General features: G+C 43.2%; 2 protein-coding genes and 2 long non-coding RNA genes across 7 annotated transcripts in view; all 4 read right to left on the reverse strand.

Moving 5' to 3' along the window:
• Nucleotides 1-42,616: 42,616 nt before the first annotated feature.
• Nucleotides 42,617-59,983, reverse strand: LOC126505996 (uncharacterized). Its single transcript, XR_007593062.1, has 3 exons — nt 59,853-59,983; nt 57,316-57,500; nt 42,617-42,779 (listed from the first exon to the last, which is right to left on the reverse strand). It is a non-coding gene; the product is annotated as an uncharacterized lncRNA (long non-coding RNA).
• A 16,067-nt stretch (nt 59,984-76,050) lies between these two features.
• Nucleotides 76,051-83,436, reverse strand: LOC126505953 (uncharacterized). The gene is made up of 3 exons (XR_007593043.1): nt 83,225-83,436; nt 76,481-76,594; nt 76,051-76,381 (listed from the first exon to the last, which is right to left on the reverse strand). It is a non-coding gene; the product is annotated as an uncharacterized lncRNA (long non-coding RNA).
• A 1,260-nt stretch (nt 83,437-84,696) lies between these two features.
• Nucleotides 84,697-88,520, reverse strand: Gpr88 (G protein-coupled receptor 88). The gene is made up of 2 exons (XM_050148455.1): nt 88,064-88,520; nt 84,697-87,665 (listed from the first exon to the last, which is right to left on the reverse strand). Exon 2 carries the CDS (start codon nt 87,591-87,593, stop codon nt 86,439-86,441), a length of 1,155 nt encoding a protein of 384 aa, XP_050004412.1. The 5' UTR covers nt 87,594-87,665; nt 88,064-88,520; the 3' UTR covers nt 84,697-86,438.
• A 17,673-nt stretch (nt 88,521-106,193) lies between these two features.
• Cdc14a (cell division cycle 14A) overlaps nt 106,194-144,179 on the reverse strand; it is a 142,686-nt gene continuing 104,700 nt past the window's right edge. For 2 of the 4 annotated variants that reach the window (XM_050148033.1, XM_050148113.1), the window contains exons 5-9: nt 139,234-139,393; nt 131,102-131,214; nt 129,830-129,877; nt 127,469-127,591; nt 125,727-126,816 (exon numbers count right to left, since the gene is read on the reverse strand). In XM_050148033.1, the coding sequence (XP_050003990.1) occupies nt 126,351-126,816; nt 127,469-127,591; nt 129,830-129,877; nt 131,102-131,214; nt 139,234-139,393 (910 nt within the window). In that variant the 3' untranslated portion in view covers nt 125,727-126,350. Of the gene's footprint in view, nt 108,372-125,726; nt 126,817-127,468; nt 127,592-129,829; nt 129,878-131,101; nt 131,215-139,233; nt 139,394-144,179 lie in introns of those variants that run through there. The other 2 variants (XM_050147976.1, XM_050147898.1) reach the window with 2 other exon arrangements.

Below are 144,179 nucleotides of genomic sequence, written 5' to 3' on the forward strand. Positions count from 1 at the left end.
AGGCAGAAAAAAATGCAAAGCTGTTCTAGAAAAAAAAAAATGCATCAAAAGGATGGCCCTAGAGCTGAAACTTGCAAAATGGGGCTTACTTCCACTGGACTGTTGGAGAACAGCAGCCAAGTGGGCTGGAGTGGCATCTGCAGGTCACCTGCGTTCTCGGGTCTGGGTTCATGGCTCTGGGGGCTGCACTGTCTATAACCCTTCCTCTCCTGCTCCCTTCCCAACACCTAGGGAGAGACAGCCTGCCTGAAAAGACCTACCCCAAGCCATGAGCAACCTCAGAACTGCTTTTAAATTTTATTACTCTTTTTTTTTTAATTTTTGAATGTGTGTACAATGCACATGTGTGCATGGATGTAAGCATGGTGGATATGTGTCCCGGCACACATAGAGGCCGCAGGAGGATGCCAGGTGTCCTCCTCTGCCTTTCTCTTCTCATTCCTTTGAGACACGGCCTTTCACTCTACCTTCAGCTAGCCCAGCCAGCCAGCAAGCCCCTGTGATCCCCTTGTCTCCTTCCCCACAGCCCTGGGATTTCAGGGGCATGCATGGCTATTCCCACTTTTATGGGAGTGTTAGGATTGTCAGTTAGGACTCTATAACTAGACAGCAAGGACCCTCACTTGCTGAACCATCTCCCCAGGGCACCAACCTCACAATTTTAAAGGAAGGTCAGCATAACCAGAGCTCAGCTTCAGAAAGGTCACCCAGAAGCAGTAAGGTAGATGAATGGGAACAGGATGTTTGGGGATGGAATGAAATAACCAGAATTAACAAGAAAAAGTTGCCAGCTTTAGTTTGGTGTGTGGCTAAGATTTTGTAGTTGTGTGGGCTGACCCCTCTCCCTCCCCCACAAATTCCTATTTTCTCTAGATTATCTAAACATTTGTCTGAAGGAGGAACTATGTGCTGGTCCCCACTCAGCAAAAACAGAGCTGCGCAGTGTCCCCAAGGGGTGTGCGTTCTAAACCTGGTGAAAGATCACTGTTAACTGGAACAGGCCCCACGCAGAGTTCAGTCCTCAGCCAAAGCTTTGTCAGCCCCTCCAGGAGCCTCCTAGGAGGAATATTGGTGTACACAGCATTCCCAAGCTCTCAGACTGCTTGACCTTATACTGGCTAGTCTGTGCCTGAACTAAATCACAGAAGATATTGTGTGCCATGTGTTCTCAGGGACAGTGCACACATGTGCTCTCACATGCTCATGTCTGTGTGATGATATCTATTGTCTAATATATATTGGTCATACATGTTTCTAAGATAGCATTGTATACCTGATTTGTTCATTTGTACATCTATTTAATTTCTTTTTATTCTGTACATTTATGTAGTGTGTGTGTGTGTGTGGTGTGTATGTGTATGTATGTGTGTGTGGTGTGTGTGTATGTACAGACATACACATGTGAGTACATGTAGATGACAAGGAACAAATATCAGGAGTCTCGTTCTTCCAATATGTAAATCCCAAGATTTGAACCCAAGTCCTCAGACTTGGTGGCAAGTGCCCTAACCCACTGGATCATCTCTCTGGCCTTTTTATCTGCTCTAATTGAGTGACACTCCTATGAATTTTAATTTGAATGAGCAGTCTCTGAGACGAGTTTCCACACCGGTGAAGACTAAATCCCATAGGTTTGCAGATCTATGTGAAAAAAAGCAACCCATTATTTTTGATGCTTTGTCTTTCTCCTTCAGGCCTGGACTGATCCCTCCTTTTCTTGGCAGCCTAACCCAGCATGGAGAAAGATGACTCTCATCGGAAGGAAAGCACAAAGGCAAACTATCTGTGCACACACACGACACCTTCCCACATATGTGGCATGTTCACGTGCACACACATGTATATATACAAGGACCACTAAAAACTTAACAGTAACAGGTAGTTTCAAATGTGTGATCACTAAAGATTGCTCCTTAAATCCAGCTGTGAGCTTACCTGTCAGCTCAAAGGCAGCTCTCCGAAGAGCAGAAAATGTGCCTCTTGCCAAGAAACATGCCACATAAACAACTTCTTAGTGATTTTAACCTTCCTCACAAATATTTCTGTCACAGAGGGTACAGAGGAAGTGACAGGATGTCCAAGCAAAATATGCAACAATGGCAAGAAAGCCATTTGAGAAACTGCCCCCAGGGTCCTAGCACACACAACATTTGCAGCGCTGTTGTCCTTCTCTGTGGCCTCCATGTCTCTGGCCCTTTTGTTTTCATTTCCTTATTTTTCTGTCCTTCTTTGGCTGGCTCCACGGTATCCTCTTAGATAGTCATTGGGCAAAAGGGAACAGGAACCTAGGTTGCTTTTATAAGAATAATAGTATCTAGTACAAAGCAAATAGTCACTTTTATAAGAACAAGACTAGGGTCTAAGCCAAGTCTAAGACACATTGGTCCTTCAATATAATCCTGCTCTTGGGGGCTTTCATGAGGTCAAACTAGTAAAGCCATAGGAAGGTGCTCAACCAGCAACTCACTGCCAATGCCCTTTGAGTCTCAATTATAAATTCAGTAGGGTGCTTATTACACATTTTCTTTAAAAGTTAGGGTTCTTATAGTTTGAATTCAAATGTGAGTTTCTTCCTGAACTGGGGTTGTCACCCCTTACATCCTCCCAAGGGACATGCTCTTGGAGTGTCAGACTCTGTTTATCGCTTCTGATCTGTGATAGAGAGTTGAACTCTTTGCCAGACTTCTGGTAGGTGCTTCAAATGTACAATACATGCTGAGTTAGTTTCACAAATCAAAGAAATCCGTTATCTGTAAAGCAGTTACAAAGGTGCTCTGACTTTGAAAACTCTAAGACCCTGGTCTTTGAGTAGATCTCCTGAGTCCCAGCCAAGCACCCTGGTCTGAGACAATGGCTGTGAATTATTCCAGCCTTGCCTTAGGCTACTTTCATCTCACTTCCCAGTGTGTGCATTAGCTCTTGATTGATCAAGCATACATTGTCCTCGATGTCTTTCTGCATGGATGGGAAATGAACACCCTTGTACTACCATTGCTCAAACATCCTGTCCCAATCAAGTCATATCTTAGTTTATGGTGAAATAAATAGCTAATGGCTAAACCCCAATAATGATGTAAGTATCATTTGCTGATCGAACTGCACAGCACGCAAGAATTATACTAGCAATTCATTTGGCTTTCCCTTTGTACGGGATTGATTAATCTATCGTGCCTGTCAAATAGTCACCTAGAGTGTCTTTCGAACGGACTCCCTTCCTTTCCTCTGGAGATTTCTTCTGGGTCTCTACAGCCTGCAGAGTTGTCCTTACAGGACTTCCTTCCCTTGGCTACTGTATCCTAGCAGCTGTTCCACACGCCTTGCCATTTTCCTTCTTTTTTTTTTTCTCCAGTGCTCCAAGGCTTTCTAGGACAGACTGTGTGGGAGTTCCATTTTCTGGGCTCTCGTACGTGTAAAGTTTGACTGTTTCTCTAAATGTGATAACTGCGTGTGAACGAGTGAAAGGACCAGGGAGAAAGAACATATGCAATCGCCTGGAGCAAAAGAGTGGATATTTTAGATCTGAGAAGGGAGAATTGCAGATTTGTATCAACTAAGCAATAACAAATCCGACCACAGCATTGTTTTCTCAAGAAGACAAGTTACAAAGAAAGCAAAAGAAACTCTTTGAGGGGAACATTAACTCTGCAATTTACAAAAGACACTGGGCATCTTAGAGACGTCTCCCCTGTGTCATCTGCATTAGAGATGGTGCCAATAATGACATCCGTAGTCTCAACCAAAGTTGTGAACAGCGGGAAAGTGCTGAGGTGTAGCGAGGGAAAAAAACGGAACCCACAAAGATTCACCTGATGCTGTCCTGCACCTTCCATGCGAGAGTTTTATGGCTATGACATCATGGGGGAGCGCCAGACTCACCAAGGAGAACCCCATGCCTGTTGGAGGAGAGGTTCCTTTGGCTGGTTTGAGAGTAGGAATGTGGGAGTTGTGAGGAGAGTCCTAGCACTGTGAGATTACCGGTGAGTGGAAGCCCATCTCTTTCCACTCTCTTCCAAAGCAGAGCTGACATTAAAGCCTGTGTGTCGTCACCTCCTTTCTTCCAGAAATCTCTCTGGCTAATGCTGTACCCTCAGTACTTGTTTTGACTAAAGGGAAAGTTGAATTTTCCTCTTATATCACATGCAGGCTATCTACCCACGTGTCCTACCAGCTCACTAGTTTATGAGATACTAGAGGTTCCTAAATGCTATCCTTATGTCAGCATGATATCCTTATAGCCTTTGGTATTTTATCTAAGTAAAATACCAAAGTCAAATATGTTAAATAATATATAGAACAAGAAAGAAGTTATTAAAATAGAGGAGAAATATAATGCATAGATATAGGATCCACTTAATTGTTTGATTTTCTTTTTCCTAATATCAAAGACATAAGCAAAGGACTCTTGGGATTTGGGGTATATATACAAGAATAAGATTGCAAGCTGAAGTAGAGAGGTAGGGAGACTACAAATCAGCTAGGACAGCTGGTGGCTCCTGGAGGAAAGAGAGTCAGTGCTCTTCAATGCTGTGGCCCTTATGGGTTGCCTAAGCTCAATGGGTGGGCCCACACCCATGCTGAATATGGCAGCAGCTCAGCGAGTTATAAAGGAGAAAAAAAGAAAAGAGAACCTGAAACTGGGAGGGGAGATAGTGGGGTCTGGGAGAAGTCGAGCAGGGAGGGGATGATCAAAATACATTGTATACATGAATGACAGTCTCAAAATTTAGACAGCATTAAAATTTAAGAACTCAGCCAAGCTCTCCAGGAGGCTGCTCTGTGAGATGCAGTATTAATTAAATACTGGCATCCTATTAAAAAGGGAATTTCGCAATATTCTTATTATATAACGATTCATTAGCAGCTTAAAGTCTCGGTTGGCTTTTGGATAGAAGTTTATATGATAAGAATGGCATCCGACTATTATTTGCAGGAGATAATAAAAAGCTGACTAATCCCATATTCAGTGAGGACACCAAACACTTCCTCATCCAGGAAAGCAAAGCTCGTGGGGTGAATTTAACCAGTGAGCTGCCAGTGTGCCAAAGGAACGGAAGTGTTCATAAAACTTAACTTCAGAGCAACTCGCTCCCATATTTTAAATGCAAAGACCAGTACTGCTAAGTCTACAAAATTCAAGAAAACTTGAAATATTTTGCCTAGGATATACTTCAAAAATATGTATAAAATCTACATGCATAATTCCTGGCATATAAATATACTTTATGAGCAGACTTTGTAATGAGAACTTCCTTTCTCTTCGATAAGGTAGAAATGGGAATTTTGACAAAATATTGGATAGTCATTTTCTCTGTATTTTAAATTTTTATCCGATTATTAAAATAATGTTGAAGGGGCGTGATCAATCGGCAGTTAGAATTAACTAGACTAGCTCTAATATAAAATATTCAGCTTTAATAAAGGGAAGAAGGGGAACTTACAAAACCAGGGTTCCAGCGATTCAGGAGCGCAGGAAAACAAAGAGGAAGCGGGGAGCGCACCCGCAAGATTTATCTGTATTTCTTGGCCTTAGGTGGACACACCCCCAAAACAGAATGTGATTGACTGAGCTTCCCCATCATAATGTATGTTGGTTTACCTAGTAATCACAAATGGACACTAACAATAATAAAATCTTATTAATGTATTTATATATTTATTATAATTTTTCTTGATTCACTGTATAACTGAAATTGTGTAAACTCTGTGCTTCTATTTTCATAGTTCTTAGTTGGAGAATGTATTTAGACCACTTTCTGATTGTCCTCTCATAATGTCTTCCTAAGAGAATAAAGAAAATGTGAACATTTACGAGATTTTGATCTATACTGCCAAATTGCTATCCAGAAATTTTGCAGCAATTTCCATAACAGCCTCTGATGGCACACTCTTTGTATTTCACACTAATTAGCAGAGGATTTTAAAGAAACAATCATTGCAAATTCGGAAGACACAAAGGTGGCTTTTTTTTTCATCTGCATTCATCTGAGTCCTAGCAACGTTACTTACATTGCTGCCTCATTATATTTTCCTATGTGAACTGAAGTTTCATGATCTTTGCCTTCATGCTTCAAGATCTTCGTGTTTCCTTATCATTTTTGCAAGTTTTAATATGCTCAGATTATAAAGCTGTCTATCACTTATAAATACTACTCTTTCTTGATCTTCGGTTGCCACGGATGGAAAGATAGCGTGACTTTAATAACATCCTGTAAGGAAATAAAAGGAGATACTGTTTTCCTAAAATATTGATTAGAAGACATCTTGATTTCAGAGACTGTTAAAATGCAGGTGAGTGGTAAAACACTAAGATGTAGAGAATGTCAAAATGAAGAGTTGGCTTTCCTGCAGATTTCCATAATCATCTTATCATGTGATGAGTGTTGTTGCTAGATAAATATTACCCGTCATCTAAAGATAAATCCAGTTTGGGGAAAGTTCATGGATTTTAAGAAAGCTTATTGAAATTATGGATCAGGGGCCATTGCCCTAATTTGGATCATGAGTTACTCTGTATCAGTTTTTTAGGTGTCTCTTGATGTGGAAAGATGGATGAGAATTGGAGTGAGTGATCCTGCCATCAGTCGAGATAATACGCAATTGTTCTAGGTACCATCTTAAACCTTACACATGTCTATTTTCCTGTATCTATGCTAACAGATCTATATGTATGCTTCTTTTATTTAGCTATCTCTAAAGGGCATGGGGGAATGGAGGTGGGGGGTTAGGGGTTACTGAGTGCTTAAGATCTATAAATGCTGTCGTCACAGATGGTTCAGTGTTAAAGTGTTTACCACACAAACATGAGGGCTTGAGATCAAATCCCCAGAACCTACACGTTAAAACAACAGGGTAGCTCCTGTCTGTAACCCCAGCACGCCTACAGCTCAAGAGGAGGAGAGATCAGAGAATCCCTGAACTCAGTGGCCAGTTAATCTGTATGCACGGTGCGTGCATGACAAGAGACCCTGCTTCAAAACAAGGTTGACGGTGAAGACTGACACCCATGGCTGTCTTCCCGCCTCTACGTGCACGGGTGACACATGCACACTGTGACACACGGTGACTTCTACAGCGCACTGTGACACATGCACACACTGACATATGACTCATGCGCACCACCATTCACACATGCATATACAAGACATTTTTAAGTTGACTTCATGGTTCTTTGCATGTCTGTGATCCATCGAGAATAATAAAATATTGTATAAAATATGATAGCTTTGAAATATAAGGCTTACTCACACACACACACACACACTCACACACACACTTGCATGCAGTCATATAATCTAACTCAGGTTTTTCTTATTGAAAAATAGTATTTCTTTTTTTCTTTCGCAATATCCTGGCTATGTGAGAAAAATAGTATTTCTTTCATCAAAAACATGAATGTAGTATTTGCATTATTCTGGATTATTATTCACTAATTCAGAGACATTTTTTTGTGTAATCACCTCAATAATAATTATAGCTACCAGTAACTAAGGGCATTAATGTCTCAATCACTTTGGAGAAATTTTGTGAAGGAAGACTAGTTTAGATAAACCCAAATTTTGATTTCAACTATTTAGAGCACCTTTTAAATTAATTCTTTTATTCATTGAGATTAATATAAGTAGATTATGCCCCCTTCCCTTTTCTCCATTTATATCCACCCACATTTTTCTCCTTGTTCTTTTTCAAATTCATGGCCTCATTTTTCATTAATTTTCACTAAAAACATATTTGTATACATATATATTCCTAAACATAGTCCCTATAATGTTACTTTTATGTATGTGTTCAGGGCGGACCATTTAGCGTCGGACAGCCAATGGACGGGATCTTCAATGGAGAAGTCTTTCTCCCAATCTCAGCATTGCTTAGTTGCCTGTAGTTCTCTGTGCAGGGCTGACACCTAATGGGCTCTCTTTCCCCAGTTCATTTTAGCATGTATATTGTTGTTCTTGTTCAGCTCATGATGAGATAGTCACGTTGGTGAGACTTTGTAGCTGTATCTCCTGACATTACCAGGAGACAATCTCACTGCAAAGCTTCTCCTCCTGACTCTTACAAAGTCTTTCTGCCCCCTCTTCAGCAATGTTCCCTGAGCCTTAGGTGCAGGAGTTGTGTTGTAGTCATTCACAGCATCTTGTGAACACTGTCTATAGCCAGGCACTTTTGCAAGTCTTAGAAGGAAACAGGAAAGATAATGCAATCTAGTTGCATATCTGTTTTTGTGATAAAACACCCCAAGAAAATGACAGCTTAAGAAAGGGTTTAGCTCAAAATTCCAGGTCACCATATTAACAGTAACAGAAGTCCATTACTGCTGGCAAATCACGGTGACAGAATATTACAAATGGTAATATCCCAACCTTCACAATGAAAGAGCAGGGAGAAATGAAGGCATACATACTCTTGATTGACAGTTAACACTGGCACATGCTACCTCTATTGATTTAGTGGAATATGTTGTTTTTGACTGCATGCTAGCCTCTCTAAAAGTCTAACCTATCATCTATACAGAAGGGCATATAAGAACACCCACCCTGAGGTGTGATGTAAGGCATGAATGATGTCATCCTTGGTATACCATGTACATGGATAACATGGGTAATAGTTTAGATTCTTTGACATAGAAGACACTTTTTCCCTCTCCCCTTCTCTCTGGTATTTGAGGCAAATTGGAACTGGCAGGCTGATGTTTCAATCAGTGAGGCCTGTTGCCTATTAGCAGAATCATTAACGCTAAGGAGAATTTAAGCTTTGTTATGAACAAACTACACTACGAAGAAGCTCTGCGGCCGATCTGTTGTTGGGGGAGGCAGCAGCATGGAGTCCTCACTCAGGAAGGCTTACAGGAACCTTTCGGACTCCTACATCCAGAAAGCTCAGATGCCAAGGCTGGCTCCAGAAATCCTGGGCTCCCACCCATGGTGGGGGCTGTCAGCAGGAGCTATAAATAAAGACGGAATCTCCTTTCCTATTGGAGTAAACTCAAACTATGCAACGACAGCCAGAATTTGGAGCCCTTGCCAAAAAGAAATCAAGAAAAACAATGGGTGTTGGAATTTTCTCTGAAGTCAATTTCCCAAGGGGACTTTTTTTTCTTGCTTGTTACCTGTAAGTGTCTCAATTCGCAGAAAGACTAACAGTGAAGATAATAATACATCATAATGCCTACTCAGAGGAAAAGTCTCCTTTGTTGATGAACAGCAAGAAGACAAGAAATAAGCCTGCATAAAAACATGTTGCTTCTTGCTTTAATTTACTGAAAATATTTGCTTCCTGAATTCTGCTCTTTGGAGCCAGGGGACTACAGCAATCACTCAGACATCGGCTTCTGGCTCCCAAGCCCGCCTTTGGGAAAGAAAGTGATCAAATTTCTAAAAGACGGCAGAAGCCAGGTCCTCTGACACTTCTTCGGCTGCTGATTCATTGTGATTTTTTCACTAGCACATATCTATTAAGGTTTAGTAAGAGCATCCGAGACCGGCAAGGTGGCTGGATGGCTTGAAAAGGCACTTGCTGCGGGGACCTGAGTTTGATCCTCAGAACCCACATAAAGGTAGAGGGAAAGAACCATCTCTACAAAGTTATCCTCTCCACACCCTGGCACATAGCTCTCCCTACCTTCACCCTCCCCTCACACACACACACATAGTAATAATAATAATAATAATAATAATAATAATAATGTTTCACTGTAATCTCCAAAGAGATATAAACAGGGAGGAATCTGTGATATGCACAAGACCTGCTCTGGTCTTGGGAAGCCAGTATACAGTGATGACCGGTGCCCTGAGAATTGCAGGTGGACAGGTAGACATGATCAGGGAATTCTTAGCAGAGGCCGCAGTAAATTCTAACTGTTGTCTATCAATGACAATGAATTGTGAGCCAAGTCTGAAACATGAGGTAAAGAGCAGATAGATAGCATAGAAAAGGATGGCCTGGCAGACAGAGCAGGGCAAACTGGACACTTCATTCTAGATTTCAGGAGGTTCAGAAGGCCAATTACTAGACACGTTTATCACCTGACTCTATCACAGAGTCTGGCCAAGATGTCTACTGTTAGTGAGGGCTGGAAAGGGAACGTACTCCTGTTGGGGTGAGCATCCCCACTTTCAGTCCTCGGAATCTGGTGCTTCACTCTAAGTAGGAGCCGAATATCTACATATTTTTTTTCCGAACAACTTTGAATTTCTAACAAGATGCATCCCGATGGGACCAGGCTAACATCTTGTGACAAGAATTTGGCTATCCAATGGACACCCAATCGAAAAAGAGGAAGGCTGTGTTTTCTCAGCTTTGGGCTCTCTTGAGAACTGGAGCAAGGGCTGAATTAAGAGATGAAAGTTAAGCTCCAAGTAAATCAAGTTGTTGCTTCCAAAACACAGGCTGGGCGTGGGTGGTAAGGATGCTACACTGCCCTACAGAGCAGGTGGTCTTCCTTTGACGTCACTTTTCTAATCAAGAATTATTCTGTGGTGTCCAGACAGGGTGTTCTGTCCCTCTAGCTATGCAGCTGACAGTTTAGAGACGCCTGTGCTCAAGTAGCTCCCAAAGCCTCTTCCTACTTCAAAGGTTAGACTAATGACCCCCAGCTGCAGGTCACTTTTGTTGAGTTGGGTTGATTTTGGATATTAAATAAAAATACACTTAGATGGTTATTTTTCTCTGAATGAAAGCTGATAGTATCATCAAATAATGCTAAGCGTTGCTAAGTTTGGTTGATGGGTAAATTGAAATAGAGCCATAACATTATCCTTTGTACTTTGTGTGCTCAAATATTTCTGCAAGAAAATAGCCCAAGGTTCATTTTATATTTATCTATGCGTATGTGTGTATTTGCTTGTGGATATGTGCACATGAGTGTATGTGCTCCCAGAACCCAGAAGATGGTGTCAGATCCCCTAGAGCTGGAGTTACAGATGGCTGTTATCCTCTCAACATGTGTGCAAGGAACTGAACTTAGGTGTTCTACAAGAGCAGCAAGCACTCTTAAGCACTGAGTCGTCATTCCAGCACTAATATTCTTAAGTTTTGTTTATATTTATATTTGTGTGCTTGCATGTTTTGCCTGAAGCAGGTGTGTGTGTGCCTGGTGGCTCCAGGACCCAGAAGAGAGCATTGGATCTTCTAGAACTGGAGTTACAGATATTGTGAGCTGCCATGGAGGTGCAGAGAATTGATCCAGGGTCCTACTCTTTTGAGCCATCCTTCCGGCCCTTCATTACAAAATCCTTCCATGGTCTATCTCTTCACCAGAGTTAGACTTTTTGTAGCAATTTCCTTCGTGTCTCCCAAACATGCTCCTACATGAGGCATATATGATTCTGAATAGTCTTTATAACTGGAAATATCACACTGAAGCTTGACTTTTTTTATTATCAATATATTGAGGAAATAGATTTCATTCTTCTAATAACTACCTAGTGCTTCATTAAAATAAATTTGAATACTGGTTTAGTACTTTTGGTTCAAATCTTTCCAAATAAAATAGAAAAAAATTTATCATATACTGTTAGTGAAATTCAGCATTTGGCCACATGTCTCTTGGTCCATTCCTTTTGTCTTTCAATTGCTTATTCAGATATTTTGTCCAGTTCCCTTAGAGTGTTTTATCTTTTTAAAATTTGTTTGTACTATCTCCTTAATAATAGGAACTTTCCTTGTATATGTATAATGTGCTATAGATATTTGGAAACACTCCAAATGTGTGGTGATGTAATTGGAAGTGGTCTTTGAGAGTCAGATGTGTGAACCTGTTACCACTGATAGACAAGATGCCTAGATTAGCTCAAATATCCATCATAGTGTTATGGTTTGAATGAAGATTGATCCCTATGGGTTCATGTGTTTGAACACTTGGTTCCCCAGTGGTGAGAGTATTTGGGAAGCTTGTGGAACCTTTAGAAGGTAGAGCCTAGCCAGAGGAAGTGGGTTACTGGCAAACAGCCCTTGAGGTTTTTAGCTTAGCTCAATTTTTCACTCTGTCTCAACTTCTCATCGGCAGAAATGCGAGCAAGCAGCCTCATGGTCCTACTGCCGCAGCCAGGAGTTCCTCCCTCCACCAGCCTTCTCCTACCCCTATAGACCCTATCTCCAACAGTGGGCCAAAAGAAAGCTTTTTTCCCATAAGTTCTTTCTTGTCGGGTAACTTCATCCCTGGGACATGGCTGGTTAGTGTTTGGGACTTCTATAGATGAGGTTGACTATGTGGTACTTGTCTTTCTGGGTCTGACTTACATCACTTAGCATACCATTCCCTGGTTTCAGTCACATTGCAGCAAATGACAAGTGTTGGCAGTGCCACCACAATCCCGGGCACGTAGTTATCTCTTCCACATGCAGAGGCCACTTCCTGGGGGACTATACCCAGAGCTGGTGCGCAAGTTCCTTTCCTTCCGCTCCTTGCCAGCATTGTTCAACTGTGCTGTTGTGACTAACCATATGAGTTGAGGTGCTGTCTCTGTGTGGTCTTGATTGATACACCTCGGATGACTAATGGTGTCTAACACTTTCTCATGCTCCTTACCCATCCTTTTGGAGAGTCTTCTCTAGAGACTGTCGCACTTCCCTCCAGTGGCTACAGTTCACATTTCGCTACCTCTGCTCTTACCAAAGGAGTGTTCAAGGCCACTGAGTGTTGCCTCCTTTAGAAGCTCACTCCTATCTCCTTCCTGCTTATCCCCATAACAGCACAGCTGCGCCTCTTCTTCGCATCTTTTCCTTGGCCCAGTCCTTTATAGGATGGGGTCAGTCGTAGGTTCTCCCCATAAGCCGAGATGCTAACTAAGCTTCGGTTACCATCTATGTGCAGATCATTTTCAAATCCTTATATCTCTTCCACATCTGTCTCTGGCCAGAGACACACAGAGCTTGCAGCAGCCTTTTGGAAGTATAATGTAGGTAAAGAGGTAAATCTCGTGAACTCAAAATTATACGTTAGTGTGTGTCTTGAGTTGCCCTATGGGAGAATGGTGCTTATATCATCCATGTTGACCAAGCCCTGCACTCAGACTGACGTCTGCAGACGCTTTTTACCTAAAATGCCACATCAAGTTAGTAACATTATTATCTAAATCCACCTGCCCCCAACTCCCTTATGGCCATGACTACCATTAACTTTCATTTTTGATCTGGATCGCCGCCACCAACTGGCTCTCTCTCCTCTCTGAAGCCGGGTTATCTTCTCAAGAGTCTCATCTAATCCTCCGTCTACCTGGCTAGAAGCACACCAATGGCTTGTGACTTACCATCAGCACAATTCCTTAACCCGGAAACTGTGGTATTACGGATGTCATGTAAACTGGTCAGAGAGATGTTTCGTTTTCTTTTGTCTTGTTTTAATACAGGAATCTGGTGAGCCAATTCTTTAATAGCTGGTAGTTACAATGAGGCATAGTGAAAATGCTCACACCATGAAAACAGTAGATTCCCCTACAGTTATTCACTAGTATTTTTTTTCTGATCTAGCCTCAATTTCCCATCTAGAACTGTGCTCTCCAGCCAATTGTCTCTGCACCCATCATTGGTGGTCATGTCCACTCCTGACTGACTTTCCTATTCATCCTCTAGGTCTTTAAATGTCTCCTGAAAGAGACATATGGTGTCCGTCCCTTACATTGACTAATATACTCTTTCTGTGTGCACCCACATCCAGTCTTCAATAAGTATGCGCACCCGTGTGACCACATTAAACGCTGAGAGCTTGGTATTTACCAACAGTGTTAAAAGAGTCAAACCACATGGCCTCAGTTAATCCCCATTGCCATCTTATCAGATAGTTACTATCTTAAATGAAGACATTTGAGTTTGGGCCAGCCTCAATGTGTACAGTCACTAACACAGCTTCTACCAAATGTCTGTTACCCTAGTACGTGATGCTCCCCTGTTTGTCTGAATGACGGGTCTACAAGCTCCATGAAACTCAGTGCTGCCTCCGACACCTACTACCTGCTCGTGGCAGGTGTTCAACATAGACAGGTGTGGACTCGTTTCATTTTAAGCCTGTAATATAACCTCTTGCCAATTCTAAGTGAGAACATTCACTGCTCTGCCCGTCATATTAGCATCCATAGATTCTCCAGAGTCGCAAATACTGCTGACTAGACGTTCACCCACTCATCTTTATAAACAGCTGGTACAAGAATCCTTTGTTTCGGGAAGCAGAGATTAGGAAAGCACCGTCCATTGTCAGTCAGGTCTGCCTCCACCCTCCAACATCCAGGGGCTAGGACTCCTGCACCAAAGCCCTGGCTTGCTGCGGTTCTATGAAAAGTCCAAAGGTTTTGTTTTTAAGTTGTGATTTCTCCATAGCCACCACGAGACCCACTTGACCTTTTCTTATGATTCCAAAGCAGCAGCCAAGAAACAGGGTTTTGAAACTGAATCCAGACCAAAGGTTATGAACCTGGAGCCCCACAGTGTTATTCTTGCCATTTGGATATACTGAGGATTATGAGCTTAGTGAAATAAATGAAATGTATCATGCAAAGAATGTGCCCACATTGAACTTACGTTCATTTAGAAGTTAAACTACTACTAACTGACCTTATCTCCTGGGATAAGGGGAGACTAATGTCTACAACACCCTAGGGAGATACTGCCCATCAGTGGCTTCCATGGTGACCCCCCCTCAGCTACTTTAATGATGCTGAACACCCCAAATTACAGGAATGGGACTGCATGTTTCTGTGACCTAGAAGTGGTTTACTTCCACCAAGAACAATAGGCCAAAAAAAAGTTTCAGTAAAGAATTTTTTCTTCCGATTTGATCAGGTAGAGTTTGCTTCTTTTAAAATGATATTTAATTTAAAACATATAAAGCCGTCACTAATAAAATTACTTTACCAGAAGAAGGAAAGCAATAATGGAAAACTATTTTAAGAGAAGTAAATATAGCTCAGCTGGCAGAGTATTTGTCTAGCACACACAAAGCTCTGGATTCAGTCCACACTACTGGATGAACATGGCTAGATGACATGGGCCTGTAATCCCAGCATTTGGGAGGGAGAGGGAGGAGGACCACAGACCAAGTTGAAAGCTAACCTGGGCTCTATGAGATTCTGACTCAAGGAAGAAGAAGAAGAAGAAGAAGAAGAAGAAGAAGAAGAAGAAGAAGAAGAAGAAGAAGAAGAAGAAGAAGAAGAAGAAGAAGAAGAAGAAGAAGAAGAAGAAGAAGAAGAAGAAGAAGAAGAAGAAGAAGAAGAAGAAGAAGAAGAAGAAGAAGAGAAAGTTAAACCATTGTAGAAGTTTACTCTCCAAGTGTTTTCAATCTCCCTTCACAATACACTCGTAATGCTAGACAACCAATCTGAATTAAACTTTGTACAACACCCTCAAAAAGGGGACTGTTTGCCTAGCTCAGATTCCTATACTTAACCATTCTTGAAGAAAATTTTTTAAAATTCAGAATAATTAAGAATTAACAAAAAGTACCATGGGACATAAGTTAGCTGATTTTGTCTTGTATCATGTAACATGGTTAAGGATAGTTTATATTATTTTTCTGATACCAGCACATATGTTAATTGCTGTGTTCTATTTTGCTTCTTTCTGTAAGATTCTGGACACCGTGTTTGCAGATAATTATTAAATACTGCCATCATCACATCCGCAACATACATCCATGCAGAACGAACACATAGAGTACATGCTTGAAATCTGTATCCTCAAATACAAAATTCTGGAAAGTATATATCTTCTTCTCCAAGTTAATACACAACAAGCATTAAGTCAATTGTAATTTTCTCAACTCTTAAATGTATGTTATGTCTCAATCACATTTTACATGCATAACTATTAACTGTCTTGGAGACAAGATGGAGCATCTCAAGACTCTCAGCCATCTTTCTTGTGTTTATACCAGCTAATATCCTCCAGAGGCAAAAATTGTTTTCTCACCCTAGTTTTTCCCATCCTTGAACTTCATCTGATGCTGTCTCCTTTTGTGTCTAGATTATTTCATTGAGTACTGTGTCTGTGGTGCCCACCCACATTGCTGTAGGTCATCATAGCTTGCCCCTCTGAACAGTTAGTATTATCTGCTTTTGGTGACTATTTGTGCTGATTTCCTCTTTGTTTATTAGGAATAAAGGTTCTGTGACCATTCCTGTATATGTCTGAGATGGAAATTTCGTTTAGAAGTGGAGCTTATTATAGGAGAGGCTATGCTTAAATTGTGTATTGTGATTATTTTCTCAGAACGGGTTTAGAGGGGATGACCTTCTATTGGAATCTGTCTGATCACTTGGCTTTTCCTTACAATACTTGTAAGTGCAATTCACCAAGTTGAACAGGAATCCTTCCAGGTCAGGAGGAAGCGTAGAAGACACATGAACTGTATCATTGAGCTTTTGTGCATGAATTTATGCAATGTACTTATGAAATTTATTTAAGACTCTCAGGAAATGTCAAAGGCCTAACAATCTGGGCATTAAAGATTCTTGAAACGGTGCAAGTGCTCTAGCTGGATGGATGCGATTGTGATACCTTTGGCCCAACCTGTAACTATCTATGCACTCCAGGCCATTAGTACACCGATGTTTTCACAGGCAAGTAAACAGCGCTCCAAAGTGCTTTTCCCAGCAGCTACTCTGGGATGTAAAATAATTTCCACTTGAGCGTCACTGGTGAGTAAAAAGAGATTTTCACTTATCATTATCTCTGAATTAAAAAGCCTCCTACCACCCTCAGGGTTTTTCCTGGGTTTGAATTGGAGTCTTTATACAGAGAACAAATCTGGTGCCAAGTCCAAGTTAATAATTCAAAAAAAAAGGGGGGGGGAGTTGCTTATCCTCTGGGGAAGCTGAAGTCTGATCAACTTCCTCCACATGGCAGAACTGTTTCTTCATCCCTTGAATGCTTCCCTGCCCTCTCCCACCACCCCCATCACCCCCCACAAGTGATTTCTGCAGGTTTTTCTGGCTTTTTCTCCTTTGCAAAGCACTTCTTTTCTATGAAATCCCTTTGGTAACATAGATCTCTGTCTTTTTTACACCCCGTTGGCACTAGATCAGTGGTACAAGGGTTATCTTGAGGCTTTGTCTAGACTTCAAAAAAAAAAAAACTGCCGGGAATAGTTCCAGGCTTTTTGATTAGCTGGGCAGTTCTGAAAACCCAGGGTGATTTTTGCTATTTTTTTTACTTGAGTTACGGTATTTGTCATTGGTCCCTTATATCAGGGTGTGCAGCTAAGAGCTTCTGTTGATACAGGATGCGACGGTTTGGATTCTCATGGTGTTCTTGCTGAGGTCATTTCACCTTCCTTTTGGAGCCATCTTAGATTTCTTATAAATGAGCCAATGACTGTCAGAGCCTTTCCACAAAATTCCACCAAGTCCTTATTGTAACACTAACATCGCTCTCAAACTTCTCCTTTTTGGGTGGCTTTAACTTGTGAAAATCCTGTGCAGATCTTGGATCAGTTTTTCAAGATCAAAAAAAACTACAAATATCGTATTTTCTAACTGCAGAATGAGCATGGTACCAGGAAACAGATATTTCAGTTTCATTTCTCTGGTTGTGATAAAAATTCCCAGATGAAACATAATTTTGGAAAGAAGTGGTTTATTTTAGCTCCTGATTTCAGGTTATATATAGTCCATCATAGCAAAAAAAAAAAAAAAAAAAAAAAAAAGGCATCAAGAACTTGAGGTAGCTGGTCACCACATATCTATGTTCAGGGATGGAGAAAAAGGAGTGTGTGCATGCTTGTTGTTCAGCAAACTTTCTGTTCTCTTCTACAGTGCAAGGCCCCAAACCAGGAAATGGTGCAATCCACTTTGAGACTGAATCTTCTTCTGTCAACCAAAGCAATCAAGACTTGATCTAGATAATCCTTCAGAGAGACTTTTCTCAGGTAATCTGAGGCTGTGTCAAGCTGACAATTAAACCTAACCATATACTGGATAATCAGGGCTCTTTTGTTTGTTTTCTCTACTGCACAAATTAGCCACTTAAGTTTCTTTTCAATTTTCTTATTTTTACTAAAGTGATGACATAGAGGTAACAACATAATGTCCTAACTTTTAATTATATGTTTCAAACGTATAAAATTGCATATTTCAATTATATAAAATACACTCATAATGTACACCTACTACCACCATACATATGTAGAATTCTTTTTCCTGTCCCAGACTCCATATGAACTAAACTCTCCTCTTTCTTCCTATTCAGATTCACTGCCATACGTTTTGTCCCTGGAAAGTTATTTCTGGCACAATTGAGTGTGAGCGTACCATATTTGCCTTTTTGTGACAGCCTTATTTCATTTATCATAATGCCCTCAAGGTGTATCCGTGTTCCATGTGCCAGTGTGTCCTTCCTTGTCATTGCTGAGTAATATCTAATTATGAATACCATTTTGCATATCCCTCCACCCATCAATGGGCACAAAGTTACCTCTGTGATTGATCTATTTTGACTAGTACTTCTGTGAACACAGGTGTGTGAAAACACCTCCTTAAGACCCAAATTTCAATTCTTTGTGATAAATGTTATATAGTAGAATTGCCAAATAATGGGGTATTTTTTATTTTATTTTGCACCTGCCACACTCTTTTACACAGTGAATATGCTACTCGCATTTCCAACAATAGCATAAAAGTTTCCAATTACCTCATCAATACTTAAGATTTCCTATCCATCTAATAATTGCCATTCTAATGAATAATCATAGAATTAGCTTTACAATAATCTTCCAATGTGAGTTGAGAATGGTTTCCTGCTCACTAAGTGTAGCTCACTTATCAAATGGTCATCATCAGCTTCTTCCATTCTACCCAGTTCTACAGCCTTGTGCAGAAGAACCTGAGCTAACTATTTCAAACAAAAGAAAGCAGTCATGGTGAGACTGTGTCAGCCCCAGACTGTACTTCTGTGAGAATTTGGACTTCCTACTTCCTGGAGCCTTGGACTTCCATGTAAGAAAATGTGAGTCACTGTGTTAGAAAGTACAAGGAAACCAAGTGTCAGATACGGATAACGATGCTTCGTAGAGTCCTTATTTAGCTATGTGATTAAAAAGTCATGAAGACCCTGGGTAAAGACCACCCAGATGAGCTCAGTCAACTCTCAACACGAAAAGAAGCTACAGTAAAGAGTTGTAAGCCATAAAGCATTATTATGATTGGCTAAACGTCAGTGTATAACTGAGACAAGTGGGTCCCCAAATAAGGCAAAAATCTAGACTCCCAATTTCCCACTAATCAATGTTTCCATTTCTATGTTCAACCCAGTTGTCTTTTCTTCCTGCTTATCCAGGGTTTAGTAATGAATATGGATCACTAGTGTTAAGCTTGGGTCTTCTAGTTATGTTGACGTATACATCTTCAAGTCTGTTTGTAAATTTATGTTACATAAACACGCGATTTACTGGTGCAACTGGCACATCTCTTCAGGGTTGCAGAATTAATGCTGGGGAATCCCAATGGAGATCACCCAATTTCACATATCAGTGATTTACTGGGCAATGGGGATACATCATCTGATTCGGTGATTGTTCTTGTTCTGTGAGAGGATGGTAACAGAGGTTATTTTGTAGCCTATCAAAAATAGCACCAAAATTTGCTTCTTGGTTTTTCAGAGAAGATCTAATGCATGGTGATATGATACTTGGCTTCCAGAAGAAATTTATCTTCTGTCGTGGGTGAGAGAGCAATCCCACCCCAGGTAATAAAAATAGAAAGCTCCCAAAACACACAGCTTGGTTAATGACTATCAAGTCAGTCCCCAGGGTTAATCTCTTTGACTGTATATCCATATTTGAATAACTACACCTTTGATCTACTTATTGTGTAGGGAAAAGAATAGGCAAATATATATTATGAATCAGAATGTGATTTTTCTGTGTGCTTATAGATCGTCTTCCATCCAGTGTTATATGTATGTTGCTCTCTACTGCTCTAAAACTCAGCAAATGCCCCCAGAATTTATGTAGCTCTTTAACCTCTTGGTTGTCCTGTCCGGTCCTGTAGCCGTTAAGCAAAAGAATCACACAGAGGTCTACATTAGTTATAAACTGATTGATCTGTTATCTCAGGCTTTTTATTTATTAATTTTTATAATTTACATTATCCCATAGTTTTTGTCTGAGTTAGCCACATGGCTTGGTACCTTTTTCAGCAAGGCAATCACATCTTGTTTCTTTCCTCTGAGGATGGGTCACAACATGTAGACTGAAACTTCCCTCTTCCCAGAATTCTTGTTGCCCCGCCTCTACTTCCTGCCTGGCTACTGGCCAATCATCATTTTATTAAAAAAATAATACAAGTAAAAGGATAAAAGACCATTGTCCCACAGCATTAACCCACAACCCAAATAACATCATTATCACCACACTTCTCTTTATTATGTGTTGTAATCCCAAAATGTCTCTAAAGCCATTTAACTGTGCACTTTACAGGGGTCAATGAAATAAAAAGTTATGTACATGAAATATAGCTGCTGGCAAAAATACTAGAATCATATCTAGGATGTTTTCCTTTCTCCCAATGACTACTACTGTTGTTCTCATTGAAACCCTATCTTCTTTTGCCCCCTAAGCGGTCACTGCTCAGGTGATCTATAGATCCCTTCTATGCCCCTTTTCTACAGAGCAGCCAAGAAGAGCAGTCAATTCTCTAAACACAAATCCTTCTCAAAACTCACCCAAGACAGCAAGAGAGATATCTCGGTAGCTATGTGTATGCTGTTTTTTACAGAGAACCAGAGAGAGGTTCCTGGCACCTACATCAGGAAGCCTCTGCGAGGCACCTTCACACACGTGACAGACACACACCAGTACACAGAAATAGAAATAAAGATTTTTTTTAAAAGGCTTCCCTCACTGTGGGATAAAATCATTCCAGATTCCACACAATCTGGCCTGTCTTTCCAGCTTAATGTCTACTCTTCTTCACGCCTCTTACTCCCACCACAATGACCTTCCTGTACGTCTTAAGACATGCCAACTTCATAGTCTCAGTACTTGCCATTTTCTCTAGGGTGGGCTTCCTGCAGACCATCTGGATCTACTTAGTGTCTGTCATTATAAACTTCTGAGGCCATTCTCTATAATGAAGCCGTCCCAGGCCCCCTCTACACTTTACTGCTTTCACCCACCGTATTTTATCTTTGCTAAGTATTCTCCACTGCGTGACGCCACCGTTCTCTGCTCATTTTCTGTTTCTAACTTTCTCCACAGTGACTCCCCACACCAGCCTGTTCGCAGCTTACGCTGATTGCTTTTGCAGCTTGGCACGTGTGTTCTGTCTTGGTTCACGCTTGCCACCTCCCTGGTTCTACTGGTTTTACTACCTCCCTCTTCAGCTCTTTAAGAAGCCTCATAAATGTCTTCAACATCTCTCCAACCCGTTCTTCAGCAAGCTTTCAAAACCTCCAGTTGTCTGCCTGCTGGATAGATGCTAAACTCCTCAGTTCAGAGGTAAGGGATGATAGCGTCCCTTTCTGTGGAGTCTTTTCCTCCACCAAAATGGACTTTTCACACTACCTTCCCGATCGTCTTAAATGCTTTTATTCATACTTTCCCCTGTTGATTCACACAGAATATGATTTTTAAATTCACAATATAAAGAACACATTCTGTCTCAAGCCAGGCATAAAAAAAAAACCCCAGATGAATGAGGCCTCTTCTTTCTCTTACCTTTACAACATTTTACTTGCACCTCATGATATAGATAGATAGATAGATAGATAGATAGATAGATAGATAGATAGATAGATAATATATAATAGATAGAGATAGATAGATAACACTATTTTAGCTGCTTAAAATGAAATGATCTTTTAAAGATATTATATTCTTATTTCCAAATATTTACTGCCTTCCTTGTGGGAAGTTAGACCTATCTCCCCATTATAACAGGTTTGGCTTCATAACTGGCTTTGACCAATAGATTTGAACAGAAGTGATATCTGCTATTTTTGATCCAGCATACATTTCTGCCATCTTTTTATTGTCCCCTACCAAAGACTGCTGCTGCTTAGAAGCTGCTCCTCCTGCCCAGATCCTAGAATGAAAAAGAGGAGAAGTAAGGTTATTTGCTGCCCAATGTGGACATTGACATGGATGAGAAATAAACCACATGATGTAGGCTTCAAATATCTGGCCTTCTTTGTCCCAGCAGCATAACTTAGTATGAGATGGATCAGTCAGTTATCCAGTTCAACAAATATTCAGTCCACCACAGTCTTCATAATACTGAGAACACACTCTAGGCCAATGCTATTTTAAATGACCCAGAACAGGAGCTGGAGATGTGGTTCAGCAATTAAGAGCACACAGTGCTCTTATAGAAGACCGAGATTTAGTTTCCAGGATCCACAATGGGTGGTTCACAACCAAGTATAACTCTAGCTCCCAGGGTCTGACGCTCTCTGAGCCTCTGCATGTACCTGCTCTCACATAAACATACCTCCATATAGACACATACTAAAAATAAGACAAATTTCTTTTAAAATACTATGGAATATATTTTACCATGGAAAATATAAGAAAAAAAGTCGCAAAACAGTTGTTTTGATTTTGAAGAATAACACAAAACGTGATTGCAAGTTGCTATAATCCAAAGCCATATGTCCTGAAGCTACCGTGGAAATTTTAACCAAAGGGCTAGTGGGTACCAGGAAAGAGAAGCAAACACTAGAAGGATCAGAAGTCGTGAGAAAACAATGTTGCTGTTCTTTTTGCCACGCTTCTCACAGAGAAGGTCTTAGCAATGTATTGAATAGAGAACCAGGTGAGTCACTAAAAAGCAAATAGCAATGAGCTGTGAGTTGCACTAGGTGTTGCCTGACATGTCAGTTTTAATACATCATCTGATGGAGCCCGCCAGGAAAAGGGCGATGGCACAGACTGAAATACAGTAGGGCTCACGAGCTGGCGAGTGGACCCATCCACTTTATTTAATTCATTGACCCTGGCACCTCCCGAGCTCCTATCGTTTCTGGTTAGTCATGTGGCTTTTCATATGACCAGCTGCTCTGGGCAAACAATTTAAGCAAGTATCTCCCAGTCAGCAGCCAAGGGCTTCCTATTTTCAGTTTTACTCTTGATGGGAACCAGTCATCCCGTTGAGCATCTGAGACCCGTACTTTGGGTTTCACTGGGACCAAGAGAACTCAGTGCGTGGATCCGTGGAGAGCACACAAGTTTTCTCAAAACAACCGCTTTAAATTGCCTGAGGCAGAGTTTACAGAGGACAAATTTCCCTCTTTAATTCTGACACATGTTTCTGGGTGATTCGAGTGATAAATGCCCTTTTCCTGGGTTTGTAAGTCATAAATTCAGGACTTACTTAAGTAGCTTAGTCATGCGCTCAGTATTAGGGACAGGAAGGCGCTGAGCGACAGAATCTGGGAAGACCAGAGTGAACTCTTGCTCTGCCTTTCCCCTAATACACTGAGCACCGGTGCTAAGTCCATCTACACCTAAGGTCTACATCTACATTATAAGGTCTACATCTCTGAAATTCGGAGAAAATATTAATAAAAAAAAATCAACAGACTCCGAAAGGTTTTGCCGTGGAAAACACATAGCCTGTTCTCACTTGGGCATTTTTCCTGAGGGCAACAGAACTGAGGATCTTAACTCCAACACACACTTGCAGGGTTTTCTTAAGCCCCATTAGCGACTTTGGGTGACAACAGAAACTCCTGTACTTATAACTGAGTCCAAGCGCCTTACAGCCTAGTGACACGTTCCCATGACACCTTCAGTATCAGCTCATCTACGTGCCTCCCCTTTCTAAGTAGAGATTTTTTAAAAAATAAAAAAAAAAGTGAACATTGCCAAGCCTGCTGAGTCTGGGTGGAATCCAAGATGAGAATAATTTCATGCAGTCCACAGTTTAAATATGGTTGCTGCCTGACTTACAAACTGCCGGCCGCGGTTTTAGAAATATAGAAGAGCCACCTCTCAGGGCTGTCCCAAGCTACTTCACTCATGAGACAGTCACCCTGGGGAATGCGGCACCTATTCTCGCCCTCGGGACTCCCCGGGAGTTCATCTCAGCTCTTGCTTCAAATACGGCTTCATTAACTGTCTTTTACTTGATTTACTTTAACATACTATATTTTCTATGTTTATTGAATCTCACAGTAAGCCGAGGCCAAGTGTATGGGGGAAATTACGGACAATGGGACGGAGAAACTTGCCGACTCACCCGGCTTACCAGTCATTCCACGTTTAGGCATGTTGACCAAATGGGAGATCTCCATCAGCCTGAAAACATTGCTTTAGCCCATGACGAAGTTGTGAAATTCTCTAATTAACTGACCGAGACTGTTTTCCTGGCTCAGCCCCGTAACTGCCCCCAGAAGCTCCCACACTGGAAAGCAGCTGGCTTATGTTGCCCAGGCTCCCGTTCCCTCACTCACTTGTTGGAGGGAAAGAACGAGCTAAGCCAGAAACCCACTCAGGTTCCACACCCACCCGGGGCTCTTCTCACTGCACACCCTCAGAACTCCGAGGAATGGCCATCACTGCTCCTCTGACAATGGGGGGGGGGAGAGGCTTTTATAGCCTTCTTCTTCCCACTTTGTGTCTCAATATTTAAAGACGTAAGACTGCTCTTATGTTTTATAGTTAACCAACTTTGGGGGTTTGGAGGAGGGAAGGACAGAGATGATTGATATATCAGTGCTAAGAAGTTATCAGCCAAGGGAAGCAGTGGGGACTGGGTGCCCTATCCTTCGCCATTTCCCCGTGACATCAAGACCTCAGGTGCAAAGGAGACTTCTCATAAACTGTTGTTGAAAAGATATTCAATGATGAAAACTCAGTCAGCCCCACTGTCAAATGAGGATACCGGAATACTCTTTTCTGGAACGGAGTCAGCCTTTAAGGATGTCTTCCTTCCTCTGACAACGTTATCTTCAGGATGAGGTGCTGGATTCCTCATACTGAGGAGCCCGAATGTCTGTTGGGCTCCATTTCTTTGGTATAATGAGATTACACCATGCAATAGACTCACAACATAGAAATTTCAGATATTTCCTAAACTCAAACAGAAAGGCGAAAAGCTTATGAGTCTCACTCCATGGTGAGAAAGAGAGAGGAAATTGGCCACACTGAGGATTAATGCAGGGGTGTTAGAATTTATTCCACGCTTCCATAAATCATACCATATTTGAATCCTACATTAACCTGGTGGAAATGGTGGGCAGAGAACACAGTCTCTATTTTATATGTGAAAAGTTGAAAGCTTGAAGAATTGAAGTCCTCAAGCTACAATATTAACAAGAGACGGAGTCCAAACCAGAGCCCAGCTCTGCTCTTTCTAGCTAAGAATTAGTATTTCTTTAGCTGTCAGTCATCAGTTGGTTCTCAGCTCTTGAAATCTCTATTAATGACTTTTTCTTTAAGGGGTGTGGTCTATCTTCCACCTAAAACCCCAAAGGACAGGACGATGTCATATTCATTTGATCCCTTATATTTAAACAAAGTTTCTGTTGAGATGTAAAACCTTAATGACATTTAATAACAATCATATTAATTTAATAAATATAAATGGCTCTTCCAATATATTAACTGGCTCTCAATTTTACGCCCAAACAAAAATGAACTTTATTTCTTAATGAATGTTACCTCCATTTAGTCCGAGTAAACTTTTTTTTTTATTCCTTTGAAAGGGTCTTGCTATGTAACCCAGGCTATAAAGCACAGCGAACTCATGTTCAATACTAATCAAGCTCTAGTTTTAAGATCATAGTTTAAATGGCCACATCAGTCCCTAACACTTTTTAACTTCAATATTTTCTATCCATCATTTACAATGTCAAAGTTGAACAATTGTCAATGTAAGGTCAATGTGAACAATTAATCCAAATGTATTAAATTAAAAGCAGAGTCACTGTGAAATGAGAAATCAGACAGGCAACATCAGACAATCCATTTCAGAGAGAATAGCAATTGAAACAGACAGCGAGAGTTGTGGTTGAAAGGGAACACAGGCGCACAAGACCTCTGATAGGATGGTTGCTGTGTGATGAGGCAGAAGGAGGGGTGGCCATCCAGTGACTCACTGTTTGCAGGGCAGCAGTGGAGCGCATCCCCTTTGGAATGTATAACAGGGTTGAAGAGCTCTCTTGATGGTTCCATCTAGACTTCTGTGGGCTAGACGTCTGTGCTCTCTGCCTAGAGCTGGTACACCTATCATGATTCATCCTCATCCTTAAGATTCTGGGGGAGTATATGCTATGTTAGACATGAATAGGTGGTATGAATAAGAATGATCGTATAGCCTCATATATTTGAATGCTTGGTCACCAGGGAGTGGAACTATTTGAAAGGATTATAAGGATTAGGAGGGGTGGCCTTGTCAGAGTAATTATGGCCTTGTTAGAGTAAGTTTGGCCTTTTTGGAGGAAGTAAGTCACTAAGGGTAGGTGTTGAGGTTTTAAAAGCCCACACCAGCCCCAGAGTCTCTATCTCTGCCTGTGGATCAGGATGTAGCTCTCAACCACTTCTCCAGCATACCAAAGCAGCCACATATGCCACCATGTTCCCTGATACAATGACAATGAACTAACCCCCTGAAACTATAAGCCAGTTCCCAGTTAAACATTTTCCTTTTTAAGAGTTGACATGGTTATGATGTCTTTTCACGGCAATAGAACAGCGACTAAGACCAAGATAGCACATTGCAGAGTCCAAAACTCTGCTTGGATGGTTTGGCTTGGCTTTAAATTTAATCTACCAGAGCAAAAGTGGGTTTAGAAAGCAAAACTGAAATCTCTTTTGATGACCTTCAGGATGGAGACTTCAAAGCTAAGATTTAATTGGAAATTGTAGCTCTTCTGGAATACAATACATTCACCTGGGATTAAATATTGCTGGTGATTTGGCTCTTGTTTCTAATGCTGTATCTCTACACTTCCTAATCTTTCCACAGACATTGTTCTGATCTTTGGTAGGGAAGGAATTTAATGATCCTGTGTCTCAGGGATTCTATTGGCCGCTTACTGTAAATTACTTACATCCCATCTCTGCGTCCAGTGCTTCCTAAACTTTTCACACTCAAAACTCTTCCCGCCCCCCAAGAAAATGTCACATGAACCTGGCTAAATAAGTAGATAAAATAGATATTCAAATAATTTGCAGATAATAAGTCATAAACAAATCAATCTTCAGTCAATTTTGTTACACATTTATTGACTATTTATTAAATATGGAAACAAATTGCACATATATGCATATGTATGCAACACATTGCAACCAAAAGATACAGTACTTTGATGCATGCTGAGGAATCATGGTAGGAAATACTGAAAGTTTTGCTTTCTATAACTAAGCCGCTGTGTTTCTGTACGGGCAGAGAACTGTAAGTACAGGGAAAAGCCTGCAGCTCAGAGCATTCAACAGCTGAGGAGTTTCAGGCATTATTTGCTGCTGCTACAGGGAGTGATGGCATGCCCAGTGCAAAGTTCATGTGCTGTGTGTTTGGAACTAAGAATTTAATAAAATTTCGCAATGCAATATGGCAAGGTCTACCAGGAACCCGCAGAGTTCATCGCACGTTTGGTTTGTAATTGTTTTAGGTCGTTACACAATCAGAAATATTTCATTGCTGCCAAAATTTTCATACCCCTCCTCATGCTCAGTTACTGGATCTTATATGAGTTCCCACGTGCTATTTAATGTTGTCTCAACATCTAAGATTGGACAGTCTAAGAAATCTGTCTGTTGGAACCATTTGTCCAGTATAGTGAATCATGTGTGTGTCTGTGTGTGTGTGTGCGTGTGTTTATATATGTGTGTTGTGTGTGTATGCATGGTGTGTGTGTCAATGTGTATCTGGTGTATGTGTAAGTTTGTGTGTTTTGTATTTGTATGTATGTGTGTAGCGGTGTGTGTATGGATGTGTGTTGAGGGGGGGAGACAGGAAGATATCTTGAGTACTCAAGGACAGACAGCTATGAGAGAAGCAGTACCAACACAGCCATGGCCCAAAATTGAAAAGAGAACACACCACGAATCCCATCATATTTTGACACCTTTTTGCCTTTTGCCTTCCTTCTCTGTGACAGAAGGTAGCGTCACAGTCAAGCACTTGGGCAAGATTGTACCTGTAGCTGCTAAAAGCTGTCTCATATAGAAGTTAATTGTTTTTCTCTGTTGAGTGGTTCAACTACTTAAATGTATCATTAAATGAGAGTTGTGGGCTCATGACAAAGCTGGGAAAATTAAAGGAATGACCAGCAAGCCTGATGACCTGAGTTTAATTCCCCAGGATCCACATGGAGAAAAAGAAAGCCAACCTCCAAATGTCACACACACACACACACACACACACACACACACACACACACACACCATGCACAGCATGCACACATACATGCAATAAACAACAACAGAAACAAATAATCAGGGTAATAAAAATAACAGCTAAAGTGACTCTCGAGCAGGGGACAGAGCTTGTGGTTTATCTCAGAATTCAGTGCAGCATCCTATACACACATTGGGGGCTTGCACTGAACAAAAAGACAAACTGAAGGAGAGGTCAACAGTCTCTTAAATTTTCAAATAATGCCAGCGATTTAGTCAACTGTCTAGTTGACTAACCATAGAGTCAACTAGAGCCAAAAGGTTTTAGTCACCATCCTCATTAAGTTTCAATTTTGATAACTTAGTTAACAAAGACCCTCGCTGAGTATATTTTGACAACCTAAATAATCACTAGAGTCTTGAAATATTGTTTCTGTTAAAGACAAACGCAGAAGCCTCAGGTGTTAGAAGCGTTTGGTACTGTCCAGAGGAGGAAAGAAGATCTGTGCCATGATCCACACGATTGTAGCATCTTGATCTTGATCAGGATAAGGGAAACAACATTTCGTATAGCCGGCAGCCTCTCATGTGAGTTAGGTATCTTCAGTAAAAAAATAAAAATAAAAATAAAAAAAGTTTTTGTCCCTAGGGTGAGCCTGGTAAATAGTAGTTACACAACAAACATCTGTTGAGAAACTGAGTGACCACATACCCACACATTTAACAATAAAACATTTAGTTTGGGTTTTAGATGGAGGACTCCTTCCAATGCAAATCTTTTGTATCCTACAATACCTTTGTAACATTGACCTAGGGCTAATTCCTCCTGTAAGTCAGCACCGGAGACCCTACTGTCATTTATAAGGACTCAGAACATAGCCCATGGGGGTTCAGTCCTATTGGCATGGAGCCTACAGTGTAAGCCGTGGCTCCAACATCAGCCAAGCCTGCTGGAACAAACGTGTCTCTAGCTGGTCACTCAAGATGCCTAGTCCTGAGTAAGTGGACTGTTGCCTTCTCATCTGAGTGACAGTACTACGCTTCTACCTGTCCCCAGATCCAGGCCACTAATGTCAGCGGGACGAGGCCAGTAACACTTTCTTGATGCAAGAGACGAGCATGCGCTTCCTCTGGAACCTGGAAAAGCATATTTACTCATGCCAAGTTTACTTGCATGCATACCGTCAAGAAGGACTGGGTAACAGCAGTCTCAAATCTCAGGGAGTTGAGTTTCTCTTCTTCCACCCCCACCCCAATACCATTAACATCAGCCAGCATTTCTGCTGCTGAGTTCCCTGAGTCATAAGTCAGACAATTCCAGGGTACACTCCCTAAGCCAATTTCTTTGGCATGAGCTGCAGCCAGACCGGAGCTATTTCCTGGATGGAGAAAGCGGTTTGTTTAGTTTATTTGCGCTTTGTTCTCTTGGGTTGATTTAGAGCCTTGAATTTTCCCAGGGAAATTCAGATGGCACTGTCGGCCCTAGGTGAGTGTCACCTCCTATAGCGACAGTCAACGTGACAGCAGGCTCAAGGCCCATTTTCATTACTATCTCTCCAAGTCACAATTATTTGAGAAGGAAAGAAAATATCAGTGATTGGCCTACTCCTCAAGCAAGTGTCTCTGACATAAGAGTTCCCGGGGTACCCCAGCCTCCTCAGCTCTTTTTACTCTCGTACATACAATCCCAGGCCATGTGGAAATGCTTCCTTCACTGTTATATTTCATTTCGAAAAGCAGTTTGTTCTATTTAAGAACACACTTGGATGTCCCTGCTTCTGTTACCCATTGATGTACAACAAACCGCTCCAAAATCGTAACAAGTCAAAAAGCAACAAGCTATGATTATTTCTTAGGGTTCTTGAGTTGACCAGGGCCAGAATTATAAGTCTTCATTAGAGTCTCTTCTACAGTTTCTGGCAAATGTCCTCCCAGGGCTCTTAACCCTGGACATCCAGGATGGCTTACCCATGCCATTGGTGCTGCTGGGTAGGAGCTCAGCTTGCCTTCTTCCAGGTGCCTCTTTCTATGGCTTGAGCTTCTCATAGCAAGGCAGGTGAGTTACAAGAAACAGTATCCACCAAACAAACACTTCCAGAGGCCCAGACTGAAACTGCAAGGGACTCACATAGTGTCCTATCTGCAGAACTCTACCCATGAAGCATGAGTGAGAGTCAGCACAGATTGCAGGGCAAATTCTTCCATACAGCAGGAAGATGGAGCAGAATAGCTCACTGTGACCCGTTTCTGAAGTCTGACCCAATGCAATAAAATTAGAGAGACTCAACCCATGTTCAGATTGAAAATCTAACTGAAGAGCAATCTCTATCTAAATAGTGGTTGACACTAAAAACACAGAAGAGATCCTCCAGAAATAGAGTATGGGGCACAACAGAAGTCAGACCAAAGAAGAGCGGTGCACCCAGCATAAAGGTAAAGGGATGATGGAGAGCAAGGATGCAGACGCAGATATAGAAAGATAGTAGCAGGTGCACCTAGACAAGGCAAATTTCAAGCAAGGAAACGGTCCACTGGTTCAGATGTTCTGGGGGGGAAAAAAAACAGTTCTGTGGAGCATGAAAAGGATTTCCACCAGATTGAACAATCAGGTGGTCACAGGTGACCTGGGTAGGGAGAGGCTTAAGGAGCAGGAAAAGCAACGTAGGGGAAAAAAGGACAGTGAAGAGTAAGTAAAAATGAAAAAGCAAAGAAACCATAAGACAAAGCCCTGAGAAAAGACTTATGTATTAAGGAAAGGTGTGTTATACTCAGATTGCTTGCCTGTGTGGATGGACAGTGTGAATCTATTCTCTGCTGACTCACTAAGCCTTGATGGTTTCTGCAGAGGCAGTGTGTTAGCTGGCACCGGAGAACGAGTCAGTGTGTGCAATGAGTCGAAAGGATCGTGTTGTTGGCCCAGGTAGCAGCAAGGGTGTGGGCAAGTGGGGAGCACATTTGATTCATTAAGGAGCAGATTGGAGAGAAGCAAGCTCGCTGGTGGGTGGAATAGGAGATGTGCTTAGTACAAGAGTGAGCTGAGAAGTCGGGGAAGTGAGTCTCTCTGGACCTGTGCTGTGTTAGAGTTTATATTTGCTACAGGAGAGTCACTGGAGAGCTGTGGACAAGAGAGTGATGTTATTTTTAAAGGCTCCTCTCTTTCAAAAACAAACATGCACCAACCCAGCGATTCTACTTGTAGGTATTTACCACAAACAAACGAAGAAGGCATGAGTTTCTGAAAAGACCCACACAGGAAAATGAGAAGATACTTGGTGGATAAGAGTGCTTGCAGCACTAGCGTGAGTGTACGAGTTCAGATCCCAACGTGGCATAGAAAGCCAGATGTAGCCACGTGTGCCAGCAACCCTGGCACTGCAGGGCAAACCGATACAGAAGGATCGTTGGAGCTTGCTGACTGCTAAACTAAGTGGGAAACGGTGCACTCCAGGTTTAGTGAGAGACTCTCTCTTAACTATATGAGTACACAAAGGCACGCACACTTACACACATACATGTACACATGCAGAGCCCACACACACACACACCAAATATGGTCATGTGAAGTGTTCATAGAAGATTTATTCATAGTAACCACAAACAGGAAAAAATTCTAATATCCATCAATAAAATGAATAAACAAAACAAGTGATAGACTGTGACTCTGCAGTAAAAAGGGATGACTGTATTGATTACAGGTGACAATAATTAATATTTTTGCATTTATGATATTTTATAACAGAAAAAAAACTAATTTACACTAGGAAAAACTAGAACTCCCTATGGTGGGAATAAAGGTGAAGCTTGTCTAGGGCAATGGTTTCTCAACCTGTGGGTCACGACCCCCATGGGGGTTGCTTATTGGATTTTATATTATGATCATAACAGTAGCAAAATCACAATTAGGAAGTAACAATGAAATAATTTTATGGTTGGGAGTCATCACAACGTGAGAAACCAATCAATGGTCACAGCATTAGGAAAGTTGAGAACCCCTGGTCTAGGGAGATGGGGCGGGGCAGGGATAATGTTTGGAGTGATAGCAACGTATTCTTATTAAGGGCTAGGATCACACCGATGCCAAAACTCAACAAATGTTAAGTTATACTCAATCTTAGCCAAAAAGACAAGAAGCAATCACAAATGGAAATTTGTGGTTAAAACGTTCATTAGGAGGAAACCTACATAAATATTGAGCTGCGATTAATAACACAGATGTGGTGGTGGCCAGAGGGAGAGCATGACGCCTGCAGCTTCTCTGAGATGTACTAAAACTGAGGACAGGGAGCCGATAAGGTGAACAGAAGCAGTAAAACATGAGTTGGGAGGCATGTAAACGCTTGCTACACAAGTGTTTTCACTTTGCTTTGGGCTTGACGATTTCATCCTGTTTAGCTTTTATTATCAACTTGACACTGCCTGGAGTTCTGAGGGGAGATCCTCAAGTGAACTGTGTCTGTGGGGATGGTCTCAACTACTAACTGATGCAGGAGGGCCCGGCCCATCGGGGCCAGCATCGCTACCTGGTAACAAAGAGTGTTCCTCCGTGATATCTGTTGCACTTCCTCGCCTGTGAGTGTGCTTCCTGGTTAGAGATAAGGCTGCAAGGAGTAGCAGTCAGACATGCCTTCAAGTTCCGGTCCGAGTTCCTGCCCTGATTTCCCTCAACAATGGACTATGACCGGGAAGAATAAACCAAGTAGATGATCTCCTTCCCTACAACTCTTTGTAACTAGATTTAGTGTATAGTAAGAATAATGTATGCTCAGAATTATTTCATAGCTTATAACATCATTGGTGTGTGGGTACATTCCATCTTGAAGATGAGGAAAGGTTAAAGCTGTCAAGATGGCTCACTGGGCAAGGGCACTTGTCACCAAACTTGATGACCTGAGTTCAGTCTCCAGAACACACTTGGTGAAAGAAAAGAGCCCACTCCCATACATTGTCCTCTCTGACTATTATATACAGGCCATGGTATGCACACGTGCTTGTGTGTGTACATGTGTGAACATAGAAAAAATAGATAATAAAAAGTTTAAAATTTTTAAAGGAAGCAGTGAGCTTCTCCCCTTCTTTCCCTTCCCTCTTGCAATACCATTTTCCAAATCACCTACAAGAAACTAAAATTTAAGGGGCAGGGGAGGCAGCTCTATGGTAGAGTGTTTGACTAGCATGTTAAGAAGCCCAGGGTTCGATCCCCAACAAGGCATAAAAAAAGAGCATTGTGGTACCTACTGGGAGACTGAGGCAGGGGGATTAGAAATTCAAGATCATCCTCAGCCACATAATGAGTTTGAGTCTAGCCTGTGCTACATGAGACCCTGACTCCAAGTAGAGAAAGAGAAGCGGGGGGGGGGGAGGATTCCTTTCCTATAAAAATAATTTGTTCAATGTTTAATAACTGCAGCAGATGATTGTTTTCTTGTCTGTTTGCTCTGTTATATGAGTTTGTCTAAATATAGTGAGTTCTCAGATAAAGAGACCTAGACTCTAACTCCTCAAAAGTCTTAATACACAGTATGATTTTATTTATGCTTTCTGACAAAGGGTAAGGATCCCTGGAGGTCTCGATAATACATTTTTTTGGATGCAAAATGTTAACACAAATTTCCAACACCCTGATAGACTCCTGGTGTCTTCATCAGGCACAGTGTACAGAGAAAAGGCCTCGATTAACCACGTAGGCAGGAAAATTGGGGGAGACATGAAACCCTGTCATCCGTGTCGTTATTTCAGCACTGAGCCTTAAGGAGGAGGAGAGGTGTCACTCACAGCATCCCCGTGGTTGCCTGTGCTGCATCCGTGTCTTCAGCTGCATGATACACTCATCCGAGCTCACTGAAATGCTCACCTCCTCTCTCCCACCCATGCACCCCCTTTCTCTCGGTGGAAACAAGGCCAATGTTTGTTCAAACTCAATGGAAAATAGTAGCGAGCGCAATCTCTGTTTGGTTTCTCTTTTTAAGGTAACAGCTAATCGCTTTCTTGAGTGCCTGACGAAGACTGAGGTACCATCCGGGAGCTCTGAGCATTTCATTCAACCTTCATAGCAACCGTCCTAGGAGGTGGCAGCTATTATTATCTGCATCTTCCAGGTGAAGTATCTGATGCTCCAGGGTTAAGTCATCTGCCCAACTAGCAAGAAAGAATTGGAGTTCAAAATGAAGTCAGACTGTCCTTGGCCTCCCTAATAGGCATGTCAGCCGCATCATGGAGCTTGAGGGAGGCTGATGGAGCCCTCGAATCTTCCCTGGCTGTGCAGCTCCAAGAGGCATCTACAGAAAATGTTGCTACCCAGTCCCCAAGGCCTCCTGACTCCAGTGGGTCAGAATCGCTCCCACCAGGGAAGAAAGTTTTACCTCGCCTTAGAGACGAAGCAGGCTACAAATACAGTTTTAAAAGAAAAGGCTTAAAATTCACAGTAAGTTATTCAAAGTAAGCTTGTGCAGAGCTCTGCCTGGGTTAACCCCAGCTGTAAGAAATTGGAGAGACAAGGCGAAAAAACAGCTAGGTTTAAAGAGGCACAGGCTGGACCAGGGAAAGGTTCATATGCAAGGATATAGCTGGACGTCCATCTGAACCTACTGAATTTCTGGTTGCCCATAGGTTCATACTCATAGGACCCCAGCCGCTCCTCACCTTTGGGAGACAAAGCCCAGATTTCACCTTGCCTCCTTTCCTCTTGCTGAAGTCAGTACCATTCACACTGAAATGCTTGTTACTTGAAGAAACACTGTGATGGATGCCAACCATTATTTCTCTGGTGTTCTTGCTAGCACCCTGTTCTGCTGGTCTCCAAAGAAAGAGCTATCCACCCACCTACTCATGAACATGAACACAGCCAAAGGTGCTCTGCCCCACATGTCCATTCAGATATTGTCCAAGGGCACATACGGGGCTAGGAGCTATTGATTCTCTGAGAGGCTTCAAAAGCTGATAGGGAAATCAAAAGTCTTGAGCTTTTCATAGGGATAGAAATTTATTTATTTTAAGTCATAAAATCAAGTGAACACCAATCAAATATCTGTAAAGGATTATTTCGTGTCTATCTTCCATATAAAACTAGAGCTCAATCTAAAGGCAACTCAGACAGAACACTGCTCCAAATTCCAATGTACAAGGGGAGCCAGAGCTTCCCAGTGCTGAAGATACTCTAAAGATGTAAAAAGACAAAGAAGGGTCACTGGAAGCATACTCTGGCCTCCTCGGCTCCTGAGACCTTGTGTTTCCAGTCATAAGAATTCAGGAAAGACAGAAAGAGCACAGAAGATAGTTTAATACAGAGTAAGGTAGGAGTTGGTGGAGTTAAAAGGGGGGGCACTGAGGAGAAAAAGGCTCTCATGTGTGAGAACTGACAATGATCAAAGAGATGATTGTGCTAGTCCACATTCTGAGGTAGACAGTATCCTGCCCCTTTCCTGAAGGGGCAGTCCTGTCCAGGTGATAGGACTTAGACTAACTCTATAAGGCAGAAAACAATGGTATGGCTCTGTTCTTTACCAGGGAACCAGCTAGAAGACAATTGTTGGATCTTTTGAGTGGGTAAGAATGCCATGTCTCAACATGGGCTCTGTGTGGATCTGAGCTAGGTTCTCTGCATATGCTTATGGTTGTGTAGCTGGGTGTTCTTGTGGAGCTCCCAACTATGGGAGTTGGGGATGTCTCTGAGTCTTTTGCCTGCACTTAGAACCCTTTTCCTGCTTCTGGGTTTCCATGTCCAGCTGTGGTATGAGGGTTTGTGTACAGTCTCGTATCGTTTTAGACCATGTTTGGTGGATATCCCTGAGAGGCCTGCTCGCTCTTGCTCTCTCTTTTGCTTTCTCTGTCTCTCTGTATCTCTCTCTCTTTCTCTCTCTCTCTCTCTCTCTGTCTGTCTGTCTCTCTCTCTCTCTGTCTACCACTCTCAACAAAGAAGGAATTAATCTGGAAGGGAGAGGAGGTGGGGGAAGAAAAGACTGGGAAGAGTGGAGGGATGAGAAACTATGGTCGGGATTAATGTATGAGAGATGAATAAAAGTTAAAAAGAGAAAACAATGTCATGTCTCCAGCCAGGGACAAAAATGCAACTTAGATCCCATTATTTGGCCCTAAATCATATAACAGGCCATATTAAAATAAATTTAAAAAAAGAAACAAACTTTACAGGTTATTTCCACTGTCCCTTAAAGGACTTCAGCAAAGCTTTGCTACCTCCACCATCCTCCCTTTCATGGAACATTTTACATTTCAAGGAGGAGCAACTGTTATGCTTCCTCCATCCTTTCACATGGCATTTCAGACTCTAAAGAGAGGCAGTCATGATATTTTCCTCTTCATTAAAATTACTGTGTTGCCAGGGAAACAGAAGTTGAGGTCCAAAGGAGATGTTGACAGAGGGGTCCATCCTCAATGACCTATAAGCTTGCCCTTTTCGAACTAGCTGCGTACCATGTTGACCCTCGTTTTTAAAGTAATAAGTATGAAGGGAGAGAAAATCCATCTCTGAATAAAGGATGAAACATCAGAGAACCTAGCTGAGCAATCTTCTGCGAGTAGCCCCAGATTGTCCAGCACAGGGTCATCTCTTGTGACCTCTACTTTGCTGCTCTGAGGCAGAGTCGTGTGGTCAGATTCCTGGTATCGTTTCTCCTGATGCAGATGCACACACATCGTTCCCACAGCCATAAATAATAGCCACGCATGTTGAGGATGCTCCTGCATGGAAATTTGTCTGGTGGTCTTTCATCATCACCACACTGTTTTCAATGGATTTACGTTGAGGATAAATTATATTACCATGTCTTATCACAATTAGTAGGGATCTGGCTGAAGCAGCATTTGCATGCTCTCAACCCTCCAGCCACTGTCTCTCGGCTCTGTCCTTCCTACCCTGATCTTTGGAAGGGCAGCCAATACGTGCAGTAGGATCAAAAACCCATTGCCATTGTTCTTGACTTCTCAGCAGCCTCACCACAGCCCCTACTCAATGGATGCTCCACCTCCTTGAGAGGGAAGATCTACCCAAGTTATTGAGACCAATGTCTAAAAATATTGTTTCCTCTTAAATGCCTTTTTCATTCACAGATTTCTGTGATCTACTTGGCTTCTCCACAGTAGATCTCTTTGATTGGGGGTAGTTGATAAAACTAGTGTTAAAAAGGAAAAGTGTTTAAAATTTTAATTAATTAAAGTATTTTTACATTTCTTTGGGAGGACTTATCTTCTAAATCTGAACTATTTGCTATATTTTGTTTTTATTATTTTTTTAATTAATTTATTTATTTATTAAAAATTTCTGCCTCCTCCCCGCCACACCCTCCCATTTCCCTCCCCCTCCCCTAGTCAAGTCCCCCTCCCTCATCAGCCCAAAGAGCAGTGAGGGTTCCCTGCCCTGTAGGAAGTCCAAGAACCTCCCACCTCCTTCCAGGTCTAGTAAGGTGAGCATCCAAACTGCCTAGGCTCCCACAAAGCCAGTAAGTGCAGAAGGATCAAAACCCATTGCCATTGTTCTTGACTTCTCAGCAGTCCTCATTGTCTGCTATGTTCAGCGAGTCCGGTTTTATCCCATGCTTATTCAGACCCAGTCCATCTGGCCTTGGTGAGTTTCCGATAGATCATCCTCATTGTCTCAGTATGTGGGTGCACCCCTCGCGGTCCTGAGTTCCTTGCTCGTGCTCTCTCTTCTTCTGCTCCTGATTTGGACCTTAGGATTTCGGTCCGGTGCTCCAATGTGGGTCTCTGTCTCTGTCTCCTTTCATTGCCTGATGAAGGTTAATATTCAGGAGGATGACGATATGTTTTTCTTTGGGTTCACCCTCTTATTTAGCTTCTCCAGGATCACGAATTATAGGCTCAATGTCCTTTATTAATGGCTAGAAGCCAATTATGAGTGAGTACATCCCATGTTTCTCTTTTTGGGTCTGGCTTACCTCACTCAGGATAGTGTTTTCTATTTCCATCCATTTGCATGCAAAATTCAAGAAGTCATTGTTTTTTACTGCTGAGTAGTACTCTAATATGTATATATTCCATACTTTCTTCATCCATTCTTCAATTGAAGGGCATCTAGGTTGTTTCCAGGTTCTGGCTATTACAAACAATGCTGCTATGAACATAGTTGAGCACATACTTTTGTTGTATGATAGGGCATTTCTTGGGTATATTCCCAAGAGTGGTGTTGCTGGGTCCAGGAATAGGTTGATCCCGAATTTTCTGAGAAACCGCCACACTGCTTTCCAAAGTAATTGCACAAGTTTGCATTCCCACCAGCAATGGATGAGTGTACCCCTTTCTCCACAACCTCTCCAGCAAAGGCTATCCTTGGTGTTTTTGATTTTAGCCATTCTGACAGGTGTAAGATGGTATCTTAAAGTTGTCTTGATTTGCATTTCCCTAATTGCTAAGGAAGTTGAGCATGACCTTAAGTGTCTTTTGGCCATTTGAACTTCTTCTATTGAGAATACTCTGTTCAGCTCAGTGCCCCATTTTATAATTGGATTGTTCTTTATATATTTTGGAGATCAGACCTTTGTCTGTTGCGGGGTTGGTGAAGATCTTCTCCCAGTCAGTGGGTTGCCTTTTTGTCTTAGTGACAGTGTCCTTTGCTTTACAGAAGCTTCTCAGTTTCAGGAGGTCCCATTTATTCAGTGCGGCCCTTAATGTCTGTGCTGCTGGGGTTATACGTAGGAAGTGGTCTCCTGTGCCCAAGTGTTGTAGAGTACTTCCCACTTTCTCTTCTATCAGGTTCAATGTGTTCGGACTGATATTGAGGTCTTTAATCCATTTGGACTTGAGTTTTGTGCATGGTGATAGATATGGATCTATTTTCATTCTTCTACAGATTGACATCCCAGTTATGCCAGCACAATTTGTGCTGTATTTTAAACATACAGTTTGTAATCTATTTACTATCTACAGAATATAAGGAGTATCTGTTCTTTATATAAAGAAAAAACATGGACTCAAATAAAGAATGAACACTATTGTGATCATGAATGACCATGTGTGTGTCATGTACCTATCTGCCCAGGACCATGTGTGTGCTATGTGTCTGTCTAGACCATGTGTGTGCTATGTATCTGCCCAGGACCGTGTGTGTGTGCTATGTATGTGTCTAGGACCATGTGTATGCTATATATCTGTCCAGGGAAGGTAGCAAAAAAGTTTGATTTGACGAAAGTCACTTTCAAGAATTTGTTCTTCGGCATGAGTTAATACTTAGCCGTCAAGTTCCAAGCAAGAAGAGTGACTTTCCTCCTCTCTGGTGCCTTCAAAGTCTGTTCTCTAGCTCATATAAACACAGACTTTGCCTTTGCCTAGCACCCTATTCTGATAGGTATTCTTATCCTGAATTGGCAAATATTTAGATCTGTCACCTTTTGATAAAAAATTACTGTGTTTACAAAGTCTATTTGTTTAAAAAAGAAAAAAACAGACAAGCCTACCACAAACGAAAGTGTCCACCCACTGAAATCAGCTGGGTAATAATGCAGCCAACTGCACTCAGCTGATAACAAGCTCATGACTGGTGGTTTCATTACACTCAAAGGTCTTTCTTCCCAGGTTTCTTTGAGTATAAATACAGCCTAGCCCGAGTTCCTTTCAAACTTAGAGCAAACTCTTTATCTTTAATCATTCTTAACAACTAAACAGTTAAATCATGGCTCAACGGCCTGAATTTGATCCTTGGAATTTCCCTTAAAATGTTTTTTTCTGTTGTTGTTGTTATTCTTCCTTGAACAGAATTTCCCTGAGAGAAATGAAGACTAAGCAAATAATCCACATGTTATTTTGGAATATCTAATTTGGTAAGAAAAATGACCGAGTGTATTAATAGTTAAACTTTTTCAAAATGGAACTATTTAATTCTTAGAAAGATAATGAGAGAAAAATAAAGACAAGATATGGCCAGCAGAATGAGTGACATCAGAACTTTACCCCGACATTTTATTTGATTTAGGAGTGACAACCCATGTGGCATTTCATATCTGATAATGATTTCCCATGTCTGCACAGGTGGCATCTCAGTGTGACACAGGACATCTGGCACGTGGAGCCAACAGCAACAGAAGCTCATGAGTGTCTGCAGGAACACAGGCAGACTTGAAGAGCCAAGATAATTGCACTGTGAAAAGGGGAGTATGAAGTAGGTTTTAGTTGTTGGTAAAATATTGGTCTAACGTATACTTAGCTATAAACACAAATTTATGTGTATACTATAGGTCCCTGGTTAGTGCTGAATACTGGGAGTGCAAATAATCTTTGTTTTTCTCTTGTATTTTCTGAATTTTCATAGCCAATCTTGATTTAATGGTGAGAGTCAGTTCTCTCTCCTGTTGAGATTTGCTGTCTCTTCTCACTCTATAAATGTAACATCGCCATTCTGTATTTGCAACCAAGTGGAAGGAATTCAGACTCATTTGATATGGTGTCTGGAGGGTGCTGGGATTGAGTGAAGGCCATGGGAAAAAAAAGAAAAGGTCCATTCTTTTCTAGAAGAATTTTTAATAGCCCCTGAAGGTTTATATAACAATCTGGCAAGCCCCCCAATTGCTTTATTTACAACATCTGTTATCGCTGGTGGTCATAAACATTGCTTTTTTTTTTTTTTTTCAAGAGAAAGAGAGAAGTATGCAGCGCTTGCTGGTTAATTCACATAACTAAAAGCCTTGAAAATCTCCTGGAACAGATAAAGCCTATCAAAGTCGCTTGAGTGGGAAGGAAGGGAAACGTGTGCTTTTCACAAGTAAATGTTCTTCATTTCCAAAAGCATTTTCAGTGGCTGGAGCAGTGTCTGAATTGTAGACACAGCAAATCTTCTAGTTGAGAAGATTTACAGGATCCTGTCCGATGGTGGTGGTGGGGGGCAGTGATTGACACTGGCAGTCACAGCAGTTTGTCCTAAGCACTCGGTTACCTTCAAGGCCATTGCTGGGGTCAAGGGCAGCTGGATGAGGTATGGGTATGAGCAGATCAGTAATGGTGCAAGGAAACAGCCACAGAACTGACTAGAAACTGTTGACAACTTTCCAGAGCCTGGAAGTGAAGGCCATGCTGAATGAGGACCCTGTTATCACGCTAGCTTGGATGTTGGCATTGCCAAGATGAGAGGGCTGGGTGACGTTAGTTAGACACATGTCCTGATTCTCAGAAACATGTGGAAGCTATGAGTACAATCAGTGCCCAAATTCCAACAGGACACTTGCAGTACCAGAAACACAGCAAGATAGTGCCTACATCTGACTGCTGAGACAGAGAAAGTGCTCTAATCCCAGAACTCGGGAAGTAGAGGCAGATGGGTCTTTGTGAGTTTGAGACCAGCCTGGTCTACAGAGCGAGTTCCAGACAGCCAGGGCTACACAGAATGCTGGCCCTTAATACTTTTAAGAATCACTCAAAGAGCTGGTTGAGTGAGGCAGATATCCCTAGACCCCCACATCCAAACATTTGGATTTAGTTAGTCTAGAGTATGAAAAGAATTTGCATTTTGAACAAGTTCCAGATATTAATAGTGCCAGTATGTGGATCACACTTTGAGGATGGCCCACTCCCTGTACGGTCTCTATCACTTGAGACAGTCGTATGGGTCCCTCAGCCAGTTTCTCTGTGAAATGAGTTCCTATCTTATATGCTTTGTGGAGGACTTAGAGGGAAGCCATGTAGGAAGAGAAGAAGCCTGGGGGCAAGCTCAATAGCAAAATACTATGTTTAAAAAATGTTTTATACAGTGCTCTGTCTTGCTCTCCAGATTAAAAACCAGAGCTCCAAGAGATTAAGTAAGGGTTTGATAATCCCAGAATGAATGAGCAGGGAAGCCAAGATGTTAACCCCTGGGTGCCAGGTTACCTCAGAGCATGAGGTTGAGATGTCCTGGGACATCTCGCAAACGTTGAACACTATCACTCAGTCTAAAACACCATGATCTTCATGTAGGAAACCAATGTTTTAAGCAAGTGTGAGAAGCACACATATCTGATGAAGTTTGTGCCCCACTTCTGCCCAAGGCAGAGAACATTATCAAAAGTCCTGAATTATCAAAAGTGAGAAGTCAAGGCCATGCTGAATGAGAAGATGTTGTAACCCTATCCGGGATGCTGGCATTGCCCTGGCCCTGGCCAAGATGAGAGGACTGGGTGACGTTAGACATATGGTCTTGCTTCTCAGAAGCATAGGGAGGCCATGAGTACGAACACAGTGCCCAGCTTCCAACAGGACACTTGGGGTAACAGAGATGCAGCAAGATAGCGCCTACCTCTGACTGCTGAGACAGAGAAAGTTCTTTAACTTTTGCTTTAATAAAACGCACAACTATGCATTTTTAAAAGAACAAAACAAACCCTCTTCCCCAGTAGTAGAATGTGATTTTTTTTCTGCAAAGTAGCCACAAGGGCAATGACACTTAACCCTGCTTTAGCTGTATTTCTACATCAGAAATCAAGGGAAAGGATTTCTTCTCACAGCCTCAGTAAGCATGTTCTTTGGGAAATTGAACACCAGGAGGAACCCAGATCCTTGAAACGGTCTCCTCGAAGCAGATCTGAAAGAAATAAAAGTCAGGAAGAAAAAAAAGGATGACATGCATAAAATTCCAATTAATACTTACATGATAGCAAAAGCCTGCTTTAAATTTTACCAAACTAACAGTTTCGTAGACTTACTATGCTTATTATCGTGCTATATATTATATATACTAAATATCATAATATATTATATTATCTATATTGTTATATACTTACTATTGTGCTTCATTTCCACAGAACCTACTTAAGACCCTAGAGTGTGATTGTTCTGCCCGGGTTTGCCGTTACTGTTATGAATCACTATGGTTACTCGGTCCATAGTGGCACTCACAGGCTGGTTCAGAACTAATATTTTCCTGACGAGGAAATAAGAAATATTCCTTCAGGTGTGTGTGTGTGTGTGTGTGTGTGTGTGTGTGTGTATTAGAAAAAGTACTTGAGGTTAAGAGAAATATCCTGGCGATAAAAGTTTCACTAAATATGAAAAATGGGCTATTTACAAAGAAGTCAATTTGGGTTTTCTGTTTGTTTGTTTATTTTCATTGTTTATAAATTGGCGTACATCTACTGGAAGAAACTTTGGAGATTTCAAAATCACAGCTGACTGATTTCAACCCAACATAGCCAAACTATAGACCCAAAGTTATAGTAGGAAATGACACGTGTCCTCTTTCAACCCTGTTTTCAACGCACTAACATCCGATTGGCGCACACATTGACTGGCACTGGAGGATGGAGCCAAGAAGACTGAGGTGAGTCTGGGCGGCAAGGTGAGGCTCTCTTAGAACAAAACAGAGGCGAAAGAAGATGGCTAAGCGTTTAGTTGTCTCAGGGAATAGTGCCTACCAAGTTTATTTCTAGCCGTACGTCTCTACTGTTTCCTGATAACTCCCTGAGTATTGAATAGCCTCTTTTCCCATTACATTTCCTCAGGACAGCTCTACCTTATTCGCAGTGATAAGACCCAAGCGAATGCTTTAATACAAGGCTGGCTGGTGAACCAAAGGCTGTGGAGATAACTTGGTGGATGTAGGTAAAGCATAAAATAGGACTTGGATTCCCAACCCTCGTGCAAAAGGGCTAGGTGCAGAGGAGCCAGAGACAAGTGGGTTCCTGAAGCTCATTGGTCAGCCAGCCTAGATGAATTGATGAGAACCAGGTTTGGATAGGCTTAGTGGGTAAGAACACTGGCTGAGCTAACGTAAGGACCTGAGTTTGGATCCCAAGAACTTACATACAAAACAGTGTAACTGTGCAATACTATAACCCCAGCACACAGAGAGCAGAGAGAAATGAGGATTTCTGATCTGGACTTTGGTGGCCACCAGCCTAGCTCTAAGTTCAGTGAAAAATCCTGTCTCAAAGATTAAGGCCAAGAGTGAGATCAGAGCCTCCGCATGCCCCCTCCAGCCACCAGACACATACAGGTGCGTGTAATACATACAGAGAAACATGCAGAAATGCAAAGGCAGAGAATGATTAAGGAAGACACCTGATGTGGACCTTCCATGTGCATGTATGTGTGAGTGTGTACACACAGGTAATACACACAATTCAGGGCATACCTAGAAGCATGTCAGGTACAACTATTCCCTCACTTCCATGAAGAAAAAGGAGCTGATAATTTCACTATATAAAAGCTTCATCAGTATCATTTGAGCCTGATGACACATGCTTGTAATCTTAGCATGAAGGAGACAGAGGCAGGAGGATTGTAAATTCCAGACCAGCCTGGGATGCACAGCAAAATCTAATCTCAACAAAATAAAGATAACACAAACAAATAAAAAATATATCAGCTAGTAGCCAGAAAAGTATATAGAAAACAACTGGTCCAATCTTTACTACCAGGTCAACCTATACCCAATCTCTCTCTTTCCCTCTCCCTCCTCACATTCTTCCTCTCTCTGGCCTCTGTATCTCTCTCTGTCCTGCTTGACTTCTGCCCATTGCCTGCCTTGGGCTCTGTGGATCTGACCTTCTCAAGAACATCTATTTTCTGTTGTGCTTCGAAGATTAGCACAGAGTCCCAATCCCAATTCTCCCCACATTACAGGGTCTTGGAAAATTTATATTTCACCTCAACTGTCTCCTATGACTCCTCCCTCTCTCCAAAATCTCATCCAGCTAACAAGTAGCAAGAAGCAACGCCCTCATGTGAGGGACAAGGGATGCTACAGCTGGTGACAAGATTGGGGTTGAATGTTTTGTAGAATCCTGTCATTACGCTAGTTGTTTGTGGTCCTGGGAATCGGGTTCAGAGCCTTGAACATACTAAGCAAGTGTTTTGTTGCTGAGCTACATTGAAAGTCTTTGTTCAAATCCATTAGTGCCATATTATAACTCCAAGTCAAGAGAAAAATGCCATGAAGGGACAATGTTTCAACCCAAACCACAGACTCTTCAGATAGTCTTTGCTATATAATCCCTGGCTCTTTGTTTTCCTCTGGACTTAGAGCATCTTCTTCTAGATCACATTGATATTCTAAAACAGCATATTTCGTCAGAAGAGAATGTCTAGGCCTCTTTCCAGGCTCACTTTGCTTTCGAGGCGAACCCTTTAATTCTGTTTGTTATTGTTTATTAGTGTGGTTTTGTTTGCTTGCTGAAGACAGTTCACTAGCAACAAAAGGTCATAATCAAATTAATTAGCACTTAAGGCTACACCCCCAGGAAGAAATGTTTTAAAGAAATCAAAACAGCAACAGTTTACCCAGGAAAACTCTTATTTAGGCCTCAGTGGGCTTCCCACCTCTACCACCAAGCCCCTTTGTGTCCCTCTTTTGAATTCTAGCTAAAGAACATGGGCATTTACTCTTTGTTGAAGCTTCAAGGGTGATATATCTGTAACCACGTCAACGCTTTCCTTACCCGGAATTCAACAAAGAATTTCTCAAATAGCAAAGTACAATGTGATCTTCATCTGCAGATAGGATTATGTCCTTGATAGCACAGCTCAGGCAGCTGTACTAGCTAAGCCAAATAAAAAACGATTGGTTGTATAAATTTGGCAGAAAGAACTCCACATTCCTTTCTCCAGACGTCTCCAGAGCGTCTAGCTCACGGCTTCGCCGGGTGGTTTCTAGCCACCAAATTTCATTTCAAATCAAAGATGCCCTGGGCAGTAATGCAGTGCCACCTAGCTTCCCTCCCGGGGTTGAGTTCATCCCCAGATGCTCTCGGTCCCTGAAGAAACTGGGTTTCCTTCCATACTATGCCAAGGCCCGCTGGGGCACAAATAGGCAAAGGCAGACACGTCTTCATATCCATCCCTCCAGGGAGAGCTGAGCATCGGGGATTTGCCCTGGCGTTAGGCCAGATGCTCTGCAGGAGAGGCACCTTATCGTGTGCTTGACTTCTCCCATCGTGCATTTCTCCCAAGCACCCACCAACTTATGAACAAATGTCTCTATTTCTGTAAAGTATGTTGTCCTGGCCTAAAATCTCATTGTCCTTCATTCTTCCATATCTTTCTAAACATTGAGGTTCTGTTTCTTTATAAATCTTTTGTAACTACACCAAGCCGTGACACTAAGCTCATGTCTGCATTATGTTTTATTTTCACTCCAATGTTGGATCTTCTGCTACTGTACCTGAGCCAGCCAGCCCCAGGCAAGCACCTGGACTCACCTTCTCATCCTTCAAGACTTTCACACTTTCTACCAGATAAACCATACAGCGGTCCCCATGGCGTTCCTTTAAACTGTGTATGTGTCTAGTCGATGTCCCTCTTGGGCTCCGAGCAGGAGACGCATTCTAGTCTTCTGATTCATAATAAGCATTGAAGTTGTTATTGAATGAATAAAAGATTGAATGAATAAAGCAAAGCTGTTTATTTGGCATTGTTTCTCTATTTAGAACTGGCTGTGTCTGTACACAATGGCAAATGCCCATTTAATCTTTTTTTAATATTTATTTATTTATTTATTTATTTATTTATTTATTTATTATGTATACAATATTCTGTGTGTATGCCTGCAGGCCAGAAGAGGGCACCAGACCCCATTACAGATGGTTGTGAGCCACCATGTGGTTGCTGGGAATTGAACTCAGGACCTTTGGAAGGCAATGCTCTTAACCTCTGAGCCATCTCTCCAGCCCCCTAATCTTTTTTTTTTTTTAATCCCGTAAAAATATGACAACAAAATCCCAGGGAATTTGCTCCCCCACTCAGCCTCTTCTAGCCTCCTGCTTTCGCTGCCACCTGAACTGGCTTCTTATTTCACGGAAAAGGGCAGCGGGGAGCCATGAGGATTTCTGGCAGCCTGGTAGGAAGAGGAAAATTAGGAGAGTTGGATGAGGTTAGCTCTGAAACCTGGAGGGTACTGAAGTGTCACCGCACACAAGGCAGTTGACAAGCATGCCTGTGGCGGCACTGTGGAGCCAGAGACACGGCCTTTAGTGGCCAAAGGCATCAGAGGCAGAGGGAAATATGCCCACATCAATCCCAGGTCCGGACTGTTCTCACGTTAGACAAAGTGTGCTATGGAGTAATCCTTCTGTATGCTGTGAAGATGTATTACTTTCATTGGTTAGTAATAAAGCTGATTTGGCCTATAGCAAGGCATAATAAGGCTAGGCTGGAAAGCCAAACTGAAAATACAAAGAGGAAGAGGGGCGGAGTCAGAGAAAAGAACCAGCCACCAGGGAAGAAAGATGCTAGAGGACAGGTAAAGCCACAGTCGTGCGGCAAAATATAGATTAATAGAAATGAGTCAATTTGACTTGTAAGAGCTAGTGAGTAATAAGTCTGAGCTATAGACTGAACATTCTGTAATTAATATAAGCTTTGGCATGATTATTTGGGACTGGCAGTCAGGACAAAAGAAAAACTTTACCTCCGTTTACAAGAGTGACTGCATAAAATGCCACTCAACTGTTGGCCATCCTCCAGTGACCTCCCCTCCACGTGGTCACAAGGAAAGAGCTGAGGCATGCTAAGATTCCTCTCCTAGCTTCCCCCCCACTCGCCTCACTCCTGACTGCTCTTCCTCACACTATGGATATTATTGATATAAACTCCCATGCTATTTCCTACACCCAGGCCCTGACTTTTCTGTACTCTGACTATTTCCCTGACTACACATGCCCATCTCTTGCTTTATCCAGATCTTCTATATTATAACATCTCTACCACAGCCTTCTCTGGCACAAACCTAGGCTACTCTGGTTCCATTCTGTTTTTTTTTATCTTGCAGCATAGCACTTATCAACCCTTGATATCATGTTTTATAGTTGCCTTAAACATGTATTCTCAGCTGGGTGGTGGTGGCGCACGCCTTTTATTCTAGTACTCAGGAGGCAGAGGCAGGCAGTTCTCTGAGTTTGAGGCCAGCCTAGTCTACAGAGTGAGCTCAGAACAGCCAGGGCTATACAAAGAAATCATGTCTTGGAAAAAAACCAAAATAATAAATAAGTAAGTAAGTAAATAAATAAGTAAAATTATTTACTAGCTTTGCCCACCAGAATATGAATTTTAAGAAGGCAAAAAACTTTCCCTTTTCATTTCTGTACACAAACAAACAAAAACTGTCTTAGACCTGGGTCGCAAAAGAAGAAAGTTTTGTGCACACATCTGCTCCTCTCTATGAACCAACTATTGTGATAAGCCTCATATTCTGGGTCACACGATAGAAGTTTCCTCCTTGTCCATGATCTTGTCTGCCATGAGTGTTTCTATTCAGGTGGCCCAAGGAGTGACCAGTCTTTTCATGTAGTCACTACACCATCCCCTCTAACCTTGGAGTGCTCCTCCAAGATTCGCTCCATCTAGCCAGAGATGGGGAAGCTAGAGAGAGCATCAGGCGCTACACAGGACAATTTTAGGAATTGCCTCTAGAGTTATACAAACAGCTCTATACCATGAACACAGAGCACACTAAGTCTGTAATGAAGCATAACCACTGGATGATACACACAATAACATATAAAGGAGTTAGAGGCACTCTGGGAAAGATGGACCAGGAGAAAACACTGCAGATACACAGAAGTATTTAGAAATCATAGCATGTCTCAGGAAGCTCAGCTTGTAAAAGGCCATAGGATATGAGCCCAGAAGGCAGAAGATTGGAGAGGTGGGCAGAATCTGGATCAGGAAGGACTCTGTACTACACCAAGATGTTCAGACTCATCCTACAAGAAATGGGAGGCTGTGGGAGTTACTATAGGATGGGACTAAAAAAACAACATGATTGTATGTGAGTTATTTTTGAAAAGTTTACCTGATAGCTGTAAGGAGGATGAAATTCGGGACACAGAAAATGTAGACAAGATACTTAGATAGGAATCTGTGGCCAAAATACAAGAAATGCTGACAGATGGGAACCCAAACCAAAGCAGCAAGGTAATGTTTGCTAAATGCTGGCTGATTTCTGGAAGTTTTCATGAGCACACTCACTGTTTCTGGAGAGCTAAGGACTCTACTTTCATTAGGGGACTTAAAAATCCATCAAAAAGAAGATAATAAAGTCACATTTTAATTAAGTTTCTAATTAGATTTCTAAAGCTTACCATTAAGCAAATACAAATCAAACAAAAGGACTAAAGCTGTTTTCCCATCAGAGCAAAGTGACTACTAGCGTGTGTGACAGGAAGAGCTGGGAGTGGGATGTACTGAATTCTCACACTGATAGTGAGGACAAGAGGGGAGAAAGTCAGAAACAGCCCCTAATGTCCACACTGAAGACCAAGTTCTACCTAAGCAGCAGATAAGAGAGGATTTATTGTCTGTCATAACATTATATTTCTCTCCATCAGATATATCAATATCATCCTTCCATTAAATTAAGCATTGGCTGTTCCCATGACCATGCTATCAATTTTTAAATGTCTTCTCTTTATAATTATATTTTTTCTTTCTCATTAGCTGTTCCTAATCCACACCTCTGACCTAAGATAATTAGTTTTATAATATAGGTATTTTAAAGCCATAGCAGAAAAGAAAAACACTTACACTCTGGAGAAAAAAGTCTCAGAAAGTAGAGAAGAGATGAAACAGCAGCATTTTGGAAGACAAATTTCGTGACTCCAAAATCTCTGGAATAATGATTTCTATTGTGTTGAAATGGTACTGTTATGAGTAACTGTTTTTCTCTATCAAATTCTCTGAGTTCATTGCTTGTAGAGTAAAAAAAAAGAAAAAAAATGAGCAATGTTGGAATCACTTTTTGAAAATTAATTTACTCATAAAACTACCAGGATTCCTGAATTCTGATTTGGCCCCCACGATTTACAGCATCCTGGTATAGTGCCTTATCGTGGTTTGCATTAAGACTGTGATATCAGCACTAACACATGCTAATGATGCTGTTAAATACCTTCTATTCATTATCTCACGTACTAAACCTTTCAAAGTACATCATTTTTCTTTCGTTTTGAAAGCATAGATGAAGCCTTGGGCTAAGTGCCACATAATCATGAATACATCCCCGCCAACTCCCCCCTTCTTTGGGGACAGAAGTGGAGGAAACTGATTTTCACATCAAACATTTCAGATTTCTGGAGACTTCCTGGGTGGCTACTTTTGTTCTAATCTCCAAGCAGGCCCAAGTTTGGGAATCTGTTTTAAACCTTCCTCAATTACCCTCTAATTCTTTTCACTGTGTGTAAGGCCTAAACTCAAATCCGGGCTTCGGCGTCTCTTACTTGATTAACTTAACTACTCACAGGACCAGAGCAAATCTCTTGTCTGTCCTCCCAACTCTAGGACCCCTTTTCTCACTTCATCCTCCTACTCTTTCCCTCCTCCCTTCCCCTGTAGACACCCACTCTAAGACGCTTTTCTGAGACCCCTTGCTGAGATTTTCAATACTAACATTTGTACGATTTTAACCCATTACTAAACCAAGATGTGTGCTCTTTCTAAGTTGTTACATTGACTCAAACCCAAACTGTTTTTATGACAGTAGTTGATAGTAAGCTCTGGCATGACAGGCTGTCATGGAGGACTTTGTTCTGGCAATGTGTGCCAGTGAACATCCACTAATAATGAAGTGCAGAAATTTAAGAACTGCACAGATAAATGCATTGTTCCTTGGTGATCTCTTACACTTTCAAGCCCTTAAATACCACCTACTTTAGCAAGTTAATAGGTGCTGTCCTTGTTCCGCTCATGTTTAAGCAGTTGTGTTGGTGAGACTTTATGAATGTAGCTTCTGGCATTACCAGGAGACACAATCTAAGAGCAAACTCCCTGATCCTCTGGTGCTTACAATCTTTCTGACCCCTCCCTTTTCCATAGTGTTTCTTGAGCCTTAGGGATGGAAGATGTTTTGTAGATGTATCTACTGGGTCTTTACTCTGCCAGTCTACACTTTGATTGTCATTTCCTGTAATGGTCTCCATCTGTTGCAGAGAGACGTTTCCTTTATGAGAGATAAGGGCTACATGTATCTGTGATTACAAGAACAAATATTGAGACTATAGTTAGGAATTGTGCTGGCTAGTAAGGTTGTATGACGTGGGATTCCCCTCTGTATGCTATGAATATGTTTTATTACCATTGGTTAATAAAGAAGCTACTTTGGTCTATGGCAGGGCAGAATATAGCTAGGTAGGAAAACTAAACTGAATGCAGGGAGAAAGAAGGTGGGCAAGACGTAAGGTAACAAACCACAAGCCTTGTGGTAAATTAAAAGGTAATTGAAATGGATAAATTTAATATATAAGAGCTAGCTAGAAATATGCCTGAACCGTTGGGCAAACAATGTTGTAATTAATATAGTTTCTGTGTGATTATTCGGGTGTGGGTGGCTGGGAAACGAAAGTGCAGTCTCTGTTTACATTTGTAGTTTTAGGTTCTCCTCCAAGGTCAACAACTTCACTATCCCTGGGGAGTTGGTTAGGTTTTGGGTACCAGACGTGATTTTCCTCTTCTTTCATGGATCTTAAGTCCAATTAGAGAGCTGTTGGTTACCACATAGGTATGCATGCCACTATTGCACCCTTGGGTTTTTATGCCATGCTGGTCATTGTGGTTCATAGGCAGCAATGCTAGGTACGGCTGTTTCCTTCGTTTTGGAAGCTTGTATGGTGCATTCTGGTACCATAAAAATTATTCTTCAGGCCGAAGACTTTCAGGTCAGCTCTAGTTCCGGACTTTCCGGGCCCTGTGTCGGAAGAGCATGGTGCATCCAGCAACAGGAACTTACCTACCTACCTCTAGGGGGCAGCCAAAAGTAAGTTGGGGATGGTTCTTCATTCTCCTGCAGTTCAGGGACTGATCCCCTCCAGGAGAACGGGAGGTCATGATTTAACTACTCTGCGGAAACAGTGCCTAAATCCAAATATTATGTTAAAGGACACTTATGAGTTGCTTATTCCAAAAAGCTCATTTTCCAGTGGAAAAGTGAATGTCTAGGATATGTATCCCCTCTACAAGGTCACAGAGAAGGTTAATGCTGGATCCTGGACAGGGCTCTAGCTGTATGTCCAGTTCTGTCTCTCCACCAGGCTGACAACTGTCCACAGTGTCACATACCTTATTAAGCCATGAAATAGGGCAGGTGACCAGTACTGTGTGGTGTGTTATCTCATACAGGATATAGAACTTAGATTCTGGCTCACAGATCACTCTCTGCTAGAAGTTCAAGGTTGAAACAACAGCTCTTCGTTTCTTTCATTTATCAACGGTTACATTGTGGGCACCGTGTTGGATAGCAGCAAGCCAAGAATGGCTGCACTAGTCATACACCGACTTCCTGGAAGTTGTATTTTGATGAAAATGGCAAAAAAATGACATATATAATTGTCGAATATTGCAATGAGTGGTGTGCGGATGACAAAGGATAGCTGTAGCAATAAATACGTGGACCCTTCCTCAGACGCGGGGGGCAGAAAGTGTTGCTAAGATCTATCATGTAGGCAGAGTCTGAGGTAGGCGATGAAGTTAGACACTGGAAGATTCTAGGTCAAGAGGGGAGAGGGTGAAAAGCTCTTGAGATAGCATGGAGACAGAAGGCCTGATTTTTTAGAGCTCAGAGTCAGGGGAGGTGACTCGAAATGAGATCAGGGTGGAGGCAAGGCTAAGACATGTGAGACTTGGAAGGTCTGGTTTGGAGCCTGAATTTTCCAACAAGTATGTAGGAAGCCACTAGCAGATTTGCTCTTATTTACATTTTAATAAGTGTTTTGTACGGTAGGCAACATGCTATTCATTAAAAAATACTCAACTGGAAAACATCCATCCAATTATTAAAATGATTCTATCAGTTAGGTCCGGTTACCAGAATCATTACAGCTGCTTCCATTTCAAGCCTAACCTCATAGGCTTGGTGAGGGAGCCAGGATTCAAGCCCCAGTCACACATTCCCAGAATATCCACACCGAACCATGACAGTTCTGCTTTTCAAGTGGCTTTATCTATGAGGGTTGAGAAAGGGTGGAGGCAGAGCTATTAATGAAGAAACTATCACAGGATCCAAGGAAGAGTCAAAAGTCTATAAATTACAGTGGTGGATACCTCATTGGTGTGGTGGGAAGCTTGTCAACCTCATAATACATTACAATGGAGATAAAGACAAGAATGGGCTTCAGATATGCTGTGGTAACATAATTGATAAGATTCTGACTCCATGGACTAAGGAGGTGAAGAAGGCTAAAAAATGAGAGATAATGGTTTCTAGTTTCTAGCACCAGAATGGATTACTAGATGATAATGGTGATGATGATTGTGTTACCTTTTTTTTTAGAATTTTATTTATTATGTATACAGTGTTCTGCCTGCATGCATGTCTGCACATGAGCAGAGGGCACCAGATCTCATTGTAGATGGTTGTGAGCCACCATGTGGCTGCTGGGAATTGAACTCGGAACCTCTGGAAGAGTAGTCAGAGTTCTTAACCTCTGAGCCATCTCTCCAGCCCTGATTGTGTTACCTTTTCAAAGTAAATTAAATGTTTAAAATTTTAAAATAAATTTTGAAAATAATGCAAGGCTGCCTGGTGTAATGGCTCATGCCTTTAATCCCAGCACTTGGGAGGCAGATGCAGCAGCAGGTGGATCTCTATGAGTTTAAGGTCAACCTAGTTTACATAGCAAGTTCCATGACAACCAGAACTACAAGATAGAGAGCAAATTAAGAAAAATAATAAAGCAAGGGTTTAGAATTTATTTTGGACATGTCAAGTAGACATATTTCTGAGTATATAACTCTGAAAGACAGCCACTAAAATTAAAAAGGTAACCACATAAAGATTTTTTTTTTAACCCCAGAAGATGAACAAGACAATTTAGAGAAGGGACCAATGCTAATCATTAAGGAGCAACAATATATAGAAGTTTTTAATGGAGGAACCTAATAAAGGAATCTTTGAGGCTTTGGATAAGAACATCCAGGAAGCAAGAAAATCTGGAGACAATGATTCAAGACAACACAGGATTTAACACATGAAGAAGAGGAAGAAGAATTTGACAGGCCACTGAGATAAAGGTAAAGAAAGGCCCATGGTGATACCTGGAGTTCAACCCCCATGTTCATCATTGTGGAAGGAGAGCGCTGACTGCCAGAAGCTGTCCTTTGACCTCCACATGTGTGTCATGGCAAACACAGGCCACTATTTTTTTTTTAATGAACATGGGTAAGATGGCTCAGTTGGTAACATAATCGCCTTGCAAGAACCTAAATTTGACCCCAAGAACTCACGTTTGAAAAATAAGGTGAGAAAAGAACATACTACATTAGATCTGCTCCATCACGTGTCCCCAGGGCTCCTGAAAGTTCTCCCTCCTAAAGAGCATCTCGCTCAGCTCCTGGAGGCGTGAAAGCCTGTGTTTAAGGCTTTCTTTCAGCATGTTCAAAATCCCATGAAATACCAAATTGAGTTATTTCTAGGGGCTGGATGAAATTAAGCTTCAGGCCCATTCCAGGGAGTTAATAAAGGATAGGAGAGAGGCGAAGACATGTGTGGGGTGGTGACGGGACTATCGAAGTGGAGGATGACAGAAACGGGCACAGCCCGCCTCAAATAGCAGCTCCAGCTGCCCCGCACGTGTGCCTGGGGCTGCTCACTGCACTGGGCCCCTTGGGTTTCACACCACTCTTGATATTTGCTTTGATAAGTGTCTATCCCTTCGGGTATGAGCAAATGTCCTCTTTCTTTATGATTCTGCGCACATCCTCTGCACAGTCCTCCTATCCACCCTCGCAGCTGAGGGGTGTGGCAGCTGAGGAAGACCGTCGGGTGAACTGCACCACCACCACCCAAACCAGACCAAGCCAAACGTGAAGCAGGGTACAGTTCCCTAAAACAAGACTCACTCCTAGCAGGGTGATGGCTAAAAATGGACTCAGGCTTCGTACCTAGACATAAAACATTGGCTGCTTGTTTGTTTCTGTCCTCTTAAGTCTTCTTTGCTCTTTCCCAGACCCTGAGGGGAGAATGAACGTAGAAAACTAATTCGCCTTTGCTGTCACAGATTTCCTCGGTAAAAGGATTTCCACCGCCCAAAAGGAGGAAAAGTGTCACCATTCATCAGTGTGGCTAACTGTTTAGAAACACAGCCTCCACATGCCTTTAGAGATAAAGGAAACAGCAGTTTCCCAACTTTCCCCTAGAAAAACACTGAAGTTCTGGAACGAATGGTTTTTAGCACTAGAAACCCCTTCTTCAGAGGAATGAATGAACCTAAGGAATCAATGAACGAAAGAAAAGCTCTCCAGCCTGAGCTGATTCCCCGTAGACTGTGCCTCGTGCACCAGACTCAGAATGGGGATGATACTGAAGCCATTAAGACAGGAATGCAGGAAAAAGCTAGGAAGGGTATAAACAAAGAGACCTTGGCTCCCGGGTAATGGCTTTGACTGTGCCCGGAACATTTGTCCTTGTGGAATCTCTGTGCAATCACAGCCAACTATCCTCAATTCCCTTATCTGAGGATGAAATTTCCCTGACTGTGCAGAAGTGAGGCCGCCCGTGGCCTCCCAGAGGAGGCATTTTTGAAAAGCAAGCATTTCCCCTTCTCAGAGTCACCCCCTTCAGAGAAGGTTAGCTTTCCGGGAGAGGCTCCAAACCGTCCGGCCACTCTGTGTCCCTGAATTTTGTACAGAGCAACAGTAGGGGAAAAAAAATTCAAGGAGATTCCTTTTAAAAGGAACAAAACAACCTTTCAGCGGATGCCTAAAGGATGCAGAAGAGGACATAAGAGAACAGTCACTTTCTGGAGGCCTTGAAACCAAGTTAGCCCGCGCTGGGGCTAGGACTGTAAGTTCGTTCTCAGGTGACTACCCCAAGCAGAATCTTTAAAAAAAAAAAAAAAAAATATCAGTAGCAATTCCATACAAGCCCTAAATTGTTCATATGGTGCTATATATCCATTTATTCTGATGGCCCCTATTTGTAGAAATATGTCTAAACAAAATTACAGAAATAAAGAAAGACTAAGTCGCCTTGCCTTGGAACTGACTTCCAAGAGATAGTGCCTGCTTCCAGCTGTCATCTCTGCCTGTGAAAACGGTCCTGCTGCCTGGAATTTTCCCTTGCCCCCATACCGTGAAGAGGCTAGCAGAGGGATCAGATAAGACTAGTATAACATCTTTATTGCTTTATCATATGAGCACTCGGTAAACAGTAAACACTACTTCCCTTCAGCTCCTTCCCCATGCTCACTCCGATCCCAAATGACCTTACTTTGCTCCACTAGAAGCTCCTCGGGCACTGATTTACCGCGTAGGATGACATCAGTTTTCTCTAGTCCAGCCAGCGCTGTCATATGAAAAGCTTTTGTTAAATAAGAAAACCTGCCTCTTTTATCAGCACAGACCAGCAGGTAAACTGTCCTCTTGTGCTTAGTACAAACCTTTTCCAGAAGAAAGGCCTGACAAGTAGCACATGAGACAGGAGGAAGGCGCCAGTGCCCCTGGGGAGCCTCCCGCCCGCTGGAGCCTTAACATTCAGCTCTTACTTTTTGCATTAAGCTCTCTTTGACCCCAATTTGTGGAAAGGGAATTGACTTGGTAGTGGAAAGAATTTCCCCTCAGTTTGATGGATTATAAGATCACTTTGATGACCTTAACTGAAACCTGTCTGTGTGAAATGAAAATAGGAACATCGGGGGTTGGATCCGCACTCCCTGGTCCATCACTGGTTTTGATTGGTCAGGTGCTATCAAGCCAGTGACAGTAATAACTGGGACTCTCACTGGAGAGATGTCTCAGAGATTGAGAGTGCATGCTGCCTTTCCAGGGGACACACGTTTGGTTCACAGGATCCAGGTTAGACAACTCATATAACTGCTGGCAACTCCAACTCCGGGGGGATCTGAAGCCCTCCTCTGGCTTCCCCAGGCACCTGCATACACACGGCACACGAACACGTGCATGTGTGTGCGTATGCATACGCACGTGCGTGCACACATACACATCTAGGCACACCGAGAAAAGCACAATAAGTTCTTTTACTTTTTAAATTGAAAAATCTATTAAACAACTTCCCAGTCTAAAAATGATCAATTCTCCTGGAAAAAAAAAAAAAAGTAAACCGAAAAATGCAAGTTGAAAAGGCCTGAAATACTCATAAACGCCTGTCTACTGGCTAGCGTTCCAAACCCTGCAGTTACCTTTCGTCTCATTCCTGTGCTCCAGGCCCTCCGCCCAGCAGAGAGACGCTTGTCCAGGAAGATGTTGTTCTAGATGCTGAACTCTGCACTCTCAGCGGTCTCGCCTGGATGGGGAACGGTCTGTTCGACAGAAGTCCCTGGAGTTTCACCATCCAAATAAACACCGGGCTCAGGATCACCCCCACCTAGAGGAGGGGACCAGAGAGTCACAGAAACAGCCTGTCCCCAACCCAGAGCACCAGGGTTTCACATTTCGAGTTTCCCATTTACTAAACAGGAAACCGTTATTGCACGTTAATGGCCATTTCACATCCTCATAAGCACATCCTGTCAATTGCCGGTTTAATACGGTAGCACCTTGATCTCAGAGAGGACCGGGGTGAGGATGCAGAATGATCTAAGAGGAAGGCCTGTATCAAAGAATGTCTGGGAGCACTTTTCTAATCAAATCTGGGATCCATAGGCTTGGGGATAAGGGTCTCAGGTTGTATCACCATGATGCCTAGGTTACTGCTCTGGGTTGGATAGGAAGCATCCCACCGGAGGCTCATATTTTAAAAGCTTGATCCCCAGTGCAGCAATGTGCGAAGGTGGCGCTGCATACACATGTATGGATACTCACTTATACATATGTACATAAACACAATACACATACACATGATACAAACACATACACATGATACAAACACATACACATGATACACATGCACATACACATGCACACAGTATACACACATATACATGGTACACATGTATACACACACACACACACAGGCACACGTATATACCACATAAGTGGTAAAACTAGTTTATCAATGTCCACCAAATAAAAGCATTCTGATTTGGAGTGTTGTTGAATCTACAGATGTGGTTTGGAGTCACTGGCCCCTTGATAGAATGTGGAATATCTCTTCATTTATTTAGATCTTCATTAATTCTTTCATCAGAACTTTATAATTTTTATATGTATCTTGTACAGATCATGTTAGATTTGTGTAGACTCGTTCGTTTTCTGGACACCCTGACCTGAATAATCACACAAACTATATTAACTACAACACTATTAGTTCAGGCTTTTTATTAAGTAACTCTTACATCTTAAATTAACCAATTTCTATTAATCTGTGTATCAGCACAAGGCTGTGACTTACTGATAAGAGTCCAGCATGTCTTTCTCCTTCAGCAGCTACATGGCATCTCCTTGTCTCTACCTACTCTCTCTATCTCTGTTCTGATTTTCCTGCCTGGTTTTACTCTACCAAACCAAAGGCCAAAAGCAGCTTCTTTAACAACCAATGATAATAAAACATGTTCATATCATAAAAAGGGGAATCCTACATCAGATTTGTGCAAAAGTATTTAAATAAATATCTGTGCATTTAATTTTGGGATAATAATGTAAGTAGTATTGTAATTTAGGTTAAAATTTCAGTCATTTGTTGATAATGTATAAAAGAAAGCAGTTTCCTTTTTATATTAATCTTACATTCTGCAGCTTTACCATAACCACAAATTAGTTTCACATTTTGTTCTTTCAAATCTTTGAGATTGTCTACATATACTACCATGTCACTGACAGAGCTTTGTTTCTTCCTTCCTAATCAGTGTGCCTTTCATTTCCTTCTCAGTTTGAATGCATGCCATGCTGATATCATGATTGCTTCCTTCTGAACACTGTTCTAATAGCCAAGTCTTTATTCCTATCATGGGTTCTAGGGGTTTGAACTCAGTCCCTGATTCTTGAGCAGCAAGTGCTCTTACACACTGAACCATCTCCTCAGTTCCTGTTTTGAATTTTTAGCTCCTGTTGGCAGTTTCCTTTCATTTGACTACGTGTATTTATATAAAGCTAGGCTTACACTTTAGTTACCCACTTAGAACTGCTAGGGTTAGCCAGTTTCCCTGGGGACAAAAAAAAATGTGCCTCAGAACTAACATTCCTGTGGTTGCTCCAAACAGTGGCTGATGAGAAATATTTGTGAGAGAAACTCAGTTCTGTGAAAACATTTCATACTTTGTCTAGATAAATAATTGCTTTTTTATTCCAAAAGACATTTGATAATAACCACTGCAATTGATTATTCATGTAAAAATATCAAAGCCAAATGTTTTCCCAAAATACAATTAAATTTAACTTTCATTTACAGGGAGAAAATTGCCAAAAAAAAAATTTGCAAGAATGATATAATGCATGTCTAGAGGCAATTAAGAAAAACTAGGCACTGGAGAGATGGCGCATAGGATAAAAGCTCATATTGTTATTGCAAAGGGCCTGAATTAACTTCCAGCTTCCAAGTCAGGTGACTTACAACAGCCTGTTACTCCAGCTCCAGAGATCTGACACCTCTGGTCCCCATGGACACTCAACCCCCAAACACACACATAATTAAAGTAAAATAAGTCTTACAAACGTAACATAAATATCCCTTTCTGTATTCAAGGGTATGTGTGTTGTGACATGAAGCAAGATCGGGTCTAGGGGTGCGTGCGTGTGTGTGTCCATCTAACAACTTCCAGGATGGTGCTTTCCTACTAACCTTGTGTAGCTCAGCACCACCAGCTAAAGTCTATTGGCATGCAGCTGAAATGCACACATTTTCTCTGCCTCCTGTGTAGAAACTGACGGAGACCCTCTGCTGCTGAAGCAGTAGGCAAAACAGAGTCCGGGATAAACAGCACAGCTGAAAACATTTAATGTATCAAGTTCAGGCTACCATGGTGCAGCTAGTCTTGAAGTCGGGAAAAGAGAAACAAAAGTGACTCCTCCTCAAAGGGGTGGACCAATGAGTCCCACCAACGGCTCAGATAAGGCAGATAAGGCGCTCGCACACAGCCAAGCAAACGAGACGAGTAGATGACAAGCTGTCATCTTACTTCTAACCCCCTCCGACCAGAACCCGTGTTTACACTGCCACAGTAAAATGAATTGTGCGGTCAGGTTTCAGAGGAATGGCTGCTCGTTAGTGTATCGCTTGCGGAAGCTGCTGATAACACCACCTCTCACGGCACAGGTCCCTAAGCAGAGAGCCCATGTTCTCTACCTTCACTCGTGATTACGCGAAAAGCCGGAAAGGAGGGGCTATGATATGTTTTCAAAATCCCATTTAACTTGGGTTTAGATTTTGTTTTTGGACACAGGGTTTTGCTAGGAAGTTCAGGCTACCCTGGAACTTGCAGCCTTCCGGGACTCCGACCCCTGGGTGTTGCAATCGCTACATCCACTGATCCTGCATCTTGAAATGTTTTGAATGCAATTGAAATTCTAGCCTTAATCAAAACCAGAAGCGGGCCCCACCACCTATCCAAAAGGCCTGCTAAAAATACTTTAAGTTCATCTGCAGTTCAGAGCTCAGGATTATTTTTATTTCCCAGCTTGGGTCTATCGGAACCGCCTTGAAGCTTTGAGTGGTTTTGCTAAAAAAGACGCGCCTATGCAAATAGACTAAGTGTGGAAGACACTGAGTGAAAGAAACTTGGCGCATCCTCCCCTGGGCACTTTTCTCAAAGTCAAGATCACAGAATTCATCAGAGGTTGAATCTGCACTCGCGCTGTCTAGCTTCATGGCAACCGTGAACTTCCACTTAACTGAGGAATAGTTTGTCTGGGGATGGTCAGAGGATAAAGCCCTTGTCCATACATGGACAAGGACCTGAGTTTGGATCCCCAGGACCGTAAGGCCAAGCAGAATAGCACAAGACTGTAATCCTAGAGGGAAATGGGAGACAGAGACAGAGGAGCCCCCAGAAGCTCCCCCAGTCAGCTAGCCTGTCATACACACGCAAACAAGGCACCCTGTCTCAAACAAGATGGAAGGCAAGCACCAACACCTGCGGCTGACCTCTGACCTCCACTTGATCATGGTAGTATGTGCACCCACACTCCCAATACCCCCTGCACGTACACACCTGCACACAGAGACTTTAAAAAATACAAATAAAATAGACCGTTTGCAAAGGTTAAATGATTTATTTGCATCCATATCTGACTCGACCCCACTTTCCAGGGTCAGTTCAGTAATTGCTTCCTCTCCACTGTGTCGTGCAGCTTTGGACTTTTGGTCAGATCCCTTCGTGATCAAACTTAAGATGGAGCTGAACCAGAGCTAATTTCCACTGGCGTGTAGACACCTTTAACACAACATCAGCAGCGACAACAACAGCAACAACAAAGAGGGTAGGAGGCACAGGTGATGCTGAGGTAAACCGAAAGACCTCGTCCTCTTCGGCAGGACAGTGTGTTGAGTCCTGCTCCTTCATTCAATGCTCTTCCCAAGATGTCTGCAAAAAACAAAATCTCTGGGACTTCTCATGGTCACCCTGGCTTCCAGCCTCTGCTTCTGCTGTGCATTCAAAACTGAGTGCAGGGTGGAGGGCCAGTTAGTTTTCTGTTCTGTCTTGCTCAGTGGAACTCACCCCAACTCCCTGTCCTTTCCTATAGAGCTCTAAAACCACAGCAACCGATCTGGGGTGAATCCAGTGACTGTATACATGGCAGACTTGGCTGTAGTCAATCTTGGAGGTTTTACACCAGAGTACCCATAGCGACTGAATCTGCCGTATGGAGCCTGCAGTTGACTGTTACCTCTTTCCTCACTCCAGAGAACCAAGCCTTCCACCTGTAGACCAGAATCCCCTTCTCTCTGAACCTCCTCTCTCAAATGTCTCCTCACCTTGTTTACAGAGATGCCTCTCTATCCAATTCCTGGCCCTGGCTGGGCCTTTCTGTTCAGTTCCAGAGCCTCTCTCTCATGCTCAGGTACCCACGGTACCATTCTGTCTCAGCACCAGCAAATGTTTGGAGATACCATTTCTCCTTGACCTTGCCCCCCCCCAACCAACTCTGTAATAAGAGGAATTAGTAGATTCTTTTCCCCCCACTTAATCTATAGTCTCTTTATCCAGGTTCCTAAGAAAACTGAAATTTAGGGCTGTTGTTTTCTTCTTTAACTAAGTATTTGTTCTCTAGCAGTAGTAGGCTTATTGAAAAATAGGCCAAGTTTATATAATCTCCTGCCCCCACCTGCTGGGGCACATTTCCCTCTTCTTGGCACCTAGCATTAGTGTGGAGAGTTGGCTTTAACTGACGAATCCATGCTGACATATTGCCATGAACAAAGTCATAGTTTCCAAGGTCTACGCACATTAACTTCGTACATTCTGCAGATGTTAGCAAACACATAATGGCTTCTGTCCATGTTACTTTATTGTGTAGGATGCTTTCACTGCCCTAGAAGACCCAAGTGTTCCCTTGGTTCATATGTCCTTCCCCCACGCGGCTCCAACTCCTGCCAAACACTCAACCTTTTGCTTCTTATTGTTTTGCCTTTTCTAGAATGTGTTCTCGCCTTTTCAGAAGACCTCCTTACTCTTAGCAAAATTCTTTTAAAGTTCTTTCATGTCTTTCCTAGCTTCATTTCCCTTTTACCCTTGAGTATTTTATTATTGAGGCAGCAGAAGATGCAGTGAGAGAGAGTTCACCCCATGGTTGGCCATGAAGTAGATAATAGCAGCAGCCAGGAATAAAACACATCCAAGGCTCCACCCTCAGTGACCTACACCCTCCGTCTCAGCTCCTCTCATCTCTTGAGTTTCCACAACCTCCCAAAGTAACCTGGGGACCAAGTATTCAAACCTGAACTGATGGAGACACACTGCATTTCAACCGTAATACCTGGGAAGACAGCGCTGTGCTGTGGAGACAGCTAGGAAAGCTGGGAACGTTTGGGACTGGATACAGAAGCTAAGTTGGTAGAGGCACTGGCACACAGAGGGCACCGTGAGCTGCTCTGGGTCTGTCCTAGAAAGAAAGTCAGGAATCTTTGGGTTGCGCCACGAGATAGATGTCCCCACCCTTTCTGTAGCCCATAGGAGTTCACCGAAACAATGCAAGAAAACTGAATTCATTAAATTATAAGGAAAAATAAACACACTCACCATACACCAAGAAAACTAGGTAAAAAATCAGCAACACAATACTCTTACAGAAATTCAAACCCATTTAGAAAATGTCCCGGGCTGGAGAGATGGCTCAGTGGTTAAGAGCATTGCCTGCTCTTCCAAAGGTCCTGAGTTCAATTCCCGGCAACCACATGGTGGCTCACAACCATCTGGAATGAGGTCTGGTGCCCTCTTCTGGCTTGCAGACATATACACAGACAGAATATTGTATGCATAATAAATAAATATTTTTAAAAAATAGAAAATGTCCCATAAAGCAAAAAAAAAAAATGAATATAACCCCGGCATTGCAATATAACTCTTAATAATTTGATAAAGTAGCTAAAAGCCTGAGGATAAACGACAAAGCAAAATCAAAAGAATTCAGGTGAACTATGACCAAAAGACAAGTATATGAAGCAGAAATGGTCAAAATTAAAGAATGAAACAGAAGGAGGGAAGGGGTTGTTCAGAAATAAAGGAAGCTACGAGTAGCATAAAGGAAAATGATGAAGGCCATGGAAAATATAAATTTACAATGCACATTCAAGATAAACTAAAATCATGAAGTCAGTTGTTGTGTTTGAATATGAAATCTCTACACCAGTGGGTATTTCAGCATCTCGTTCCCAGCTGTGACACTACTTCAGGACTTTGGAGATGGAAGAAGATCATTGAAGACACATCCTTGGCTGGTGTGGGATGCCCTTCTGTACACTGTGAATATATGTTGCTTTTCTTGGTTGTTGGATGAAGCTGCTTTGGCAGGGCAGAATATAGCTAAGCAGGAAATACAAGCTGAGATACAGGGAGAAAGAAGGCAGTCAGGTGAGACACCAGCAGCCATTGGAGAAGCAAGATATGAGGTAACAAACCATGAGCCCTGTGGTAAAATATAAACTAAAAAAAAATGGGTTAATGTCAATGTAAGAGCTAGCCAATAATAAGCCTGAGCTATCCACCAAGCAATTATGATTGATATTAAGCCTCTGAATAATTATTTTATAAAATGCTGCAGGAACCGGCAGAGCAGAGAGAATCAGGTCCAGCAGGACCAGGTGAAACAGAGAAAAGCTTCCTGCTAAGCTTGGCAGTAGCTGTCTTGTTCCTAACCCCTTCCTGTCTGTCACTCTCCACTTCCTGTTCACAGTGACAAGCTCCCGTCACACACTTCTACTGCCGAGATGTTCTACCCAAGAGGAAACAACCAAGCAGCCATGATGAGACTGTGAGTTGAAATCCACTGAGTTGTTCTATTTTATAACCAGTCACTGTAGAACAGAAGGGACAAACACACAAAACAGACTAGACAGTGTTTAAAAAAAAAAAGGTAAGCAGAGATATAGCCTAATAAGGCTGCAATCCCAAAGAAGAGAACATGAAGCAATGAAGAAAATGTCGAAGGATATAATTCAAGGAAACTGCCCAAGATGAAAGAAAGCTTGAGTTGGTATACAAGAAAGACATTGTATATTCAGAAAAATAGTCCTAGAATAGCCATCTCTAGAAGATATCAATAAATTATCATATTTTTAATTTTTCTACTCATTTTACATACCAACCACAGTCCCCCCTCCCTTTCCTTCTCCCACACCCTCTCACCATACCCCATCCCATCCCCCATCCATTCCTCAGAAAGGGTGAGGCCTCTCATGAAGAGTCAACAAAGCCTGGAACATCAAGTTGAGACAGGACCAAAACCCTCCCCACTGCATCAAGACTGAGTAAGACATCCCACCATAGGGAATGGGCTCCCAAAAGACAACTCATGCACCAGGGATGGATTCTGGTCCCACTGCCAGAGGCCACTCAAACAGACCAAACCACACAACTGTCACCCACCCACATGCAGAGGGACTAGTTAGGTCTCATGCAGGCTCCCCAGCTGGCAGGCAAGGGTCAGTGAGCTACCAAGAGCTCAGCTCCCCAGCTGTCTCTATAGGTTTCCCCACCTTGATCTTAACTGCCCTCCTTGCTCATATAATCTCTTCTTCCTCTCTTTGACTGGACTCCTGGATCTCAGCCCAGTGCTTGGCTGTGAATCTCTGCATCTGCTTCCATCAGTTACTGGATGAATGCTCTCTGATGACAACTGGGGAAGTCACCAATCTGATTACAGGAGAAGGCCAGTTCAGGCACCCTTTCCATTATTGTTTAGAGTCTTAGCTGGGATCATCCTTGTGGATTCCTTGGAATTTCCCTAGGCCCAGGTTTCTCCCTAACCCATTAGTGGCTCCCTCTATCTAGATATCTTTTTTTATTGCTCTCCCACTACATCCCTCCCCCAACTCCACCATCCAGTTCCCTCATGCTCTCAGGCCTCATTCTCTCCTCTCTATCGTCCTCTACCCCCAGTTTACCCAAGAGAGTTCATTTATTTCCCCTTCCCAGGTTAATTCATGTGTCCCTCTTGAGGTCCCCCTTGTTGCCTAGCCTCTCTAGAGCTGTGGGTTATAGTCTGGTTATCCTTTGCTTTATATCGGGTGTCTACTTATGAGTAAGTGCATACCATGATTGTCTCTCTGGGTCTGGGTTACCTCACTCAGGATTTTTTTTTCTAGTTTCATCTATTTGCCTGAAAATTTCATGATGTCATTGTTTTTAACAATTGAGTAGTACTCCATTGTGTAAATGTACCACATTTTCTTTATCCAGTCTTCGATTGAAAGGCTTCTAAGTTGTTTCCAGGTTCTGATTATCATGAGTAATGCTGCTATGAACACAGCTGAGCTAGTGTCCTTTGGTATGATTGAGCATCCTAGTTATACTGAACCTGGTAGTAGAGAAAGAGGGAAGTAGAGTAGCCTTTAATTCCTTTGCACAGGAGACCACTTCCTAAATACCAGTAGCACATACGCTGAGAGCAACAAGCAATAAGTGGAACCTCCTGAAACTGAGAAGCTTCTGTCATGCAAAGAACAGGGTAAATAAGACGAAATGACAGCCTACAGAATGGGAAAAGATCTTCACCAACCCCACATCTGACAGAAAGCTAATCTCTAAAATATATAAAGAACTCAAGAAACTAGACATCAAAATACCAAATAATCCAAGTAAAAAATAGAGCACAGATCTAAACAGAGAACTCTCAACAAAAGAATCTCAAATGGCGGAAAAGACATTTAAGGAATTGCATAACATCCTTAATCAACAGGGAAATGCAAATCAAAATGACTTCGAGATACCGTCTTATACCAGTCAGAATGGCTAAGATGAAAAAAACACTGACGACAGCCTATGTTGGAGAGGATATGGAGCAAGAGGAACACTCCTCCACTGCTGCCAGGAATGTAAACTTGTACAGCCACTTTGGAAATCGGTATGGTGGTTTCTCAGAAAATTGGGAATCAATGTACCTCGGGACCCAGCATGACCACTTTTGAACAAATTATCATATCTTAAAGATAAGAAAGAAAATGGGAAAAATAACACTGGGGATGTCAGGTACAAAAAAGGAGAAAGAGGAGGAGAAAGAGAAAGAAAAGGACAAAACATCAAAATCCAAGGGGCTGAAGAGATGACTTAGCAGTCGAGTCCACTTATTGCTCTTCCAAAGGACCTGGATCTGAATCCCCATACCCATGTGGTGGCTCATAACCATCTTTAGCTCCAATTGCAGGGATCTGATGCCACATTCTGACCTCTTTGGGCACAAAGCACACATGTGGTACTCATACATACAAGCAGGCAAAACACTCATAAAAATAAAATGAAATAAATTTTAAGTCAAAATCCAATTGGTTTTATAGATGCTCTCCTGCTCACAGTGAAGTTCTGTTCTAATAAAAGAAATCATAAGTTGAAAATACTTGTGGTGGTTTAATTGAGACATGCCCCCATAGGCTCAAGTATTTAAATACTTGGTCCCCAGTTGGTGTCTGTGGTAGTTTGAATGAAGATAGTCCTCATAGGTGCAGGTATTTGGATGCTTGTTCCTCAGTTGGTAGGAATGTTTGAAAAGGATTAGGAGGTGTGGCCTTGGTGGAGGAGGTGTGTCACTAGGGGTGAGTTTGAGGTTTCTAAAGTCCACCCTATCCCCAGTTAGCTCTCTCTGCCACATGCTTGTGGCAGATGTCAACTCTCAGCTATGGCTCCAGTGTTATGTCTGCCTGCCTGCCATCCTCTCTACCACGGTGATCATAAACTCTAATCTTCTGAAGCTTCAAGTCCCAAATAAACTCCTTCTTCTATCTGACTTGGACATGGTGTCTCATCAGAGCAATTGAAAAGTCATGAAGACAGTGGTACTGTTACACTTAGTTACACTAAGGAGCTGTGGGAATGTGAGCCACGTCACCAGAGATGGGCTTGGAGAATCTGTAGCCATGACACACTTCTAGGTTGTCCTCTCTGTTTTGTTTCTGTAGTTGAGGATGTGAACTCTGACCTCCTCACTCCTACCACTTGCTGCCGTGCCTCCCTACTGTGATGGACTCCTCTCATCCCTCTGAAACCCCGTAAGCCAGAATAAACTCTCTTTCTTATATTACTGTGGTTGTAGTGCAGTAACGATTCCAGGCTACAAACTGAAATGCATTTAGTGCGCCTCACCCAGTGAACATCTTAGTGTAAGGAAACAACACAAGGCAGTGTCGGTTGCTAACTCTCAGCGTGGCTGGCTGCTACTCTCATCATCGTAAAGCTGGGTGCTACCACTTGCGGCTGTTGCCCAGCAACCTGAGAGAGTCCTGTGTGGCCGGCCTATCCCTAACCAATGTATAGTTTCTGATAAATGTGTGTGATTATCATAAAGACAAAATATCATAATTAAACCAGTGAAGTAGAGGCCAAATTAGTCGGGAGACAGCAGGCTATGATCAGCATACAGAAAAGTTCTAGAAAATAGAAAGTAGCAATACAACTCTCTTACTGAAAATTAAAATAAAGTTATCTTAGAACTTTATAAAGTTACCTATTTTTGCTAATTTTTATTTCAAAATTTTTATTCATTTTACATTCCAGCCACACTTTCTCCCCTCTTTCCACTCCCCTCACTTCCCCCAACCCATCCCCGGCATTCACTCCTCAGAAAGGTAAGGCCTCCCAAGGGGAGTCAACAAAGCCTGGAACATCAAGTTGAGACAGGACCAAGGCCCTCCCCATTGCATCAAGGCTGAGTAAGGCATCCCACCATAGGAATGGGCTCCAAAAAGCCAGCTCATGCACCAGGGATGGATTCTGGTCCTATTGCCAGAGGCCACTCAAACAGACCAAACCACACAACTGTCACCCACATGCAGAGGGACTAGTTAGGTCTCATGCAGGCTCCCCAGCTGGCAGGCAAGGGTCAGTGAGCTACCAAGAGCTCAGCTCCCCAGCTGTCTCTGTAGGTTTCCCCACCGTGATCTTAACTGCCCTCCTTGCTCATATAATCTCTTCTTCCTCTCTTTGACTGGACTCCCGGATCTTGGCCCAGTGCTTGGCTGTGAATCTCTGCATCTGCTTCCATCAGTTACTGGATGAATGCTCTCTGATGACAATTAGGGAAGTCACCAATCTGATTATAGGAGAAGGCCAGTTCAGGCACCCTCTCCACTATTGCTTAGCGTCTTAGCTGGGATCATCCTTGTGGATTCCTTGGAATTTCCCTAGCCCCAGGTTTTCCTAACCCATTAGTGGCTCCCTCTATCTAGATAGCTCTTTCATTACAAAGTTACCTATTGCACCAAAGATTGTATTAGGAAGCATTTAGAAACTATTCAAATGTTCAGCAATGGAGGTGTGACCGCATAAGTCATGGTGAATTTGATTGGTTAAAAAAATGTATCAGTTACAAAAAAAAACAAAACTAAGTTTCTTGTGTATTAATGTGAAAAAGATTCAGAACCATGAACATGGTATGTGCTTCTCACACCAAAGAGACGGGAGAAGAAGGACTGCATGAGCCGAGACACGTCAGTGTTGTTCATACGCTAATGAAAGTACGTCTCTAGAGGTCAGAGGAGCAGCAAGGCAGCAGGGGTGAAGAGACAGAGGGGAAAGCAACAAGGGACAAGAACAACAAGATGAGCGTCCTTGTCTCCCAAGAACCATCTCGCAAGGGTCATGAGGTCCTTGGGCGGGAGATGGGATTCCATTAGAGGATTTTAAGATAAAGCATGACGTTATCACGTTTGGCAGGCCAAAAGGAGCTCTAAAACTGCTGGGTTGATAATAGACTTCAAAGAGGAAAAGCACAGGGGCTCTCAGGAACCTGAGTGGCTTGCACTAGAATAGAGGCGGGGGCGGGGGACAGGGAAGCGTGAAGAGAGGTGGGGCGGGGGACAGTTGTGCAAACAGGCCTGTTTCTGGGTTCATGATGAGGCCGGAGAGAAAGCAGAGCTGTTAATGATTCCCTAGCCCTTCCTCTGGCCTCTTCCCCTCCCCACGACCTGATGGCCTTGTGTGCCTGGGCTCTGTGACCTTCTCTCTCCTCAGAGTCCGCTGGCAGCTGGGAAGTGGGCAGTGCTCTCTCCTCTTCTCTGGAGAGTTTCTCTTCTCATCCATTGTGGTTGCTTTTTCACTTCTGAGGCTCAAGGAGCGTCCACTGAGCTTCAGAGCTATCCTTGTCTGAAGGCGAGCAGTGCAGCTTCTCCCTCCGAAAAGACCGGTGTTCGCTGCCTCCCTCGTCTGAGCAACACTTATGGAATTTCTGGTTTTAGTAGAGAAATGACATTAGTCAAAATACAGGACTATTCTTTAAAGAATTTATGGTGTAGAGAGACTTACAGACTGTTATCAACGAGTTCTGTGAATCGTGGTGTGAAGTAGAAATTGATCAGGAAAGCATGCGGGCACAGCTTGCAACAGTTTGGGTGTCTCTGCCCGCAGCTGAAAGGTGTCAAGGAGGGGTCTGCCTGATTTGTAAGCAAAGGAGATAGTTTATCAAAGTCAGGAGGCTGTGGCTGGAGAGATGGAGCACACCCTTTCTTGCGGATAAACGGAATTGGTTTCCTAGCACCCATGTTTATCAGTTCACAACTTGCCTTTAAGTGCCTCTCCAGAGGATCTGGCTCCCTCTCCTGGACCTCATCGTCACCTGCGCTTACTCATACACAGCCCTACACACGTACACATGCAGACGATTTTACAGATAAAGATTAGTCTTTAATAAAAAAAAAAATCAGGACGCTAAGTAGAGCATCACCCGTCTAGGAAATAAGTCAAAGTCAACGTGACTAAGCCAGAGTGAGTCAGCGTGAGCTGAGCGTAAGAAGATGGAGGGGAGAGAGGCTGTGTAAGCCGTTCTGGGTTTGTCTGAGAACATGACTCCCTCCTTGGATTAGCACACGTGTGGGGTTTGGAAGATTGGCATTCGCTTGGTAGGATCAGAGTGACAGCTGCAGGACATGAAAGCAAGAAAGGCCAAACCGAAGTGTGGATGCTGTCAAAGGGACCTTACCTGTGAGACCGTGTTTAAGGATAGAGCTGGAAAAGAAAAGAGAAGAAGAGAGAAGAGAACAGAAGAGAACAGAAGAGAGAAAACAAAGATACAGAAATACGAGATGCAGAAATATGAGTCAGGCATAAAACAGTTTCTTTAAAAGCCAAAGAACGGAGAAATCTCAGAGGATGTAAGGTTTTTGTCTTTCAGCCTGGAGAGATGACTCAGCTGTTACGAGTTCTGACTACTCTTCCAGAGGACTGGAGCTTAATTCCCAGCACCCACATGAAGGTTCACAATCATCTGTAATTCCAGTTCCAAGAGACCCGATGCCCTTTGGGAGACGATGATGTAGCCCCGCCTAACCTCCATAAAGCCTTGGGTTTGATCTCCAGCACCACAAATAAATAAAAACATTTGGAATTTTTTTTTATCTTGATGATGACGAATTTCTCAGTGTTGAAACTGGAAATAAACTATGAGGCTAGAAGAGCAATCCCAAAAGTAATCACCAGAAAAATAAATCTGTGGTTCTAGGATTACAACTGCAGGGGCCATACCCTAGTGAAATAGTATTGTACAACAAGCCTTCCGTAACTTGTGACTGATGGAAGGAAAAGAACATTGGAGAACAAGCAAGCTTTACTTTGAATGCCTTTTTAAAACAACCTATACCATCTGACGGGCCTGGGGAAGGAAGGCACGCCCTCTGATGGCCTGAGGAAGAGATGTACACCCTCTGGCGGGCCTGAGGAAGGGAAACACGCCCTCTGAGGGGCCTGAGGAAGGGATGCTGACCTTGTCTCTCCTGTGATAATGATGATGGATTTCCCAGTAAGCTGTTTCTAATAACTCTTTTAAGTCCACAAAGAGAAACTGCGCTGGAAATGAACCAAAAGACAGGTTGTAGTCAGTAGATACTAGGGACACTCTACTTTGAATCCCATCATAATACACCAATTTTTTTCTTAGAGTAGTTTTTTTAAAAAGCCTCAAAATGGCCGTTTCTAATCAAACTTGAGAGGTTTTTTTGTTGAACCTTATTTTTTTTAATTATGCGATACAGTTCTAGGAAGAACCCTGAATTCTAAGCTAGAAGTCCAAATCAAATGACATTAGGAACTAGATTATCAACAGACTGGAGTAGTTTCTGTTCCTCAGGCTCAGACTGCTTTTATTACAAGGTGCTGAGCCAATCAAAATCCACACAGAGCCTTCGAAACCGCTGCCTAGCTTGCCTCAGTGATCTCTAAACCCAGAAACCCTTCAGGGGCCTCACTCCTGAAAAGAAAAGTTAATACAGCACAGGCTTACTATTCCTCAGAACGACCCTTGAAATATTCCCATCTCACCTATACTGTTCAATCTTGCTTGTCAGTCTGGTCAGATGAACTAAAGACACAGCTACGGGCATATGTGCGAGAGTGTTTCCTCCAAGTATTAACTGATAGGGGGAAGACAGTCCCCAGAGAGGACAGTACTTCCAACAGCAGCAGCCTAGATAGAAAGAGGTTGGCTAGCCGGGGATGGGGAGAAGTGGGGTACTGCTGATTTTGCTTACCTGGTTTTGGTCCTTAGTGCTAGGTACATCTACACTGTCGCTGCTGTTCTTCACTGCTGACGATAGCTTCTCCGATCTTCCAGAGAAGGCTGGAGCTAGCAGCTCTCCAGAACCCTCCAAGTTATTAATACCAGAACGGCAGAGCTGGGGCAGCCAGTCTCATAGACTCAGCAGCCACAGGGTTCTTAGCCTCTCCGGCATGCACAGGGCCATTGTCGAACTACCCGGACTGTATTGTAATAGGCATTCATTCCGTTGGTTCTGTTCCTCTAAAGATCTCTCACTGATACTCCTCCCTGTCCAAAGACTTTCTGGGTAGCAATGGAGCTGTATTCTTGATCTTAGAGTCATAAATAATTAACTCATAATTTCCCACAGTGACTGACCTATATGACTAACTGGCAAGCCACCTCCCCACCCAGCCCCCCAAACTCAAATGGTTTCAACAGGGAGACTAGACCCCACTATTGAGTTTATTCCTTTTATCAGTAGCATCCCTGTGAACAAAGAGATATTTGTTTACTTAGGAAAATCATCACTGTGTCCGGACAATAAAGTCTCAGAGACTTGCAGTCCCCATCAAAGTTCTCACACATTTTACATCAAAGCTTAAAAATCTCACAGTTTTTAGTGATCCTTCTCCAGGTCAGTAAATACATTATTTTCCTCTTTGCATCTCATTCAAAGCAGCCTCAGGAACTGATTCAATGTGTTTACTGCAGCCAGGTCCTTGCAGGGGTCAGAAGTCTCATGAGCATCTTTTCAGCTCTCACAAGAAGTAAGAGACATGAGTCAAGAACAGAGGGTTCTTCTTGTTCCCAAAAAACAACACCGGCCAAATCACCCAGAGCCTGCAGCTAGAAAGCAGCTCAGAGAATTCTCTGGGCTTGCAGGTCCCTACTTCTGAACTTTTTTTTTTTTTTTTTTTTTTTGGTTTTTCGAGACAGGGTTTCTCTGTGGTTTTGGAGCCTGTCCTGGAACTAGCTCTTGTAGACCAGGCTGGTCTCGAACTCACAGAGATCCGCCTGCCTCTGCCTCCCGAGTGCTGGGATTAAAGGCGTACAACACTACCGCCCGGCTGAACTTTATTTACTGTTATCTCTATTCTATAATATGATGAGAAATAGCTCTCAGTAGCCTTTTCTTTGAGATGTGAACAGCCTCCACTAACATCAACGGCTTTTACAAAACCCTCCCTTGGTAAAACTTCCGAATTCCTCTAAACCCTTCATTCTGTTTGCCCACCAATGGAGCAATCAAGCTTTCCGTGTCTTTACTCAAGAACGTGAAGAATGGAAGACACTGTCGGTGAGTGCGTGCTTCCCTGAGCAAGTGGTTCATGAAAGAAGAAAGAGGGGAAGAAAAGGAGGGAGGAGGAAAAGACACAGAGGGAAAACATAAAGCTAGACCTACAGCTTAATACAGACTGCAGCTGAACCAGTGGCCAGCGCTTGTCCAAACAACCTAAAAAGCAGTAGCTGTAGCCACAGGATTGTAGGATTCCCTTAAGAGCTCATTCAAGAAGTGATTATGTCTGCAAGTTTGTTCTGCCTTAAGAAATTCATTAGCAAATACGCCAGACATTTTTTTCAACTAACGAACTAATATCTTAAAGATTATCCCCTCTTTCCCTCAAACCTATACACTCCCTGATTTATTTCTGGATTCTTCTACCCTGTTATCTTTGCTAACTGTTCTGTCAGACTGTCTTCCTGAAATGTTACTCCTAGATTAGATTTAAAATTAGTATTGTAATCCAATCATCAATTTAGCATCAATTCACCTGGAATTGGGGCTGGCAATCTATGCTGATGGCCCTTAAGCTAAGGGCTACAACTCAACATAAATTATTTGAAAGAACATTTCAGCCCCACCTGCAACGATTTGCCCATTCCGGAGTCTGTGAATATAAGAGCATATTCTGATAGCAGCCATGCTTTGGAAGCAGTCCATAATTTTGAATTCAAATTGCCTTCCAAAAATGGTTTAAGATAATGGCTTTCAACTGATCCCCTGACGTCTGGCGACGCCCATTCTGGAAGGTGATCATTCTACAGGTTGAGTGGCATTTACACTTTTTGCTCTGGATCTTACATTTTGCTATCTGTGATATCCTGAATCCGAATTTCCTACCAGTTTCTATCTGATATCTTCTGGGTCACTCTCTTCATTTTCTTGTACAGTCAAAATTTTCAATTTTCCTTACTTGATTCAATTTAAATTTTGATGCTCAGGCTTTTCTGGCGTTTTGATTTTGTTCTCCCTCTTACACATTTTCGTATCGGCTCATGCATTCGCCTTTGGTTGCTTCCAGTATTGAGGAATTATTTGTCTTACATTTCCCCTACTTGATCTCAGTCTGCAGAAGGCACAGGCTGAAGAGACTCTTCACACAGGTGCATGTTCAGCTCATGTAAATGACTAGACCCAAACTGTGATGGGCCTGCCGTCACCCGATTCCAGGAAAGTGACGCTGGTGTCAAATAGAGACAGCTAGAATGTGCACACCTTCCAGAAAGTCCCTTAAAGCCACTGCGCCCCATCCTGACTGTAGGCTCACCTGAGGTGTCTTTCTCACAAATGAAGCCTGGACGCGCCACTAGCAACACACGTGATGGAAACGCATCAAGATGGGATGTATTTTTAGCTATAGCAAATTGCCAGCCTTTTATGCATTCAGATCTTCATCTCTGTGAACGAGCTCTCCTGTTCTTATGGTTTTTCCAGAGTGCAGTGAGATTGATTTTTTTTTTAATGAGGAAAGATAATCTTTAAAACAAGAAGCGTTTCTCCCTTAATCTCTATGCCAGCTCAGGGGTTCAGCCTTTCCCGGGCAGTGTGTTGCTTTTTCTAATGATAGCAATGGACCTCTATACTTCCGTAATGACAGTGTAGACTCAAACTCCGGCAAGGGAAACTTGGTCCAAAGAGAAAAAGACAAAATTTGGCCAAGACATTCGTCAGAGATATCATGTTCTATAATAATACAATTGGTTAACAGGCTACGCTTGGGCTAGTAAGATAAAGGCACTTGCCACCCAGCCTGATGACCTGAGTTCCGTCCCCAGTGCCCACAGGGTGAAGGAAGAGAACCAGTTTCAGAAAATTATCTTCCGACCTCTGTGAGTTCCACCCACCCTCTCAGTTCATGTGAAACAAACACAGAGAGGAAGAGATGGAAAGAGAGCGATAATAATTTTCCCATAATCCAAGCATAGATGCAATTCTGTGTTTTTACTGTGTTCATAAACATGGCCTCCTGAAACAGTGTAACTTACGCACTGTTCTGGCTGGTGGGAGGAGTGGTTCAATGACAAGGTAGGTAACTTCAGGGGACAACAGTCTCAGTCAAGTTGTTGGGATGCAGTGTGAGCACACACGGCAGGCTTTACAAAGAACCTCGTCGCATGGGCAGACAGGCCAGAAAGATGACAGAGGGCCTGGATGTCCTAGGGACAGATGCACTGGGGGCCCAGAAGAGATCATGTCTGAAATACAATCTAATTTTGTTTTTTTAATTGCCTTGTAACACAAACACTAACAACCAAAACCTGATTCTTGGTTAAAAGTAATATGGAGGAAAAAAAATGAGTATTACAAAAGAGAACTAACAAATTTCACATTTACTCAGAGAAATTGTTAAACCTTTCTAGACCAGCCATAGAATTGACCCCAAAGAGTGACAGTGCAAGCAGAACATGGTTATATCCATAAAATGCTTGCCTTCTGCCTCATTTTCCTGAACTTTTCCTTCGCAGTCAAACACCGACATCTAGTTTGAGTTCCTCGTCTGTGGGAGGCAGAGCAATCACTCACTGTCAAATTCCAGACCCGCGTGCCTGTGAATATGTTGTGCTTCATGACAAAAGGAACCTTGGGTTGAGATTAAACATCTTCATCCATTTTTTTTTGGTGCTATAACACAATGCTTGAGATGGAGTCATTTATAAAGAAGAAAGATTTCTTAAAGTTCTGGAGGCTGGGAGCTCAAGAGTTAGAGACTTGAATTTAAAGCTTTTTGGACTTGTTCATTTGGGGGTTATATTTATTTCTTTTGTATTTTGATATAAGGTTTGAGGTAGCCCAGCTGAACCGTGATTCTTTATGTATCCCAGTAGCCCAGGTTGGCCTCAACCCTGTGACCCTTCTGCATCAGCCTCAAGACGACATGCTTGGCCAGGAAGAGGATCTTCTTGTTGAATGATCTGGTGGCCAAAGAGCAAGAAAACGCACATGAGTGAGAAAAGGAATCCAATTCCATGCCTGTGCCAGGAACCCTCTCCCACCATAACCAACCCACTCACCATCCACGAAGGCAGAGTCCTAAAGGCCTCACCACCTCTTAGGGGTCCCGCTTCTCAACTCTGTCCTAGTGGGTGTTAGCTGTCCAATCCACGAACTTTAAAGCTGGTTTTGCCCTGTGATTTAACTCGACCAATATGCATTAGCAAAGATAACAGAAGCTGAACTCTGGCGTACCCTTGTGTGAATGGGCCTAGACTAGCTCAACCACTCAAGTGCAAATCCAGCTGAAGCTAGTCAAATTCCAGGAAGAGGTGTGGTTCATGGGCTATCAGCTGACTGCAAACTCATATGTAGATTCATCTGAGAATAGCAGAAGGTATCACCCAGGTAGCCCCCATCCAAACAGTGAACCCATAGAACAATGGGCTGATCAATACTTGTAAGTCTTTAGAAAAGCCAATTTACATTTAACAGCTCTCGACTGTTGGCAAACAATTGTTGATAATGGTGAGATCAATGATAAAGACGATAAAATCATGATCGTTTCTAGTAAAATAAGATCAGTAGCCCTGTCTCTACTTGCTACTACCAAGGTATGTCAGTGCTTGAGTTGGTTGACATTGGTTGCCAGCTTGACTTAATCTAGAATCGATTAAAAGACTGCTAGGCACTTTTGTGAGGGATTTTCCTGATAAGCTTATCGAATGAAAGAAAGAAGCTTTGGTTTTTTCCCGTTGGCCTTTACTCTTGCTGGCAAGTTCATCTACCCTACTTCTGCTGCTCCTTCACTGATATTAGAACCAGCTTCTTCAGCTTCCAATGTAGACTCTAGACCAGCATCTTCCTAAGAATCCTCCAGATCTTTAGCACCTCATTGGTACTGCTAAGACATTCAGTCTCGTGGACTGAGAAAATATCAGATTCTTAACTTCTCCGCTGTGAGACAGTCATTGTCAGGCTACCCAGATGGTATTGTATAAGCCAATCAAATGCATCCTCTTTGACTATATTAGTTCTGTTCCTCTATAGAACCCTACCTCACTAAATACAATGTTTATAAATTTAGGAGTTTCTTTGTTCTTTTTGTTTAAGTAAAATGGAGAGCATAGAATCTAAAGATTTTAAGCTTGCGAGCCCAGTCTCTGTTACTAACCTAGAACGAATCCAAGACAGACAGCTTTGTGTTAAGCTTTTGCACTAGGAGCTTCTAGTATATAGATCTAACCTTCACTGTGTCAAAAACACAGGCAGGGGCCAGCTTGTAACTGCCCTGTGCCAGTCCTGACGTATACATTAGCCATGTGCATTAATCAGGATTCTCTAGGGTAACAGAACATATAGAATGAATGTGTGTGTGTGTGTATGAATTTATTTATTAAGGGGATTTACTAGAATGACTTACAAGCTATGGTCCAGCTAATCCACCAATGGCTACCTATAAATGGAAGGTACAAAATTCCAGGAGATGTTCAGTCCACTAGGTTTGAAGTCTCACCTGTGCTTCAGTATGTGCCAGAATCCCAAAAAAGTAGGTCCTAATGCCAGTGAAGAAATGGACTTGCTAGCAAGATAAAAGCAAGCAATTTCAGAGCAAAAGCTTCCTTCTTCCACATCTGTATCTAGCCTTCTATCAGAAGGTGTGAGCCAGATTAGAGGTGGGTCTTCCCACCTCAAATGATTCAGATCAGAAGTGGATCTTGCTGCTTTAAATTAAGCAAAATCCCTCATAGGTGGTTTTAGTTAATTCCAGATAAAGTCAAGCTGCCAACCTAAAATAGCCATCACAGTAGGGTTTGGTTAATATCTGTTGGAGACTGTGTCACATGCAAAACCCTCAGCTGAGAACAGCATTCAGGAAAGGCAATGTTCCCAAGAAAGCTGGCCTTAGTTTATTTTTCATTCAACTTATTTTTCATCCAGATCTGTTCCATGCCACCAAAATAAAGCAATCAAAAATGTTGTCCTAGCCGGGCGGTGGTGGCGCACGCCTTTAGTCCCAGCACTCGGGAGGCAGAGACAGGCGGATCTCTGTGAGTTCGAGACCAGCCTGGTCTACAAGAGCTAGTTCCAGGACAGGCTCCAAAACCACAGAGAAACCCTGTCTCGAAAAACCAAAAAAAAAAAAAAATGTTGTCCTTATTCAAATTAAAAATGTATAGCTAATACACTGTGTCTCCATATTTAGCATAAGAAAATGTTAACACACACTTCTTCCAATCTATATTCCTCTTTGAAGAAAAAAAAAAGGTTGGGGACTGAAGGGGAGACAGACCAGAGAAGCATGAATTGGGCAAGGTGACAAACAATGTGCCCTGTTGGCATCCCTGTGCCCAAAGAGGGATACCTGCTGTCACTGTGGCTTGCTTCTCTTTGGTTGGTGAGGGTACGACGTGAAGCAGGCATGCTCCTTGTGACTAATCTGCTGAAATATCACAGACCCAGAACAAGGTAGCGTTTGTCACCTCCAAGCAGAAAAGCAATTATGTAATCACAGAAACCAGCCTTTAAAGGCATCTCCGGCTTTTCACAGGGAAGCTTTCCACCTGGCATAGACGCCCGTTAGCAAGTTAATCTTCCACCTCAACTTGTATCCTTCAGGTGCTGGGGAAGTCATAATCTCCCGAGACAGCCCCAACTATTTTGAGCACTTATCATTTGAGATAAAGTTCTTTTTTTCCTCCTATTAAGTTGAAATCTATCTCCCACCCACTCAGCCAAACCTTGCTTCTAGCATTTGCTCTGGATTTTGCATTTTGCACTATGTTTATAAGCCCAGGTTTTGAAGTCAACTAGACTTGAGTTCAATAGTCGTCAGTCTCCTTTGCTGGTAACATTTATGGACAGGAAGGAAGATTATCAATCATAAAACAGACCATGATACCTGCCTTATCTTTTTCTGTCCTTTGGAGACAGGTTCTTCCTGTGTAGCCCAGGCTGGCCATGAGCTAACAGTGACCCTCCTGCCTATGTCTACCATGTTTTAGGATTAAAGAATGCGCCACCTGGCTCAATACTTGTCTTTTTTTTAATTTTGTATTATTTATTTTTGGCTTATGTACATAGGTGTTTTGCCATGGGTGTCGGGTCTCCTGGAACTGGAATTACAGACAGTTGTGAGCTGCCATGTGGGTGCTGGGAATCAAACCAGGGTCCTCTGGAAGAGCAGTCAGTGCTCTTAACCACTGCGCCATCTCTCCAGCCCCGTCAATACCTGTCTTTTACTGCTATTGTGAAAAGAAGCAGCAGCAGCATTATCAACAATCTTTCTGATATTTAAACAATCTTTTTTCTATTTACCCATTTTTCTCCAGCCTATCATCTCCTTTAATCATATTTCATAACATGGTTTTCAAAATTATCCTGGAGATAGCCCTTATTTGCTGCTCCAGCTCACACTTAGGGTCACGACACCAAGTGCCTTGTATAATTGGTGGTTTACCTGTGGTCAGAAAATGGAAGGGACTTCCTCTGCCTGGTATATCTGGATAGAAACACAGCACCAGGGCTTCTCACAGTGACTGTGTCCTATGCCTGCCTGTCTCTTCCTCAAAAGCCACAGGAAGCATACTTAGAGAGAAGAATGTCATTTTCTTACTTGTCCAGCTCCCCCGCAAAAAAGATTTTTGTTGACACGGCTGGCCTCTTTCCCTATTTTCAAATCAGGATGAAGTGAGTTGCTTACTACTTGGGAAATAGCTACCCACCCAAATTTCTCCACAGAGCAGTTCTCTTTTAGCAAGGTCTTCCATGAAAAGCATGTGGTCTCTGTCCTTTTCTTTCAGTCTGGGCCAACGAAGGTTACTCAACCCATGTGTGCTCACCTTAGCCTGGTAAGGAAAGCGTTAGTGGCACTCTCTTGACAGCCATACTAAGTTACATCCTCCAGGCTCGGCTTAGATCAGTTTGTCCATCTTGTTGGTGGCACCTCTATCTGCTGAGCCATCCCACTGACTTAACTTCAACTTTATTGAAGACTAGGGTGATAATTTGGTTTTCCATTGCATGCATTCTATCCTTCCAAGAGTTGCCCTCTGACCTTTAATGGCATGAGAGAACAACAGACACACGCATGTGCATACACACACACACAAACACACACACATAAAATAAAACCTTTTGGAATGATATAAGTTATATAGTACTAAGAGGTATAAAGCCAAGCTAACATGTCCTAGAACTGCCTCTTGACTAAAAACAGAGTGCCTGTTCCTCGCCCCACAAAAGATGCTACACAATTGTCTACCCTTGAAAGCACAAAACTGGAAACTGGGCCCAAACTGCATAACAAATTCTGAAAAGTCAAGTCATTTCTGCCTAATAAATATAGCAAAATCTCAACCTAGGGGATTCCCAGCACTTTCTCCCGGGCTGCCACTCTCTGAACTGCAGAGAAAAGATAAATACATCCCATAGTCATTTCTCCCAGGTTCTGGCAGCAGTGCCTGGCCACTGATTAGCAATAAATAGGGCTTTCTCAACTCAAAATCCACAGCTTTCTGAAGTAAGACCTTCAGGAGTAAGTGCACACCTACCACAGTTCCTCGTTGAATTTAAAGAGGTAATGAGAACCAAAATATCTTAATGTTGATTTAGTCCTGTAGACAGTTTGACTACGACAGAAGTGTGGCAGGATATTTGATCACACTGTGGGACGATGTCTCTGTCCTCCTCATCCACCCGTGGCACCTTCTGATTGGTTTAAAGAGCAGAACGGCCAATAGCTAGACAGGAGAGGTGGGACTTCCAGGCAGAAAAGGGAACTCTGGGAAGAATCTGAGGCAGGAGATTTGCCAGCAAGACCGGGAGGAAGTTGTATATATAATATGGAGGAGAGGTAAAGAGAATATGGCAGAAAATAAACTAATAAAAATGGGTTAATTTAAATTATAAGATCTAGAAAGCTAGTTGAGAATAAACCTAAGCTAAGGCCCAGCTTTCATACTTTATAAAAAAGTCTCTGTTACTATTCAGGAGCTGGCAGTCCAAAGAAAACTTGGCTAAACAGGAGGGGCAGACTTCCATGTTACTGCATGCCTGCCTCCCAGTCCCATATTTTATTACCCTGTACAACCTTTGGTAAGATATGAGTTGGGAACTAGGATTTATTCTTGGGTCTATTTCATTAGGAGAAAAATAAATACTCAAGAGAAAAAGTCAAACCTTTTTTTTTAAAAAAAAACTGCCATTCTCATAACACTTAGGTATAAAGAAGATGTCGTAATAATACCCATTCCTTCGTATATAAAATCATTTAAAAATAAAAAGTTACTGTTTTCAATTACAAACATATTAAATACATGATGTACTTCAAATGACTGGTGGTTAAAAAAATCCCTTTACAAAATAGATAAAAATAAATGAAAGAAAAACATATAGTTTGGAATAGTCTCTCTCTCTCTCTCTCTCTCTCTCTCTCTCTCTCTCTCTCTCTCTCCCGATTTTTAGGAAGGTAACATAAGAAGGGAATACGTAGGCCTGGTGCTGTACATGGAGTCTGTGGAGAAGGAGCAGAGTCCTGGTGAGGAGGCAGACGGTGTGGCTGGTGAATGAACCCTGCCCAGAGGGAAAGGCTGGAGTAACCCTGTAAAGCTCTTGACTGGTCGGAGGCTGACAAGGAGCTGCTCTGTACTGAGACCTAGTGTGCATGACATCTGGGCTCTAAGAGCAGCAGATCTGAACCAGAGAGAAGGTTTAGGTGGTGGTAACACCGTGAAGGGGACTCCATGCCTCATCCAAAGTCCTGATTGCCACCTTCATATGTGAGCTGCAGTCTCGTGGTCCAGAGTCAGACCAACCTGTCAGCCCAGTGTCTGCGTTAATTAACCCTGTGGGATCTCAGGCTGTGGCTCCTTTCCTTTCTGTGCTCTTCCTTTTTTTTTCTCTTTCTTTTTGTTATTTATTTAGGTTGGGCTGCGCTTTCATAGGCATGTGTCCTCATGAAAATTCCAAAGGTGCACAGCAGTAGGAAGAATGGTGCAGGGAATCCCAGGTACGCAAAACCTCTTTCCAATCGACATCTACGTCTGCTCTCTTCTTCAGCTGCAGGGAAAACAATGCAGGGGATCCCAGGTACCCATTACATCCTTCCGACAGACATCCACACTCAACCTCTTCTTCAGCTGCGGTCTTCCCCTCACTTTCAACTATGCATCAAGCCTTCGGGAGTATCTGGGAATCTCAGTGTGGGACTTCACTAAGGAGGGTCTATAGGTGGGACAGGCTGGGCAAGGGTGCCTGGGTAGGGTCTATAAACAAAAGTGTTGACAGCGCCACTGCACTCAGAGAAACCAGAACTCCAGTCTAGGTCTTGCATTTTAAGGCAAGGGCTTCTGTCCTCCTCTGACCGCTTTCCCATGCCAGCCTGGAGCCTGTGTTTCCCTCAACAGATGCAGGTGCCTGGAACCCAGGAGCTCTCTGCCCAAAGAGTCAGAGACCACTTCCAGAGGCTACTCTGACCCAGGGAATAACAGAGGTGATAAGGCATCTGGCTGAGATGGGAATACAGGCAGAACTCAGGTCTGCAGGGTGAGCGGCACACATTTGCATGAGGTTCCTAGAGGTATTAAAAGGGCAAATACCAAGAAAGGCATAGTCCCCTCCCATAGACCCAAAGCTCCATGGGGAGCAGCACTCTTGGCCCACAGGTCACAAACATTAAGGACAGGCTTTGAGAGGAAGGGGGCATCATGATTTTCTCAATGTTCGTGTGTGTGCATACAATATTCATATGTGTGCAAATGTGAGCGTGTGTGTGAGCACGCACGCACGTGAGACAGAATCTCTCACTGAAATCTTGAACTCACCCATTAGCTAATGTGTCAGGCCAGCAAGCTTCAGGGATTCACCTGTCTCGGCCTCCCCAGCACTGGAATCCCAGCGTGTTGTGCCATGCTTGGCTTTTTAAATGGATTGTGGAGATTTGAACTCAGGTCCTCATATTTGCACAGCAAACACTTTACTGACTGAGCCACTGCCCCAGCTCCTCCTTGTTCTTCATGCAGAGTCACACCATGGCAGTCCCTGTCAAGTAAATCAGCCACTAAGAGTTCTGTAGAGCTAGGCAAGTATCATATGAACCCCCGGACTATGCAGTAAAGGTGATGCCAAAGCCAGTGAATATGTCACCATCGGAGGGACAAGGTTGTCCTCCACTGTGAGTTCAAAGCAGAACAACTTCGTTTATCAGGCTTTAAAGAAAGCCTCTTTGCCCTTCACCCTTTCTCCCACTGCATGCTATTCTCCACTGAGTCCCTCTGAAAAGAAATACATTTCAGTGTGGAAATATTTTCTGTAATTCTGAGACAAGGAGAAATTTATCTGACTTGAAACGACATCGGCAAATGTCCCTGTACCAAGGAGAATTCTAGTTTATTAACCGTCTTCATTTTGAGAAGAAAGTACTGCAGATACAGAGTGTTCTGTCCTGGAATTCAGCCCTTTAAATGGATGCAGAAGGAAGGCAGATGTTACCCATGTTAATAGGCATGCACATACAGAAAAAAAGCACAAGAAAGCAAGTTAGGGAAGCCCGACAGCAGTTGGGAATTTTTTTTTTAATTCCTGGGTGGATAATATGTAGTTTCATTTAAATAAGAACACAGTCTCTATTCATTTAATTTGCCAAAGAAGTCACTGCAACACTCACAGGCAGTGCCTAGGAAGGCATTTTTAGATGCGTCACTGTGGCTTTAAAATTAAAAGTGAATCAGTCCTGTGGAGTTAATTACTAGTAAATTAATCGGAAGTAGGTCTCCCACATGGCCCAGTGCCAGCCAACAGTTCTCAGTGCTAGCCAGAAACGTGGCAAGGTATCAGATCCTCGTTTGCAAATCTTTATGTGTGTGGTGCATTAGAGAGACAGAGAGAGGACTTGTTGGCATCACCCGCGACAGGAAACAAGGACAACGCTTAACTAGAAGGCTTTAGAAAGATGTCCTACTGCACCCCCAAATGGAAAATCCCCATTTCTCTGTGGCCCATTCCACAATGTCTACAGAAAGGAAACATACCTAACTCTTTTCCGAGACCAGTGTAAAGACTTAACCTAGCTCTAAGGAGTAGGAAGCATTTTAGAAAACTTAGAAGTCACTTTGTATCTGTGGTGTTTGGGAACACAGTGTCTTCTGGTACAGTATCATCAAGACAGAGACATAGAGAAAGATACCCAAAGAAAGAAGAAATGGACCCAGGAGAAGCATTATCTAAAATTTAATTAAATATCTGAATACAGGAAGCCGGGAACAGATGAAATCCTCGTGAAATAGCTCATGCACAGAGTTTGGTTAATAACATGACTGCGGATGTATTGTTAGGGACACACATTTATTTTGTTTTCCTCCAAAACTGTCCATTCTCTGTGTCTCCCATAATTATTCAAATGTACAAGTGTTCTTACCATTCTTGGTCCAAGGGTGCAGCCAAGCAGAAGTAAAGCCGTCTTTACTTCTGAATTATGAAGTTCGTTGAGGCTGTTTGGCCCCAGACTCGACGTGGCTAACAGACTTCTCTGTGCTTCTTATTACTGTCTTCCCTGCTTAATTTCATGAGATGATTTCACATGGTTTTGCACATTGAAAATGTATCTAAAAACAAAGATGAAGATGGGAAACCTCGCCTGAGACATTGGAGAGTAGAGTCCCATTTGGAACGTGCCTTTGACACACAACTGAGTGTACCATCCCATCTTCAACAGACATGATGCTGATTTTAAATGGCATGGCAATATCTATGAATAACATAAAACAGTGATACTTCCTAGCGGGTGGCTTGCCTAACCCCTGAAAAGCACAAGTGGCTTTGCAGAGCCAATCTGTAATAGTGTATCATCTTGACCATCAGTTTCACTTAGGAACTGAGGTTCCAAGTGGCAGTTTTCTCATAAACCAGGTCAAGACCAGAACTCTAGGCAGCCACAGGTGTATCTGTGTCTCTTTCCAAATGATGAAGGACCATCCCTTCTGGCGTCTGGAAGAAGCAGAATGTCCTTGTCTCGTGGGTATTGCTTTGGGTACCACATGCCCAATACGTTCTAGCATCTAGGAGCATGCAACGGCAGCTAACATGAGCTATGCAATTATGGCATTAGTGTTTAAGTATATCGTGTGCATTGAGACATCTTAAAGAGAAGGCAGGATTCATTCTCCTTAGCAACCAGTATAGTACAGAATGTTCAAAGCTGCGGTCACACTCAGAGGCGAATAAATTGGTTACAAATGTGGGTAGCAGGAAGTGTGCATGCTTTAGAAAATGTGGAACTACTACCTAAAATAGATAGCCCCCCCTTTTTTGTTTCCAAAATTCCATTTCTGGTTTCAGACCATCCATTAGCAAACTTGAAATTTTTCGATGTAACACCCAACGCTAGCTTTCCACCTTAGAAATGAGTAGAGAGGGGGTGCAAAACAATAAATTTGGTTTGTTTCCTCACTGGCTGAGTGTCTATCTCATTTCATAAGTGACTCAATAATGACCCTTTAAAGAAGAAAGGGCTTGAGGTCTCAATGACAATGCACACGGGGGTACACACCTGTGGTTTCACTCTTTCAGGCCAATATACAAAGACTGTAACAGAAGGAAGCATGGTTAAAATGCTGTCTGCACACACAGTTTCTTCCTCCGTAGTATTCCCTTTGACTCATGCACACACTCATACACTCTAGGCACTCCATATATAAGACGATGGAGGTTGGAAGGGTTGCATGTTTCGAAAGCTATGTTTCCAAAGCAAACTTGAAATAAATTAACTGGTTCTTTTAAAACGTCAGTTTACAAATCCTTGCAGTCTGGGTGCCTGGACGTAAGGGTGCCTCTAAAACACAGGAACAAAGGAGAAAAGTCTGGTGGTAGTGCACGATTACTTTGGGACTCCGTTTAGGGAAAGACCTCGGTTCTGGTATTGCACTGGGAAAGGAAGGCAAACTCTTCCCCCATGGGGATCTTCTCTGGGGCTGGGGGTAGCTTACAAAGAGAGGAGGTGATGCGGCAGATGGCTTAGGAAGCTCCCCAAGGCCAGGTGAGTTACCAGTGCTGGCCAGCCGCCCGGGTGCCCAGCTGCGCCTGGGACATGGCTGGCACCGCGGTGGCGGCCGCGGCGGCTGCAGCTGCATCCCCGACGCCGGGCAGGACCGATCGCACGGATCTGCGGAACTCCTCGTTCCTCCACGTGTAGAGCAGAGGGTTGAGCGCCGACAGGGCGCAGCACAGGAGCCAGCTGGCCGCCTGCACGCCCCAGGGCACCGGCAGCGAGAAGCCGCTGGCCAGGCTCACCCACACCAGCGGCTGCGTGGCCAGCAAGAAGACGCAGCAAAGCAACAGCACCGACAGGCCGCTGAGACGTCGCTGCGCGCGACGCGGCTGCAGCGCGGCCGGCAGGGGCTGGGGCTGCGCGGGGTGCCCGGCGCCACCAGGACCCGGAGCATGTGGGGCGGCAGGGAAGGCGGCAGCGGCGGCGGCACAGCCGGGCAGCTGGTGCAGCAGGTGAAAGTTGAGCACGCTGACCCGCTTGACGCTGACGCGCACTCGGCGCACGATGCCCAGGTAGCAGTGTAGCAGCAGCGCCGTCTGTGCAAGCAGCGCTCCCGCTGCCAGGAGCGCGGGGTAATGAACTTGCGGGGGCTCAGCTCCCGGCTTGGGCGCCCAGGGCGGGAGCAACAGCACCAGACCCAACGCCAGGGCCCAGGACAGCGCCAGCATACCCGCCGTGTGGCGCCGCTGGTAGAGCACCTGGTAGGTAGCAGGTGCCCTGGTGATGAGCAGGTAGCGGTTCAGCGCCACGAGGCAGTGGGACAGGAGAGACACGGTGAGCCCGAGGCCCAACAGCCCTCCCCGGAGCAGGCGGTAGCTGCCCCCGCCACCGTCCCAGACCCCCGGGGGTTCCGCGGAGCCGGTGGGCAGGAGCCCCAGCACCGCCTCCTGTGGCATCCAGAGGGCGCAGACGCTGAGATCCGCGGCGCAGCCGTTAACGATGAAGGCGTTGCTGGTGGTCTGCAGCTTTCGGAAGGACGATACGAGATAGATGACCATGCCGTTGGCCAGCGTGCCCCCTATGGCCAGCCCCGAATACAGGAGAGACACCGGAATCCGCCGGCCGGCCCAGGACTCTTCTTCCTCGCAGAGCAGTAACAGCGATCCCCCGGTGGTGGAGGAGGTGGAAGTGGAGGAGGAGTTGGTCATTCTGGACAACTCTTCACACCTCGCACCCTAGCGTTGGCTTCTCGCAGCGCGGTCCATCCTGACACTTGCCTGCTGGGAGGGCAAAGACACCCCTTCAGCCCTCTGCCACCAGCACAAGGCTGAAGCCGAATAATGGGTTGGGGGAGGGGAGAGGGAACTGAAGGAGAAACGGGGGTGGCAGATGACAGGTGCCTGCCTCAGAAATGTCTCCAGTGACAGAGAAGGTCCGCTTTACACTCAGCAAACAGTAGGGAAGCTCTAAGGTCATACCAACACCAAGAACAATTTCCCCAACCACAGAGAGAGAGAGAGAGAGAGAGAGAGAGAGAGAGAGAGAGAGAGAGAGAGAGAGAGAGAGAGAGAGAGAGAGAGAGAAGAATGTTTGTCCCAGACAGAGCCCCTGTTACCGGGAGAAAGTGGAGATATACTGGCTGGGGAAAAAAATGCCAAGGAGACGTAGTAGAAGGTACCTTGATCTGGGGCCAGTCCTTAGCTGATGATAGCAGGAGAGATGCCAGGAAATCCCTCCTCAGCAGCAGCATCTGTGGTCCAGAAGTCAACAGGAGAAACTGAGCTGGGATCCATGCCAGGAGCAAGCGCCTTGCTTCTCCCAAGCAGCATCCACACACATGGTCCCAGGCAGGAGCCAGCAGCTGTGGGGAGTCTCCTCAGCTGGCAGCAGAATTGGAGAAAGTGAAGTGGTAAAGCTACAAGCCCAGGCGGGTGGGCAGGCAGCTGCCTCGAAGATGCCTGGCTGCAAGAGAAGCTGAGCTGGAGAGGCGCGCACCCTGTGCTCAGAAGCAAGAGCGCTGGCTGATGTGGCAAACCCACTGCGAGAGCTCTCCTGCTCCGTTATCCATCACCCAGGGAGAAGACAGCCTTTCCCTGCTGTCATGAATTATTCAGTAACTTCTAACTGGTAAAAGGGAGAGAAACACCTTGCTCAGAGAATTCTGTTAGTTAGTACCCCTCTCTCTCTCTCTCTCTCTCTCTCTCTCTCTCTCTCTCTCTCTCTCTCCCTCTCTCTCCTCTTCTCCTTTCCTTCTCTTCTTCTTTCCCTTCCTCCCTCCCTCTGTCTGATTTTCCTTTCCTTCTCTTTTAAATGTTAGAGTAAAATTTCATCTCAGTCTGATTCATCCTGGAGGCAAGACATTTTTTTTTTCTCAGAGATAAATATACTCCCGTTTATTTTCAGGGAAAATGACTTTACATTTGAATTGAAATTCACCTCCCCCCATCTGGCAAAGTGGGACATGAGTAATTGCTACAGAAAATATGTGAGCCCTAGCTTAAATCATAACGTCTATTCTTTTCTTCTCACCGCTAGACTCCTCTCCAAAGTTCGGCTTGTGTTTCGGTGAGAGGAAAGGGGTGTGCGGATACAACGGTCAGGCTGTCTAAAGATGGTGTCTATAATACATCTAGATAATGGAATGCCACTTAGCAAGAAAGGGAAATTGTCTGTCAAAACATAAAGAAATTGGAAAGGATCATTAGTAAGCAAAGGGGGGTTCTGAAAAGGTGTACACAACCCCAACTTTATTACATGCTGAAAAAAAGTTAAACTGCAGAGAGAGATCACCAACTGTGGAGGGCTAGGGATGGGGAGGTGGGAGGGGTGAATAAGCATTCAGGGCAGGGGAGATGGAGGGGGCGAATAAACTTGCAGGGCAGGGGAACTACCCTGTATGATACTCTAATGGTGGAACTCTTCATTGCAAATTTGTCCAAATGTACAAAATAATCAACATCCAAAGAACCCACATGTAAATTTTGGACTCATTGAAAACATGCCGGGGTGTTTCATCAGCTGTGACAGCTGAACCAGTCTAGTGGAAGATATTGATAACTGAGAAGATGTGTTTATGCAAGGCATGGGTTGTGTGGGAGCTCCCTTGCCTCTCTTCTCTCTCTCTCTCTCTCTCTCTCTCTCTCTCTCTCTCTCTCTCTCTCTCTCTCTGTAGGTCACCCATACATAGACTGGAGGTTGAAGTTGGATGCCTTCCCTAATCTCTCTCCACCGTATTTTGTGAGACAGGGACTCTCACTGCATCGACATGGTTGAGCTAGGCTGGCTGGCCACTGAGCTCCGGGAGTCACCTGCTCCTACTTCCCCAGAGCTGGGATTACTGGTGTGTGCCACCACACCAGGCTTTGCTTTGAATCTGAACTCAGTCTTGATACTTGTTTGGCAAGCGCTTTACTAACTGAGCCATGTCCCCACTCTGTGCCTTTTATCCCAGTTTGCTATAAAGCTTAAACTAAAGTTTAAAGGCTATTTTTGAATAACGGGTGTTGGGAAAAGCACGTTCCCTCAACACTCTCTAGTATGCCTGGCAAGGACCTCTGAGCTTTGCATGATGTAGAATATCACAGATATTTGCACTAGTGTTCAAATATGCTTCGGTGCAAGTGTTTATTTACATGTGCACATGGGAACTTTCCCCACAAAAGGTATACCAAATGCCCTCCCAACCACTGGCGAAGTTGTTTATTTACAAATTTAACTCAATAGAGAAGAGGAAACACATACAATACAAAAGTGTTGCCTGGAGTTGTAGATGTCCTGGGTTCTAAGAGGGCACCATCAGTTAGCCTTGAAGCTCATCCCTGCCTCGGCAGGACAGAGCTCTCCACTCAGCAATGTCAACGGCCCTTTCATCTGAACTACCTTTGAGTCCCTACACATTTAACTCTTCTCCTTCCTCATTCTGCCACTTGGTATAGATCTCCGATGTGGAACATGGGGTGCAGTCCTGGCTCATAGGTCAGGAACCTTTCCTAGTCTGTCCTTGAGGTCTCCAGAAGGAAAATCAGCTGTACTTCCCCTACTTTTCCTTTTCAAAGCCGATGAAAACCAGTCATGTCGATGACTGCGAAGAATTCCGACGGTGCTAACAAGCACGGCCGAACTGGTCTGAGTAGATCCTGGCTTCCAGTAGAAAGAGCAAAAGCAGAAAGAAAAGAGGCAGTAGTTTGGCCTCACTGGAACCAAGGTCCAGATAACCAGCCTGTTGATAATGAGAGGCATTTGCCCTCATCTTCGTCCACCATCCTTTCTCTGCACTAAAGCCTCGAGTACATCCAACACAGCAGGGCTATCAGGAATCCCTCTGTCAGCTTCAGTTCAAGTATGCCCCTGCAGTTCAAGTGCCATGTCTTGCCTTAGTCCTAAAGGAATTCTGTGTTTGAACTCCAGGTTCTGGGTCTCTGCTGTTCTCTGTAACAAGCAGTAAGGACCAATCTGAGGGATTGCTTGTCATGAAAGCATACTTACTTCCAAAGACATACTCCTTTATTTGGTACAGGCCTGATAGGCCAACGTCTTGTCTGGCTTTTCATTTAGTTTCATTTCTGTTTTAGGTTATTGGACTTAAGCAAGAAAGGTAGGAGGGGTGTTTTTCTTATTTGTGACAGAACTTGGCATGGCATAGGACAGATACTTCATAAATGCTTTTTGGGTTCATGAATGAGTGACAACATGATTTTACTTATTTTTTTCTTTGGAAAATAGGCTATGATTTATTATTATTATTATTATTACTATTAATTACTATTAGCATTATTATTGTCACTTTCCTAGTGCCTGCAGAGGAGCTCAGTCCATCCATCTCCCTTCCTGCTGTGTTCTCAGCCTCTCTCCTGCACTGGTTGCACCCCTGTGGACTCATAAGGCTGCTCGACTTCACCACAGCCGCCTGAAGTCTCCTTGGATTTCACTTCCTTCCCAGGGTGGCTCCACACAGCTCACTTCCGGTTTGGTGTAGCCGTGCTTCTACTTCCTGTTCTCCAGCTGAATGTCCTCCCACCCTGCCTTTGGTTCTCCCTACAGCTTCAGCTCAGGTCAACAGCAGCCTCTAATTAGTAAATTAGAGGGTTCTACTCCACCCCCCCACCCACCCAAGAACACTCATCCTCCACCCATTTCTCTCTGGGCTGCTCTTTACTTGCCTAGGCTGCCTCGGACTCGCCCACAATACTCAGGTGCCATGGGTTCCTTAGTTAGCCTTCCGGATGCTCTGTTCCTGGGTCTCTTCTCACGCTTTCCTCTCCCTGATTAGCCTGGTCTTACCCTAGGCTCTCACTCTTCCCCAAAAGCCACCCTGATTCTGCTCTACAGCCTTCCTTCTACCCAGACCTTCTAGCTAAACTCCCTCTTCAGTCTGTGTTCTGCCTTGTCGCCGTCTCTTTCATGGATACCCTCGAAGTTCCCAAGAATTCACACAAATATGGCCTTAGTTGTCATTTCCTGACATGTCACCTTAGAGTCAAGAACATTTATGTTCAAACGTACTGAGAGTTTTTTATATGAAATGATGCTTTTTCTCCTGTAAGTGTTGATAGAAGGGTTTTACTTAATATATTTTATATTAAGTAGTTTATATGTTCATATTTCAGTTTTATATTTTCATTTATTGGTATCAGGGTGATGATAAAATCATAACTTAAAGGTGGCTTTTTTTCTTTTTGTATAGCTTTGGTATAAAATGTAAAACTGATCATTTTCTTTGATGCTTTTTACTATAATTTTAATCACTCTTAAAGTTAGTCTATTTAAGTATTACCTTTTTTCCTAAGAAAATTTTATTATGTATATTTTTAATTTATATTATTAAATTTTATTTTTATTTTTAAATTTAAAAATTTATTTTCTACTTCCATTGACATTTTGTCATTATATTGCATAAATTTTAAGTGTCAGCTGTGTGTGTGTGTGTGTGTGTGTGTGTGTGTGTGCGTGTGTTCATGTCTGTGGAGGCCAGAGGTTAATGCCAGGTATGTCAGGAAAAGTATCAGCTCAGGACCCCCAAGACCAAGTTCTCAGCACAAAGGAGATTTATTTCCCCCAGATGGACAAAGAGCAGAAAAGAGACAAAGATGAGAGACAGGGGACAAGGGACGGGGGAAGGAATGTTTGTACCAGGGACGGCGGGGAATGACAAGCAACTGCCTCTGGATAAGGAGGAGACAGACATGGCATATAGGAAAATGGCAGTTTATAAAGGTACAGTGGAAAATCCCATGTTCGGATGAGGGTTTCATTTTCATTGGGCATGTTAGTTAGTTAGTTAGTTAGTTAGTTAGTTAGTTAGTTAGTTAGTTAAGGCAGCCAAAGGGGGCTTTTGATTGCTGGACTTCAATGCTTTGATATCTGGAACTTGGTATTCAGTCTCAAGAGGATGGATTGGTCAGACAAGGGATGGACCTTGGGGCCTAGCTTCAGGAAGATGATCTAATGCTTTTTTAACAAGGCAGATGGAACTGGGGAGAAGGGCAAGGCCTGCCAGAGCCATGCTTGCCAGGTTTGGGCTGGCTAGAACCCCACCAAGATGTCTTCCTCTGTTGTTCTCCATGTTACTTTTAGACAAGGTCTCTCGGTGAATACGGAGCCCACTCATTTGGATAGACTGGGTGGCTGGTGAGCCTCAGGGATCCTCGGTTTCCACCTCCCCAGCACTAAGATCATCAGCATGTGCTGTTACACAGGGGTCCCATGCTTGTATGGCATGTATTACCAACCAAGCCGTCTCCCCAGCTCACATCAGGCTTCTTGTGTTGTCAAGGGCAGTACGGTGACAGTGAAGTACATCTCTACCTATTTGTTCAGCTACTTATTTGCCCAATAAATAAATGCACACACACACACACACACACACACACACACACACATTTCTCTTAGGTACTGGGCAGTGAAAGTATGAAGATAACTAAGATCCATTCCTGGTCCTTGGTGAGATCAGTCTACAGTGGCAGGCTTGCAGATAAGAAAAAACTATTGTAAGACAAAGTACTAAAGACTATAACAAAACCATAAATAAGTGGGCATGAGACCAGCCACAGAAAAATGAATGTCATTGTGTCTAAGGTCAGGGAATCCTTTGTATAGGAAAAATGAAGAAACTGGGCTGAATTTTGAGGGTTGAGCGCTTAGAACTCAGGTCTTGGCCACAGTTGCACTGGCCTTGAAGTCAAGAGCTCGTCTGACATAAACAACAACCCTTCTGGTTTTCTTTCATGAAGTGAAATCCTGTGTCCATGTGTCTGCCACAAGACCTCCATATTTCTTGAGCCATGAGATTCAGAGTTGGGAAAAGGTAGGCATTTCCTTAACAGCCAACCAGAGGACTATCCATATACAAAATCATGCCCACTTGGGGATTGTTAGGGTTTGAATGTGAAATGCCCACCTAACGCCCTGGCCATGGGCTTCTGTGTTTGATCACATGGTCCCTAGCTGATACCAGTATTTGAGGAATGAGGAAAGAATTTATTTCCTCTTGTAGTGTACAGCCCGTCGTTGAGGGAAGCCAGAGCAAGAACTGGAATTGGAAAGCCAAAAGGAATGCTGCTTACTGGCCTGCTTCTCCTGGCTTGCTCCCTACCCCTGAGCTACCTTTCTCACACAGCCCAGGTCTACCTTCCCAGGGGCGATACTGCCCACAGAGGACTAGCTCTTCCCACATCAACCTGCAGTCAAGAGAACAGCCATAGGCCCATCTGGAGACTATTCCTCAACTGTAACTCTAGTTTCTGTCAAGACTAGACTGGCTAATGTAAGGAGGTTTTTGGAATCTTTGGTACCTGAAGCCCCTTTGGAGGAACCAAGTGTTTGAAGCACAGGCCTTGGAGTTGAGAGCCTGCCCTCATTCTGGCCTGCTCTGTGTCCTAGTCCCTAGGATGCAATCAAGGAGCTGGCACATGCTTCAGCCACTATCGGGTTGTCTACCTGTGTATCCCAAAGGATCAGAGTGACCCTCTGTTTCCTGGGTACTGTAATTCCTTTTTTAACATGATAAACAAGGCTCTCCATTTGATCAGCATTCCTGACTAAAAAATCACTGCATAGGGCCCTAAGGGGGTGTCTGTAAACCACAAGAGAGAAGCTAATATTAGGGTCACGCAGAAAACAGTGCTGTTATTATTTTTCTAAAATACTTAAAGGCTTCGTGTAACCACATTCTGTGGCTTATGCTGCCAGACGATGTTTAAACAGAGCTTTCGCTGGAAACATCCCCCAGTGACTGACTTTCTGAAGAACCAGGGTGCTTTCCAAATGCTAAAGTCCACCGTCCTCCACACGCAAGGCAGCAATGGCCTGGACTGTTCAAGCATCCAGGAAACAAAAGCATCTATGGAAACAGTAACTGACTGCTCATTTCCAGGGTCTTCCCCTCTCTGTTTGAGCCAAGCCCCCTAACAACTTCACTAAGTTCAATACCGAGACTGGCCACAAGCCCATTGTCTTTCCTCAGATCTCTGAGATTATGCCCCTCATGTTGGCCTGGGACCTGTTCAGACTACAGACTTTTCAATGGAGCAAACTTTTAAGTTGCTTTGGTTGCCCGTTGGGACCAGACTTAGCTGTCATTCATCTGCATATAAGCTCTTGCCTCCACATGAAAGCATAAAGCTTTTAGAAGTTAGGAATTTATAGACTCGCTAGCTGGCCTGTTCCACCCTGAACTCTTTCATATGGGTGCATCCAAAACCTTGCCCTAATGACTCCCTCCTTTTCTCCTGCCTCCTCAGGTTTTAGAGGATTGCTAATCTCAATCAGCAGCAGCAGCAGCATCTTATCAGGGGCAGGAGTGAACCACAAAGCAATCCTTTTCAACTACAACTGACACCACCCTGCAACAAACGCACACCAACCAGGTTGCATTGGGAAACTCCAAGAGAAATCTCCAATTTTCAAAACTTGGGTGAGGATATAATATTGCCATCCCATGAGTACAGACGCAAGGGTATGAGAGACATCTCCCAATCTACAAGACAGCTCTCCACAGTAAGGAATTATCTATCCCAAAACATCAGCGGGAGCAGGGTTAAGCAGTTTACCAAAGAGGTTAAGGGGTCAAAGCCACATCCAAAGTCTGTTATCATCCAAGTAACTTTGAACACGTTGTCTTGCCTTTTCAAAGAAAGAGATAGACAGCAGACATCACCTGGATCAGATCTATATGTACCTGGTGGAGGGGTGGGGCTTAAAAACGATTAGATCTATGACAACACTTGGGCAAAGGAGCCGGAATTTAGCATCAGTATATTGGGCATATTGGTGAGCATGGGAACTTCTGCCATGGGCCAGTGACGTCAAAGGTGACATCATCTGCAGAAAATCTGACTGGGGGGGGGGGAGTTCATAAAGCACACACTCAAGTAACATGGAAACCTGTCTTAGCCAGTGTTCCACTGCTGTGAAGAGACATCGTGACCATGGGAACTCTTAGGAAGTAAACCCATCTAATTGGGTCTGGATTATAGTCAAAGGTTTAGTCCTTTATCCTTGAGACGCTAAAAGGATGTCCCTCAAGGGACATTACCACCTATTTTAAGTAAATGCATTTGTGATTTACACTGCATAGTTATACGATATTTAGGTGCTATCTTGACCTGGCTATTATTTTTGTTTGGAAATTAATCACAACATAAGAAGATACGATCGTGGGTCAAGTTGACAAGGGGTGGACTTGTGATGGCATTCTTGGTTGTCAGCGTGACTACATTTGGAATTAAGATTCCCAAATGGAGTTTAGGCTGAAGTCTACTCATAGTAGGTCTAGTGGGTCCCCAAACTTATACTGTGGTTCCTTCCTCGAATGAATAATAGGTATAGATCAACGTAGAAATTGGGCTGAATGAATTTTTGCATTATTATGTGGCTACGAGTCTATGGAGGCCGTGAATATGAAGCTTTTTATGAAAATGGTCCCTGTAGGCTCACAGGGAGTGGCATGGGCTATAGACATGTGGCCTTGTTGAAATCGGTATGTCTTGGAGAAAGTGTGTTGCTGGGAGTGGGCTTTGAGGTTTCAAATGCTCAAGCTACACCTAGTGTCTACCTCTCTTCCTGCTGCCCGCTGATCCGCGTGTAGAACTCTCAGCTACCTCTCCAGTGCCATGTCTGCCTGTGTGCTGCCATGCTTCCTGCCGTGATGATAGGGTTCTAAACCAACCCCAGTTAAATGTTTTCCTTTATAAGAGTTGCTGTGGTCATCGTGTCTCTTCACAGCAATAGAACACTGACAAAGGCAGGGGCTAAGGAAAGCATTTTAAAAGAATAATGACTCACCATAAATTTATATACAAAAATGTGTTGTTGTGCATTTTTCTAGAGAGACACATTTTTTTACTGGCCTCTCAACAGAATTTAAAAACACATTTAAGAGTCATTGATATTGTTCCCAAATGGATGTATCCCTCTGGAATTCAGGTGTTGAAATCCTAACCCACAAGTGATGGTATCAGGAGATGGAGTGTCTGGGAAGATGTAATAGTACTTTTTCATCTGAATTGCCAGCCCACAAATAGCAGCAAGGAAACTTATTATTAATTATGAAAGCTCAGCCTCAACTTATGCTTCTTCCTAACAAGTTTTTATAACTTAAAGTAGTCCCTATTATTCAACCTATGTTATTTTACAAGGCTCATTACCTCATCCCCATTCTGTCCATCCTGCTTCCTCAGTGTCTGGGATGGCAACTCTGCCTTTCTTCCTCCCAGAGTTCTCTCTTTGCCCAGAAGTCCCGCCTATTCTCTCCTGCCTAGCTATTGGTCATTTAGTTTTTTATTACACCAATCACAGCAATACATCTTCACAGTGTACAAATATCCCACAACAGGGAGATGATATAACGATGAGGGCAGAGTTTCACAATTGCATCCGTACCCATACAGCAAGAGATCTCATATCAAAAGAGCTTGCATCACTTAGGTACCAGGAAGTAGCCCCTCACCAGGCACTGGCTGTGCTGGGGCCTTAATCTTGGACCACTTGGCCTCCAGAGCTGTGAGGAATAAATCTCTGTCACCTATGCCTTCCCTCCTCTATGGTGTGTTGCTGTAGCTGCCTCAGAAGACTCTCCCCCATCTGATTGCATCTTATTAAAAAGGAAGTGGAGATTTAAACACAGTATCATTTACCAAAGTCACAGGGACAATGATGGAGTTCTCTCACAGTCTGGTGGCTCTTTTGAAATGAACTGCGGTCAGGAGATCATTCTTCTGAAATAAATGTAACTCCTTGTTAGAGTCTTATCAATTTAAGGATCTCGTCACTTGCCTGTTGTGAATGAACTCAGGGAGCTGTGGTTTCCAAATCTCTAGTACCAGGTCACCTGGATCTGCTCCACGTCCCCTGGCTGGGGAGCTAGCATCTGCCTCTCAACCAGCTCGGGAATAAAACAACCAGCAGACGATTCTTCTCCTCTCTGCTATTTGAAAGCCGCAGAAGCAGAGGATATTTAGACTGGGCTTGTTAGTGTTGAGTGTGGATTTGTAGAGAAGCCAAAGCGTTTCTTAGCTGAGCTGCATCTTCAGCTTTTCCAGGAAAACCAACTTGAGCTAAAATTGCTTTGGCTTTTTAACTTTGGTTTTTGTCCAAAAGTGGACTTTTTTCCAGTAAAAGGTTGACTATAAGTTTTTTTTTTTTTTAACCCACTTGAAAGGTTTTCAATCTGATAGAGATAGAGGCTAACTGGAGAAGGCATGTGCAAACATGAAGAAATGTTTCAGGTGATTGAAGAGATCCAAAACATTTGAAAGGAAGGGCTATGCAGTGTGTGTGTGTGTGTGTGTGTGTGTGTGTGTGTGTGTATGGTATGAGTACATGGTGTGTGTGTTTATAGCCTATGTGTATAGTGTGTATGGTGTGGTGTGTGTGTAATGGTGTGTGTTTGGCCTGTGTGTATGGTGTGTGTGGTGTGTGTGTTTGGCCTCTGTGTATGGTGTGTGTATGGTGTGTGTGTTTGGTCTGTGTGTATGGTGTGTGTGGTGTGTGTGTAATGGTGTGTGTGTGTTTGGCCTGTGTGTATGGTGTGTGTGGTATGTGTGTAGTGTGCATGTGTGTAGTGTATATATTGTGTGTGTTGTATGTGTATTATAAATGTAGTGTGTGCATGTGTGGTGTGCGTGTATGTGGCAAGTGTGGTGTATGTGTGTGTGTGTGTGTGGCAGGGCATAGTGTGAGTGTGTATGTAGTATAAGTGTGTGTTGTGTTCTCTGCCATATAACACTTAACAGGGAAACAACTGTCAAATATAGTAGCAGGCTGTGTTATGGAGTTCATGGGTTACCATCATTATCCCTTTCTGCTTCTCACTGTTCTCCTGATGTCATTTAAACCACACAGATCAAACTGAAGTCTTCTGTGCCCACAGTCTGGAGGTCTATAAAGTAGCCCTGAATGGGTCGCCTCACTCCGTCCTATCCAGCCCTCACTCCTCAGAGTGCTGGTATGCAGATTCATCCCTGAGCAGAAGTTGCTCTAAAGATTTACAGATTTGAGGATGGGGCATAAAATACCATAATATTTTACGCATCTGTTTATTACTTCTATGCCTGTGCCCCATTGTCCACAGTCGTCCTGCAGCCCCTGGCCTGCTGTATACTGTGTGTAGGCACTCATTCCATCTTTCCAGCAAAACTCTCTACACGTATGTTGTGGGAACTAAAATCTCTGTGGACCTGAAAGTATTTTTCATCTGATTTCGAACAAGATGCTCTGTTCTGTGAGCCCAGTTCTGGCCCTGCCAGATCCACTCTCATATGCCAAGGACATTTATCAGCCCAGGGGTAATGGGAGCCACTCAGGGACCGAGAATCAGCACAGTCCCTTTTCAGGTGACCAAAACTTGAGTGGCAAATATGGCCTCTGTCAGCAGCTGTGTTTCCCACTGAGGAGCAAATGAAGTTTTTCTGTGAGTAGAGGCCTTCTCATACCAGCCATGCCTGGAGGAAAGCCAGGTACTTACCAGTTGTTGGGCTCAATAAGGCTTCTGTTGCCTAAAACGCAGTTTCTCTAATAAATCAGGGATGGGGGAGGGTGAGAGCTAGAGAGGTTGCTCAGCAGTTAAAAGCATGTACTGCTCTTCCAGAGGACCTGAGTTTGACTCTCAGAACCCAACATCAAGTGGCTCACAACGACCTGTTAACTCCAGCCTCAGGGGATCCGGCGTCTGTGGGCACTGATCTCACAGACAGAGACATACTCAAACATATGACTAAAAACATAATTTAGGAAAAGATAAGATAGCTGAGGGCTGGAGAGATGGCTCAGAGGTTAAGAACACTGACTGCTCTTCCAGAGGTCCTGAGTTCAATTCCCAGCAACCACATGGTGGCTCATAACCATCATCTATAGTGAAATCTGGTGCCTTCTTCTGGCCTGTAGGCATACATGAAGGCAAAACACTATATACATAATAAATAAATAAATCTTTAAAAAAAAGATAAGATAGCTGACATACCTAGGTAAAACCAAATACTACTCCTCTAAAAACCAAACAAAATAAAACAAAGTTGTGAACAAATGATTCCCAGTGACATTCTGTTGTATTTGTAGGCTTTGCTCAGTCATGACGTGAGAAGCTTCCTCCTGCAACAGTACAAATACAAAACCCCACAGGAAGACATGCAGAGTGTGAGACCTTGGAATGCTCAGCCCCAGTGGGACAGCTCCATCAAACCCCTCTCCTCAGGTCTCAGGGCACCCCTTGTGGGGGTGGGGTAAAGAGTTTAAGAGCCAGAGGGGATGGAGGACACCCAGAGAACAGGACTCAGTCTAAGTCAACATGATCATAGTTCCTACAGGCTCACAGAGACTGAAGCACCAGGTCGATATTAGGTCCTCTGTGAATATATTGTGGCTTCCAACTTAGTGTATACATGGGACTCCTGAGTGTGTGAATGACTGAGTCTCTGATTCTTGTGCCTTCTCTTGGGCTCTTTTCCTTCTGTTTGTTTGTTTGTTTTGCCCAACCCCAAAGTTTGGGGGTTTGCTTTATCATATATTTTATTATTAAAAATATTTATCGTGTTAAAAAAATATTTGTATGTAAATTATCTTCACAAGCCCATTGTTTGAATACCGGATTCCCCACTGGACAGCCCTATTCTGAGAGGTCCTAATATATTTAGGACTTGAGACCTAACTAGAGGAAATACATCCATGCAGTACAGGCCGTGAGGTTTATAGCCCAGCATCTCTTCCTGTTCCATCTCTGAGGTGGGCAAGCAGCTTTCTGCCCCGGCTTCCATTCTCTCAGGACCACCCCTGCCACCGTGCCCTCCCTTCATGATGAGCCTCAAACCGTGAACATAAATAAATCCTTCCCGGAGCTGCTTTGGGCACTGTGGTAAGAGGATGAGGAGATACATGAGTAAAAATACGTAAGGAAATGGCTTGAAATGTAAAAACACCTTTTAAAGACTTGGTTAAAAAAATTAAATAGAGCCTATAGAGATGGCTCAGCCATTAAGAGCACTTGTTGCTCTTCCAGAGGACCTGGGTGTGGTCCCCAGCACCCACAGTGACTCACATGGCAATCCCAGTCCCAGGGGATCTGATACCCTCTTCTGGCCTCTGTGGATGCCAGGCAGGCTTGTAGTGCACAGACATACATGTAAGCAAAACACTCATACACATGAAATAAAATGAGAATTAAAATATAAAAAAGTAAAATTTAAATATTTTTTAATTAATATGATTAACAACCATGGGGGAGGGAAAAAACTGGCAAATGTCCACAGGCCTTCCACACTGCCTGCTCTTGGGTAATGGCTGGACTGGTCTTGTGAGTCAGAGCCCCAACAGAACAAGTATAATAAAGCTGCCTTTGAGTGAGACTCCCTTTGTTGGATGGCCAGTCTGACACTGGGAACTTGGCAAGGCAGAAAAGCCTGGGAGTACTTTTAACAATAGAGTCGCTGTGAGCCAGGCAGCACATCCCGTGTGACGGCTCTATAGCTAAGTTATACATTCTTTTCATTTGTGTGCTTATTATAATTTTATCCTTTTAAAATGTTCTGTGTTGCCTCTTTCGGTAATCATTAGTTTTGCCTTTAACATTTTTAAATGGTAATGCTTTAAAATTACATGAACATACTTTATTTCTTTTGATTATTTAATAAATGAAATAGACATTGTGAGCAACTCTTTATACTAGTACACACACACATACACACACACCCCTTTTCTCCCTCTATTTGCATGGACTGGATAAATGCTGTTCCACTGAGCCACATCTCCAATGATAATTCTTAAAAAACAAAGATGTGGATGTGTTTTCCCTACACTGCTTTGGCCTGAAATGAGTGCAATAGAGATACTGGGCAGTGGTTTATTGGTGTTGTGTGTGTGTGTGTGTGTGTGTGTGTGTGTGAACAATAGAGAAACCATTGAAGCTTCATATTTATGCACTTGAAAAGCATTAACCCCAGCCCTCACACAGTGGTTCTCAACCTGTGGGTCACAATCCCTGGGGGTGGGGTGGGGAAGGTCATCACAGTCCTTTCACGGGGGTCCCATATCAGATGCCCCGCATATCGGGTATTTACATTACGATTCGTAACAGTGGCAAAATTACCGGCTTGAGAGTAGGGCCATACATGGGAGGGGTTCCAAGGAAGGTAGCAGGGTGGAAGGGGGGTGAAAAAATTCATTTTAATTAAAATATAAAAATAAAAAAGTAAAACTCCCTGCAATGGTAAAAGTAGTTTTCTGTGCCTGGACGACACCAATGACTTGGCTTATGGGAGTCTTTGCTCTCCTTTTGGGAGCCCAGAATCCTGCTGCTGCTGAGCAGAGCACAGGACCGCCAATGACACCCTTAGCTGCTTGGTCTCTCGTGGGTTTCCTAGTGGGCAGCACTTCCTGGGGTCGCCAGTGGCTACTGGGGACCGTGTTCTGGATTCTACTAGGAATGGGCTCCTTGAAGACTGGATCTGAGGCCTGAGACTTGAGCCTTAGGTCTTTCCCTTTCCTCCATTTACTTTGTATTCTTTCTTGGAGTCACAGAAACTGGGAGGGGTCTTGGGGATCCCCAGTACCTGGCTTCCCCCAGTCTAAGATCCTGACTTAGTCGTTGATTTTTTTTCTTTCCTGCAGAAAAGGTGAACTTTTCCTCTCTTGTTTTACCTTAAAATTAGCAATCCTAACAACCCATCACTTAAACAGGAATCCTTAATTAAGAATAATTTTCCCAGCAGATCTGACTTTAAAACAGATCAAGCTATCTAGAAGTCTCCATTCATCGTCTTAGCTGACAAAGGTCACGGCTGTGCTCAACAGTCCAGTTCTTGCCATGACACACATTGTCCCTTATCTGGTCTCTGGTATGATATCATAGAGACTCCTCTGCCCCCCAAGAAAAGATTACTTATTGATGACACAAGGCTCTGAGCCCCGGTTCTACCACCAATGTGTCTTCTAAGAAGGCATGTCAGTTTCTTCTCCATTCTGGCCATGGAAGGCACATGGTCTAAAATGGGACATGAACTCCTAACTAGATCAAAAGTATCATGAAAAGCCCCAGACGAGTTGCCCAAGACTGGTATGGAGGAAGAAAGAGGAAGAGAAATACATCTTTCCTCAGGTCAGGCCTGTTTAACCCAGTTGGCCACATGTGTGCCTTGTTACAGCGGCCTCAAAATTCAATAGGCAAAATTCAAGAGGATCAAATCTTCCCAGAATGGAAGGAAAACTAACAGGAATGATCCTCTTGGGGTATGGCTAGAACGTTTAAAATGTATGTGATGATAGTAAAAGGCTCTCTGCCTGTAGGAAATCCAGATTTTATAATCAGTGCCCTGCTCCACCCCTTACCCTACAAAGACCACAGGGAAGCAGCCCCTTTAGTCTTGAATCTCTGGAGCTTCTGATGCTTCTAGGTTTTATCTGACTTCCCAATTCTTAAAGGAAATGCTATAGTTATATTAAAGTTACAGATACCTTTCAGAGGCCAAGTAGGTGACAGACAGGTAAAGAGATGATAATAGGTGATAGATAGATTAGAAAGATAGATAGATAGATGGATAGGTAGGTAGATAGGTAGGTAGGTAGGTAGGTAGGTAGGTAGGCGGAGAGAGATAGATAGATGGTAGGTAAATAGATGATTGATAGATAGATAGATAGATAGATAGATAGATAGATAGATAGATAGATAGTAGATAAGCAGGCAGATAGATGATATATAGTCATTGTAGTATCATGGTCTCTGGTTTTGATTTTTTTCAGTTTTTTATTCTATAGTTATTTGAGTTCTGAATGTTAAAATTGATCCTCTAACTTAAGAAAAAAGTTCTTAAATTTTTGAGCACAATAAATCTCAGTAAGAGTCCTGGAGTGATCTAAAGGAGTGTTTTCAATTTGTTTAGACTTAGGAAAGGATGACAAATATCTTGGTAATCTATCAGCTGTTTCGGGAATTGGCGTCCAGCCCCAGTGCTCTCTCCTGCAGGGCACTGCTAAAGCCCTGCCCTGGATCCTTTAGAAGAGTTGGAATATAAAGAAGACACACTTGATGGATAATCTCCATTCTTCCCAGTTCCGGAGATCTAGCATAAATGCTTCAAGCTGCAATTATTCCGAGGTTTTTACGTGCTTATGTGCTTGTAGCCATTTCTATAGCTATTAATAGGCCTCACTTCCCATTCTCCTGTGCAGTCTAACTGCGCAAACATGTTTTGGTCAACTTGCTTAAAACTCAGGAGAAAAATAGCTAATGGTCAAGTCACTTGCCTTGATATCAGTGATATATAAGTTAAAACAAGGCACGGGTGTGAAAGTGCCCATTTAAAACCAACTGCCCCTCCAAAAGATGTATATTTTGCTTTAAATGTCATTCTTTCTACTTACCAAAAGAAAAAAAAGTTTAAAATTCTCTAAAAGAGCCATTTTTCTCCCTCTTGATCTGATTATCATAATTCAATCCATACAGGAGGAACCAGGTGGGAATATATTAACATTTCAATTGGGTTCAAAATAGCTTAATACGTTATTTTCCATTTTCCTTTGTCTGCCATGGTTGCTGCCCTTTATAATCAACCCCTTTGTAAATAAAGTATTTCAATCCTTCAATGCAATTCTGTCTTCCCATAATTGTAACAACTCCTATTTAATCTTCAGAAAAGACACCCAGTGACCAAATTCTTGCTTTTCTATGCATTGGGAAGAGGACTACAGACCCTTGCAACACTAGAGAGTTCTGTTGCGTTCAGACACCAGCTGACAGAGAAACACTTCACAGAGATGGCTGAACACGTGACCAAAGAAAACACGTGCATAAGAGCAGTCTTAAAAGTGTGTTATATGTCGGGTGGTGGTGGCGCACAATCCCAGCAGTCGGGAGGCAGAGACAGACAGATCTGAGTTTGAGGCCAGCCTGGTCTACAGAGTGAGTTCCAGGATAGCCAGGGCTACACGGAGAAACCCTATCTTAAAAATACAGAATGTGTGTGTGTGAGTGAGTGAGTGTGTGTGTGTGTGTGTGTGTGTGTGTGGTGTTGTTAAATCCATATTCCTGCTGTATTTGAGTCACAGATTTAAAACATTACCAATTGATCTAAGCGTAATAATGTCACATAAACGCAATGACCAGTTGGTGAAGAGTTTGATGAGGTGAGCTAACTCCATTCATTTTTACCTCCTTTTCACAGTAATTCAAGCTGTACCAAAGATTTTGTGTCTGCTCTTTGAAACAGGTCCATGGATTCATGTGTGTGTGTGTGTGTGTTGTGTGTGTATGTATCCTCTAAAGGCCATCCCCTGATAACCTTTGACCTCAGCTGTTCCGCTCCCTGCCTGAGAATGAGTTAACTATAAATTCCCAACAATAGACACAAGCCGGGGTTGTACTGCAGGGTGCAGACTCTGCTTAGCATGAAATCTGGGGCTCCACCTCCAGCACTGAGAAGAGGAAAACAACAACAACCTCTGCAGATGTAAAAACCTCCTTCCTATCCACAGGAAAGGGGTTCCTTCTGCTTTCTGGAAAGGGTCCCATAATAGCTCGTCTGATTTAGCTCTGTAATTTTCCTTTAAGAAAAATGGTCATTCCATGCAGGGGTCCTCCTGGAAAGGGGAAATTGATAAGATCTCCTAAGTAAACTGGGAACATGGAGGGGGAAAGGGGGGAGAACATGATTGAGTTGGGGGAGGGACAGAGAGGGCAAGCAAGGAAAGAGATATAAAGGGAACCATTATGGGGCTAGAGAAAAACCCGATACTATGGAAACTTCCAGGAACCCACAAGGATGACCACAGCTAAGACTCCTAGCAATAGTGTAGAGGGTGCCTGAACTGACCTTCCCCTGTAATCAAATTGATGATTACCCTAATTGTGATCATAGATGTGGTTGGGGTTGGGGGGGAGCGGAAGGAGAGGAGAGGTGGGCAACTTGGATTGGTATGTAAAGTGAAAAAAGAAAAAGATAAGGAAAAGAAAAATGGTCATTCTTCTCCGAAAGAAAGAGATGTGCAGCACGCTGCGCAAGCATCGTTGACAGTTGCGAACGGCACAGCAGGCACAGCTTGGGTCCCGAGAGGTATTGTGTTAACAGCACAGTTCAGAGCTGTAGGGAGAGAAGAGGAACCCAATCTCCTCTGATGTCGGTGAGAGCCGAAGAACAAGGTTGCTTTGAAAGTGTGGTCTTGCGCATGGGGAGCGGCATAAGGATAGCAATACAAGATGAAATAACTGAAAATCAAGAATGCTGAGCCCAAGGGAGCCAAAGAGAGCCAACCACGTGGAGCCAAACTACAGTTACAAAGAGACTTAAGGACACCGAGAACTCAAAATCGAAATGATGAATGTCCAGGAGTAAATTGCGTAAAACTTTTATTTATTAGCAGTGTATTCTTCTACACTTCAAAATAGAACAAAATATCCTCTGGGAGACAAACTATTCATAACAAAATACATGGCAAACCATTTTTATTATAAGTGGAGAATCTCTCTGCTATATAATCTCTAGAGTATATACATCCCCTTCTTGGTGTGCCTTATGTATGTTCATGTGTATAGATAAGCTTAAGACATACACATGTAGATACATATGACGTATATACACACGTAATTATGGAAAATTTACAGGAGTCAACTTTACAATCATTTTAGTAGCTGCACTCCTTGGTGTTCATAGAACAACTAAAAACGATAGCACGGCTCTCTTCGCCCACATCTCAAATGCTGCTGCAACTACTTTTCAATGAGAACTTGAAAGAAATAGTATTCTCTTCCTATACAATGAATCTTTTTAAAATAACTCATAATAAAATATTTTACTTTTCAACTTTAGAAAAGATAAACAATTTAATTCCTCTTATTTGTTTTTTTTTTATTCTAAAAACATATAACTCAACTTTCCATCGGGTGAGTGCAATTATTTGGTACTGCAGTCATGGGGAATGATGCCAACAAACCTGAGTCAAACGTTCATTCCAATGCCTTTTAAAAAGTGTAAAAGGTGAACAAGGTATCTTGCTGAAGTACATATACTAGTCTGAAGATACCCCCTCCTAATAAATACATCATAAATAGCTCAACACTTTGCATGATCAGTTTAACTAGCCCTTGCCCATTCTCAAGCAGCCTGGAAGAGAATCAGTATCTAAGACTCCCTATCTCATATAGACAAGAAGCCCATAGAGTTCAGGAAACAAATACGGAATCATACTCGCATGAAAGGGCTGGATGTACCCTCGGGGGCCCTTTCACTTTGACATCCGGTTCTAGGCAGACCCGTGTCTAGACAATGGGGGGTATGCTCCATTAATCTATCTCCTTTAGTGTACAGATCGACTTAGCAGCATTTTCTTCGGTTTATTCCTTCATTGCTTTGAAACTGACATCAGACCATGCCTGCTTACCAGGCAATGATCACCTCGTACCCAAAGCAGAATGTTCGGAGTTGTTAGCTCTCCTGAAGTGCTTTTTGGTCTTTAACAGCATTATTGTACATTAACTGAGAGTGTTCTCACAAACCGTAGGCATGTTTCTTAAAATCCGTAGCCTTCCTTTGCATATTTACAAGGAGGTATAAGCAAAATACATGGTTTAAGGCATTTTTTTTAAAAAAAAAAAAAAGCACTCATGAGAGGAGGAAAGAAAATAAAGCATTTGGAATGTTCTGTCATTTCATAGAGGAAAAAAGTCATGCTTTGAGGAGAGACTCACAGCGATTTCTGGTCTTAAAGAGATGGTAAAGTTTGTGGATTTTTTTGTTTTGGTTTGGTTTTTGTTTTTTGTTTGTTTGTTTGTTTAAGCCTCCTACTCAAACAGTTCAAGAACAAAATGAAGGGGGAAAGTTTTTTCCTAAATAAACCCTACCAAATAACGCCACTCTTGGTAGAGACAAATTTGGATGAACTCCAGTTCAGGCAGACTTCAGCAGAGAATGCTCTGATCTTCTGAACTCATGGGGGGGGGGGGGCCTTAAAGTCACTTTCTAAAAAGGTGCTCCCTCCTTCCGCTTAGTAAGGAAGAATTCTTTACTCATCACAGACAAAGCCATACTAAAGCCAAACAAATTTAAAATACAATTTTTTTGGTAGCAAACAGCAGGAAAAGTCTAAATCAAAATATAGTCTAGCTTTTACATAATTTTATATACTTATAAAATTATCAAAATAGTCTTTTATAAAGTTCACGATACATATATAATGTAACACTGTACATGTAAATGCAGTAACAAATGCATTACTGAAATACATTAAAAATAACCTTTGAAAAATACCAAATTCAACATGAAAACTGTCTTTACAAGTATGGACGCCTCCATTAAGATCATTACAGTGCATTTATAGTAGTCGTTAGCCAGTGCTCTGGTCTCAAGTCTCTCAATGGCGCTGTGTTTAACACTCTCTAGGGTCAGAAGAGAGGGACATCCTCCGGGCAAGCAGCTGTTCCCCTCCGCATTGCGCATCCAGATGTGTAAGAACGGAACCGCCTTCGCTGGAGTGGCAAGGCCTTAGTAATGAACATATTCAGACTGAAGGGACTGTGTAGGGAGAGACACAAGCTGAGGTTAACCATCGCACGTAAAAGCTGCTAAAACGTCCTCCAACCTCCTCCTTCAACACAAGGCAGTTCGGGTCTGTTATGTAAAAGACACATGAAATGAACTAAGAAAGCAAAGGAGAGAGGAGAGAGCACTTCTCCTAAGAAAGCAAGACATTTGGTTAGGTGAAGGAGCTGTTAGAACATTTTTTATTTCAAAAGATTTAATCATGTTTCATCGTGATTACAACCAAGTAATAATTGAAAGTAAAGGTGTAGCCTTTGCTTTGATTCTTGAGCCTTAGTGTAATAATACTGACTCTGACTCAGAAATATTAAATGATAGTTGTAACTAATTGAGAGCTGTGAGAACAAGCTTTGGATTTTTTTTTTTTACTTAATACACATAAGTGGCATGAACATGCTTATCAAACAGAATTAGCAGCCACTTAAAGACGGTCCTTAAGAACACCTGAGTTAGTAAATACCTTATAAATCTTTTCCATGGTGGGAACACAAAGCACAACTGGCTTTGGAATCTCATCTGAGCACCCAAAGGCATGGCGAACACAAGGGTCCTATGACAACTGCACAGCAGGTGAGCAGAAATGAACAAAACAGATCCTTCCACAGCGACAGGGACACTGACATAAGAGGAGGGTGAGGGGCACGCAACAGAATGCCAGGACAGCAGAGACAATCAGGAAGTCTAAAAGCAGCAGGAAGCTCACCAAAGTTGTCTCTGAGCAGCACATGGTGGTGACACAAGAGGAGACAGATCGGTTCTGAGCAGTAAGAGCCCTTTGCCCGGTTCCTCTCATCAAATGCCTACAGCAACAAAGCCTACGTGGTTCTCTGCAAGATGCTTTCTTTTCTCGCAATACTTTTTCAATCTAAACTGCAGTCTTTTGTTAACAGGAGTATTTTATTAATAGATCTTACTAATTTCAAGACTGGTCCAGTTTGGTGATGATACAGCTATCAGTAATGCAACACGTGCACACACGCATGCGTGCACACACACACACACACACACACACAGAGCTTCCAAAGAATTTATGAAAACATAAAGTTAACTGTTCATCTCAAAATCCCATGGAACTTTATTCTGCATCAATAGCCATTTACTAAATATTTTTAACCCAAGGTGGCAGTTATGATCCTTCTTCACAAAAGGTGAAGCCCGCTGATATAACACATGAAATAAAGGTGAAGATATTTCTTCAACAAGATAGCGGTGTGCACGGTCTAAAATGAACATTGTGTACCACCAGCAAAGAACGAGAGGAAAAGGAAGAGGGGTGGCTCTCGGGGCCGAAAGAGGCCCAACGTCGAGCACTCTTAGAGAAGGGAAAAGGGTCTTTGCAGGCTGATTTTCTTAGATTTGACTTATAGTAAAGCTTCAAATGAGAAGGGAGACGATACGAATTAAGCAACATACTATAAGTGGTGATCTCACAGAGGGAATTCCTGTGGGGTGGGGGCTAATGTTATCAAACCCACGTGCTAAGCAGTAGCTATATTGGTAATTATTGCCCAAACTGCTCACCCTGCCCCGCATCCCCTGCATCTCCTGAAGTCTGGAAACTTCAGAGTCAGAGGCACAGCCAGTGAAGTGTCTCCCTGGCAGCAAGGACACCACACCTGTGCATTATAGACCCTGTGCATTCCAGAACGTTCACCTTGGGCTTTTACTCCAATTAGAAAAGTTGCCAACGCTCTCACCAACAGAGATTAGGGCTCCTTAAAAGGCTTACAAAGTTACAACAGCACAGTTGCACTGGCATACCCCTCCTAGAGACTCCAGGCTTCGTCAGTTCCCAGTCAGCGGAGAGCACAGCAAACAGCTGTAAAGGAAACTTCCTTCAGACATCATCAGGTGCATCTCATGAACCCAGGTGTGTATTTATAGTTTTCATTTCCTAACTCCCTGATCTGGAAAGCGGAAATAATTTAGAATACCTCCGATTTCTGTTACTCACATGCAGTATGCATTCACTGGTCTCCCCGCTAAAGCTTCTGCTTTTGTATAGCAAAGGCCCACAGACCCTGGGATTCAGTCCAGCCTTAAACATAGTTTGCCACGGTCCCTCCTGCTTCGTGTTTTCCACATCCAGTTTGCTCTCTTACGCTGCTAAAATGGCTCTGCAGAGCGTTGCAAACAAATTAGGCCAAAGCAGGACCTTTGGTCCTGCCAATTCACTTGTTTGACAATATTATACTAATATTATAGAAATATTAGTAATAATATAATATTAATATAATATAATACTACTATAGAAATATTAGTCAGAGTGGGAGGAAAATGCTAAGGTTCTCGGAACAGATAATATCCCACGGTTTCTTTCTTCATAGGGTAGAAGGGAAAGCTAAAAGAATACAATCAAAGATCAGTAAAAATGGTTTAGCGAGTTACTGCAACTTCAGTGTTTTGTAAGAAATTAACTTCCTTTTATTCTCAGTCTAAAAATAAAACTCCTTAATGAAAAAGACTAAAGGGGAAAGAGAAACACCGGACAGAGTCTACAAGACACGCTGATTTCAAGAAATCGCAGCTAACGCTCCCAAGGCCTTTTCTCTAGAGGAGGAACAGTGTATGGCAGTAAACAAGAGATTCCAAAGCACTGGGTGCCTGCGGAATGAGATCAGGTTCGTGCACTCTCGGGTCCCCCTGTGCTCCATGGAGACCTTGAAGAAAAGCCTCCTGTACACTGCAGTGGGATCTCAGCACAGATGATGGATGCCTAAAGCTGCCTCAGCTGCTAGTTTAATTGAATGCACACCATAGCAAAGCATGACTTCAGGCTTCTTGTATAGGTACCTGCAGGACAACCAACTATACAGAAGGTCTTCCAACTGTCTGTATGGCGCAGAAGTGCGAGCCAAACTCCAAAGACTTCAAAATATACAACTACTAAACATAAACAACAACTCCACAGGGGCCTCATATGGTGAGGAAGTCAACATAGAGGCACAAGAAACAAAGAAACGACATCAAAAGTGCACGATATTACCTTCACACTATATCCGTAAGCTGTAGCGCAAACATAATCTGGTCATATGCGGACTCCAGTAAGCATAATGTGGATATGGGTGTGTGTGTGTGTATGCAAATAAAATTCAAAATCATTTCAGATGAGAGATGCTCAACCAGTATTATGTAGCAAAGATAGTAGCCAGCTATTAGAGTTTTAATTTTTATAATAAAAATGTACTTTGTATCTGAAAAACACTATAATTACTATTAACTTTACTAAACCAGATGAAGAAGAAACCATTTGGAGTTCTTAATAAATTAGATACATTACTTGGCAGGCCGTCTATTCTGAGATGTTCACTGAGTACCTTTCTATATGTCAGACACAGTTTAGACATCTTTTATGTATTTACTCAATAAATCCTTCACACTGCCCGTTTCCCAGATGAGGAAAGTGTGGCACACAGCAGTGAAGTTATTTGCCCCAGATTGCTCAACTAGTCCGTCATGGAGTCTGAAGCCCGGGAGCCTGGCAAACATTTATCCTGTGATTACTACCTCTTCCAGCTAGCAGGCTCTTTCACCCTGATAAGAGCACAGTTACACGAATTAAAACAGGTATTACATGTATCACATTAAAAGAGATAGTATGTTTTGAAATTCTTTTTCATCAGAACTGAATAAAAAAGGAATCATTATAAAAACATTCCCATGGCCAGATGTGGTGGCCCACGCCTTTAATCTCAGAACCAGGGAGGCAGAGGCAGGAGAATCTCCATGAATTAGAGGAAAGGCTGGTCTACACAGTGAGTTCCACAACAGCCAGGACAACACAGAGAGACCCTATCTCAAAAGCAAATCCATACTTGGAGTATTCTGGCTAAATAATGGTTTAATTCTGTTTGCTCGGCGTTTTTGATGCTTCCATGTGTCAATGTCATTGCCTCAAGAATAAATAAATAAAGATAATGATGAAGATAATGGAGGTGGTCATGAGACCTGAAGCATAAAAATTATTTTATGCTCACAAGTGTTTTATATAACTGACATTTAATCTGGAGCTCATTTGATCGGTAAGTTCTACGAGGCTCTCAGACTAGATCAAGTCTATTATGAATACATGGCATTGTTCCAGTATGGATACCATAAAATAATGCAGCAATGTTTGACCTGGGAAGCAAGGTTAAAATTAATTGCTTGGCGTTTTCAGCCTCAAAGAGTTTTATGTCAAAATACGAGCTTCCCCCCAGGAGTCTCTTTCCCTGAAAGTAGGGAAAGATTGATATAAAACAAAGTGTTAGGTAAAGAGATCAAGATGGCTTGTTCTGTTCTGGGGATTTGTTTCTAATCTGTTTTGGCAGATTGGCAGATGTACATATTAACTTTAAAGTTTCAGCGCTTCTGGGGGGGGGGAATGTTTCTTTCTTAAACAACCCAGCTACTTAGCTGTGGCAGAAAAATGTCTCATAATTATAGATATACTTACAGTACAGACAGTAAATACAGCCATAAGCTGGCTGTCAAAAGCAACAAATAAGAAAATGACAGAAGATTAGCACCTTGACAGTAGATAGGTAAGGAGGTATCTTCTGCTCCAGTGGTTACAAATGCTCTCTACAGATGCTCTCAAGGTTAGCTCCCGGGAAGTCAGAGCCTTTCTGTGTGGCCCTTTTGCTAGTCTGAATTTCTATTTATCTATTTCCCCGAGTCTCTTAAGAAAGAAAAGCCTGGTCTGTTTGTTTTCCCCAGTATGAATTACAACTATAGAGCCAAAAACAAAGCAAAGAAAGGAGTTTAGTTTAACATTTTAGGTAATTAAGATAACTACACATTTGGTAATAGGGGGTTTTATTTTATACTCTTGCATACAAAGTATTGAACAAGTGAACACCAGGGGAATTTTAATCTACAGCTCCCTTTATGTTCCCCTCTTATATCCTTTTCATGTCTCTATAATCGCTTGAGCCTTTTTTATACTGCTTAAGAATTAACACACAGAATGTGCACACCGATACATATTTCCACAAATGTGGCTTCTCCACACTTTAAAGAGCTCATTTCCAGCGACGCAATGCAAACTTTTCGGGGATTGTAGTCGAAACACCACTGGAGAAGGCTTTGTGGTCACCATGTCAACACAAAAAGCCTAAATTGCTGTGATAAAAATCGGCTTTGAAAAGGGTATATATAGTTTCCTTGTGTCCTTTATGTATTCCTAGAGCCCCAAGATGTAACAAGACAATTCTGGCTAATTAAAACATGATGTAAAATATTCTTTTACCTTCCTACATGGCTTTTAATAGAGTCTTCTTTTCTGGAAGAATTTAATATAGGCTTTTCAACAATCACAAAGAGTTCAATTGTTAGATGACAGATTGTTGACACCCTGCTTGACTAAGTCAACCGTGACATGAGTGTTTTCAGTTCATTCGAACACCAAAATTATATTGATGCAAGCTCGTTTCAAATTTATTGTCTACCTTAGCAAAGCCATATTCCTCCAAAAAAAAAATAGGCAGCTTCCAGATTACTGTATATTAACGTTAAACTGAAAACTTGGTTTTCTTTTGACTAGTGTTTCACTCACGAGCAAGGCTAACAGGGGTATGTGACCTTCTACACTCATCTGCTTTTTAGCATGAGCACAGATAGCACCCGACTTTCAGTTCGATACAACTGACTAGGCACTCCCCATATTGTGGAGCTTCGGGAAACAAAGATGCACTGAGCAGTTCAAAAGCCAGCAGAGGACAGAAAATCTTGGATACGTGACTGTGAGTGACAGGTGTGTGAACTACTGTATGAGAGTTGAGGAGCAAAAAGCCTTTCTACCTGGATCAGGCACAGGTGTGCCATCAAAAGAACTTGTGCCAGCAGGTCAGGAAATATAAAACCAGTCACAGAAATGAAAAAAAAATCACAGAGTGAATGTCATGTCCCCAGCTCCAAGCCCAATCAGGGCACGTATACAAGGATGCCAAAACACCGAGTACAGCCGCTGAAGAGGACACAGACAACAAGGCATAGGGATGATGGAGAGGAACCTTGAACAGCAAGCCAAGAGATCAAGACTTATCTCTATAGATAGACAGAACCCTTGAACAATGCCAAATGAATACAACTTGATCAACTCTGTTTTAGAAACTAATATGGACAATAGCATATGAAAAATTAGAGGCAAGAATTGCTTGTGACAGAAGAAAGTACAGAGGGTCTATAATAGTTCGTGAAGATCAACTCTCATAGCAGAGGTAAGGATGGAAGGACACTGGACAACAGGTACTTCGTGGGAAGAACTGACGGGGTCTAGTGGCAGCTGTGGCAGACTCAAAGGCTTTATAACAATGTGCTATCTGTGCAAGGATACACATCCCACGTGAACGCCTCCCGTATATGAGAGGAGGGCTGCAATAAAAATAGGCCTTAAATAGAGAAAACAAAAAAAGGAGTCAGGGAATTGGGAATGAAAGAGAATTTTAAAATTTCTGAAAGAAAGAAAGAAATATGCAAAATTATGAAAATATATAATAAATAAGCCAACAACAAATAGGTAAACATATCCCAAAGCTAGATATGAGATACCCAAAAGTTAGATGTCATGTTTTCTACCTGATATGTCTGTCTCACTTCAGGTTTACCAATCAGTACTACATCCATGAGCTAGGTACAGGGATGCTGGATGCAGGGATCCAGGGTCTACAAGCATGAGATAAGCAACTCTCTATACAAGAGAGGAATGACGTAGACAAACGAGAAAAATAGGATGACTTCAGAAAAGGCCATGATTGCTATAGTCAAGTGTGGCCAAGGAAAGCTGCACAGGAGACTCTGGACGGTAGGAAGGAGGAAGGCTGACTAGGTTGTGGATACAGAACATAAGAAGTGGCAGGTAGGAGAAGCAGGGGGTGTCCAAGAAGGTGAGGGACTGCTTGACAAAATTGGGAGATTAATGCTCACAAGCAGAGGGCAATGATCTTTAATAGTTGATTGGATAAATTTCAAAAGACCCTACAATGGAAAGTTGCAAACTTAACGTCAGGATGGACCAGCAAGCTTTAATCCAAACAAACCCCTCCACGGACAAATTAAATATTTGTAAAATATAAGGAAGAAAGCAAAACCTCTGCAGGGCGCAAAGCAAGATCAACATCTTTGCGACCTGGAAACAAACCAAGCCTCAGTGGTAGGCCACTGACTACAGAGTTGGAGACAAACAGGGGTGGCCAGCTGTTCTGTTCTCAAGAACACATGGGCCAAAATCCCCAGGCATGAAGCCAAGGCTGACTCAGGCTCTCCCAGCTGGGAAAGGGTGCTGGGAGAAGCCCGGGCCACCATCCACAGACCAGGGCTTATTCAGAACTACATCCATGCCTGAGAAGAAAGCCTGGGCCCAGCTCACCAAGACATGAGCCTGGATCCTTTGGACCAGTTTCTACACTAAAAGACCCCACAAATCAGCAGAACTCACAAGAAAGGATAAATGGCCAAGGTAGTAGGTATGCTAATCACCCTAATATGACCACAGCATGCCAAAAAAATAATCACACTGAATGCCATAAATAGACATAATTAATATATCAATTAAAAAAATGAAATGGAACTTCAAAATAAGATGAGAAACTCATTAGATGAAGGAAAAGCAAAGCAGACAAGTTTTTAAAATGCTCCCATAGCAATGTGCTTATCATACAAACATCAGATCTGAACTCAGACCTCCAGTGCCCACACTGAAGCTGAGCACAGTGGTGCATACCTGCTACCCAAGGACTGGGGAGGCAGACACAGGCTGATCCCCGGAGCTTACAGACCGGTCAGTCAAATCAGGGAGGGTCTCAGTGAGAGGCTCTGCCTCAAAAGATAAGGTGGACAATGACAAAGACTCCAAACATCAACCTCTGACTGATACACACACACACACACACACACACACACACACACACACAGAGTCAGCGTGAACCTGTCAACTAGAATGCTATACCACAGAAGGAAGGTGACACTGAGAACTGACAAAGTCACATCCAAGACAAAGTCTCCTAGACAGAAATGCAAAGCATCAGGGAGAGGGTTGAGCATCTGAGAACCTCAAGATCATAGAGAGAGAACAAAAAACCATAGCATGTGGCTATAGCCACAAAGGAATCAGAGACGCTAGGTTAAAAAAGATGAGGCCATTGAAATCATTGCATTGCACCCCATAAACAGGCATACACTCGAGAGCACACACTGTAAGAGACAATTAGTACCTGGAAACCAAAGGAGGAATTCAATCACAGTATTAGTTTGGGCTCCGGATTAAAAATATTAAACAGAAGGTCGGAAATATTGAGGCTGTAGTGACGGGCTTCCGCATAAACATTCCCAAACTCATTTTTCTTCTGTATAGCTGCTGCACGCTGTGTACTTTCAGCTGGTAGCTGCACACTGGGATGGGAGGTTTTATCTGTCTCTCTCCAAGGTTTAGGGAGGAAGCAAAGGGAAGGCAGAAAAGTAACATCTAAAAAAAATGATAGCAGAGAATGTTTCATAGCGAACAAACAAAATAAAGCCATCAGAACACAAGAAGAACAAATAGCAATGAGTGTTCTAAGTCTATGCCTGGATGTGTTTGGAAACTAATACATTTCAAAGCAAAAGGAAAAAAAAATCTTCTTACAACACAATCCATCCTACAGGGCTTTGAAACAGTCCTACGCAGTGATATTTTATTTATGTTTTAATAAATAAAGCTTGCCTGAAACGCAGAGAGCAAAACTAAGCCACTAGAGGCCAGGCAGTGGTGGCACACCTTTCATCCCAAGACTCAGGAGACAGAGGTAGATGGATCTCTGTGTGTCCAGTGCCACCCTGGGCTACCCAAAGTCAATGCAGAAACGGATCCAGGTGCTGGTGGCTCACACCTTTAATCCCAGCACTAAAGGTGAATATAAAATGGGAAGAGGCAGAGGCTCAGGTCACCCAGTCTTGGTAGAGGTAAGACTTCTCTGGTGGCGTGACTGTTTTGCTTTTCTGCACTTCAGCTTGAACCCCAATATCTGTCTCTGGGTTTTTATTAATTGTGCTACAGTCTTAAATTAGAAAGTGGGTATTTTAAGTGGTGGGTGGCAGGGGGAACACAGTGGCAGGACTAGGAATGGAGCCTGGAGATGAATTAAGCCAGGAGATGCGTAGAGACTGGTAGAAAGCAATGTGTCTCTGACTCTGCTTCAGGGAAATAATACTGCGCTCTGGAGTGAAGATATATACTATACATTAGGTAGAACATTTTTAATTGGTTGAACTTTATATACATATGAAAAGTACTTACTTTCTTTTATTCCTGGCTCCTGCAACCTAACAGTATTGTTGTTATTATACAAGGAAAAAGATACAGTCAAGTCTGGTGGCCCAGACCATTAATCCCAGCTACTCTAGAGGATCACAAGTTCAAGTAAGGGCTGCCTGAGCTACAGAGCAAGCTCTGAGCAGCTCAGGCAATTTAGTGAGACCCGCTCCCAAAAACACAAAGCAAAAGAGTGCTGAAGATATAACTAACTTGGTGGCAGAGCATTTGCCCAGCGTGTGACAGGTTCTAAAACAGTCCTCAGTACTACAAGGTAGAAAAAAGAAAAAGAGAGGATGAGAAAAATGAGTAAGTAAATTTAAGTTTCATATTAAAAGCAATTAAGAGAATATAAACCGCCTCAACGCCATACTTTTTTTTTAAATCAACTTTGCCACTTACTGCAAATCTTGTATTTGAAAAGTGCTATCAAATGGTGAGACGAAAATAGCTGGCAGGCTTTATCAAGACAGTTAATGTAAAGCATTGTTTAGCACCGGAGACTGAAATTACAGCTCGGTACATCTGCAAACACTACAGAAAAAGCTGCATGCAAACCTAAAGACATCGCCTGCACCTTGCTGGCCATGAAACAATGGGATATCTTCACAAATAAAATGCCCAGGTCCGTTGAGAGGGGACCAAACGGGCAGCAGTGTTGAGCAAATGCCAAAGCTATGATTTAATGCAGGGACGGAGTTCACGTTCTTACTATTACCAGCGTCTCATGTCTCTCCACTGAAAGAAAATGCATCACTCCAAAGCAAGGCCAGAACAAAGATAGGGGTGAAAAATAATCACAGCAATTTAAAGACAATAGAACTTTAGGAATCTAGAATCATCTTCACTATTACATTCACTAACATTCAACCAAATAAACATAAATTCAAAATATTTAATAAATTTCAACTTTGACTTTGTCATTTATTATTTTAGTAAACGATTCACAATGATTCAATGATGAAATATCATATTTAAAGTGAAGATGGGGTCATTATTTTCAAAACAGAGAAAGGGAATCAAGCTGAAATTAGGGAAACCCATTATACATTACTGAGAAGAAGGAGATTTTTACTGGGAGCAGTCATTGAATCAATCAATAAATAGCAGATCATTGTCACCACTAATGTTCCAAATTAACAATGAATATGCTTTAACGTACTTGCCAATCACTCAGATTTTCACCAGCTTGTTATGAACAAGTCTGGAATTCAATTTTTTATGTTATTCCAAGCCTTACTTAAGTATCAATTATGTCTAGAATATACCTACAGTCTGCCTGGTGGTAGCCCATAGAAGGCTCTAATGGTGCACTGGCTATTCAGTTTGCTCACCCAGAGTGTTCACAACCAAAGGAAAGCCCTACCCATCTCAATACAAGAGTGGGCCCTAGTCATGGGAACAGGCATGGTGGTACAAGCCTGCCATCCTGCCACTTGGGAGGCTAATGGCAGAAAAATTGACAGTTTGAGGTTAGGTTGGGCTACATAGTAAAACCTTGTGTCAAAAATGGGTGGTGGAAGTGCAGAGGAGGGGGAGGAGGGGTAAGGAGAGAGGGGGAATAGGAAGATAAGGAGGAGATGGGGGAGTGAGGAGGCAGCAATGGCAGTGACTGAGGAAAAGTCAAAAGTATATCTTTCCTTTCAATTTTCCTTCCAGCTTGAAACCAAGTAGGCTTGTCAACTTTCCATTACTTTATGTGTCTGAGCAACATATTAAAAACTCTGAAATTCAAGAACCTCATGAGATGTCCCTGTGAAGTAAGTTTAAAATTAGGATAATTTATATGTATGGACAATACATAAATCCCGATGCTCGTGTATAAAAAACCCCAAGACTTTATGTCAATAAGAACAAAGTACTAGATATTCACTGACAGACACACAAGCTAAAAGGGAAAGCACTTGAGTTCAGTTTGTTGAGGGAGGAGCTGGAAGATAAGAGACATCTTTAAAGAAGAAAAATTGGTGAAGAGAGCAGAGGGCTTCGAGAAATATCTTCCTGACGCCAAGAGTGGATGAGAATACCATGCAGGAAGAATGCAAAAGGCCACAGCGTTTGGGGACAATGCAGGGCAAAAGAGATGCATAGATCCAGCGGGGACCAAGCAGCTCACCATAGAAAACATCTGCAAGGTCCCAATGAGGAGCAGAAGGAGGGAGAACATGAGCAAGGATGTCAGGACCACGAGGGGTGCACCCTCCCACTAAGACAGTGGGGCTGATCTATTGGGAGCTCACCAAGGCCAGCTGGACTGTGACTGAAAAAGCATGGGATAAAACCAGACTCTCTGAACATGGCGAACAATGAGGGCTGATGAGAAGCCAAGGACAATGGCACGGGGTTTTGATCCTACTTCATGTTCTGGCTTTGTGGGAGCCTTGCCAGTTTGGATGTTCACCTTCCTAGACATGGACGGAGGGGGGAGGACCTTGGACTTTCCACAGGGCAGGGAACCCTGTCTGCTATTTGGACTGGAGAGGGAGGGGGAGAGGAGAGGGGGGAGGGGGAGGGAAATGGGAGGCTGGGAGAAGGCGAAAACTTTTTTTTTCCTTTTCTCAATAAAAATAAAAAAATAAAAAATAAATAAAATATGAGCTAAAAGTAAAAATATGAGTTAAAATCATAAAAGATGTCAGCACAGCAAAGCGAATAAGAAAACAGCAGAATCAAGATTACCAGGAATGATCTAGAAACAATGAGTGCCCTTACTGATGGAACCTACGGCCTTCACCAAGGCAGTATTCCTGAGACACGTTACAATTAACGTTTGCGTGGACAACTAAGAAGCTCAATGGAGGCCACAATTTTAGAAAAATCAACAAAAAAACTTTTCAGTATGTGATGCCCAAAGCAGTTTCCAGAAGATCTAATTGCAGGGAAGCATCTCACTAAACGCTCGTCAAATTTAGGAGTCCGACAGCCAGTGCTTCAGCCTCTTGCTCTGAAGGGATGTCCCCACAAAGCGGCAATAATGTGAAGCCCCAAACAGAAAAGGACAATTTCTTGAAATCTTGTGACTGAACATGTACATTCTTTAAAATAACAACACACACTGTTTTACAATGCTGCATGCTTGAACATCATTTTTAAAAGTGCCTAGCCAGTGGTGGCGCACGCCTTTAATCCCAGCACTCGGGAGGCAGAGGCAGGCGGATCTCCGTGAATTCGAGGCCAGCCTGGTCTACAAGAGCTAGTTCCATGACAGGAACCAAAAGCTACGGAGAAACCCTGTCTCGAAAATCCAAAAATAAAATAAAATAAAATAAATAAATTAAAAGTGTCTAGTTAAGGACTCTAATTTTTTGAGGTGATTAAGTTTTCATTTACTAAATATAGGGCTAAGAGAGATGGCCTGAGTTCAATCCCAAGGACACACAGAAAGGAAGAGAGACCCAAGTTTGTGGAGTTGTCCCCTGACCTCCACACACAAATGCTATGGCACATGTGTGCCCACACAAACATACCATACATACACAGGCATTAAGCATGACAGAGGGCTCTGACGGGTCTCCTCGCTTCTGGTATTCCACCAGGAGTGGCCTTCCACACAGGTGCAGAAAGCATCTCCATCAGATCTTTCCACAGGCATAGTCAAGGGCATTCTGAAAAGAATAGCTCAGGGGAAAAGGCAAATTGACAATTGGAACTGCATGAAACTAAAGAGTTTTGCACTGAAAAAAGAAACAGAACCTGCAGCAAGGGAGAAAATCTTTGTCAGCTATACATCTGACAGGGGTTCCATATCCAGAAACATGCAACAAAAAAGAAAAACCAGAAAAGCCTAAAGTATCCAATCAGGAAAAGGGACAAATGAACAATACAGACATTTCTCAAAAAAAAAAATGCAAAAGACAAGACATACATGAAATGTGTGTCATCACATAAATGACAATCAAAACTACATTGAGACACCATCAGTCAGAATGACTGTCATCAAGAAAACAAAAAGTAACAAAAGTTGACGAGGCTATAAGGGACATCTTATCCTCTCGAAAGGAAGAAGGAAAGCGGAGGAAGGAAGGAGGGAGAACAAGGAGGCGTGGCGAGGGCGTGAAGGTGAGCAAAGTACAGAAATAGACACATACAAATGTCACAACAAAACCCATTCCTTTGCATACTGAAAAGTTAACCTGGACATGGTGGCACATGCCATCAATCTCAGCATTCAGGAGGCAGAGACAGATGAGTCTCGGGCTAGCCTGGTCTACAAAACGAGTTCCAGATCAGCCATGGATATACAGTGAAAGAAACCTCTCTCAAAAGAAAAAATATATAATCAATACTTTAAAAGCATTAGTTGTACAACTGAAACATCAATTCCTTCTTGTCTGAAAGCCCCCACACCTCCTACCCTACTTCTACTTCCCAGTTTGGCTTAAACTTAACCTCCCAGCCTGGTCTTCAGCCATGCGGGCCTGCAGCTGTCCCGAGAATGCTCAGCAATACTAGCAATAATAGCTGACAACCACCAAGCAATATTGATAAGCAATTGCATGACACTTCGTGGGATTTTTCTCAAACACTGTAGCCATTTGACTACTACAATGGGGACATGGTAACATCAGCTCCAACATCCTGTAAACCACCAGCCACATATTTATATAAAATTTACCAAAAATCTTATATATTCCTTTATCTTAAACAGTCCTGAAATATTGTTCAAGCTTCACACAAGCAAGAAAATTTGATTTGCCCCTGATCATTATAATTACAACTTTTCCCAGAGGCGCAGAGAAGTTAAATGAGCTGCCAAATACGTCCATTAAAAAAAAAGGTGTCCGAAACAGAATTTGCACCCAGGTAAACTTCTTTTCAGAACCTAAGAACTCAACTACAAGAGTCAGGTGTGACTTTGTCCCCACTTCTCCCCATTGCATAGAGCGGCCATTCCCCGCCTTCCTGCCTTCACTAGGATCCCCCGCCCCCGGCCCAAATGACTAAAACACTAGCCATTCCTCAGTTTCCCTGGCCTATTGGGGGGAAAATGAAATGTTGTTTAACTACCTATCATCGAAAGCTCTAGCTTTTAATCCCCCTGTAACAGTATATACACAGCATAAAGCCATCAAAATACTGTGTTTGGGGGATTTCAGCTGCCCTGGGTTCAAATTATGATACTGTTGTCTCTTTGCAGGACAATATTGGGCAAAAATTTAATATCTCTGCCCCCTTGAGATTTCTATACATAAAACAGAAGTAATCATTCTTACCGTACTCATTCATTTGAACATCCATCCATCCTTTTATCCAATCAATCTACGCCTGCTGAGTGCCTACTGTATAACAGGGTCCAGGCATGTAACCATGGAAATCAAGGTACCACCATCTCCGCTCCCACAGTGCTTAGAGCCTACAGGACAAACCCACCATCCTGAGGAGTGCAACATGGAGGACCAAAGTGGGATACAGGACAGCTTATAGGGGGGAAACATCTTGCCGGAACACAGGCTTGGGGGTCAGGTAAGGACAGGGTGACGAATAGCAGTTCAGTGAAAAGTGTCATTAAAAATATAACCGCGCAAATCTTCAAGACAGATACCACAAGCAATTTCAACTTAATGAAACACTTCCACCCCACCCACACCCTCGTCACATGCCCCCCCATTTCTCAAAGCACTCGAAAACTTCTCAGTCAGGAATCAAACTGATTTCTGCAGTAAGGAGGTCACCAAACGGGAAGCCGTGTGCTTTTGCACTGGACGGTAGAGAGACAAGACGAATCCAAGAGGTCAAGATAATAAAGCTGAAATCTGACTACCTCTCAGCATTTCACCGCAACCACAAGGGTGCCTTAACATTTATTCCTGTTTTCCGTGTTAAAGAATTTTAATGACAGAACAAGGAAATCACTTTTACATTTTTCTGGGGGCTGAGCTGCAGCAAAAAAAAAGTGAGAGAGCAATTGCAGCTTTCAAAAGAGATGCTAATTGTAGCTTTTAAAATATTAGACTCCCTCTAAACACCCATCCCCCAAGAATTTCTGGGTCTTTCTTAAAGGTACAGGGAGGCGACTACCACGCAGACTCCATTTTCTTACCAAAGAAGTTTCAAAGCGGGCTGTGTGTGGTGGAGTGGGATGTGCATGCCATGGTGTGCGCGTGGAAGTCAGGGGACAACCTTGGGTTGGGGACAGAGCCTCTTTGTCATATGTCACTGGGATGTGGAGGCCAGGCTAGCTAGCCTGCAAGCTCCTGGAAATTCCCATCTGTCTCCCCTCTCACCACAGGAGCACCGAGGTTACAGACGTGCACTGCGGTCCAGCCGTACATGGGCTCCAGGGATTTGAACTCAGGCCCTTGTGTTTGCAGAGGCAAGTGCTTGATGTCCCCTAAAACACTTGTGTTGAGTGAGTCTGTTCTCCTTGTTCTTGGGTCCTGCACTGCTTGAGCTTCCGCACCGACTGGCAAAAGGCCAGTCCCACAGAAAAGCTTCGCCGCGCACCCTGAAGGCGGGCAGTTCTGAGCCCCTCCTTATCACAGCATGAAGTGGGACCTTCCATGTTCCTTTGACTTGCTACCAGCTAGTCATGAAGGGCGGACTTAAGCCTTCACATACAGGGGTTCACAGAAGGCTCCTGAGGCAAACATAAAGGAAGGGAGGTCTATGCAGGGGGCCTGCTTGCTTCTCCCTTCCTCTCGGGTTGAGGGGGAGGAAAGGGCAGCCATACTGCCGATTTTGATCATAAACGCCTTTCTTTACAATGCAGCAACAAAGGAAGAAGCGGGGGTAGTGGCAACTCAGTTGCCTATATTTTATAATTACTGGAAAGTCACCGTATTCCAGCCAAAAAGCAGGATGTGGAGGAGGAGGAAGGGAAAAAGAAGCAGCTAAGTGTGGAATGAGGCCAAAGCTCACTTAGGGAGACATCATGGGGTGCAGGAAAAATCAGTGTTGTGTAAAGAACCCCACCTTTTCCCCCAGGCTCCAGTTAGCCGAGGAGAATGGGTAGCCCACTTCTCCCTACTAACTAGGGAGCACAGAATATAAGACTGTCAATTCACTGATGCTTCTGGCATCGAACTTTAAGAGTGGATGGCACAAGCCTTTAGCAGTGTAATCTATGAGCTGTTTGTATAATTATTTATATAACACTTTTCCTGGAAATACAAAGATCCGCAGTCAGTTCTAAAGAGGCTGATCTACAAAACTATGTGTGAAAACATTGGCAGAACCCAGTTCATTCTGTCAAGTCCAAGAGGTGTGGACACAGTGTGAAAGTTTAAATACTCTGTCCTTTCATAGCTAGTGCCCACCCTGCAACCCCTACCTCCACCCAGCCCTACCCGACCCATGGATTTCCATATTTATGACACAAATCTCAGTGTATATAAACCAGATCAGAACCAGGTCAAAGAGTGGGTAGATAGCTAATTGGAACCCTGATCTATAACAGAATCTAAAATAATGATGAGACGCCCTCTTCTGGCCTCTGCAGGCACTACATGCACATGGTGCACATACATACACATATACATACAGGAAATGTGTTTGTACACATAAAATAAATGTAAAGGTTAAAATTTTTAGATAATGGTGAAATTTTTCATAGAAATAAAAATCAGACATGGAAATTTATACATGCGAGAATTGCATATGGAATGTAGAAAAAAACAACTTTTGAAAGGAAGCTTGTAGGAAAGATGAATCTAGAGAACCTACACATGAAAGTGTGCACGTGCACACACACACACACACACACACACTGCATCACTCAGTTCTCATCGTAGGGAACAACCTCATACAGGCTAAGGAAACTGGGTCCCAGCATAAAACCACAGATGCTGTGATTTGCTGAGTGGGCCACCCGCCAGCCCTTTCCTTCCTCTCCTCTTCAACCCTGCTGATTGGCTGAGCAAACGACTAAAGAGCAGCTGCATGGCAGAACACAGACAGAGCCTTCCCAGGGAACCAGGCTCGCTCCTGCCCAGAGTGCAACCAACAGACCCACTATCTCACCTTCTCCTTTTGTTGGGTATAGCTCTATTTGTCCTTTTCCCCTCTCCTAATTAAATTCACATCCTATGGATATCAACACCTCTTGACAAATTTAATCAAATTATTAAATTTTTAAAGACTTGACCAAAAGTTTTTTTCAGTCCAATGGGGCTAGTAAAAAGGAAATCTGGTGTCTAAATAAAGATCTCTGGCACACACACAAAAAAATCATTTGCCTCTAGAAGAGAGGTAGCTAATTTTAAATGTCTTCCTAGAGACTACCTGCTCCAACCTTGGCAGTCCAGGTTGCCACCCACCTCTCTCTGACCTCTTATTAGCTCCTTCATTTGCCACTTCAAAGAACTGTGGGTCAGTTCCCTGCAGGAGGCCTGGTGCTCAGCTGTGGGGAGACAGAGTTCCTGCACGCCCCAAATCCTGACCTTGGGGAGTAGGGAAACATTCTCAACACATCACCTGAGCAAAACCAACGCCATGGATCGAGCGCCTTTTCCTGGTACCAGATACTCAGAATGCTTGGGAAACGTAACCGAAAAGTAGCAAAGCCTTTGGTGTCCGCGACCCATGGAACGAAAGCTCTCTCCCTTTTAAAGAAAAACCCACCTCACCGGGGAGAGGAAGAAAAAGAAGAAAGGAGGATAACCCGGTTGAAACTCGGCATTTACTCGAAGAGGAGCCAGCAGAATGTAGCGCATGGGCAGTTGCACAACAGAGAGGAAAGGCGTCGATCAGAAGGCCTCCTCGGCACTATTAAATTTCTTTGGTGGCAGCCTCGGCTGGGAAGGCAAGGCACAGAAGTTGCATTCAGGGTTCTGAGGACCAAGAGGTGGTGTCTGTGAACTTACGGGGATAGAACGGCTCAGGAATCTCACTGAGGAGGAAGAGAGCCCCCCGGAGAAGGAGGGTCTATGGATGGTAGTGTGCTCCTCGGGCTTGGCGCTCAGGGGGCCTGGGGAGCTATTCAGGTTGCCCCCAAGACCGCTGCTGCTGCTGTTGCTGCTTCTGGTGTACTGGTTGTTGTTGAGCTCGGGGTAATTTCTGCCAGGTGGCTGGGAGCTGCCATTCAAGAAGCTGGTGAACGGGCTGGCTATGAAGGCTGCCTTGGTGGGTGAGGCTGTCTTTTTGTTCTCAGGGTCATCGGTCGTGGCGTTCAAGTTCCCTAGAGAACTGGCTAGCCGGGAGTTTATAGAGAAGCTGGGGGAGAAACACGGGAGGGGAGGGGAAAAAAATCAGACAACAATGTCTACTCACATATGAAGACAGCATCATGGGAAATCAATAAGGATGGTTCTGATCCACACAGATGACTAAATAATTTCATCACTCTCGGTGACAACATCACTTGTGGCCTTATTCATACATGCCAAGTTTCTTGGTCAGAAGCAGTTAACCAAGACCCAAGAAACTGGCTTAAGCACTGGTTGGTCTTACAATCGAATATTTGAGAACTATATCTGCCAGATGCAAAGAGTAACCATACGGAGAGCCTGGAATCTGACTTAAGGCCACGATTTAACCCAGACATTTTCTAGCATAGGGTGGCACCCAGCATCTCTACCCATCTGAGTTGGTGCCCGCTGTCTCCACACACAGGATGACCAACAGCACTGGCGATCATTAGTATGGCTGACTAATCTACATCACATGTAGCAGAGTGAAGAGGCTCTAGAAGACCAGTGCACACCTAACCGTCCCCTCTGAGGCCTAACCCCGTCAGGGAGGAAGGACCGGAAGCCCCAGAAAAAATAGAGAGCTCCTTGGCGTTTCTCCACTTCTTCCCAGCCCCTCCTCGTAGACCTGCAGCCATATTCCCTGCCTGCGGTAGGGAAGAGGTAGAGGGAATTACCTTCTCGTATTTGCACCCGAAGACAAAGAGCCTCTGTTTATCCTTTTGGCTGTTGCTGAAGGCGACAAACACACCTTGGGGGTCTTCACAGTAGACACAGATGGTTGTGGGGAGGAACTTAATCTTTGGAGGAGGAAAAGGAGGACAGAGTGTCACACCACCGCCATTGTGCTACCTAAAATACTCCCCAATGAACTATAACAAAGGAAGTTAAGAAAGCTCAGTGCCCCAAAAGGCACCACAAATGGTAAGAAAGTCCCACACAAATCCTTCCCTTCCAGTTGGTAATTGCCCTACAGAGTATGAGGCCGCCAATATTTCTCGCACTTTCCTCTCGTTCCTCAGCAGCTCAGACCGTAAATCCCCTCTGATGAAATCTAAACCATCTCCTTCTGTTCCTTCACTATTCAAACCGTCTAACCTCTCTCCCAGGTCCAAAAAGCCTAGTTAAAGGCGTGGCTTGTGGAAACCTCTAAAATCTGGCATTTGCCTCTCCACGTGGGTCCTATTAGCCCCACAAGACGAAACCCACATAGTCAAGGGCAAACATCCCTATCCGTTTTAGTTGGTTCTCACCTGTCTCCATACGCAGGTGAGGGGCAACGCCTCTTATCATCTCTGCGCGACTGCATCCAGCATCTTTGTCACGTCAAACAAACAGGGAGGTCGACTAGACATGCTCACCTAGCTGTGGGGTTCCTGACCACACTGCACTCACCCCATTTCTCCTGCAGGGCATCCTCTGTCCTTGCCTCTCCTCACCTCTGGTCTTCAACTCCCCCCTCCCCCAGCTCACTCTTACCACCTGCCCTAGAATGGTCTATTTGGTTATTACCTCCCCCAGCAAGGCTTGAGTGAATTCCCCAGCAGGACCAGCAGTCTGCTTCAACGAGCACACTCCCAGTAAACCACGGCTCGTATGCTATCCCTCAGCAGCTCAGTTTTGCCTATTTCCATCACTCAACGCAAACTCCCCGAGGGCAAAGACTTGTTTGTCTCTCCTTTCCACTCCCAAGGGCTTATCAGGGGATCTATGACCAAGTTCCCGGTGGGCACAAAGGGGAAAGTGACTCCTCTAGAGCGAGCCAGAGCTCAGCCACAACTCTAATACCAAATAATGAAACTGGACTGTGCTTCCTTCTCTGCTTCAACGTCCCTTGCCCACCCGCCCTCCTAAGCACTGCTGATGCCATCTTTCCCCCTCAAACAAAAATGAAAAGGTTATGCCAGGAAATGACTCGGGCCTTTGAAGAAGCCTGGGCCAAGCAGAACCACCCAGTCAACAATTTAGGTTAGAATGAAATCCTAAGGAGAAAATGGCTGAGTCTCTGTCCCACTTTATCAACAATACTGACCAATCACAACCAGTGTTCTTGCCAGGTGCCACAATGGTCCCTGGCAATACTGGTGTCGGAATATAACTCTAGGAGAGTCGGAGACTTTTTTTCAAGAGAGAAGCACTAATATCTCCTCCTCTTATGGATGAAAGGTTAAAAAAAAACCTACACAGCGACGCACAAATGCTCACAAAAGTAGCGTACTGAGAGCTAAAAATGGGAGGAGACCAGAATCTATCTCTGGGTTGAAAAGAAGAAAGTCACAGAGCACTTTGGAGTTAACTGAAGACCAGAAGGGGCTGGGAGCTCAGAGTGTAAAGGTCATGACCACCAGCACCCAACCTGAAGGCGGGGGAGGAAATGCCCTTTCAATAGTAAACATTAAAAATGAAGCTAGTTTCGGAGCTAGGGAGAGGCTCAGTGATTCTTACTGTTCCTGCAGAGGAACCAGGTTTGGGGCTCATCACCCACATGGCAGATCACAACTGTCTGTAACTCCAGTTCCAGGAGGGTGTAGTACCTTCTTCTGAAGGCAGGCACCAGACACACATACAAGGTGCATATACATGCATGCAACCAAACATTTTTACACATAAAATAAAAACAAATAAATCATTTTAAAATTAAGTTTAAGCCAGGCATGGTTTTAGTGCCGACACTTAAGAGGCAGAGGCAGGTTGATCTCTGTGAGTTCAAGACCAGCCTGGTCAACGTAGTGAGTTCCAGGTTAGCCAAAGAGCTATGTAAAGAGAACTGATCTCAAAAACAAAAACGACAACACCAAAAAAAAAAAAAAAGCTTGTTTTACAATCAGGAGAAAAGACGATTTGAAAAACTGTAAGACAGGTTAAAGGTGTTGCTCAGTGAAAGGGTGGAGTTTTATCCCAACTACTAAAATAAATAAATAGATAGAAAAAGCTGTATAGTTATGTCTATTTTCATGGGGCTTGGTGCTTGGAAAATATGTCTTAAAAAGCCATCCATATTTACAACAGCTAGATATCTGTATATCTGTTAACAGTACCTGAAAGTCTGGGACATTGCCCTTTGGTGTCCTTTCATATCATCCGACCTGCAGAAATCAAAGACAAGAACTCAGGTGTGACCGGGTGCACACAGCGAAACAAATACCACCCTACGGCATCTGAGGCAGAGACATGAAGATACTAAACCATCAAGAGAGAAAAACCACGCTGGTGGGTATCAGCCTCCATAGACTTTACAAAATGAACCGTCCTGCCAGCAGGTAATGCATGTGTTATTTCACCATGATGTTAGAGCATCACGCTTTTTCACAAAAAGGGGGCAGTGTAACTGCTCGGTAGAGAAGTGTTTCCCGATGGTGCCATAGTGTTATTGCGGAAACTAAAGTCTACCCCCTGAGAAAATATCAGAGAATTCAAAAGAAAACTCACATCTAAACATGGCTTCCGAGATCTGTACAGGAAGGGTTGGTCCTGAATGCATATGTATTTGCATATATACTTTCTTCCAATAAAGTGATTCTCAACCTTCCTAATGCTGCGACCTTATAATTACAGTTCGTAATATTGTGGTGACCCCCCACCAGAAAATATTTCCTTACCACTTCATAACTATAATTGTGTCATGAATCATAATGCAAACATCTGACATGCAGGAGAGCTAATATGTGACCCGCTGTGAAAGGGTCATTTGATCCCAAGAGGGGTCACGACCCCCAGGCAGAGAACTGCTGTCCCAATGTAACCTTTCCTTCTGTAAGATTTCTTTCTTTTTAACACAAGGTCTCAACTGTTCTGTAGTCAGAAGACCACTCCCAATCTGATTTAGTCGACTGATTTCACACTTCAGATTCAAGATGGTTTATAATTTCTCAGACACATGGAGGAATCGCTTATCCAAATCTCAAAAATTGAAGGTGAAGTCAAGTAGTGGGATATGCCAAAACTTGGCACAACCTACTCCACTTCACGGGCTGGCTCCACTCCGAACCCTTGGCACACTGGTGAGGACCTGCCACCACCGCGCCTGGGAATCTCCGAGTACAATTCACAACAGAAATCACTGCTGGTCTAAAATAACTGCTCGGCAAGTCGAGGCAGAATTCCAGAAACAGCGACGTCACACCTGTTTCCAGAAGCATCTCAATTTTAGCTACTCCCCACAGCGATGAAACACACAACAGCCGGCGATGAGGGTGCAAAGAAAACACAGGAACACTCGGGATTTGTAAAACGGTATTCTGAAGTGAAGGTGAAATGTTTTACCCACAACGGAAGCACACCATGAACCGAAAGGTTTAAGCCGGGGCTACCTGAATGCACAGGATGGCGAGGAGCGGGGCTGCCTCTGGCTTTTTAAGGCACGCAGTTTGTCTCCCTGTGTGACGTTGTTTTTCATTTCCACATCTTCATCTTCAAAGTTACTCTGAAAAACAGGCAAGTCCCATAGGAAGGTCATTACACACAGTTTCGCTTTATACCGATTTCTTAATAGAGCACAGATCATCTTCAGTTACGGATAACATGTAAATGGTCTTTCTGTAGAATAAGCCATTGAAATGTGTTAGGAACCCAGCAGGAAGCACACACTACAGAACACTCAGCATCTAAATACATGGGTCAAATTCCAAATCAAAGGAGCGTGGGGCTGGATACTGGAGTGTCTAAAACCTGTCTAGGACAATGGCTCAACAGCGGAAACTCTCGTGTGAACACACTGGGCTTTGGAAGACAGCCTGGCACATCTCGATCTACAAACACATCATGAATGTTTCCAGATACTACAGGAGCCACTGTTGCAAAATCCATAACCGACTTATAAGCATGCAAGGTAAACTAGCTGAAGACATCTACACAGTCACTTTCTGCACGAGTTCACCTTCCAGGAAGCACTCAGGGACTCTGGGAGTTAAAGGGCCAACAACTCTCAACCAGGGAAGTATGTCTCCTGCTGCAGTTCCTCAGTTTGAAAAGAAGTGGCTAGCAAGTGTTTCTCTGTGGTAACTCAAAAGGAGCCCTGAGGGGACACAGGAGAGTTAGCTCCCATCTGCCACAACCACGAGGTAGAAGAAAGACTTTTTATTTTAAATTTAAAAAAAAAAAAATTTTAATTTTTATTTTAAATTTTTTTAAAAAATTTAAAATTTTTAATAAATTTTCATATTTAGAAAATTAACAGTGAAACTGGCATCGTGGTCTACTTAGAGGTCTGGGGAAAAGGGAAATAGGATATTTTTCTTCTAGTATTTTATTTTCATGTTTTAAGTCATGTTTATATAATACCTGAAAATAAAACTAATTTTAAAAGATATACAGCTAAATAAAATGAACAGAATATTTAAAAGAATAATTATATATGGGTTTTTTTTCTTCACAAAGTGGCAAATTTTAAAATGCTAAATTTTTGTTGTTGTTGTTTGGTTTCGTCTTTTTTTGGAGACAGGGCCTCATTAGCTCAGGCTCCTGATTCTCCTGCCTCGGCACTGAGGCCTGATCCAAACTATGACAGATTTCAAAAACGTAAAATAATACTATAACAAACTGTCACCCACCTAACTATCTACATTTAATATGTTGTCTTCACTTTATTCCTTTACCTTACTGAAGTCTCACTCCGAAAGAAGAGAGCAATACATATACAGTGCCAGCTCACACTCCCTGGAGGAGAACACTGTGTCTTCTCTTAGAAGGAGGAGGAAGAGACTCAAGACAATCTCTTAACTGTAAGCCCTTGTATAATCAAAAGCCAAACTATATGCTTCCAATATACTATGGCACAGACTATCCATCACTATTCAGAAAGGGAGGAATGGGGGCTTGGTGAGGAAATACTGGGCCAAAGCATGACTGAAACCCTGCAGAGTAAATTCCAAATCCTGTAGCTCAGTGTCCAATGTCAAAGGACTTCAATGGCTCCACCCTCTCGCTGTGCTGACCACAGATTATATATAGTATATTTATAATATATCTGCCTTAAGAAATAAAATACAGATAAGCCTGGAAATGTTAAACCATCTACAAATTTACTATCAAAAGCAAAAAAAAAATTGGCACAGTTCTCCAGAATCTTCCTGTGTTATGCTCTCGCCTGTTACCCTGACATTTTCTGCCTAACAAAACAGGTTGTATTACACAGGCAGCTTCGCAAGTGATTTCTTCATTAAAAATGCATGTTTATTATGCTGTTCCAGGACAAATGAAAAAGAACCTTGCATTGCCATTTTATAGCCCCATAAAGTCCTGTTGTCTAGACATACCAAATTGCTTCTTTAACAAACACTTCAGGTCAGGCTGTTCTCTGCCTTCAGCACTGTACACAGCTCTAACAAACACATCCTAGATGCAAATGACTGTCTAATGCTACCCTAGCACTGAGAGGGGAAAGTTCACAAAGTGGAACTGCTAAGCTCATTTTAAAGCTATCCTCTAAATGTTAACATATTACCCTCCAAAATAAATATCCAAACTTCACCTAGCAAAGCTTCAGAATACCTCTTTAATATTTGATAGATATAGATAGCATCCTAATATGTAAATTCACATTTCACTCCTAGGGATGTAGACACGTCTTGTGCTTAGGAACCATGAAGTTCTCGTAATTTTTATTTGTATACATTTCATTCATTCAGAGTTCTGTGTATGCTTAGAATCTGAATATATTGCAAGCATTTCCTTCAAGCTGCTCCATGGCTGGAGAATGAATTGGGGAAGGAAAGGATCAGGAATGAGACAGACAGTTAAGTGGCTTCTCATATAGTCTGATGAGAGAAGATGGCTTAGACCAGAATACAGCAAACTGCTTAGACGTCAGGACGTGAGGAAGTAGAAGGCATGCAGGATAGGTCTAAAGAAACCTGGCCCAGGATAGAACATGCCGTTATTTAAGTACAGATTTAAGGGCATTTGAGTCACTGAGAAGTACAGAGGTATAATCACAAAACCACCAGTAAGCAAATGAACACATTTTCTGCCTGTTTGTGTTTGGTTTGGGTTTTTTGAGGCAGGGTTTTATGCAGTGCAGAATGGCCTCAAAATCACTACCTAGACAAAGCTGGCTGCAAGCTCCTGAGCCTCTGCTTTCTTCCTTTTCCCTGCCAAGTGCTGGGCTTATAGGCTTGTGCTACTATGGTCCTCTGTGCTCTCAAATTCTTAACACAAACTTATATATAATGTTAGTCAAAACACATTTGCCTTGAGTTATACAATCTTCAAAACTACAAAAACAAAACAAACAACAAGAAACAGATTCTTGCCTCCCGAGATTCAGAGCTAAACAGATGGACCGGCTGAGATCAGAAGGGAGATTAGGCTTCAGAAGTTGGAGGTGTGGTTCTGTGGCAGAGCCTGAACACTTGACTAGAATGTGCAGGGCTCTGGGTCTCATCCCAACACCACAAGAGGTAAAAAAAAAAAAAGGAAGGAGGGAGGGGAAAGGAGGAGAGGAAAGGAAAGAAGAAAGGACAAAGGAAGGAAGGCAACTTAGTGTCCTTGCTGCACTGACCAGGACCTTTGAAAGCTGGACCACTTCCCCATCCCCAACTCCCTGGCCCTTTATTCCAGTCTTCTGTGGACCTCAGCAACACCTTCTAAACTAAAGCCAGAAGGGGCACCCCAAAGTTTCAATCGGGGTACTACCACTACCCTCCCGATAGCCTCTGGTGGCTTCTGGTGGCATTCAGATGGAGCAGACACATCTTCTCCATCCTAAAAGTGGAAGCAAGGAACTTCAAAGTAAGGCCTTGGAGATGTGCTGCTCTTATGGAATTTCCTAAGACGCACCCAGTTTGCGAGCACTTGATAGGCTTAATAAAATGCAATAATAGCTCCAAGATGCAGTTCTCAAAAATGGAGCGCTACTTTCCTATCCGGTCAATCATGAAGTCACATGACGCTGGCTGCACACTATCGGCACCTGCAGCCAATGAACATCTCTCTAAGTCAAGGGCATCTACTGGTTAGTAGGCGGAGGCTGGACCACAGCCCTAGATCTAGTCGCCAAATGAAAGACTGAACTTACTGTGACTCTGAGAGGAGTTTCAGAGGAGGAGCTGGCCAAGGTCTTGTTCTAAGTCATATGCGTAATGTGTTAGAGCCACACCGGGGGCTCTTGAAGAAACACAGTCTGTGAACCAGTGTGCCTACGTTCAAAAAGCAACTCAGTGAAGTCTGTGTGTTACATTGGGCAGGGGCCTGCCTTTCTCTGCCTCTGCTATGTCTTTCTCAAAGGGTCATAGTTCCTTCCGGTGGCTGTGCTGTATGGTCACATGATTAATCCATGTAAGGGGCTTAAAAGGGTTCTTGGCACACAGTGGGTGCTACCTAGGTGGGTGTAACCATTAAATACCTAGTTTAACTCTAGTATTTGTACTAGAGTTCTTCACAGTCCTCCTCCTGGACATTTTTTCTAGAATCCCAATTCACAATGGCTTCTTAGACCCCTGAATGTCAGAGAGAATCCTTATTTTTGGCATTATTTTGTGTTTCAACAATGTAATGTCCTTGCACCAATTGGGCAAGTGTCAATTTTATGTCTGTTCTCTTCTATCCTTGAATCTGAAATGCTACGCTCCTCTTTGTTCAAGTAACATTTACTAAGACTTTGCAGCCCAGGAAGCAGAATGTAACGGGAACGGGTTAAAAACCTCCGCATGGGAGAAAAGCTCATAGCTCAGCAGGAGCAAGACGGGGGTGAATAAGCCGCCCCAACATGGGTGCTGAGTGTAATTCACAGCCCTGAAATCCAGGTTCCACAAGGGCACCACTTTGTGCTGAAAGATTCCTAACAACTTCGAGGTGCTGAGAAATTTACCAGAAAGCCCCGGCCCTTCCAGCCACAGTTTTCCTTTATTCTGGCAGACTCGGTTGCCACGGTGCTTCTTAATGACCAATCAGAGGAACACTGCCGTAGATCCATGGGACCAAATGCAATTGAGATCCTCTGCTTTCAACCTTCTATTTTTATAATGGTCACGTGTAGGGGAATGTAGCCTCTTGTGCTTTACATAAGTAAATAAATCCAGAACCACCGTGGACCCCTCCTAGGTGTGGCGTGGCCCAGAAGCCACATGGAAGTCATTCTGCAAGGCCACACTGTCTGTTACAGTACGGATGCAACAAGCAGGCTTCTGTGTTCGCAGACTTGGTCCCCAGCTGGAGTCTTGGAGGGTGTGCAGCTTTCAGGGGGCGGGGCCTGGTTAGAGGAAGAAGGTCTCCGAGAGGGGTGGGGGGAAGGCGGGATTTGAGCTTTAGAGCGGTTCCCAACTTCCAGGCCTGGTTTCTCTGCTCCTGCTGGCTGCGACAGGAACTGCTGCCAAATGCTCTCACTGCCACGGAAACACCTGACGCTGCATCTTCTCTGCAATGATGGACTCTGTCTCCTCGAACTGTGAGCCAAAATAGCCCTTCCTCCCCAAAGTGTTCCTTGCCAGATACTTGGTCCCAACAAGGAAGTCAGTAGCTAATATCCCATTGTACTCTGGCACCTGAGGGCTTTTTGTTTTGTTTTATTGTTTTTCATTTCTTTATTCCAGCTGCAAGAACTTATGAATGGCTAAGATGAAAATAACTACTGATGGGCCCCAACAAAATTTACAGATTTGTGTTGCCCCAAAGTTTATGTTCAGATTCTAACCCACAGTGACGGAAGGGTGGGGGTCTCTGGAGAGTGGTTAGATCATGAGGCAATCCTCAGGAGTGGAGAAGGTCCTAGAAAACCACCTCTCCCCTTCGTCCTATGAGGAGAAGGAGAATGTACCATCTGTGACCAGAAGATAGGCCCCCATCAGTGATTCGGCCAAGGCCTCGCTTGACCTTGGACCTCTCAGCCTTGCCTCCAGAATGCCTTGAAATAAACTGCTGTGGTTCATATGCCACACAGTTTCCGGCATTTTGTTGTGTGAGCTTGAATAAACTAAGCTGGGGGAGAAACATCTAAATATATACTTATACTTCCAAGCTGACATACTTTAAATTTCAATCATACTGCATCCTTTGATCCTCCCATGGTAAAGGGCAATTAATCCTGAGTTGGACAAATATGAATGGAAAAACGGATGGAAATGAAACAGTCTGCTAGATCTGTGGTTCTCAACCTGTGTGGGTCGCAACCCCTTTGGCTAGTTAAATGACCCTTTCACAGGGACCTCCTATGACCATCAAACACAGATATTTACATTACAATTCATAACAGTAGCAATATTACAGTTACAAAGTAGCAACAAAAATAATTTTACGATTGAGGGTCATCACAACATGAGGAACCGAATTAAAGGGTTGCAGCACTAGAAAGGTTGTGAATCTCCGAGGAAGATAGTAATTTAAAGAGATTGTAATTTAGAAAGCATTTGCTGGTGAAAGGTAGACACAATGTTGCACTCGTCTTTTCAGAAGTCACGAGCCAGAAAGGAAAGAAAAGGTGTTCTTGTTTAGCAATCTTAGTTCATTAAAATTTAGCTCAGATCCTTCAGTTGCTTCTCATAGTCCAGACTGCAACAGAGGCAAGAAAAAGTCAACAAAGGCTCTGAATATCATGACCTTGGCTAAGACAGGACGGATGACTCAACAGTAAACTCAGCCACTCCATCCATCTGTGGGGCTCTTCTGGGAGACAAACACAAGATTTAAAACCAATTCCTGTCCCAGTCTCCATCCTGTGTCCTAGAATGGAGCTCCCCTCCCCGTCACCAAGCACTGGATGTCTCGCTGTCTAAGAGAAGCCTTTGGGGGATGCCTAGCATTGGTTTGAGACAGCTATGCACTCCTGCCATGTAGGTTCTTGGAGGCTACGTTTCCTCAGGGCCCTGGTCTGGCTCTATGAGCATCCAGCTGAGGGGCTGTAAACTACATTTAGTGCTTAAATATTTCATCAGACTAATTTCTGCGTGTGTGCGCGCGCGCGCCATGTATGCACATGGTCACACGTGTATACGTATACATGTACGTAATTGTCCAAAGTTCCAAAGTTGCCATCAGCTATCTTCCTTGGTGACTCTCCACTTGACTTTCTGAATTATGCTGCTGATACTGCCTAGTTTATCCAGTCAGTTTGTCCTGGGCATCTCCTGCCATTGCCTGCCCAGTTCTGAAATTAAAGGTGGCTACCACACTTGCCCAGCTTTTCTGTGACGTCTGAGAATCCGAAGTTTCAGTTCTCACAGCCACAAGATAACAAACATCTTCCCCCCACTGAGCCATCTCCCCAGCCAGTTCCGTTTCTTTTGCCTCTTGAGGAATATAAAAATATAATCCAAATTCTCAGCTTTACCTCGAAGAGCTAAAGTAGGATTAGGGTCTGATGACTTGTGCCCCTAATCCCAGATTCAGGAGGCTGAGGCAGGTGGACCACCCTGAGTTCCAGGTTAGCCTAGACTATAAACCCTTTCTTAGGAGAACTGGAGGAGGAAGAAGAAGATAAACTAAGAATTGAATACCCAGTTCTGAAAGTGATTCCATTACTCAGTAACTCAAGACCCTTGGGCAAATCACAGTTTTGGAACTCTCATTTCTTTTCCATAGAAAAAAATTAGAACAAATTATACTAGTACAGTTGCTTCCAGCTCCCAAAATGCTCAGGCTCCAAGTTCTTTGTAAGTCACTTCCTGCTACTTCAGAGGTAGCAGGGAATAATAGAAAGAAAGAAAAGAAACTATGAGCTTGGAATCAGACAGACACAGAGCGAATCATGCCTTAAAACACATCTCCGGATCATAATTTCCTTACTACACAGAGATATTGCCTAATTCACTGGGTGTCGTACAGATGAGATCAGCCGCTAAAGAATAACTCTTTAAAGTGGTTTGTTTAGAGGGGAGGCTGGGTAAAACAAGTTGTCCTAACTCTGCTTTCCCTCTGACTCTTTAGAAATTAGAAGGAATCGGAGGCTTTCAGAGTACCACTTGTGCTAGGCCTGGCTTCGGCAAAGGCAGTGTCAAACTCTCTTCTTGGAATCTATTTCTGTTTTCAGACGGAAACTTTACTTTTCTGTTGCCTTTCTATAAATACTCCTTACATCAGAATCACTCTCTTGATAATTGCTCCCCTTAAATTATGTCTTCCTTTACAAAGACAACTGGTTTCTGTGTTCTGCTTTGTACTCGAGAGGCCAATGACCCCACGCTTAGAAACATAGCCCTCTCGGGAGCTCAGGGAAGAGATAAAGTCTCTGGGCTGGTGGTAAGGCTTAGCAGGCAAAGATGCTTTCCACCAAGCCTGACGACAACTTCAACTTGATCCCCAGAACCCACATGGTAAAAGGTGAGAACCAATCCCTAAAAGTTTTCTTCTCACCACCACATACGTGATGTAGCACACACACACACACACACACAAATAAAGAAAGAAATGTTTAAAAATGAAAGAAAAGAAAGAGCCGCATGCTGCATGTTCAGTGGGGAACCATGAAGAAGGCTGGTGCTAAGGAGGCAGGCTTCTCCCGGGGAAAACTCACCTCTCCAAACCTTTCCACGCTTTGTAATTTAGATAAGTTTCCACCAATAGACATATCATCCAAGCTAGAAATAATTTTATTAATACTTCCTTCACTGGAGGGCCTATTTTTCAGTTTGGATCGGAAAATGTCTCCTTGGACCCACAATGATGCCTGCTTCCTGTAAAAATGAGAGAAATAAATAATAAAATAAACTGTAATCATCATCTCAATGCTATGATATCTTAACAAGAAAGATAGTAACCAAGTATCTAGCAATGAGACGAGAAAGGGGATAGAATCAGAGAATATACCATTATGTGTCTAATGAAACTAAATATTTAAAAAAAATTAATGAGATTTTTTTTTAAATATGAACCACAGTTCAGAAATCTATCCACCCTAGTTTACTAATAAGTCAGGCTGTCCCTGTCTTCTATCAAGGTAGAAGTTGCTTTTGGAAGCTAATTCTCAAGCGGTATTTTCTAAGCCTAGGCTATATAAACTGATGACGTTAGATACCACTGAGTCAGAGCTAATTTTCTATACCAGCTGTAAAAACACAGATTCAAAACAACCGCAATATTTCTTTGTTTTGTGCAAATGTTTAGAAAATCGTAGCCTAGCCTCTTATATTTTTATATCTTCGAGGCGTCTTGCCTTCACTTCTGAAGCCCCTCGGCCTCTCTACTTCACACGTCCGTCTGTCTATCACAGCCCTGATGGGATGAGTGACTGACTCTTCCTATGGGCTTTGAACAATGGGAAAGTAGCAGCGTCCTTGACAGAGAAAGAATAATAGGTCAGAAGACAGCTCATGCCAGAGCACTCAACTGTTACCGCAAGGAAGGGGCTCTGCCTTGTCCACCAATGCTGACAAGTTCACATACGTGAAGCACAGAGAAAAGATGGAATTTAAGGTAAAAGACAGAATCCTTGTTCCTCGAGAAGTTTCTTAAGATGGGGAAAGTAAACAACTAAAATCCAGCATACTGAGGGCCAGTGGCCCAGACTCATGCAAAACCCAAGGCAAAGGGGCCCAGCCCTATCTGGAGTTGGCCATCCCCCATGAGTCCAGAGGTCAAGCGTCTGTGTGCACATGCACCAGTATGCACCAGCATAGACATACACACGTACACACTTCTCCCCCTCCCTCCCTCAACCTCTGCCTGTCCCTGTGAAAAAGGAAGTCTACCATGAAGCACAATGCCGTGTTATAATACAGCAGTTGCCTGCACCTCCATGTTGGTGACTGGCCAACCTATACCATGCATGTTTGCAAAGTATATCAGCCAGTGGCCAGAACTGCCTAAAGACGCATTTCTCAGAACACATCCCCTGTCCTTAAGCAAAGCAAGGCCCCATCTGGAAAGACAAGCGGGACTCGCCCAGACAAGATTATCCTCCGACCCCCACCCCAGACCCCAAGGCAAGCACAAGCTGAGGAATTGGCAAGGCAGAGAGCATAGGGCTGGTGGATTTGCCTGCAGCCGAGGATGTAGGGAAGGACTCTGGTTCATGATGGGTCTTGGGAGCTGTGCTATGATATTTGAATGTGATGCCCCAAGTACAGAGGTTATGATAGTGTTTTTCTGAGATTTAAACGAAAACAATATGAAATAGGACCTAAAAGAAGCTAAAATGAAAAGAAATGTCCGATTCAAACAGCAGGGATAAAACGAAAACTCGGACTGTGCTGGCAGCCCTGGGATGAAAATCGCAAATGACAGCTTCCACTTGCTTGCTTTAAAAGACTCAGCCTACCCTGTCTCTGGAAAGACTTGATCTGAACCTGAATATTAAAGATGAATAAGGTGTCAGCGCTGAACCGACTGTTGCTAAGCAATGACGCACGCAATTGCCTCTTGAGCGAAGAGAAGCGGCGTCTCACGCAGATGCCTTCCCAGAGACGCGCACACGGTGCTCACTTTTATAGTGGTGTCTGTCGCCCCTTAAAAGCCTCGTCTCAAACAAAAGAAGTAAAACATGTATTTTAAAGTATTTAGCATTGAAAACTCAGTTCTCGTGGAGCTGACACACCTGCTGGAAGCCAGTCTCCCAACCCTGCAAGCGCATTTTCCAAGAGCAAGAAACGACTGGCCCTTCGCTAATACGTTCTTAGAAGCAACAGGCAGAGATGTGTCTTGATTTGAATGCAGCCTCCCAGAGAGATGTAGCCAGGACTGGGGTAATTGATTTTGGCCACATCCTGGCCCGAATTAGTCGGATCTGGGCTGGAACGATGCGGGATATGAGAAGATAGCTAAATAACTCGGCTTCAGTGTGAGCCGATGTGTAATTGGTTTGGAAGCCTCTTTGTAAATAGCCTGCCGTTAGTGCAAGTCAGGTCAGTTGCACCGTTCTAAGTATTTCTGGGTTTGAAAACAGGCTACACAGAGAAGCTGCTTTTCCTTGAGGCTCGCACATTCTCCCTCAGCGCCTTACAGTGAGCCAATAGCGTATTCCATTATCCCGGCTCCTCTGTGTGCTCATTCCTTCAGTCTGGGGCACTGCTGACCAGGGTGAACCAACGTTAACCTCAGTGTCCATCCAAATCCATGATTTGGTCATTTGATATAGAAACCTAATCCTTTTTTTTTTGAACTTGTATGTGGTGTGTGTGTGTGTGTGTCTTCAGAAATTCCTAAAACAAAAAGTAGTTAAACTACTTTAGTTTCTCATCCAGCTCAAACCAACTGTGAGACTAATTCACCCACTTTTCTAAGGACCGGTGAAAGCTGTGGTATAACTTGGCAACTTGTGGTATATAGTTGTGGTTTACGGTGGTTTGAATGAGAACAGCCCCCATAGGCTCATAGATTTGAATGCTTAGTCACCAGGAAGTGGCTCTGTTGGAAAAGATTAGGAGGAATGGCCTTGTTGGAGGAAGTGTGTCACCAGAGGTGGGCTTTGAGGTTCCCAAGCCAGGCCCAGTGGCTTTATCTTCCTGCTGCCTGCGGATCCTGATGAAGAACTCCCAGCTCCCTCTCCAGCACCCTGTCTGCCTTTGCGCTGCCATGCTGCCCACCGTGATGATAATAGACTAAACCTTGAAAGCGTAAGCAAGTGCCAACTAAGTCCTTTCTCTTATAAGAGTTGCCTTGGTTACGGTATTTCTTCACAGAACTGACTAAGACAGGGTAGACCAGAGTAAAAATGAATTGAAGTCCCTTGTTTACTGAACGTGAGGTAAGGACCAGCATGGGGGCACACAAGTGAATTGTGTTAGAAATGCAGACTTTCAAAGGCCACCCCAGATCTGCTCAGTCAGGATGAGTGTTTAACAAATGACCCTTAAGCACTCTGATGGCTGAGGAACCCTGAAGAGGGGGCTTGCAACTATCTGAGAATGCAGAAGAGTCTCTGCTGACAGCTCGCATATTAGCCATGCTAGGAAAGCAGGATGGTGAGCTTGGAAATCCATGGATTTAAAACTGGAAAGGGTTGAAGTGGGGGGGGGGGGGGGCTGGAGAGACAGCCCATCAGTTAAGATCACTGGCGGCTCTTAGAGAGGACCCAGGTTCAGTTCCCAGCACCTATATCATGTGGCTCACAACCACCCACAACTCCAGCTCCAGGGTATCTGACCAAGGCCGCCTTCTGGTCTCCACAGGCAATTGCATGCACTGGGTGCATATACAGAAAAGCAGGCATGTGCACGTGCACGCACACACACACGTACACAAACAACAGATCTTTTAAAAAAAAACTGAAAGGGGTTTCAAACACAAAATTGTTACTTCATAAAGACAATTCACAGTAGAGCCACAGTGTCAAGGTTTTCAGCTCTGTGCGGGTTTCTCCGGAGGAAGTTTGGGCAGAGTGGGACATGGGTAAGAAGGGAGTCTAACAAACACAGCCTGACTCCACACATCTACGGGTTGAAGACTGTCTTTGAGAAGCCAGCATTCAGGGTAGGCTAACAACAATGAAATATCTGGGTGTCATCTTATGAATCTAGAGGGCGTTTAAGAGAAGAAACACTTTGGGCCTGTGGTGATATTTATAGCTCAAGAATGGTATTTTTGGTTTCAAGTTTAAGAAAAACACTTGGTGTGTATTTTGAACAAACACGGCTTTCTTTATATCCTAGGGAAATCTCTCAATAGAGAAATATCAGGCCATAACAAAGAGGCTCGGAACTGCTGATGTGACGGTTGATTGGCCATGTGCATCAGTGCCGTCACACACCTTTCCCCGCCAGTGACAAAGAAGAGTGCGTACCCAGGACACATCCATCCACCTGGACATAGACTTTATAATTTTCAAGGAAATTAGGATATGACTAACCAGCTTTTCTGCAGACACAGATTTAGAACTGATACAGCTCAAAAGGCCCTGATTGGCTTTCCAGTTCCAAAAGAAAAAACCTGCAGTCCCTCCTGCCTGTTCCATCATTTGTGACAGACGGAGAAACTGTGGAACAGTTGTCACCCCCATTCCTCTCCTAATGGCCCTGTTAATTATTCACGATTTTGCGTCATGGTTGACTTCATACTCTCCATCCTTCATAGATTCGATCTTCAAAGCCTAGTTTTTTTCCCCCTTGAAATGTTCCTGGTACGCGTCTCTAACTCTTCAGCCCATATCTCGCCTCTGAGTGAGCCTGTCTGCCTGACAGATTGCAGCAGGCTCCTTTTTAGCCTTCCCAACGCTGACCTCCATCTATCTGATTCATCTCGCACAGGCTGCAGCCCGGTCCCCCTTGAGCAATACTGGCACCACACGACCCTCCTCTCCCGCTCCGCACCCCCCGCTGCTAAAAAGTAGGACAACCGCAAGAAGTTCAGAGTAACCTCATCTATCACTGGAAGCTGAGCATCTTACGGTCAGTACTTCCTGACGATGCCAAGATGCACGAGCTTCTGTAGATGGCCACACACACAGTGCTTCCAACAAACACAGAAGTTCACTTCCGCATGGCTCTGAAGTTTGACCGTCTAATCAAAGCTTCAGTGAGCTAACAC

Source organism: Alexandromys fortis, unplaced genomic scaffold (genome assembly GCF_014885135.2).
Source record: "Alexandromys fortis isolate MF-2015 unplaced genomic scaffold, M_Fortis_MF-2015_v1.1 scaffold_19, whole genome shotgun sequence".
NCBI classification, from domain to species: Eukaryota; Metazoa; Chordata; class Mammalia; order Rodentia; family Cricetidae; genus Alexandromys; species Alexandromys fortis.

Excerpts from the sequence above, each read along its gene's own strand:
- Gpr88 (XM_050148455.1), bottom strand. The coding sequence starts at position 87,593 with ATGACCAACTCCTCCTCCACTTCCACCTCCTCCACCACCGGGGGATCG.